General features: G+C 39.2%; 2 protein-coding genes and 1 long non-coding RNA gene across 4 annotated transcripts; 2 read left to right on the top strand and 1 right to left on the bottom strand.

The window, feature by feature from the left end:
* Positions 1-32,946: 32,946 nt before the first annotated feature.
* LOC107308697 (hyaluronidase PH-20) lies at positions 32,947-38,555 on the top strand. The gene is made up of 3 exons (XM_015852776.2): positions 32,947-34,395; positions 36,570-36,659; positions 37,696-38,555. The coding sequence occupies exons 1-3, from the start codon at positions 33,427-33,429 to the stop codon at positions 38,344-38,346; spliced, it is 1,710 nt and encodes a 569-aa protein (XP_015708262.1). The 5' UTR covers positions 32,947-33,426; the 3' UTR covers positions 38,347-38,555.
* A 10,906-nt stretch (positions 38,556-49,461) lies between these two features.
* On the top strand, positions 49,462-74,516 carry LOC107308931 (ADP-ribosylation factor-like protein 8B). 2 transcript variants are annotated; one of them, XM_015853179.2, is made up of 7 exons: positions 49,462-49,950; positions 53,175-53,255; positions 66,141-66,214; positions 66,959-67,052; positions 69,260-69,327; positions 71,186-71,256; positions 74,093-74,516. In XM_015853179.2, the coding sequence occupies exons 1-7, from the start codon at positions 49,477-49,479 to the stop codon at positions 74,140-74,142; spliced, it is 912 nt and encodes a 303-aa protein (XP_015708665.1). In that variant the 5' UTR covers positions 49,462-49,476; the 3' UTR covers positions 74,143-74,516. The 2 variants fall into 2 exon arrangements, with proteins under 2 accessions (XP_015708665.1, XP_015708675.1); XM_015853189.2 differs by lacking the exon at positions 71,186-71,256.
* Positions 74,517-78,473: 3,957 nt separating this feature from the next.
* Positions 78,474-88,241, bottom strand: LOC116652985. The gene is made up of 3 exons (XR_004306276.1): positions 88,048-88,241; positions 83,821-83,966; positions 78,474-80,615 (listed from the first exon to the last, which is right to left on the bottom strand). It is a non-coding gene; the product is annotated as an uncharacterized LOC116652985 (long non-coding RNA).
* Between the last annotated feature and the right edge of the window lie 41,163 nt (positions 88,242-129,404).

Here is a 129,404-nt window from a genome sequence, read left to right on the forward strand (position 1 = left end):
TCAGTGGACCAAGCATGTAGCAAATATCCTCAGCAAGTTTGCTGATGACACCAAACTGAGTGGTACAGCTGACACAATAGAAGGAAAGGACGTCATCCAGAGAAACCTGTGCTAGCTTGAAATATGGGTCCATGAGAACCTAAAAATGTTCTCAAAAAGGCCCAGTACAAGGTGACGTAATTTGTTTGGGGAAAATGCCAAATATGTGTACAGACTGGGAAAATAACTCCTTGAGAACAGCCCTGTGGAAATGGACTTGGGGATCCTGGTGGGTGAAAAGTTGGACATGAGCTAGCAGTGTGCCCTTAAGCCCAGAAGGCCAACAGTATGCTGGGCTATATGCTGAGCATCACAGGAAGGAAGAGAGAGGTGATTGTCTCCCTCTGCTCTGCCCTCCTGAGATCCCACATGGAATACAGTGTACAGGCTAGGGGTCCCAGCACAATAAAGATACAGAGCTGTTAGAGTGGGTACGGAGAAGAGTTATAAGATGATCATAGGCCTCTCCTATGAAGAAAGGTTGAGGGATTTGGTCTTGTTCAGCTTGGAGAAAGCTCTAGGGAGAGCTCATTGGGGTCTTCCAGTACTTAAAGGGAGCATGTAGGCAGGAGGGCGACCAAATTTTTACATGATCTAATAGAACATGGGGGAATTGTTTTAAACCAAAGGAGAGGAAATTTCAGCTAGAAGTTAGGAAGAAATTTTTCACTTAGATAGTGGTGAGGCACTGGAACAGTGTGCCCAGAGATATAGTAGATGCCCTGTCCCTGGAGGTATTCAAGCCCAGGCTGAATGTTCTATGATTCAAGTAGACTGAAAATTAATGCTGAACTTGAATCAAGTGTTCAGTACAACACTGGACAATATCTGCCATAACTGGGATTCCACAGTATTACTGGAATATGAGCTCCTATCAGAAGTGCTGATGACTATCTTTTGAGAAGTAGCTTTGTTGGTTATAGAATTTGTACAAGGGTTGGGGCTGACCTCAGTAGGGAGATGCAGAATTTAGCTTTCATCTTCTTTTTGCTGTCTGTTATCCTACAGTTTTATCTTGCCAACTTGATTGTTTAGGCTGAAGGTAATTTGTGTAAAGCAGATGACTGAAAGGAAAACATAAGACTTAAAATAATCTTGGGCCTGGTTTCCAGCTTTTCCTAGTTCTTGAATGCATGAGGCTTCTGGCAAGCTGCTCTCATTAGACACTCCAAAAGTGATGTAGTGACCCATTAATACTGTTCATCTGTTCTTGCTAATCACTTTCACAGATATTTGCAGGATGGATAGAAAAGACCATCTGAAAGATATCACTCTGGTATCTTGGATTCCTACCTCTTGGCAGCTTGGCTTGTGCAGCAAGTTTGTTCTTGGCTGTCTGGAGCAGCAGGAACAGGAATATCCCAGGTGGAACTATATATTTTTAAGCTGCTTTCTGCATCAGCACAATCTGGAAGCTGATACATAACTCCAAAAGAGCACCAAATCTCTCTCTTACCTACCCTGAACTCACATCCCTGAGGTTAAAACGCTACTCTGAGAAGTCATACCTAGGTGGATGGATTTCCTGAAATGTGCATTCATTGGTTATTGCTGGCATAGCATATTGAAGGTGGGTGTTACACAAGCAAGTATTAATGCCATTACTATGTACTATTATTAGGGCTATTAAAATACCAATGGGCATTTCAGAAAAAATGTTGCCATCAAATACATATTAAAGCTTTATAATGAACCCTCATTGTGACTGTTCTTGTGCAATCCCGGCAGATACCAGAGTTTTGGAGGAACATGTTTACAACACAGCTTTGTAGAGGTGGCATTGTAAGCTGTGGTGAGATTTGAAGGCAGAGCAGTAAGGGCAGTGGTGAGCAGTGCTGATGAGAGTACTGCGTGCCTCAGGACTGTAAGCACCCCTGTTTACCTACACCCTCATGCACTCCTCTCCCAGTTATTTTAGATGAATACCTTTATCTGGCCTAGAGCAGCGTTCCCAGTTTTCCTCATCAGTCCACTCCCAGTTCAAGCTTCTGAATAGGAAACTGTAAATTACTCACTCCGGAGCCTATGGAAACAAGACTCAAAACACAGTCCTTGGGTGCGAGATCTAGAAAGAAAGTAGGAAACAGATTGAAAAAACTCTCTGAACACTCTGTAAAGTGACCAGAATTGGTGACGTGACTCAAGTTTCACAGTCTGCTCATGATCACCAGTGCTGCTCTTGTATAGCCCAGTCCTCAGCAGTAGGACCAAAGTCTTTCCAGACAAATGCCTTTGAGGAGATCTGTGAACCTCTCATCTGGAGCCTGGTAAACATTTATTTAGTTCACTGTTTGAAAACCTGAGCTATAAGCACATAAGCAATGTGAGAATTGTCTCCTTGCTGAAAATGATACAGCATAAACAGAAATCAACATAAAGGAATTATGCGTATGAGAAAATAGTTCTCTATAGTGCCCCTGAACCTATGAAATTGAAATCTGCTTTATTTGTACAAGATGAGTTTTATTTACGTGGTTTGCCTACTTGTTCAGTATAATGCAGCACCTGAATTTTATGTCAAAATCATTACATTCCTATATTCTGCCCTTTTCCAAGGTAGGTTAATGAATAATATTCACAACTTTATTAGGTTTTCCGAGTGACTTGATCTCTCTGACCAGATCAATCAAATTCTTTCAGCCGAGCTCCAAGGCAAGTGTTAATGAGAAAATATAAAATTTACTTTTTAGAGATTTTCTATCAACTGAAATAAAATTTGCTGTTTCCTCAAGAGGCTCTTTGAAGAAAATGTGCTCATTAAAATATTAATTGGAAACAGAGAGAAAGGGGTCATGAACAGAAACACATATTTATTGAAATCTGCCTAGAGGAATCTGATCACCCAATTTCTCAAATAGATTTTTTAGCACTGATCAATTCATTGCATTGAAGAACACGGACAGGTAACCTTTCTGATCTTTTCTTTGCTCAGCAGAAGCTTTGATAGTACAGAAATAAAAGATAATGGAAGCTGTGACTTTTTAATAGTCTTTCCTGGGAAAGGACCACTTCAAAATAAGGTAAATCTTTCTGTTAACTGAATGAAAAAAGAAGAGTGATTTTGCCTTTCCTTGTTCCAGACTACTTTTCAGCATATCTTCATGCAACACACTTCAAAAATTTCAAAAAATTTGTTTTTTTGTTTGTTTGTTTGTTGGGTTGCCAGAGCATCCCCACGGCCTGCTCTTATGCAGTATTTTTTCTCAGAGAGTTATGACTAACTTGAAAATTGAGCCCTCGTGCACTGGTTCAAGAAGAGTCCCATAAAAAGTATAAACAGACTTACACCAACCCTCAAGGTGTCCTTCAGACTTCATATTCACTCCTACATTTCAAAAGCTTGCAGTTTTCCAGCTTTCCTTCTCTTTACATCCCTGACTACAGACTTGAGTTTCTACAAACTGCTGAGTGCTCCTGTCTGCTTATTAAGGGCTCTCACCTACTCCTGATTGCAAATGTTCAGGGGAGGCTGGGATTGCTTTGTTTGTCCTGCTAAAGAGTACATGCTGTAACAAGTGAATGTGGGCATAAGTGGTGTGCCACAAACTTCACTCTGTGCCATTCAGGGAAGGACGGGGAGAACTGGATTTCAGCCAGACAGTTTAAAGGTAAGGTAACTTGGGAACAGGTAGTTCTGGTAGCTCTTTCCTGCACAGCCTTGTTTGCAGCAGATCTCATCAGAACCAGGTAAAATCTCTGCATAAATTTGCCTGCTTTGGTTTAAACCTGCTACTGTTAGAGCTGGGTAATTCCTAAGCTTAGGGTGCTGCCCCAGAGGGAGGTGGGACTCCTAGACATCCTGTGTCATACCTGCCAACCTCATGGGGATACCTGGGACAGAATTGGGCAATACCTACATGCCTGTAAATATACAACTGGATCTTCACCATGATTTTTTCGTGGTTTTTTTTTTTTTTTTTTTTTTTTTTTTTTTAACAACAGTTTCTGCTGTGTATAGTTTTTGGTTTGTTGGTTTTTGGGGCCCAGTCTGCATAAATTTATGTTCAGACAAGAAATTGCTGCGTTCTAATGGGTTGCGACATTCATAAAGATGGTTTGTTTTGCTAGGTTCATTAATAAGTACAGTGGTAACAACGGTAATGAGATAAGGTGCATCATATCTAGCATGCAGAGATTACCCAACTCCTAAAATCCTTTGCTCAGGTACCTTCTAGCTCTAGGCCGCTACATTCCTTCTGTGCTTCAATTTTTCCTGATAATTTCTTATCACAACCTGTCTCCTCTTGTCACCTTGTTACTTGGAGACCTGTTTCACACTCAATAATTGGTGGGGTTCTCTAGAATTCTCATCTGTCTGACCTGCAGATAATCATTTTCTGTGTCCTTAGATTATATTTCCTGGACATCTGAGTAAGAGCCAGCTAATCCTGATAAACATCAACTGTATCTTGTTTTATTCAATAGCCTCATATTGCAGGCAGTTCATCTGAAAGTTCGGTTTGCTGATCTTGAATGGGAGTAGAGACCTAAACCTAGGGCCACTGTATGTTTAAGCTTAGCAAATCTTTATGTAATGACATAAAATAAGTAATTTTGCTGAAACATTACAGTGATGGGAAAAATCAAGAGCTTTTGTTCCTTATACATACCATATGATGTTGACTATAGTTGCTCAGAATAGAAAGCCCAAGATGAGAGTGCCAGGGAGTTGCAAGGTCCAGCAGCTCATGACAAATGGATAGATAGAAGCTGCGGTGACCGCAGGGTGGGCTATGCCTGTGCCTTCACTGGAGAATGCAGTCCGACAGGGGCTTGACATGGTAGGAAGGTGGGTGCTGGTAACCAATTTAATCAACAGCCCCAGGTGAGGGAAGTGATGAGCTAAGTCTTGGGGCTGTTCAAGGGGCTCACTAAGAAGTCAGTCAGGAGGTGGAGCCAGAGATGAGATGACAGTGTGAGCCCAATCTATCTGTCCAGGAGACAGGTACCGGACTGGAAGCCACTCCTGTAATGTTGCTGAATTAAGAGTTGACAGCTTTGGTAAGAGCAGAAATGGGGTCTTAAGCCATACGCAGGAATGGAGAGTTGTCCCATGTAAGACTAAGAAAGGACAGAAAATCCATTAGTGCCATCAGGGCTAATGATGAGACAGAGAAGTGTTTGACCCTCTTGTGTAACAGCCACTAAGACATGGAAAATAAGGGCTGCAGACATGAGACAAACAATGCCAAGAGAAGCTCTGGAAGCTGTGGCATATGTACCAGCTTTAAAATCATGGCATAGTAGGAAGAAGACTCAGGTTCTCTAAACTCCCACTAATGTTCCCTAGCTGGATTTTTATTTTGAGAAAGGCAGATCAAGGCTTTTTTTGAAATGTACAGCTGACTGTGGAAAAAATATGTATCATGGCCTGAACCTGCAACTAGAACATGATAAGGGAGTGTAGGAGCTTGGGAATGTGGGCAGGCGCTCCTACCCTCAGCTATAACTTGTCTATGGGAACTTGCACTGTAGTTGTACCTTGCTTACGTGAATGATATAAATATGGCCCCTGCTCTGCGGGGTGGCATGGCCATTCTGTTGGACACCAGAGCTGGTAGTAAGGACTTACCTGGTGGACAATTTGCCTGCCAGCTAGCACTGGTGATACTATTACATTAAATCAATGAATATTGACTTGTTTCTGAGCACTTTTCCAGGATAGGTGAATCTTACACAGAAATGCTGTTGTTTTTGCACCACACTGACACATTTGACAGTATGGCTGAAGTGCTGGATTATGATCTGTTGGAACTGCTCTTGCTTCTCCCCTTAAAATATTTTGTGGTTATATGAAAGTCTGTGACTGTTTTTGACTTTCAGAGAATTGCTTAATTCATCATCTTTATGAGATCTGTTGTAGAAACATGAAGACCAATTACTCCTAAAAAAATGTCTTTGTCTGACTGGTATTTACATATTTACTGAAGCACTGCTGCCCTTGTTTCATTTTAAAATTGAATAGAGAAAGGTCAGGAATGAAGAGAAAGAAGAATACATGGAAAATGAAAACAGATTTGAGGGAACGTCCTTTAGTAACAAGCTAAATATGGCAAACAAATAGTTAGCACACAGAATATCCACTGACAGGCTTAGAAAACTTTCCAATCACTTACAATCTAAAGCCAGAAAGTTCCATTTATTTATGCACAGTCTTCTGATTTATTTATTTTTCACAAGGCTAATTCTAATTATCCATGAATAAATAAATAAACCCAAGAGCTTTATGCACAGATACAACAGGTAACTCAGAAAATATGGTACTCTCTTTTGGAAAAAATAGTTGAAGGCTGTGAGAAGTGCCTACTAAAAGCTGTTCTGGAGATCACAGAGCATCGTTTCACAAATATATTGCTCTATCTGTCAGTTTATTTACACTTACTCAGACAGGCCTTCTATGAACACTGTAGCATTGGTTACTGGTCTTAACAGAGCTAGAGCAGGTAAGTCTGTGTCTGAATTTTATTGTGTACATGAATTGCTACTGGTTTGGCAGTATGTGTGGTAAAATAGCTACTTAACAGACACAAGTGGGTGATACAATTTTAAAAATAACTCTCAGAATTGACACATACTCAAGATGTTGTCTACCCACTACATTAATGACAGTATGATGGTAGCAAGATTCCAGAAAGTCATGTTCTTCTCTCAGAGAGACAAAGTTAGGGAAACAATGTGGTGCTGGCAAGTAGATAGGATTGATTAATCCAACATGGTAGAGCCAATTGGTCTTCCCCAGCTCACTGTGTTTGCACATGCCAATGGCAAGAAATAAAGTGCTCTGTCTTGAAAAGATGTAAAATAAAGGCAAAAAAAAAAAATTATGTTTATACAAAATAGAATAGTTTTCAGCTGTTATAACACCTGTTTTTAAAATGGATAAAACGTCTTACAGTGCTAGAGTAAGGCCTATTGTATCCCTATTTATCATTATGTTGGAGGGCTACTGGTTATGGTAAACTTTTTACCATTAGTTCAACATGTAAGCAGAATAAATCTGCCCATAAGCAGTAATAGGACAAGGGGTGATGGTTTTAATTAAAACAACATAGATTTAGATTACATACTAGGAAGAATTTATTTATTTAGAGGATGGTGAGGTGCTTCCCAGAGAAGCTGTGGATGTCCCTTCCCTAGAAGTGCTGGAGGCCAGGTTGGACAGTACCATGGGTGCCTGATCTAGTGGGAGGTGACCCTGCACATGGCAGGGGGTTGGAACTAAGTGATCTTTTAAGGTCTTTTCCAACTTAAATCATTCCCTGATTCATAGAATCAAAGATAGTTTTGGATTAAATCATAAATAAAATTTCACATGTTGAAATATACCTCCTCTTTTTCCTAACAAGTGGAGGAGGAAGAACAGGCAGAGTAGAAACCAATGTGCAAGGATTTCAATTTCTTTTTTCCCCACACTAAGATCCTGAAGGGAGCTGATCCAGCCACTGGGTGACCGTGAGCAGCCAGCAGCAGCATAGGGGTACCAGATGGAGAAGCCAGGTCTGCTCCTGCCTGGGGAGATCCCAGTGCTGCTGGTCAGGTCTAGCTCTCAGAGCCAGGGCAGCCTCAGGGCTGAAAGAAATCTACAAGCAATAGGCAAGGCCTGGGCAGCAGGGGGGTGAGGGGAATAAAAAAAAAGGTTAGGAACAATTGAGAGAGATCTTAATTTTCAACTGCATTTTCCAGCAGTTGTGTCCTCTTATTTCCAAGGGATTCAGATAATGTAACCCAGATGCTTCTCTGGCTGTCACCTTAGAGAGTCCAAAGTGTGTTGTTTTTTTCAGTCAGGAAATGAAAAAAAATCCCTTTATAGCTGTTTCATTTCAACAGATGATTTTGCCTTCAGCTTTTTAACTTCTAACTAAATACAATATCCACATGAAAATGAAAAGCCATTTCAAATGACAAACTTTTTTTTCCAGCCTGTTTCAAGCTTTAAATTTTACACTGGGAAAAAAAGTAAACCATTTCATACATCTTAAAACTATATTTGATTAAAAGTAGTACTTTTTTAATGCAAAGCAGCTTTTCTAGCTGTTCTACCTCTCACACTTCAAATACTGAGGTCAAACTATATATAGTCAAGCATATATTAGACATATTCTGCAGAATGCTACATATCATCTGCTTATTTCCATTTGTGCAGACAGTTTTTAACATCCCACAGCCAGAGATGTTTACAATGCAAGTAAACATGCAGTGGTCATATTTTTCCTAACATTTATGCTGTGGGTGTATTTAAGAATGTATTTTACCAACCAGCTCCAACTGTTGCTTTGGAATGCTTTTCTGCTTACAAGCTTGAGTGGTTCAGGAAATGTAAACCTTACTCCCTTCTCTCTATACTGATAATGATAATTCAGGGGTTATAGCAATGATAATAGAAAGGGAAATACCACATGAACTAAAGCAAGAACTTGAGAAGCTGGTTCAGTAACAGCAACCTGTGCTTTTTAATGATTCTTGCCCCAAACCTAAAGAACTCTAAATTTGAACTCTTGGAAAACAGTGGAGTTTCAGCCCATCATAGTTAATACACCTCATAATAATTTCACTTTTAAATTACAAATAGAAGTAGTAACAAATACCACAAAATAGCCTTCATCTGAGGATGCTACCAATCTCATGAACAGAAAGTGCTGGAAATTGCATTACAAAACCTCACCTAGGAATGTTGTCCGTTCAGGAAACTCCAGTGAGTTGGATAGCTGAACTGTTGGGTAGATGTTTGCAAGTTTAACATACTTGCTGAATATTTGAGTCTAAGAATTTTCTTTTATTCATGAAAACGTTATTTTTGAATATTTTTACTTATACATATCTTCTAATATACTATATATGAATATAAATCATCATTTAAGCAAGAGTTTATGCAATGTGGTAAGTCTGCCTTGTTAAAAGGTCACAAAAACAAAAATCATGTTTACTGACTTTGGGCAGAATTGAAGGCTCTTCCCTTTGGGGCTTCAATGCTGTTAGTTTTCCACACTGTAAAAGAGAGAAACCTCAAAGTACTTCTCTAAGGGTCACAAGCCAGCTGTTCCTGTCTATGACACATAAGCTGAAAAACGCTGCTATCCCCCACTACTTCAGTAAAACTCTTCTTTCCTCTCTATCATCTGCTTTACTTCTGCAAGAATTCTCCATATTCCCTAGCCAGAGGTTACATCCAGCTGAGTTCAGTGATAGACGTTCACCCACTGGCAAACAGTCTGCTTGGCTGGAATATATCTCTGTGAAGTAGCAGTATTATAACACGGTTTTCTTTCTTGCGGTGAAAACTTTGTGAGTCTTTTTTGCAGGTCTAAGCCCATTAAGAATACAAACTAGAGTCACAATAGCTAATGGGTTTGTAAGCTTGCCTGCATAATGAAAAATATGTTTTAATGTTAACTAATTAACTTGAAAAAAATACATGAATCCCTTTGGAAGTAGTATAATACAGGGAAATTTGTATAACTAATGCCAAAAGCAGCTGATTATTGGGCTCAAGTTGGGGGAAACAATTAGCATTTTTTTTTTGTAAAGAAATTCTGTGGTTCAAAAGAAAAACACAGGTCAAACATTAGGAAACTTTCTTAAAGGATCCAGTAGTACTGTGAACTCTTTATGCAGCAACCTTTATGTTACTAATTTGCATTCAGACAGGTCAGAGCTGTGGATATCAGTTGTGCAGAGAATTCAGCTCACTCAGGAGCAAATGCTGGATGGGGCAGCATTTTCTTTGAAAAGATGGATGATGCACAGAACAAGAACTGATGATGGGCCGGGCAGGACAACAGGTTTGATCCCTGCTCCAGACACCTGCCTCAGTACCTGTACTGGGGGGCCTTTACACATGACTGCCCTACTGCTTCCCTCCATAAACATAAATCACACGCTGCTCATACAGGAGTAATAGTTCCCATTGGACTTGTCCGTAAGGACAAAGGTGAGATAATGACAAAATTAGTGGAGTCAGAAAGGGCAGAACCAGAAAGGTGGAGTTCAAGCAGCTTTGGAGTGAATCATTTCAAAATATCCTACCCTTTGGTTCCTGAAAGGGTAGGAAAGAGCAGGTGCTTTGCAGCCCTTCTGAATGCAAGGTGAGGAAGTGTGTGTGTACCTCCTCTGCCTACCAGTTCATCTGAAGGGACCCAAAGGAGTTCAATTACAGGTCATCCTAAATACCCTGGATCTATGATCTGAGCACCTGGCCATTAAAACATGGCATCAAAAAAGGAGAGCAAGTTGTTCTGGAGACATTCAAGGCCAGGCTGCACCAGACAACCTTTAAGGCTCCCTTCCAACTCAAATGATTCTATGACTGTATGAAGTACTGCCTACTGCCCGTGTTAGCTGTGCCCTAAGATTGCAGACACGGTCCTTGGCAGCTCCTCCTTGTGCTAAAGAAACTTCAAAGAGCAAGCATCCTTCTCCCCCCACCCAGAGGCAGGCAGGCAGGCAGTGTGGCTGCGAGAGATGCTCACATCTGTGGCTTCAGGCATTTTGCTGCCTGACACATACCATCTTCTACTGACCTAAATTCACATTTTTGCAGTTGCTTCAGGGCATTCACAGGAAGCTGAATTTGCTTTGATGACAGCAACGTAATAAGTGTCAAACACCACTGTATTTACATGCAAATGTACACTGTATCAGTCATTTACACTGTAGCAATCAAAATGAAAAGGTCGGAATTCAGCAAAAAGTCTAAAGTCAGCATTTTCTGCCTGAAGATAATGTGCTCCTGAAAAATATCTCACCAGCTCTTAAACTGACCTCAGGTAGAACAGCTGGTAGATGCCACCTGTCCTTTCCTCAGAGGTGGGACATAAAGCTTGATCAAGTTGTTACACACTGCCTTCCTGTGGCTCCTGAAAATATTTTCACTCCAGTTTTCATCATAGAAAAGCATCACTGCATCAGTGTTCCTATGATCCATTCACAGAGCGATCCTCCTACCCAGCTTACGGCAACCTGAGCAGCCCCATCCCACTGAATTCTCTAGATCCTAATGCTTTGTGTAGCTATAGATCCTGGTGCTACTCATATTAAAGTCAGAAAAAAAATACATTAATTTTGATGGCACAAAGTTGAGTCCTTAGGTGAGGATTTTTATCAGCTTTATTTGGTTGACTTCCTCCATCAATAGAAATTTATTCTCTTTTGTTTGTTTGTCTTTCCATTAACAACTTGTATTTTTTACCACTTGGCTGTCTCTGTTTACCCTCTGTCCTATTTCTGAATTGTTCCTTGAATTATCCCACGCAAGGCCATGATCTCTCCCCCTTCCCCTGTATTTAGGAAATATGTGGTATCAGAAAATTTGGGGCATCAGATGGTGCTTGTTCTTTTCAGCCTATGCTTCTGTTGTGCAGTGTTTAAATTTCCATTGCAAGAATAAATTCAGAGTTATAAACAAATTAAGCAAGAAAAGATCTCACTCTGCTTGATTTCCCCTTGGAGACTGTAAGAGCCATTGAATTAAGTAAATTGTATTCACTGGGCACAAGAGTACATTTTCAGAGTTAGTAGCTGCTCTCAGGGGATTCGTTGTAGTAAATTGCTCAAGTTTCATAGGCCAGTGGGCATAAGAAGGTAAACTTAGTGGTAACAGTCACAGAAGAAAAAATCTTTCTCCCTCAAGGAAAGAAAGATAGTGGAAGGAAAATAATATGAAGCACTGGCTCGGTGAAAGAGACATATTTAAGAAAGAAGAAAATTAAAGAGAATAACAAATATAAGTGGATGACAAAATAGAGGCTTTATCTACATGCATTAAAAGAATAAATATGATTTTTATGTAGCAGTGTGACCTCAGGAAGCAGGATCCCAGCATCTGTGATGTTGCCCACTGTTCTGAGCAGGACTCTCCCTCAAATGTATGTTAAGCATTATGATCTGTTTAGGGGAAAAGAAGATGAAAAGGAATTGAAGAGATCACAGTATACATATATATATATATATATATATACATATATATAAATGATGGATTACACCAGATTACACAATGACTCCTGGCAAGAAAGGACAAAGGCCCAGACTGCTAAAAAATCCCTGTAAATGCAAGGAAAGGAAGGATCCGTGTTGTATGGAGTCAAAAGTTGTTACCAAAAAAAAGCCAACAATGGAAAATCCTAAGAAGGAAGAGAATGTCTGGTGAATTGTAGGCTAAAATGAAAGTTATAAGCTGTAATTTGCTCTGTGAGAATTATTTGTAAAGAATATGAAAGTAGGGGATATACATACACTGTTATTTCCCTAACCTCAAGACAGTTGATACTCTCAGTAAAAGGAGAGTGTCCTTGTTCCTGTAAAAGTAAAATGCGTAATATTTTGTTTAATATGTAAATTTTCATTGCTTGAATTATTTTGGATGCATAGAAAAAGAACTGATGCATCTTAGGCCATCACAATACATTCTGCAATTTTCTGATCCCTGCAGTGTTTGCAGGGACATTCCCTTGCAGCTGTGGTGCTGTTATCTGCAGAAAGATGCCAGGTTGTTTTGTATCATCCATCTGAGTCCTCCCAACCTCCTGTTGCAGAACTGATGGGAGAATGATGTGCATTTTCAAACACACTTCCAAGTGCTGGGCCAAATTTAATTACACAGGACTTAGGCTGGCTTAGACCTGCTTAGCATCCAGCACGTGATGGTGTTCACCATGTCAGGAAATGAATGACTGGCACTATCCCACTAATGTGTGATGTAACCATGAACTCCAGGGCAGTCACAGAGAAAGCTGTAAGGGACATAAAATCAGTAGAGCATACACACTATTTGCTAAGTGCCAGCTGTTAATCCAGAGTAGAGAGTTAATTTTTAAAGGAAGAATTTGCTGTCAGAGTGGTGTGTGCTCCCACAGCTCCCAGACAGATTGAACCTTGCTGGGATCCAGCAGCAATGGGGATGGTGCAAGCAGTTTTTCTTCTTGAGCTTGCCTGCTGTCACTACCTCTTTTCCTACATTTTATGAGTCTGACTTCAGATGGCACTTTGTAGCTTAGCTGAATAATAATAAAAGAAGGGTATTTTTATTATTTTGGAGATTCTTTCATTCTTTCATTGCGATATACAACACATATAACAGCAAATGTATGTTGTGTTTTCAATTGCTTCTGAGAAGGCGTAGTCAATAGACCAGCACAATTTCTCCTAGACACACTTCTACCTGTGGTGTTGCAGAGCAGGGACTGAAGAATTCCTGGATCCCTTCCTCTTCCTCCAGTGTTATTCGTGGCCAACCTCATGTGTGCTCATTCACATCTCACAGCCAGGCATTTGGAAGGGTGGCCGTCCAAACAGATAAGGGTGATACCTGCTGCTGGGCTTCTGCTGGGCAGCTCCTTCACTTTGGTTTGCTTTGACATTTGTTGTTGAAACCAGTTTATTTAAGAGGGCAGTTCCTTTGCTTGCAAAATATTTTAAGACTGTCTTTGGGTAATCTGTCTGTAATGTGAACTAGTTTTCAGCTGTTCCATTACTCCATTGTATGGGGCAATGAACAAGTGCTTGGGGATGGCACTCATGAGCACTCAGGACCTATTAGCCTTCCTGATTTTCTGAAACCATATTCCTAGTTCCACTGCTGTAACTGATAAAACTGAAGGGCTTATATGTTGCAAGATGCACCAGCGGAGGGTTGTTAGAGTTAGGGTAGTATGGTTAGGTTGTGGTTTGACTTGATGATCTTTAAGGTTTTCTTCAACCTGGTATCTATGTATCTATGTGTGTGTCTATGTGTGTGTGAACTCCTGAAAGTAGTGGTGTCTGCACTGATTTTCTGAGTCACTCCTTACTGAAATTGCTTGGCTGCTGCTCAGATCCCATTAATGATGACTACACCTCATATGTGTTTTCTACTGAATTACCTCATGCAGTGTATTACTGCAGCAAGTTGATAATAATTGCTTATACAGTAGAAATCCTTAGAACTAACCTGGTACAAGCAGTGCTTTGATTAAACTGCCTAATGCTGTTGTATATTGGAAAAGTCATTAGTATCCATGGTTATTTTCCTTCTTGTAGCTTTTCTTAACTGAGTAATTATTAGAATTTATACAATTTTAATGAGATTTAGGCTACACATTGAGTGTTCAGTCATGTCATATCTTAGAGGAAATGCTGGTGAGCTTCTAAAATACACATTTCTGCCACAGTGGGTCTCTAGAACACCTTCAGACCATGCACTGATTCTCAAATCAAGTAATTTTTTTTAATGATAATATTCGCAGTGTCCTTTATTACATCCTGAGTACTGCAGTGTAGTGCAGAAAGTGCTTCCATCTCCAAGGGAGAAAAATTACTTTTCATTTTCTCTATGAATAACCGACTGCTTTCATTTAAATTAATCTGTATTCTTAACCTCTCCTGCACTAATTAGAGGCCCATTCTCATTGGGTTCCATCCGCAGCCACTGGACAGGGACAGGCACTTCTGCAGGGTGATTCCTCACACATCACCCACTGTCTGGGATTGGAGAGGAATGTGAGAGTTTCCTGCAGACAGCCTGGGATGGCTACAGTCCTCCACTAGGCACCTCCACTAAACTCCCAAAGCTACATGGGTAAACTCCATTGTAGTATTTAATTCCTGCAGTTCTAACCATTTATTTTATCCATTTATCTTACTTCTGTGGACTCTGCTATGTATCCATTATTTATTCAGTCATCAGAGGGAGAAGGGCAAAGATAAATCTACTAGACAGTATCATGCATAGATGGGATGAATCATATTCTAGCAGTGTCTATCCTTTTTTGTCAATGACGGTGTGTTTGGAGTGACTATCTTGAAGTAGTCACCTAACTTTAAGATAGCTGACAGAAATCCCTTCATAAGTGATAAGGGAAAGTATCAGTTTGGCAGCTCAATAGACTGTCGTAATCTTTTAGTTCCCAGTAGGGTGGAAAAAAACAGTGGGATGTAAACTTGCCTGTAAACTTCTGTCTCTGACTTGCCAGAAGATGGGAAAGTAGCTCAGTCTTCACTGCCATTAGCTTAATTACTTCCATATGTATGGTAAATTTTATGTCAGAGAGCTCAATAGTCACTATACTAATTTAATCTAATGCAGCAGGTAGCTGAGATATTAACAGGACAGAGTGGAGCTGAGCTATCGACTTTGCTGTGATGATGCAATAGAGGAAAAAAATAGATTTCATTGTAGTTCCTTTGAATCCTTAAAGAGGAAGGATGGAGCAAGGGCCAGGATTGCTTAAATATGAGATAAAGATTACAAGTTTTAGGAAGATTTTAAATTTCTTAAGCCTCGATCACCTATTTTTGGTAATAATGCCTGCAATGGATTTTTGGTGCTTTTTATGTCTGCTTATATAGCAATCAAAGTCCTTTAAAAATCCTTGTGATTTTGTTATCATATTTCATGCAAGTGTGAACAGCTGGCTGCTACCCTGAGAAACCCCTCACAAGGCTGCACAAACTAGAGTTGAAGAAGTGACTTAGTGCTGGCTGGTGCAGTCTGGGACGCATTCTGTGCAGAAGGAAGTTTACTACATTCTGGCGTTACTGGCTGCAGTGTGTAGAAACTCAGTTTGGTTTTGCACAAGAAGGAAATAAATGACATTAAAGGCGATGTTTTAATCCAGGCGATTGGAAAAAAATAAATAATGGGCCTATATTTTTAAACATCATTATTGATTCTGGTTGGTGCAGTGTCTCAGTACCTGTCTTGAGGTTACTGTAAAATTTCTGAATGGCTGAGGTATTGTAAAGAGATTTTAATGCTTCTAGAAAAAAGAAAATGAGTGACCAGAAAGAGGTGAGAAGCTTTGGAAGTGGGAACTTTAGTCCCCGTATCTCTATGCTGACTTCCAATGGGAAAAGTGTACAGCCTTTAAAGGCTTTATCCAGCAGATACTCCTGCAGTGTCTTATCTCTTTAGTTATTACGTTGTCTGGCATATCTGTAGCCAAAAGGCATTATGCATCGGTCCATCTACAAAGAAAAGAATTTTAAGTCAGAAATGTTTAAATACTGCAGAATTCAAAAAACACAGTCCTGAAAGGGCTCCTTGGAGATTGTCTGATTATCCCCTGCTTTACAAAGGTAGGATTAATTATACGTTTCTTGAAGGATTTTCCAACTCTTTAAGGCAAGGCATTCTATGATTATCTACCCTTACTGTTAAGAAGATTTCTAATATTTAATTTAAGTCTTTGTTAATTTGATTGAAATTCATTAATCCTTGTCTAACTCCTTGTAGACATGGACAACAGGGGCTTTTAAGTACTTCCCCACTATCATGCCTATTACAACCGTTATCACGCTTTCCTAATATTCTCTCCTAAAGACTAAAGAAATGTTCTTCATTCCCTCAATGTGGGGGCTTTAATACATTGTTCTGTTACCAGTCTGTTTTTCTCATCATTTTGTAGTGTGGAGTTGTGAGGGGTTTTTTTTTGGCAATAAATTACTCCATAACGATCTTTCCGCTTGTATCTAATCAGCATGGAAATATTTACAAGCAATAAACAACTGCTCTAGGCCAAAAGAAAGCTGCAAATTAGTAATTTCATACTCCAAATGAGAGGTACATTTTGGTTTCATAACTATTACTCTAGCCCAAAAAGCCTGACATAAGTTCAGCCAACAGAAGTTGAGTTGGTAGCTCTGGATAATTTCTTACCAAGTGACACCGAGTTTTGACTCACCTGTCTGTACCACCTGCTGCTGTGGATGAAGTGCTGCATGCTTTAGCATCCATCAAGGAGGCAACTCTATTTGGCAACACATGAAGTTGGCAGAAAAGGGAGAAAAGAGATATTCCTCTAAGATACATGCACTGCTGGAGAGAATTGTTTTCTTCAAGGTGCCAGTTATAATGCCATGTTATTGGTTCTAGGGGAAAAACACTGTTGATAACACACCAATGTTTATAGTTACTGCTAAGCACTGCTATACAGAGCTGAGGCCATTTCCAGCAAAGGGCCCAAGGAGCTGGGAGGGAACAGAATTAGGACAGTTGACTGAAACTGGCCATAGGGATATTCCATACAGTATGACATCATGTGGAAGGAGTTTTGAAGGAGGTGGGAGGCCTTCTCACTCTCTTTTTCTTCTTAGGAATCTAGCTGGGCATCGGTTGAGGGGTGGTGGGCAATTGCTTGTGCATCACTCATTATATACAATTATATGTATTCGCCATAATAATTATCCTTTTCCTTTATTTTAGTAAACAGTTTCGTCTCAATCCACAAGTTCTACTTTGTGGGTTGCTTTTTATTTGTTTTTCTCTCCTCCATCCCGCTGGGAAGGCAGGGAGTGAGTGAACACAGTGCGGTGCTGAGCCACCTGCTGTGTTAAATCCCAACAAACACTGGTGGTGAAATTCCTACAACACTCCCCCAGTTTGCAAAATCTTCCTTTTTTCAGTCAATTGATCATTTCCTTTATATTCACAGAAACATCTGTCGTAGATTATTTACGCTGCGTTTCATTAACACACAAGGAAGAAAACAGCAAGAAATCCACCATCTACACAACTGCAGATTAAGAAGTTTGAAAGCTTCATCTTGCTTTCACATTCTGTTTGTTTCGTAATGGCTGAATTACAGATGGTTTTGTAAGTGAGTTCACATCTCTGTAGTTGGGATCTGAAAGACAGAACTGGAAATAATGGATTCACTCCATTTTATGCAAGCGCTCCAGAAGTTCATATATCATTTTTATATAAGCAACAGCAGAGCAAAATAGAGCACAGAACAATCTGTAATGGTGCTCAAATTACTTGCTGAAGAATAGCAAGAATATTCTTCAGAAAATGTGTTTTTATATTGCAAAGAATTAAACTATTGGAAAAAGGCAGTCTGGATATGTAAGTGCCGTTTCCTAAGGCTATTCCTTCAGGGCCTGTAAACGGTGGGCAATGCCATCTCAAAGTGTGTTGTAGTTTTTATATCCTACAGCAGTATTTTAGGACTGTGTATGATAAAGAACCCCTTAATGCTGACACTGCTGCCCAAAAGCACCATTTCACTTGCCATGGGTCTTCCTGAATTTGTTTTGGTGCTGGTCTTCATGACACAAAGCAGTTCTTTTTATGTCTTTAATATGTAGATAGGTAGCCTGAGAAGACACTTACTGCTTCTATCCTGCTTTGCAATCCAAATGCACTGCTACCTTTGCAGCTTTCAGAAGTCATTTAAATTCACTTCACAGGCAGGTGAAAGACTTCAGAGGCAGTTTATAACGCAGATTGTCTTTAAGGCCGCATTCCAGCTGTGTTTGAAGGTGTGGAAAGTCACTGCTGTTCCAAAAGCTTCTGCTAGCTGGTAAGCAATCTCCTGTCCCAGCCGCTGTGAAAAGCCTCGCGGTTTCTTTCTTTCTTTCTTTAATTCACATTCAGGTAGTCATCCAGACACAGAACATTTACGACCTGCTTTAATTAGCACTTTTCTCAGCAGGCTCAGTAAATTGGACTTTTTCTGTTTGAAGGTAACAGACAGCTGGATCAGTTTCTTCAAGCCTCCCAGTAAAATGAGGTTCCTAATAATTGAACTAATTCTTTTTTATTTCGTTCAAAGTTATTTTACAAGTGCATAAAGGTCTAATCAGGCTGAATTTGTAATTGCTTGTGGTATTGTTCTTAATATAGAAGTTACAAGTTAAGATCCCTGGGTCTGATTCCCCTCTCCTGGCAGAAGCAAACCAGGAATATCCTCTGATGAACTTTCGCCAGATAGATCCTGTCCATATTAATCCAGTTAGAAATGAAACTGATTTCTGCAGAAGTTATGTGTGAAATAAAACCATAAGAGATAGGAGCCTGTGAAGCACCTGAATTTCTCTCAAAACAGGGCAAAGATTAATTAGGACCTCTCAGTATCTGTGTCTCAGAACTCCTTCCTTTCCAGTGCATGAATAGTTATGGCAAAGCTTTAATGAGTTTTTACTCTCCTTGACTTCACAGGCAGGGTGGAAAAAAAGCAGACTCAGCAGGGAAGTTCTGAGTGCTCAGGAGAAAGAGCTAATTTAACTGCAGGAAAGTCTCAGAAGAAAATCCTTGAGATCAAACTCTTAATCAAGTTCAATACATACAAATGTGAGGAGAACAAATACCTATCAATCAAACACTGTATAGCACTGCTGAATGGGAATTGTTTGATGATTTTTTTTTTTAATTTTTTTTTTTTTTAAGAATATTCCAGTCTCTTTAAAAAAAAAACCACAAACTACAACCATAGGTTTCTCCAAGAAATTTATGCATATACACATTACCTAGTCAAATGCTCTCACAGTTTGAAGTATGCCATGGCAGCACTAGCCTCTTTCTGGCCACTGCAGCCCATGGGCCTGCTGTGCTATGTTGAGATGGTGCTGACAGTGATTTTAGCTAAGGAATGTGGCCCACATCTGAGTTGCCCATCTCTGCTGCTTTCGTTGCCTGAGGCAGCGATGTCACTGTGTTTGGGGTGGAGGTCAGTATTACTCAACAAAGATGGTTTGTTCCTGGCCAGGATCACAGGTGATACATTCTACTCCATGGTATTCTCAGTAATTATTGCACGGTTAGCAAGGTCATTTTAGAAAGATGAGGATGGAGAATGTTAATTTGGATTTTACCCATCTCCCACATAAATGATTTCAGGTGGGCTATATTTTTATAACAGGGGAGATGTTCTGGCTTGCAAGATGCGTATTGGCCCCAAAAAGTAAAGTCTGGCAAGTGGTAGTGAAAAGCAGGATTTACTGGGAACCAGTGATGTATGTATCCCAAATGGCAAGGATCTAGGAACATAGGGAAGACAAAGCACTCTTTGTATTCTCCATTCTTTTCAATAGGAAGGATCTAAAGGGGTTTATTTCCTTTTCTCTGCAAGGGTGATGAGGATGTTTGCTTCTCTTTCTTTCCACATATGCTTTGTGCCAGTCTGTATTCAAAGGATCACTTCCTGCATGCTCATGTTAATGTGCAGGCCAGTGGGTTTATTCTTGCTAAAGATGCAATCCTAAGCATCCATTATACTGGTGTGTGTTGGCACACTGACATCAGTTCTCATAGGTGCATGAGAGCTATGTGCACTCATGCACTCAGTTGAATTTCAGCAGCGAGAATGTGGGACTGGGTACACTTCAGAAGGATGTTGCGCTGATGCTGTTGGTGCAAGCTGCTGCTGAGTTTCCTAACCTTTTTTACAGTCAGGATGGAAAGGGAAGGCTGTCAATGTCTACTATTCCTTATTAAAGCTGCAGCTTTCAATATGTACACAGGATACATGGGAATATATATTACTTGACATAAAACCATTTCATTTAGATGGCTTTTATCTTCCACATCTGAAGATGTAACTTGAAAGTGGTTTGGCATAGAATGACATAAAAGACAATGAGACATGAAAGGCAATCAGGTAAATAAGAAAATTCTTATTTACTAATTTTTATAGTGCCTATTGTCATGGCAGCTTTGCAAGGGCTTAGAAAGATGTAAATTAGAAATGTCATTCTGAAAGGAAAATTAGTTGTAATGCAAGACTAAGAAAAAGAAGCAAAACAGCCTTCTCAAAAGCTTATATCTGAGTCCAGGAAGACACTGAGGCAAACCATTGAGGGAGTGCTGTGCTCAGGAGAGGTCTTCAGCCTGCACAGAGGAACACGAGGAAGACTGGCTGTGCAAACCTGCCAGCCCCAGAACAGGAAAAACCCAAACTGTGGGAGTGTGGTGCTGTTCCCAAATGAATGTTCTATGCACGCAGCAACAGTATAGCTGCCCTGCAGCACTGAGCGTGAGACAGTAACCTGCCAGTCCAGTCATGGGGCCTTCAGGATCAGGAGGTGCAGTGTTGAACTGGCGCATGAAGAGAACTGCTCTGGTCCTAAAAGTACTCCAGACAAATTAAAACAGATCTGTACCAAATAAAACAGTGCTACACATGAAAAGGTGAGATATGTTTATCTGCACTGCTGCTTTCAGGACCCTTGCTCCTGTCTCTGCATTGGATTGTGCCATGTAGGTAAACTGTCTTGTTTGGAGATAACAGAGGAAAATCTTCCTTGGGTGTACGTGATGCAGACAATCAAATGCTGGGAGTTTTCAAAATGACTATAACTGCTGCAGTACAACAGAGGGCTCTGGTGTTTAGACAACCCAACTTACCAGCATTCAAGAGACATTTCCACCTGGACATTTTATGCACACATAGGAAGGAAAATATTGTCTCCATTTAAATCACAGTGAGCTCTCAACATTCCTGCTTTTCTTATATGTGTCACCTACAACCTGGGGCAAGGTATGGAAGTGCACTGCTTTCCAAGGCTCTACCCCAGCGCCCTGGTTTCTGTGGCAGCGAAACCTGTGACAATGGCCAGAAAGAGACCATATGAACTCAGGTCAGATAACTGACCTGGATGCTCAGAAAGTGAGATTTCAGGATCTTGTTAATCTTGATGATCAGATCTCACCCAACTTCACATCCTTAGGTCCTAGAAAATTTAAAACCTACAGCTTCCCTAGAACTTGCAGTGGTTCTTTTGAGCAGAAGAAAAGGCGGGTGGCAGTAGCTATGATGGTTGGCCCAGCTCTGTGAGAAGCTACACATGTGATGGTGGCCTGCATGGAGTAAAGGCAGAGTTCTCCAGAAAGTAGTGGCCTTCCTGGCTGCAAGCACACACTGCTGGCTATATGCAGCTTTCTGTCCACCAGGACCCCCAAATCTTTCTCCACAGGACTGCTCTGAAGGAGTTCTCCAAGCCTGTATGCATATCTGGGATTTCCCTGACCCAAGTACAGTGGGTCAGAGGGGCTTGGCCTCTTCTGCCAGGCAGCAAACAGGACTCGAGAAAATGGCCACAAGTTATATCAGATGAGGTTTAGACTGGACAAAAGAAGGAACTTTTTCTCTCAGAGAGTGGTCAGGCACTGGAATGGCTGCCCAGGGAGGTGGTGGAGTTGCCATCCCTGGCAGTGCTCAAGAGGTGTCTGGATAGGGAGCTAGGATATGTGATTTAGTGGTTTTTCTGTAGGTATGGTAGTAGGAGGGCGGTTGGACTAGATGGTCTTGTAGGTCCTTTCCAACCTTGTGATTCTATGATTCTATGTGGCAATCCTGAGGAGAGGAAGGGCGTTGGAGCTAGGTGGTCTTTAAGGTGCTTTCCAGCCTCTCGTTCAATCACTCTACAATTCTGTGATTTCCTATCATTTTCTTTGTAGCATTCAATGATAATAGATTGTGTGGTAGATATGTATATCTTTAGTGGCTTCTCTTCCCATCTGGCATCAGACATCTCCACCCTTATTAGTTACCAGCTAATGCTTTTCTTTTTGTTCTTCTTCCACTGTCCCTCAGCCAGCACATACACCTTCCAGTTTGTGTTGTATCGAAATAAAATCGAGAGCCACCTAACAGTCATGCTCTTAGAATTTGGAGGGGCACAGAGACATTTACCACCAGGTCATTGGGTTGAATCCAGCTTATTCAGTAGCAACTGGAAATTGTGAGTCTGCATATGGGCTGGCAGCTGTGGGGCGTGACACTGGTGGCTCTTCTCCAGTTGCTAATGGACAGATGTTCTCATTATATTACACAGACAGCATTAGCACTTCTGGCAGCCTCAGCAGGGGGGGCTGACACATTCAGCGGCTGTGGGGCTGTTTGTAACACCCAGCAGTGGCCACAGAAAAGCCCTGGAATACTGCAGTAAATAATCTACTGACCCTCTGTATTGGCAGCTGAGAGTCTTGTTTTGAGAGAGTTTGATGGTAAAAGCCAGAGAGGATGTAACTGAAAGTCTTCAAAACAAACTAGTGGGTTAATGAGGCATGAAGAATGGTTTGGTCAAGGTTCCCTGCAGCTCTTCTTAACTTTTGTTTCCCATAATCCTACATAACCATTTCCATGTTTCCTTAGCTTTGTCGACTTTCATTCTGATCCACAAGACCACTTCCACCATGCATGCCAGTGCTTCCATCCCACTTTTAGGACTATCTGGTATTTCACTTCTTTATTTAAAACTGTAGCCAGCAGAAGCCCTGTTCTTGGATCAAATTCTTACTTGATACGAGTAATGGATGGTAGATGACAGGTGGTGAGTGTGCAAGCTGGGATTCTGGCTGTCAGGATCCTGTGAAGTGGATCCTGTACCATAAAGATGCATGGTTAGAGGAAAGAAAACCACTGCTACAGGTGACTGGGCAGAGCCTTGTAGTCTATAGCTTGGGCTGAAATAGCAGCAGGATTTTGAAAACAGCTACCATGAGTTTCTCAGCAGTAAACTGACCTATGAGGTCTCATTAATGTTTATCTTTGTTTACCTTGTTCATCTCACACGTCAAGCTGGCTTGATATTTTTCACGAAGAAGGAAATATTTTCTTTAACAGAATTCAACCTAGACAAGAACAAATTTTAGAATAACACTGAAAAATCCTGAAAAAAAAAAAACACTGAAAACATTTGATTTTTTTTAATGCTTCTAGCAATTAATATTGTTTTAAAATTCATATCTACTGTGCAGTAGCATATTAGAAAGGAGAGACAGAATGAACACACACACACACATATAAATTCCATTCCAACTTCATCTCAGGAAACTCTTTGCTTTAAAATATTTGTATCATAATTTTAGAATGGTGTTATAAACTATTATTTTCTAAATTGTAATTTATAAATTATTATTCTATATATTTCTTTAGAATATATGTAAAAATGTAAGTACTAAATAGTGGCTGATTAAAATGATTGTATACAATAATGGACTATTTTGACTCTTATCATTCTGGGATTTATCATTAGCTCTATTTACTCACACATTTATGAAAGATATGGCATGCAGAACAGAAAACAGTAAAAGATAATACACTAAGAAAACAGTATGTGTGATGTTTGAAAGGTTTAATATTATAACAAAAATTTTGACACTAAAATCAACTCCAAAGACAAAGCTGTTTTTGTGCCTAGGGAGAAATGTATCCATTAATGAACTTCCACATTACAAGCATACGAGTGAAGGTCTGCAGCTCAAAACAGCTCTAACCCATGGCTACCTGCCACCCCACTGTTGTGGAAAGCCCTCAGTCTACAGAGCTGTGTGAGTGTCATCACAGTGAGGAGTTTAATAACATAGTGGGAGGTTGTTTCAGTACCTCCGCATGGCTGGTAACATGCTTTGCATCAGCATCCACCAGGGATGCTCCAGGGCTCCTACCTGAATCTCTGTGAGAGCAATCAGAGGGCACTGTGCTGCTCAGTTGGGCAACCCCCAACCTAGCAACCTTGGTATCTGCTCCCCAGTGGGTAATTCCCCCTGCTGCCTTGTTTGGCGCACACTATGCGTGCAGCCCCTGTTGGCCCTTTACACTTGGGCACCAGAGAAGGCAGTTCTCTTCCCCCATCTCATTTCTGCACAGCAAACCTATGAGAAATATTTTGCTTCCACTGGTCAAACCGCTGGTGCATCAAAAAGTAGAAGTTGAAATAGAAAGTATTTTTTTACTTTAGGAAAAAAAAAAGTTTCAATTTGTTTTTGGAAATTTTATATCACAAAACTAGTTGTAAGACCTTTGATGGGTAATGTTTTGTCATAGTAGTTAGTGAGATCAGCTAAGACAGGTGACACCTTTAATCAAGTACCCTGTAATTATGCGAAGATTTACATTAAATGACAAATCCCAATTGGCTGGGTCCAGAGCCCTGCCTTTCCGGACAAGGCTAATTACATTGTCAACTCACTTGTTCATTCATTCCAGCAAGTCCTGACCCGTGGTACCATGTAGGTGAGTATTTACTATTTATTTCTATGTTGTTTGATTTTTACTATTCTGAAATTTATATCTCCATAAAGGAAAGGTAAATTTCAGCAGTACTCTCTAGCAAGATTGTGAATAATCATGACACATCACAACCTATCCACTGTGATGAACATGTGTTGAATTTCTCCTGTCTGATACTGTCAGCATCTTCTCTCTCTGCATCTTTTGATATTTTTTCCTTTCATTCCAAGTGATTCATTGACTGTTACCCACACAAAAGATTACTTACAGGCAGTAAATATACAGTTGTCACAGTTAAATCTATGTGTATATATCAACAGAACTGCTAAAACCATCTCACTTTAAATTTCAAACCCTTTAGGTTACATTGGTAGTCTGGGCAATTTTGGGGGCTGGCGGTGGGAATAGATTTCATTTACAGACGGGAATGCCAACAGGGAATGTTGAGTCAACTGGAATAAACTGACATTTGGGGAAGTTTAGTAAGGTTCTATTTGTCCATAGTGAATGTTACTACTCAGAGGTTAAAGACACAAGACCTTAATGTGTTTAACCACTCAACTCAGGTAAATGATATGCTGCAGTCTAATAGTTATTTTTAATATGCAACTGCAGGAGGGTGACGCAAACCACAAAATGTCAAAGGCAACAGGTCTGAGTCAGAGCTGCTTAAGGACAATAGAGCCAGTGCTGGGCAGCTCCTGCACAGGTATGGTTAGTCCTGGGTTTCTCTGAAGCCACCAGAGAGAGGAAAGCTCAGAGAGGGAGGTGTGGATGTGAGGGCATCTCCACACTGAGAGCAATGCTTGCATGGCCTGTGCTGTCCAGGGCATAAGTCCTGTGGCAAGTGGTCCAAGCTGACTATCTCAGCATGTGATACATTAGGTCTTTCATCCTAAAAAGCAGTGAAATTGTCTCTTAAATTCTCTGCTTAGCCAGGACTTTAAGAGTTCACAGGTTATTTCAGCTAGAAGAAAAGCTGATGCTGAGGTCAGGTACCTTAGCTGTTTGGTTCCAAGAATCATATAAGTTTTAGCCTCCCTAGCACTGGCAGATCAACAAATTGTTGTCAATGGAAAGCTGCAAGCCTCTGTTTTCCAACTCCCTTACTGTAAATCCCTCTTCTTAGGCTTTCTTTAAGGCTTATGCTAATGTGCTCTCTCAGGCAGGTCTGGCTGCCTTCTCTTTCTTTTCAGATAAAATTGTTAATTCTTTGCATAACCATTTCCCCAAACAGTGCTCGATAATGCTAATTTCTCCTTTATAAAATCACCGGTGTTCTGCATAGCTTTGTACTCACCTTTGTTTTGAGACTTTGACATCTGCTTACCATCTCTCTCTCTTATCTCCAGAGATGGGTGGCAATTACGCTGGCTCCTTGGTATTAGGAGGTTTATCAAAATAACAAAAGACCAGGGGGACTGGGAAGAAACAGAGTGTATGGAGACACGGTACAAAACAGCAGGAAATAAATTATTCTTGTGGGAAGGTTCATTTCTTTACTGCAGTTCCACATTTTCCTCAGATTACACATAGTCATATGGAATAAAAGAATACAGAATGAATTACAGTCCCAGAAGAGGAAGTTTTAAAAGAGAGAACACTTAGGTATAGAACAAAAGATCTTGAAATCACATATTGTCAAGACAGATACTAATGTATAAACTATGCCAAGGTTTATAATACATATTTATTTCCAAGGCTAATTCCCACTTGAGGACCCCCTTACCTCTCCCTCCTGTGGCTCTAGTTATAACGCATTGTTACTAAAAGCTGGGAACAATTTAATCCATTCAGGTAGGGTTCACTCCAGGGGTAAATCTGCTCCCCTGCTTTCAAAGAAGAATGCTGCTGTTGTCTCTCCTGTAGGATCCTCTCCTTTAAAAAAGAGGGCATGATTCTGTGACTGAAACAGCTTCACATTTTGAATTGGCTGCTGTGTTAATTTTAATACTGCATTACTTAACACAGACTAAATGAAAGCCTATTTTATCTCTTCCTGAGATGTTTACAGCAGTGTTTTTCACCTACAAATACCTGTGTCAAAGGTGCAGCTACTTCTGTACAGTGCAGATCACTTTTTTTTTTGTATTAATTACTAGGACGGGGTAATGATTTGCTTGGGGGAAAATATTCTTAACACAGATGTGAAATGCCATCTGCTTTGACCAAAAGTGTACTGTAGTTATATTTCCATGATGCATGGAACACTTAAGCGGAAAGAATATCATGTGTTTTTCTGCTCAGTTCAGATATCTGGTTTTCAAAATAAAACTCCTATGAGAGATGATAAACATACATGTTTATTAATGGCATATTATAATCCTATAGACTGTTGTCTCCCTCTGAGACTAGCCATGAACTTGCAGACATGATGTTGTCTTGTTTTGAAGAGCTCACCTGAAAGATCCAGTAAGGTGCCTTGGAAACCTGTTTTTGAACTGCAGCTCCAAGTACACGGACAGCTCTCTTGTAAAGACCACTGTCCAAAACAGTTTAAAATGACACTAGAATACACAGGATTCAGATGCAAAGCAAAAGGCATTAGGCATCTTCTGTGGAACTGAAAAGCATTACTTTGATGAAAGTATTCAAAGATTATTTCATTTACTCAGTTATGTTCCCATAGGATAGGAGGAGAATCAATGAAAATTACACATACAACCTTGTCACATAGTTAGAGGGAAGAACAGGTTGAATACATGAGCTAAAATAGAGAAAATGTATCAACCTTTTATTCTAAAGGCTTCTAATTAGAGTTATTCAAAAGGGTTCAGTGGGATGTGGGATGCAGCAAAGAATATTTAGGTAAAAACAGACCAAATAAAACCACTTGTTGCATTTTGAAATGGAGCTGTGTCTTGCCCAATATTCTATATAATTTTTTCATATGACACTGACTAGTATTGAAGATTTTTAATTATTTTAAAGCCTGTTACAGGGTTCTCCACAAAGTGACAAGTGACAGATTCTTATTTTGTCCTTGATTTCCCTGCAATAGAAACCGTCATTACAGGATCTGAGTTCTGCCAAGCCTAATTATACACAAACAGCAAACAAAATGTTCCAACTAGTCTTGAAAATGTGTTCAGGCAGTTTATTCGGCTACCTCACTTAACAAACAAACCCAACAACTCAGAACATCAGTAAAAAAAAAAAGCTGCTAGGATATTACAGAACTTTATGGAGTCGGGAGTTAGAACATTCAAGAGAAAAAACTGAGAAATTAAGAAGAGAGTTTTTCTAACATTTTAATGTTATTTAAATTAGTCATGGAACACAGGAGCAGTCATGGTAAGACTTTAAAAACCAATTGGAAAGATTAACAGAAACATATAGTGGAATCACAGGTAAATTATCAAATATTAGCCTGATTAAGACTTTTGTACGCACATTTTTAAGGCAGGCTATCTACAGTTTGGATTCTCAGCTACTGACCTTTAACAGTATCAACACATTTTGATTTCTTCCACAGTCAAAATAAACTCCTCTCAGCTGGGAATGTCAGTATAGAAATTTGTCTGGAGGTATTCTCAAACTACAGGTCCTCATCCAACCATTGCCCTGTACTCAATACCAGAACTCAAGAATGAGAGTAAGCAATCGTGAGAGCTGGTTTGTCAGTCATTGCTGATAAGGACAGCTACAGCACTGGGGCGTAGTCTGACAAGCACTTCTTAAATAATTGGTGCTGGCTAAACTAGCCAGTTTTGCTGGTTTGTGTACTTAGAAAAAAATCCCTCCTCACTTCTCTTTTGGCTGTGGCATTTTCAACCTCAAGGACTCACTGGGTAGCCCCACAGATAGCTGTAGTAGTTCAAATGACAGGACTATGTGCAAGTGAGGGTGGAGTTTTAGAAATTATTATGAAAATAAATGCTTACCAAATTCTGACTTTACAAACAAGTGTATTTTAATACATTTCTAACAAGGCTAAATTCTACTATGCAAAGGCTTCATGCTTAATCATAGTATCGTAGTCTCATGCAGGTTGGAAGGGACCTTAGAGATCATCGAGTCCAACCCCCTGGGATTCGAGTCTCCTGTGTAGCAGAGCAGCACTTCTACCACTTGCGCCACAGGGGGGATTCGAACCCATGGCCTCTGGTGTTGCAACGCGGCATTCCATTAATGTCTGATCCCATTCAGTTTCCCATCAGCTGTGCAGCACATATAGTTCATGTTTCCAGAGTTGCACCTTCTTTCTGAGATGCTACCTAATTGTCACAAGTATTATTGTTACAACTCCTGCATGTATGTGTGCGTGTTACTTGAGTATCACTATCTTGAATTTTAGAAAAGCCAGAATGATTCAACTTGGGAGTGCAATGCAGCTGCAGGATTATTTTTCCCTTTCTTCTGTGGCTGTTGTATGTCTCTATGTATGTCTGTGATACTGTGGCCTAGTATTAGATATGGATGTTGGTGGCCCTGCATGTGGCAGAGGGGGTTAGAGCTTGATGGTCTTTGAGGTCCCTTCCACCCCAAGCCATTCTGTGATAAGCAAACAGCCTCCTGCTCAGGTTCCTTCCCTTTAAAAGTGTTTAAATCATCCCTATGTCACAGTTCCAGCAAAGCAGGTTCTTTCATACACATCAGTAGCACTTTTCCCTTCTTCCAGAAAAAGGACTCCTCCAGACTAGAGAATAAGACAATGGGACCATTTTTCACATAGCTACCTGAGGCAGCCAAGAACAGAGCAGAAAGAATTTCAAATATGTTCAGTATTATTTTCTATTGATCCCTCAAAAGTAGAGATGTCCAACAGTGTGAACCGCTAACAGTATGAACTGCTTTGATCCTATTCAGGGAATCATGAGTCAATGGACTTTCTGGTTTGTCAAAAACAAAAAAACAAACAAACAATAAAAACTCAACAAAGTCCTTTGTGTTCTACTTCAGGTTCTAAGTTTAAATACAGAAACACACAATTAAACATATTCTTAGCACTTCCTAGTTCCTCTGCTACTCAGGAATCATGGAAATTTCCTTCTACTTAAGTATTACTCAGTGGTGCTTTCTTTCCTGAAGATGAGTCTTTAGACAACTTCATATTTTCCGTGTTAAGATAAGGGAAGATAGAAAAGAAATTGTCCCAGGCACTTACAAAGCTATGGTGTCAAGAACTCTATCTTCTCTATAGTGTTGGGAGTCATGTTCCCACTATTTTAAGTAGTTCTTCTAATGCAAATGAAAGAATAGTAACAAAATATACAATACTCTGGTCTCATCTTTTTTCATAGAATCAGTCAGGCTGGAAAATGCCTTAAAGATCATCAAGTCCAACCATGACCTAACCAAACTACCCTAGCAACCCTCTCTAAATCATGTCCCTGAGCACCACATCCAAACAGCTCTTAAACACATCCAGAGATGGTGACTGAACCATCTCCCTGGGGAGCCTATTCCAGTGCTTAACAACACTTTCTGTAAAGAAGTGTTTCCTGATAGCCAACATAAACTTACCCTGGCACAACTGAAGGCCATTTCCCCTCATCCTGTCACCTATCAGAAGTGAGAAGAGACCAATCCTGCTCTTGCTGTAAGCACCTTTCAGGTACTGGAATAGAGCAATAAGGTCTCTCCTCAGCCTGACTGTCCATCAGCACACCAAGGTCCCTTTCCATCAGACAGCTTTCCAGCCACACCTCCCCAAGCCTGTAGGGTTGCCTGGGGTTTTTGTGACCAAAATGCAGGACCCAACACTTGACCCTATCGAAACTCATACAGTTTGCCTTGGCCCATTGATCCACTTACTGAGGGTGCATTCACATCTTCTTGTCAAGATCGTTAATAAAGATGTTAAATAGAAGTGGTCCCAGTTCTGAACACTTGGGGACACCGCTCATGACTGGCCACCAACTGGATTAAATTCCATTGACTACAACCCTTTGAGATTTACCAGACAGGATTTACCTTTTGTAAACCCATGCTGACTGGACCTGATCCCCTGGTTGACCTTTAATTGGTCCATGATGGCTCCTGAGATTATCTATTCCATAACCTTCTCGGGCACTGAGGTGAGACTGATGGGTCTGTACCTACCAGGATCATCTTTCTGGCCCTTTCTGAAGGGCTGGAAGTATCTGTAGGTATCTGTATTTGAAGAAATAGCTGTGTATTTGACGACATTTTTTCCACCACAGCTTCAGTGATTTAAAGTGATCAGGAGCAGTCAGTTCCATGTCCAAACTTCTATCTTTATTTTCCTCAGCACAGGGAAAATACTGATTTTCATATCAATAGTTTGTTATTATTTTTTATCTTTAATTACTATGCAATAACATACATGTTTGCAATGTAAGAAAGAGGCAATAAGCTCTTGAAAATTATGTTATCTATAATCTAAACGTGTAATTATATTGATGATTTCAAGCTCATTCTTACATGCTGTTGAAGTGTGGATATTGTATACCTCTTATTTTCTATCTCTGGCCAACTGAAGCATTTTTAACAGGACCATGCAGCATGGCCAAAATCTATGACAGTACAGCTATCGAAATGTGGGAGAACACTTGTATTTTCAACGTGTGTTTCTGCAGTCCAGTTTATGCTGTGAAAAAAATGATAAAATAATTAATCCAAGAAAATTCCCATGGTTCTCTCTAATATATAACCTTTACAAATGCCAAATTCAGGAAAATCTAAAGCAGAAATTATTTCCCTAGACTAAGAGCATTTAGCTCCATCAGTATGTACTTGTGGTACGTAGCTCTAGCCCCACAGCAATTAGTGTTAATATATTGTAAAGATATTGACTTTTTGACAAGAGCAGCTTTATTACTCAGCTCGCTTAGACTGACATTCAAGGAGACTGAAAAGAGTAACATTTATTAGAGCTGTCATTGTTAGGCTGGACCAAAGGCAATCTGTTTAACTGGAAGACATCACATAAACTAATCATCAGTTTGTACTCAGCAGAGTACATTACAGCTGGATTTGGAGGAGAACTATTTCCCAACAATGCTAAACCAAACTTTATAAGATGAGCCAGTAATAAGTGAGTTCCAGCTGAACCAGTAAATACAGTATTCAGAGTGATAATTTCCTCTTTCTTAATGACTTGCTGTTGAAACCCACTCATGAAAAAGCTTACACGATCAAAAATTTCAGTCCTGTAGTTCTGACTTCCATGGAGTCAAGAAACCTTTTACAACAAGAAAAAGGGGCACACTGAAAACTTAACTACTCCTTACAACTCCTTTCTTTAGATGACCCCATGTTGTTATGACAGCGCCTACTATATGAAGGATCCATTGTCTTGGGAAATACCAATGTAGATCAGCTTGTATGTGTGATCACTTCATTAAGATGTATTTGCGTAAGTGGAAAATATTTTTTTCCAATGATTCTCTGTGCCCACTTCATGGATCCTCCTTTATTTTCCTTCATGCTCTTATATGCTTTAGATACCCTATGACCTAATGATGAGGCTGCTGCCATAGCCAACTCTCCACCAGTTTTATAATTCCATATGATATGGAATAATTCCATATGGTATGGAAATTCCCTTTTACCAGTTTGAGTCAGCTGTTTTGGCTCTGTCCCTGCCCCTCTCCTTGCACACCCCCAGTCCCATCAATTGCAGTACAGTAAAAAGCTAAAACATTCTTCTCTCTGTGCAGCACTGCTCAGAAACAGCTAAAACATCAGTACATTATTAACACTGTTTTTCTCCTAAAGCCAAAACATACCAGATACTGTGAAGAAAATCAACTCTATCCCAGCTGAAATCAAGACATCCACCAGCACTACCATTATGTTCTTGACTAAAAGTAAGTGTGACTGCTTACTGCGTATGTGTGCATGACCTCAGGTTTCCTCATGCATTGTGTTCCTGGGCCTACTTGGCCTTTATGAATCAAAATGTAATCAGACTCAGGAAACATATAGATAGCCATACGCCAAGGTGATACACAGCTTTTGAATCTGTTTAAGAACTTCTGGACAGAAGATATAGTGCCTATCATATTTCAGATATCTTGCTGAATTGAGTTCATATGGATTGTTTTCTTGGATATGTGCCAATGTTCTGGTTCCAATTTTGTGTTATCTTGGATCTTCCATTAAGAGCTCTACAAAATTGATCAATTAAGGCCTAAAACTTTATTTTGAGACAGGTGAGAAGTATTACTTATAGGTTACTGTTAAAAGAACACATTGTGAGAACGCTCATGTTTACAGACATCAGTCACAGCCACAATCAGAAGTACTGCTGAGCATACTCATTGCAATCCATGACTTATTGGGTGCCACTTCACTGACAATTTTGTCTCTGTTCTTATGAAGTTTATTCCTTCTATGATTGTATATTGTGCTGTTCCTTGAAGAGAGTTTCACTCAAAGATAACAATATACTCAAACTAAAAAAGGGTGTTAGTTTCACAGTTAGAAAAGAAAGATTTATCAACTCTTATTTATCTACTTTTTTATTCTTTTTTTTTTCTTTTTTCTTTCTTTCCCTGCATTAGGTCTTTGAAATTGTTGAGAAGTTTCCTGCAGTCAGAAATGGTAGAGAGAGTTACATAAAGAACATATCCATTCTGCACCTCAGGAATATTGCTTAATAGCTTTAACCTGAAGAACACTATTGCACCGTACAGACTATCAAACTTCTCAGCAACCCAGAGAGCATTTAATTGTTGTCTGACCACAATCATCTAATGCCACTGCACATGCTACAATGGAAACTCTAAGACAAATACAAAATGTTGGTATCTGTGTTACTTGTACATATCCCATAGCTTCTGGCATGGTGTTCACCATTCTTTTATTTTCTTGCTGCTCATCTCTGAACATAAGAGCTCGTCCGCTTCTTTCTAATTCACCTTTCCTTTCCATCTGGAATGCTCCTACAGAACTTTGTAATGAAAGGACTGGAGTGCAGCTGGACATGTCATTTTTTTCTCTCATTGGAAGCACGCTGAAGACATCCATTGGGCAAAACATCACTCTATTCTATCCAGACAGGCTTGGTTACTATCCGTACAAAAATGAAATCACAGGAGAAGCATTCCATGGAGGACTCCCTCAACTCGTGCCGATGGAAAATCATTTAAAAAAAGCCAAAGAGGATATCCAGTTCTATATTCCTTCAGATGAACAGTTTGGGTTGGCTGTCATTGACTGGGAAAATTGGAGACCTGTGTGGATAAGGAACTGGGGATCAAAAGACATTTACAGGCAGGAATCTATTGAATTGGTTCAGCAGAGAGACATAAGTTTATCAGAAGCTGAAGCCAGGATTATAGCTAAAAAGGAATTTGAAGCTGCAGCAAGATCTCTTATGTTGGAATCTTTAAAACTGGGCATAGCAATGAAGCCAAATCGTCTTTGGGGATACTACCTTTACCCCGACTGTTATAACTATGATTACAAACAAAACCCACATAACTATACAGGAACCTGTTTAGATATTGAAATAGCAAGAAATAATGAGCTTAACTGGTTGTGGGAGAAAAGCACAGCACTTTACCCATCTATCTATCTAGAAACAGCCTTAAGATCTTCCAGAAATGCCCAACTTTTTGTTCGCAACAGAGTTCAAGAAGCCATCAGAGTTTCGTATGTCTCTAATTCGACTCATCCCCTTCCAGTTTTTGTATATACACGACCAGTATTTACAGATCTCTATGAGGAATATCTCTCTCAGGTGAGTGGAGCTACACCTTAAGTATTTCAAATTTAAATAGAAAGAAATTATCACGGGGCGCTTATTTAGAAAATATATGAATTTGTATCAGAGGTGTCTCGATTTTGTATGTAAAAAAAAAATCTAACAACTACATTTGTGCAAACTGAACAGTAAGAGGTCTATTTTCACTTCTTCCTCATGATATTTATCAACTTATGTTTTACTCTCTGAGCAGTCCTCACACGCAGCAAAATATTAGCATCTAGGGAGCATATTACAGTACATTAATTCAGATGAAAGAATAACCTTTTCCAAAAAGAATTAGTAAAACTGGGCTGGCCTTACATCTGCTTCTTAAAGTTAAAAGGTAAAACAATAAAAGAAGTCCTTTTGTCTCCATTCCTTCTCCTAGCTTTTGTCTTAATATGAGGTGCATCCCTCCTGGTTTTGTTAGAGGACTGGGGAGGTACCCTACAAGTTAACTATTGTAAGATCTTATACTTCCATACTACTCCCACTCCTCAGCCTCCACTTGAAAAATGAGAGGTCATTCAACAATCACCTCCTTGCCCAAAACGTTCACCTTTTTCTTCTTCTGGAACTCTGTAGTGCACACTAAAATAAATAATTTCTGTTTCAGAAATTCTTAAATGGTAAATTAACATTCTTCCACTCCCAGTGATCTGATTTTTATGATGATATAATCTAATTCATTCTCCAGAATTGAAGACAAAGCATTACTGAGCATTGCTCCCAGCTCCGTGCTCCGTACCTGTGAGGAGCAGGAGGTTCTGTCAGCAGTTCTGCTGGATTTCTGGTTACTCCCTTTAAATCCTCCAACACTCACATGTTGTCTTTTCATGTTGTGCCCCTTGTTCTTCTTCTATCCATAGCCCTCTCCCATTCCAGATGGGCTTAAATGTTTTGTTAAGACTGGGCTAATAGCTGACTGTTAGAAAGAGAAGTGAACAGAAACAAATTTCCCAGATCAATCTCTGCAAAAGGTCAGAGGCATTCTTCTGAGAAAAGAGATTCCTGTTGGTGAAAGCTCTGCTCTTGCTACTTTTCTGCTCCAGCACTTTCTCAGAACTGAAATTAAATTAAAGTTAGAAAAATCCTACATCCGTGCTTGAGCTTCAGGCAGTGTTACTGAAATTGGTTACCACCAGCTCTGAGCAGTTAGAAAACAATGTAGCAAAATGAAAGTTAAAATGGTTAGTGGGGTGTATGGGCTTAACAGTTGTCTTTCTAACCATATACATAGGTTGCGCCAAAAGTAATGCCTCCTGTTTATTTCCACGGAACTACTATAGATGTAAGAAGCACAATAACACTATTGCAATAACACTATTTGATAAATTCTTAGCTACAAAACATTATTTTATCATTTTCAACATAATCACCACCAGTATATATGCATTTACTCCAGCTATGAATAAGAGCCTGCTGAGCTCATAAATACCTGCACCAGCAGAGATGACCCACTGGCACTGTTGCACTGCTGAAACACACCACCCACAGCCTCAGTGTGCTCACACCCACTGTTTGGTCTCCATAAGTGCTCAGCAAGCATCAGTGAATGTCAATGGGTGCAATTGTTTCTGCATAGAGAAATTCAATGACACATCTTTGCTTCACATGCACTTCCATGTCAGACAGCATTTTGTCAGGCCATCTGTCACATGGCAACAAAACATAATGGAAGACTGATGGGAAGGTACAACCTCTGTTGCCAGACCACCAACATCTGCCTCTAATATCATGGGCTACCATGATACAATAAGAGGCATTATTTTCAGAACAGCCCTTGTATAATCTGGAAACAATTGTCAATATTTTCTAGTATTACCTGCTCAACTCCATCCCAGGACAAAACAGTGTTATTGTGAGCACACTGTTTGCATAGTGTATAATTGCTTGCTTTCTTTAGAGTAGTTATTTTGGCTATGTAATTTACTATATGGATTTTATCTTTTTCCTCTGCCGCCTTGCAACACCAGGGCCCGGGGTTCGAATCCCCCCTGTGGCGCAAGTGGTAGAAGTGCCGCTCTGCAGCACAGAGGCTCGAATCCCGGGAGTTGGACTCGATGATCTCTAAGGTCCCTTCCAACCCGCACGAGACTATTACTATTATTATTACTATTACTGTTGTTTACTTACACTGGTACTATTCTTTTCTCACTTACTCTCAGGATGACCTGGTAAATACCATTGGAGAGTCTGCGGCACTGGGTGCTTCTGGAATTGTGATTTGGGGTGATATGAATTTAACACAAAGCAAGGTATGCCAGGTTAATTATTATGTGATATTTTTATGGAGAAATAAATTGAAAAGGATAAAGAAAAGGATTACAATTATTTGCATCTTATCTTCTACTCTAAAAGTGATGACTCCATATTGTCAGCAGATTTACTGTCTTCACTAACCAAAAATCAGGCCCGTCTGAGGCTAATGAAGATTGTCATTGACTACTCAGACTAAGATTTCAATTATTTGAACTTCTGGTGTTGGCTGTGAGCAACTGCACAATCTTCCATGGTATCTGTAAGCAACTGCGCAAACTGCATCAAGCAAAATTTTCTAGGCAGGGATTTCATCTAAAAGCAAAATAAACAGCTACATATACCTCAGATTCACCGAGATGATGTCTATTAGTGTAAATATTAGCTTTATCTGTCTACTGGTGTGTGCTATTAGGCAAATGCCCTAAGAACATATAGCTTCAGAAACAAACAGTTCCCCAAACCTTTGGTTTGACAAGCATATACAGCATATATGCCAGCTCCATGGTCAATTAGATTTATCTTTCCATCCAAAACCTCTGTGAGAGCTCCCTATTCCTTCAGTACAGCTACTCAGAAGAAAACCAAAGTTTATCACAAGCTGTATTAACAGAAAAATTATTTGCTTATGCTGAAGGACTGTTTTATGAGTTAGTTTTATTGTTTATTTTTCCCCTCAAGATATCTTCAAAATATTCAAAACACATAAAAAGGAACACTGATCCTTCATACAGCTTTCCAAAATTCAAAAGGCTACAGGGAATCTCATACAGATAAAATGAAAGCTTAAAGTCATCTACTAATTTCTAGAAGTGTTTTTAGTAACATCTCCAGTAACCACCTAAGATAAATTTATTGTGATCCTTGAATTATACAGCAACTTATCTGATAAATCTGCTTCCAAAAACCAGTTATGACTGTTATTAAACCCTCAAGAAAAGCATTTATAGATAACCACTGCAGTACTCCTACTATAACAACAGCATTCTAATAGTTCCTATACTAAACTTTTCAGATACGATGCTCTTTTTACAGAACACCTGTAGGACTCTGGACAACTACCTTAGGAAGACTTTGACTCCTTACCTCATCAACGTCACAATGGCAGCCAGAATCTGCAGCCAAGTAGTATGCCAAGACTCTGGTGCTTGTGCACGGAAAAAATGGAATTCCAACGACTATCTTCACTTGAACCCAGAGAATATTGTCATTCGAATGACAAAGGATGGAAAATACACTCTGCAAGGGCAACCAGCATTTCAGGATCTGCAGATGTTCATAGAAAAATTTGACTGCCACTGTTACGCAGGGCACAACTGTGAACCCAGAGTTGATATCAATGACATCCATTACCTCCGTGCTTGTATTTCAGAAGAAATTTGCATTCAGATATCCTCAAATTCATTTTCTAACATAGACTCTTCTAAAGAAAAGAACCTGTCTAACAGAACTGTATTTCCACAGAGTAAGGTGACATTATCCACACATCCTGAAACAGATTATTTCCAGCCCGCCACTGGAAATAATATACTGCATTTAACAACTGCAGAATTTAACACTGACACAGCAGCCACTCGATATGATGTAGAAGCAAATGATACTTGTAGTTTTGGTAGTTCTACATCCTATAAGATAAATAGATTTAATCTATTTTTTTTAGTTCTAATTTTGAGAACCTTAATATAAATGACTCAAAGAAGTGAGAATATATATATATATATTTTTTTTCCTGGCTGTGTTTAATCCACACAGAGAAATAATTCCTCAAAGGGGTAAAACAGCTGCAACTCTGTTGTCTTATCTGTATCAGGTAACCTCTTCTATTCCTTGGGTAACACTTCAGTTTGAATGTAATTCTATAGTTTAGTTATATAAACTACTATTTGTGCCAAAGATAGGCTGGTCTGTATATGCTGATTATGCCTACTAAAAGGATAACTCAGCATGTGGAACACTTTTTTTTTTCTTTCTTTTAAATATTTTACATTTTTAACAGTTGCATTTGAAGAACACATTTGTGAAAAGTACCACTTTGTGTACTTCAAGTCAAGTCAGCTAAATCCATCTTAACCTGGATTTCATTCTCAGTGGTTAACAGGCATAATGCTCTGTGTTCATTCCATCTGAACACTAGCTATTCTAAACATTTGGCTTAACTTTATATCGTGGGACTTTGCAACATAATGCTTCTTAGATGAAGATACCCTTTGCCTTTTTTTTTTTTTTTTTTTAAATAACTTTTTACATCATCTACAAGAACACTGTGGTTCTTTTAATTGAATATAGTCCTAACTCTTCAATAGTTATTAACGAATGTAAATATTGACTTCTAACTAACACAACTTCATTATGTAAAATTGGAGCTGTAGCAGTTAATCTTTCCTTCTTTCTTCTTCTCTTCTTCTCCTAAGCTCTCTCCTTTTTTCTTTTTGTCTGTCAGTCATTTTGTCTGGCCAATACTCAAAACTCATCAGATCTGCTTCCTCAGTCCCAGTTCCACAGGTTACTATGCCTGGTTTCTCTGGTCAGCAAGCCCTGGAAAGCACATGTAACTGTCTCTGTGTCATGTGGACAACAGCCTGGGTGCACAGGACATTTTCCATGCTGATTATTTCCTAGTCAGTCTATTGGGTGGAAAATAATTTTTTCCTTAGGAAAAGTGAACAGTGAGAGATGTGATGCTGGGAATCAGGAACTCTCATGCTTCATTTCCAGTGTCTATGAACAATAATCTCAGATTTTTTATCTGTTCTGCTCACAAAACCCCAAACTATTTCCCGTGGCATGCAGAAAGAAGGTTTTGTGCCCCAAACGCTCTTGGTGATAGCAGTCAATGTGTGACATTAACCTGGAAAGGAGAACAGACAGCAGTTGACAAGAAAGACAGTAACAGAGGAAATAAGCTTATCTGGAGAAGAGGCCAAAAGGACACTACAAGGAAGGCTACGTTATGAAACCACTTTCTTTCAGCTCTGAATAGAAATAGCAAACAAATGAGAACTATGGGTTGCAATTTAAGACTTCACTGCAGATGCTCAGCTGTCATACAGAGGCTGGGCAGCTTGTGTTTTCCTCAAGAGACGGGAAAAAACCTGGCATATTCAGAAGGAATTCAGAGAAAATCAGTTATTCAAGACTATGATCTACCAAAAGCCACTCCGTGTAGCTACAATATGACTGTTTACTTAATATTATTTTATTGAAGTCACATAAACCTCAGAAGCAAATCACTCTCAGTTTCACATCAAGAGTCCGGTTATAATTTCTGTATAGCCATTTGAAGCATTCAGAAGCAACTAAGTGCAGTTCATTTGATAAAATAATATTTCCAAATTATTAAGTCATATGCTTAATAGAAGGCTTGATTTCTAAGGGGTGGTTCTAGTGGCTGCTGGCACTGATAAATTAAAAATGTCTCCATAGAGCTAGGCATGATCTGCATAAATAAATCATTGTCTTGCACAGATACAAGATAACAGAATGATCTGTCATTTCAATATAGCAGCCCTTTACTTGCAAAAACCTAATGCCTAAATCTAGCAAAAAATGCATATCAAATCTAATGCCTTCAAATGTTCATGTTGTCAGTCATATAATGGACATACAGCAAAATAGATAACGGACGCACAGCAAAATAGATGAAGACTTTAAGAAGGAGAAATAATGCTTTATGGCTTTTGGACAGCAAGTTATCAAGAGGAAGTAATGATTTTCTCACTGCACTTACATTGTCGAGCCCACAAGTCAAAGTTATTCCTGCCATCAATGTCACAAGTAGACTAACAAGTAAAAAATAGATTTGTAGCAAACTGTCCAGAACAAAAGAAGCCAGCAGGTTTTTTTTTATCACTTATGCAAAAATGTAGTTTTGGCACTCCAGCTTTTAATGGATGTTTGACCTTGGGTAAACAAAAGCCATGGTACCTTTCTGCATTATAGAAGAACTGGAGCATAGGAAGTTACACACGAATGTGCTCAAGAACGCCTTTACAGTGAGGGTGACAGAGCACTGGATCAGGCTGCCTAGGGGGTTGTGGAGTCTCCTCTGGAGATATTGAAGACCCGCCTGGATGCCTACCTGTGCAACCCGGTGTAGGGAACCTGCTTTGGCAGGGGGGTTGGACTCAATGATCTCTGGAGGTCCCTTCCAACCCCTATGATTGTGTGATATTGTGATTATTGCTGCATCTGAGGTCCCTCTGCTTCTTGCTGAACTTCAGACAATTATCAAATGATTTCTAAAACCTGGAAACTTCCCTGGTAATACAATACTTTGTATGACTTACACCAAGTATTTTTTTGTTTGTTTTAGCAGAATCCTTTAACATGGCTAACACTTTCTGTTGGCATATAGAGTTTTAGCTCATAGGCTGCATTGCATTGTGGAATCACGTACTGGAAAAGTTTCCTGCGGTTAAGCTTCTTTATAAATATCCAGCTTGCTTCAAGACACTGAGTTTGAATTACTTTGTGATAAGTGAGTTTGCAGCATCACAAAATCTACAAGTCTTGCCAGAAATATTACTGACTATCAGCCAAGTAATGGCAAGAAGAGCATTTGCTGTGAAATCCCAAAGGAGGAAGCAGGAAAGAAAAGATAAATAAGATTTAAGACAAAGCATCTAAGACTTCCCAGTGGATGAAGAGGAAGTGAACTGCAGAACTGGAAGAGTGAAGCAGAAGGGAATATGAACAGATCAGACCTTCTGTACCACTGTTTTTATCTATTTGGTATTTAATATAGACAACCTTATCCCAGTGCTCACTGTAAAGAAAAAAGAACACTGTAATCAATATGTTAGATTAGATACATCTATCTGATGCCACCTATTTTTTTTTTCTTGAGAGCAGCTAGAATAACAAACATATAAGACAAGTGAGAGGAAAGCAAACCATTGCAATAAACTCTCCACAGAAATACATCTTCCTAAGCTCCATCATAAGCACTTATCTTGTGCTCCGAAGGATAATGCTTTACCAAGCACCTTTTGAATGTTCATTTTGAATCTATGTTACTCACACATACCTGAAATTCATGTTGAAATCCTACAAACTTCTTACAACAGAGAGATTTGTGTATATCATCATGTACATTAGAGTATTTTCCAAGTACATTATTGTGTTTTGCATCACGTTTGTCTTTCTTCCTCTTTCTATGTCAAAGGGTCACCATGGAGTTGGCAAGAGTTTTCATGGACTAAGGATGGAGAAAAGAAGGAAAAGGAGAGCTACTCCTTCTATTGCTGGGGATTACCTTATGTTCAAAGCCAAACTTGTATTCTCCTACAGCAAAACAAAAAACCCATCACTTTCCATTACTTGCATTTCCTGTAATCACTGCTGTCTCTGTAGCCTTATAGTTTCAGTTTCTTATGTTCTTGTATTTTTCAAGAGATTAAGTACTAGATGAGCATTTGTTCACTTTGATTACCATTATTGCACAACTCTACCTTCCAGGCAGAACTCAGGCTGGTAATACTCAGGGAATGGGGAATTCTAAACTGGGTTCGATGAAAAGGTTTAAGAAATGAAAGATGTTCAACCACCTTCAGTGCCCTTCTACAATGTGTACGAATGTTTTCATTAAAATTCTGTTTCTCTATCTGAAGGATCTGGATCTGGCTTGTTGTGTTGCTTATTGTGGGACACTGAAAGATACTAGCACTTTCACAGGAGATGACTGTTGGGTTTCACAGAATCTGAACGTGAGTGAAACCACAGCCTAGTCCCTGCCTTACAGTTTCTTGCTTCTCTGTTTGAAAAGTAAGAACGTGCAGAGAAATTCTGAGAGGCAGGCCAGTAGGACCACTTTGCAAGCAGCCTAGGATGTGACAGTATCCCAAACATCCAGCAAAATGTGTTCAGAGGAGGGCAACAAAGTTGGTGAGGGGTCTGGAGCACAGGCCGTATGAGAGGACGCTAAAGGAGCTGGGAATGTTCAGCCTCGAGAAGAGGAGGCTCAGGGGAGACCTCATTGCTCTCTATAACTTCCTGAAGGGGAGGTTGTGGTGATCTGGGGGTTGGCCTCTCGTGTCATTAGTGATAGGGCCAGAGGGAATGGTTTCAAGCTACGGCAAGGGAGATTCAGGTTGGACATTAGGAAGTGTTACTTCTCAGAAAGCGTGGTCAGGCACTGGAATGGACTGCTCAGGGAGGTGGTGGAGTCACCGATCCTGGGGGTGTTCAAGGAAAGAATGGATGTTGTGCTGAGGGACATGGTTTAGTGGCTGCTATTAGTAATAGGCAAATGGTTGGACTGGATGATCTTTTAGGTCTTTTCCAACCTTGGTGATTCTATGATTCTATGAAAATTTGTGTTAATCCTTGAAACATACTGAAATACACTGCTGAATATATATCAGAAAGGAATTGTGTCAAAGATTTCAAGCTGGTGCAACACATGCTAGACAACTCCTAGACACATACTAGATGTGTACCAGTATCTATCCATCACAATATTAACACAAGCAACAAGAGAGCAGGCAGTCACATAATTTTAAAATATATTCAGTTACAAAGCACCAATGAGCTCTTCAAGAAGACAACTAAATTCTTTCCTTCAGGCAAACAGAACATAGATATTTCAAAGGTTTTCCACAGCCTATTTGTACAAGCCTTTTCACACTACCAGATACCCTTCCTGCCAATGTAAAGTCTGTAAGATTAGGACCTGAGATTTCAGGGCAGAGTTGTGAGTTTGTTTAATTCCAAAGTAATATTGTATACATTTAAAAATGTACAGCTTTTTAAACTGTGGCTTCATTTTTCTTAAAGAAAAAGTAATCTCATTATTACTGTCCTTTCGTTGTAAGGTTGCTGGCATTTGTTTTTTTTTTTGTAAACATCTTACTGGAAAGCAGCATACAGGGTGCTAGAAATGGATTCAAAAGGTTAATTGATCTAACTTCATGCCTTACCACATCTAAATGTTTCCTGCAATGTGGCTATTGCAAACCCCTCTATTTTGCTGGAAATACTTCACTGAAATATTTCTTTAGGAGAAATTAGGTAAACATGAAGGATTCAAGGCAATCCTCAGCTTTTGTGTCTGTCAGTCAAAGATCAAAGTCTTTAGAGAAGAGTTATCTTCTGTAGGTGTTCCAAACCTTCAGCAGCTACTTTTCTCTTTGCTGTCAGTAGCACTCAGGACTGCAGAAACTTCCTGCAATTGTTTTCCCCTCATCATATATGAGAAAGAAGACGCAAGGAGGTAAAGGACACCTATCAATATTAGCATCCTTAATGGATTAACTTTGGATATCATTATGTTCACTAATGTGTTTTTACCATTGCTATTCATTGATTATAGTTCTTTTGCCAGTAGTAATTAGATAACATTTTCTAGTGTATGCTTGTATATCCCTTCGTTTACAACTGATAAGGTATTTATTGATTAGTAGTCTGACACAGACACTATTTAGATTAACGTGAACCACTACTTTGAATATCAAGTATTTTGTTTCTGCTTCACAGTTGGACCTCAGACAACAAGCAGTCACCTTTCTCTGACTTTGTTTCCATCTCAGAAAATATATTTATACAACAGAATTTCAAGGTCCTGCAGAAGAAATATGCCATATGTTGGCAATCTCCTTCTGGAGCAAGCTGCTCCCCCAGGCTACTAACAGGTTGAGACGAGATGACAGCTTGCCAGTGTACAGTGATGACTGCCTGTGGCAGGCACCTTACAACCACCCATCTAAAGGGCTTCTGAAGTCACATAATAACAATATTAATGCCACAACAAAATATGAAGCACTGTAATACTGGATCCAACAAATTCTTAAAGGCACAGGACTAATAATGTACAGACTTAGGCTGCCTTGTCTGTAAGTCCATTGCACTGTTTCAGTTATCATGCTAAATATCCCAAACATCGGTATCCAAACCACAGAGTTCTTCAGTTAAAAATCTCAATCTGCCCTACTCTACCAGTAAAACAACCCATACCTAAATCATTTCTTATGTTTTTCTTCTCTAGAGTGAGAAAAACTATCAAGAAGCACACTAATCTCTGAGGGTGCAGCCAGCAGAGGGCACAACTAATGCCCATGGGCACCAACAGGCACACTGAAATGCTTTTACAGAGATCTTCAATACAGCCCTTCTTTGATCTGCAAAGCAGCTGCTTGATTCTGGCTTATAAAGGGCAGACCAAGGTCTTACCAGTGCAGTACCTCAGTAGCAGAAAAGATGCATGGTTTATTCTACTTCTTTTCTTTTCTTTTCTTTCTTTCTTTCTTTCTTTCTTTCTTTTTTTTCTTCCTTCTTATTTCTGTTCTTCGTTCTTCTTCTTTCTTCTTTCTTTTCCTTTTCTTTTTCTTTCTTCTTTCTTTTCTTTCTTTTTCTTTTCTTTTCTTTCCTTCTTTCTCTTTTCTTTCTTTCTTTCCTTCTTTCTCCCTTTCTTTTTTCTTTCTCTCTTCTTCCTTTTGCTTTCTGTCTTTCATTCTTTCCTTCTTTTCCTATTTCTTTTCTTTTTCTTTCTCTCTTTCTTTCTTCTTTCTTTCTTCGTTCTTTTCTTTCTTTTCTTTCTTTCCTTCTTTTCTTTCTTTTTTCTTTCTTCATTCCATGTTACCGTTATTCTGTACTAAGTATCTCTCTTCTTCCGTGCTCCGACCCCTCTCCTGCAGTTTTCTCTTTAACTTCCCGCTATATTCTTCCTCATGTCACCCTGCCTCAACTTACGCTCTATCTTCTCGCTCTTTTTCCTTCTATTTTCTTTCTTTCTTTCTTTCTTTCTTTCTTTCTTTCTTTCTTTCTTTCTTTCTTTCTCTTTCTCAAAGATCTGGTATATCAGGACAAGCTTGAAAATACCAGAGTGAAACAAAACTTCATTCTCTCCTCCCTAAAGATTTCATTCAGTTGAAGGCTTCTTTTCATTGTGATCTACAGCTGTCACTAAAAACCAGGCTTAAGCTACAGACAATCTGACCTCTTTGGTAATATTCAGAACTAGACATGGGTCCACATCATCTTGTACTGATCAAATGTTTTCATCTGATGCATTCACTCAGGTCAGTTTTCTCTGTATCATTGACATCATCTGAAGCATAGTACCAGCTATTATCATTTTTATAATACAAGCAACTCACCACAATAGAGTAAACTGCTTTATTATCACTTCACAGACAGAGAACTTGAAAAACTCAATATACCAGGTGCTGTGTACTGCCATAGCATAGCTAAACGAGTCCCAAAGTGTTTAAATTTCAATAGGCAAGACAGAAAATGAAATAGTTTATCAGCAGTTCAATGTTTCCAGGAGAGATAAGTGGCCAGCCTACAGACATAGGGGATAATGAATGGCGGCCTTCTGTATCTTGGGTCAGGCTTTTAAAAGCAAGAACAAACATCCTTGGAGATGCTCAACTGTAACAAGATAGTAATACTTTCACATACAATATTCTCATGCAATATTCTGTCATCAAGCAGCCTGTAAGCTAAAGAATTGCTTGATATAGTCCCATAGTTTGTCACAAAAGCAGGGGCGTTACAGAAGATTTCAAGTATAACAGAACTTTGAACTTGGTGAACACTCCAAGAATGTTTAATATATTTTGTTGCACCACAAAAGACTTCAGTTAGTGTATAACTGAATTAGTCTAAAAATTTACCTCCCTTTCCTCTGCTGTCTTTTATGTAGATACTTTTTTTCCAGAATATGCTACTGTATGTGTAACCTACTGCCTATGAAAGCTGAACTGTGAGCCTTAAGCACCATTCCACAATTTAGAATTCCTGCAAAAATATTGACTGATTTATTTTATGAGCATTTTTCCCCCGGCAGCAATCACAACCACTTCACTCTCAGAAACTACTTGTACAAATGGCCTGTCTTTATTCCACACACTGTCAGCTGGTTGATACGTCGATATGGGAGAAATCCTTACAATTTCAGTTTTGATGCTGCCAGAAACATTTAATCTAGTCATTCAAAAATCAATAATTGCTTTGGCTGAAACAAGTTATTGAAAAAAATAATAATAACAACAAGAAACATGGCAGAAAAGCAAAGAACAGTGGTTTGCCTATGAATTATTTCCTGAAGTGCTCCTACCCATCCAACCAGAATAAGAATAATCTGTTTCCTACTCCAGTTTTTTCACTCGTTCCTCCAGTCCCCCCACTGCATGACCAATTGGTTGCCACCAAGAAACAAGCAAAATAGCTGACTTCTGCTAACCTCTTCTCTAATGCAGGACTTGATCAAACGCCTCCCCTTGTATCACGCCACCAATTTTCAAGATCTCTGAAACTGCCTGAAGACACAGTCACTGTTTCAAGTTTTGAATGACATCCGCAATTCTAGTTTAACCAAAAACACCAAATTTATTCAGTTTTAAAAATAACTGTTCATTACTTCCTAACTTAAGTCCTTACCTAAGAAAAAAAAGACTCATGAAATTTTGTTGTCTCCTGGTTTTGTCTGGCCATCCATTTTCACAGTGTTTTTAAAACCTCAGGGGAATTTCAATTAACGTGGGCTGCTTTCACCTACAAAGTTTCTACAGACTTAAGAGGAGGTGGTGGCTTGAAAAGAGGAAGGAACATGAATTAGACCCTTCACTGCGGGAACAACCACTATATATCCAATTGGATCCTGCATTTAACTTACTGAAGGCAGTTTGTCTTGGATGTATGTATAGCTCTGCATCAGAAAGGAAAATGGGGCTTACTGCAGAAGAGAAGCAAAGTTTATGGTTCTTAGCTAGTTATGAAACTAAATTCACCACTTGTTTTCCTTAGAACATAATTCCATTTAGGAAAAATAATTAATGTTATATATTTGTTGGTTGTTACAATTCAATTTTGCTTCTATTCTGTAAGCTCCTTCCGTGACTTCCATATTGTTCCTTCAAATTTCTGAATCTTTAAGGCTAATGTTCTACCATTTTACCTTGATCATTTATCTGGCATAAAGGATTTAGATCAGTGAACTACCATAAGAAAAAGAAAGGAAAATAATTAGAGCAACATTCTCCAATAAAAACTCCACAATTCAGGAAAAGACTAAATTATACAACCCTTAGCTAGAGCCAGTCTTAGGTATGAGCAAACAATTGTTTCAGTTACCGAAACAAATCTCCAGTTTGCTAATTTAGCTCATAAAGATACAAAAACATGCAAATATCATTAAAGTAAGTATTAGAGCAATTCCCAATGACGACATAAGTATGATTGTAGCAGATTCAATGATTGCTCTTTCTAGCCCAGCACTTTGCCCCCTAGATTGCTATAAACAGTTACTAGGGGATAGCTTTGAAACAAAGGGATTACCTCAAACAAGGGCAGCAACTTAAGTTAGTTAGAAGGAAAAATAAAATAAAGCCTCTGGTTGTTTGTTTGGGACTCAGCACTTAATAAATGTCTGCACTCCTCCAGACTTCTATTAAAAAGAAGCAATGAAAAACAACTCTCTAGCATCAACAGTGGGAGGCAAGGCCAGTTCGTCATCCTATTTTCTTCTTCAGATGTTTAAGTAAATTTACAAGGGTAAATAAGTATCTACAAGAAATATAATACAATAAAATAATAATAATTTTTAAAAAATCACAGAAATACATTATGAGTAATTTTGGCTGTATATACAACCACCATGAGAGCATGAAAAAGCATAAACATCTGTCACCTTTGTAGATAGCCCAGACCAGTTGCCCCTGACAGTAATGCCACAAGAGCTTCAAGGTTTTGTGGTTGAGCAGATGTAACCAGTGAGCTTTGTCACAGGTTGCATTTTCTAAAATGATGAAATCTGCCACTACAAAGCGCACAGAAAAATAATAACAATAATTCTGAACAGTGTGATGAAAATGCCAAGTTTGAAAATAGAAATATCCATAGTAAATTTGTAAGTGCTTAGTTTGTATATGGATGAACCCGGAATTGGGACCTCCTCAAGCATCACGCAGAATTTAAATGACAACTTCTGAGCTTGGCAGGCTTGGCAGAGGGATGCAGGCAAAGTGTTAGGTCTGTATTTCTGGGGAAAACAAATCTAAATGTGTTAGATGACACCTACCCAGCACAGGCAAAGGAGAATTCCCTGCAACGCTGCACATCCTGTTGTCAACAACTACACAGAGCAACCAACCAAACATCTCCTGCTGAGGCAAGGAAACGTGCAAAGGGAGCTGACTGAGAAGAACTCCAATGAAGATATGGTAAGCCTTGGAACTTAATGCCAGTCTTTATACAAAGGACCTCATTGCAGCCTTTCAATACCTGAAGGGAACTTACTCCCAGGAGGGGAGTAAACTTTTCGAAAGGGCTGACAATAGCAGGACACGGGGAAATGGTTTTAAGTTAAAAGAGGGAAGACTTAGGTTGGATGTTAGGGGGAAGTTCTTCACTAGGAGAGTGGTTCGGCCCTGGAACAGGCTGCCCAGGGAGGCTGTGGATGCCCCGTCCTTGGAGGTGTTCAAGACCAGGTTGGACGGGGCCCTGGGCAACCTGATCTAGTAAATGTGTATGTTTGGTGGCCCTGTTAGGCAGGGGGGTTGGAACTACATGATCCTTGAGGTCCCTTCCAACCCGGGTCATTCTGTGATTCTGTGATTCTGTGATTCTGTGACAGGGAACAGACTTCCACGGGAAGAGTGGAAGTGCCAAGGCTGTGAGAATTGTCATCGTAAAAGGCGGACCTACAACATGGAACCCTGTGAGATGAGCCCACCAGCTCTCACACTGCGCACTCGGATGGCCCCGGGCAGAATACTCTCAGCCTGCGGCACCCACTAGGTCCCATAGGACGCCCCTCCGTTGAAGCCACCGCCCGTCACCCCTGCAGCCAACCCCGCCCGCACCTCCATCCTCCCTATGGTCCATCCCGACCCCGCCGCCACCTCGCGGCACAGCCCTGCCCCCGCCGCGGGCGGGACCCGTCACACCACATCGCAGACGCCTCCCCGGCCTCCAGCCCAGCCGCGGCCACCGCCTCCTCCCCGCCGAGCCCCCCTGGGCCGGGCCAAACCCCTCCCACGTCTGCAGCAAGTGGCAGCGGCAGAAGGGCGGCGGCGCCGCCATCACGTGAGACCCCGCCGAGCGCTTCGTGCCCGCGCCGCCTCGTCCGCCGCCGACCCCGGCCCCTCCCGTCCCGCCGCCATGCCCAGCAGCGAGGCGGTGCCGCTGGGGCTGGGCGCCTGCCGCAGGTCGGGGGCGCTGGCCGGGATGCTGGCGCTCGTGGCGCGGGTGCTGGAGTGGCTGCGCTCGCTGTTCTGGAAGGAGGAGATGGAGCTCACGCTGGTGGGGCTGCAGTACTCGGGGAAGACCACGCTGCTCACCGTGCTGGCGGTACGCTGTCCGCCGCCGCCGGGCAGGGGCTGGGGCGGGGGCCGGGGTGGGAGGGCGCTGCGGGCTGCGGCAGCGCCTTGAGGGCCGCAGCGGGCGGAGGTCGGGCCGCACGGCCGGAATCGGGCGGACCCTTCGCTTCGCTTCCCCCAGCAACAAGTGCGGGCTGCGCCTCCGCGGCGGAGCTGTCTGCTGTCATGAGAGCCGGGTGGGGCCGTCAGGGGCCGTGAGCCTTCTGCAGCTTCATGCAGCTTCATGCAGCTTCATGCAGCATCGAGCATTTACGGCGGGCTCGGGTCGGGGTGGCATTTTACACAGGAGAGGTAGAAGATGCTTCGCGTGCCGCGACCGCACAACGTGAACGTTGCAAATCAGATTTCCGAATTCTTGCCCCTCGGTGAGAGCTGACCGTTCATGTCAGTGTATTCCAGATTAATTAGCGATACATTGTGCTTCCTCCAGGGCCTTAACTTTCCCTTTGCTGGTTTGTCCCCTTTCTTCAGCTGCATCACATCCCACAGTTCCCTGATGGCCAGCCCTTCCCTAGCATTCAAGTCCAGCACACCATTCCTTTCACACTGTAACGATGGGATGGCCTTGCTGCCTTGTTCAGTGTCTGCACTGACACCTGCCATGACATTTTCCATTCTGTTTCCATGCTGAAATACTTTCTGATCTTTGATTTGGCCCTTTTGTACACCCTTCTATCTGCCCCAAAGCTTTCCATCAGAAATTGCAAACAAGTGCATGTTACATAGGGTTCCTGCTGATGATGAAGCTTGTCAGTGGTGCTGTTTCCTCTGAGGTCATCAGCTCTTCACTGTATTGCAGCTTCACCTGCCACGAGGTGGGAGCATCCAGATGTTGGACAAAAGCATGAGTAGGGCCTGCAGTCAGAGACTGGGAAACAGTGATGAACACGAGCATAGGGCATTTGTTGTTTCCTTCCCGTGCATTACAGGGAATAAAAGGAGATGGTGAGTTAGTGTGAGTGAAGAAGTTGAGAGAGAGTATAAAAAGGAATGGAGTGGGGAAAGTAAGGCTGGCAGTGATGGTGTGCTTTGATGCTTTGAGGCACATCTGTCAGTAAACAGAAAATACATTAAATTCACGTTTGTGAGTTTCAGGTTGTGGCCATAATAACACATCTCTACTCATTATCCATTGGGAGCATGCTTCACACACAGCAGGCTCTGCTGAAGAAAGAGAAGACAATAGATTGTATTGTTTCTTGAACTGATTTCATAAAGGGAGCGGCGGAGAGCACAGCATTTCAGAGATCTCAGTGCTCTAACACTAGTGTGCAGTATCAGACTTCATGCTTGTAAATGCCCTCTCCTTCAGACTACACCTGTAGAATGACGTACATGGTTCTCATCTCATGCTAACCCAGATGTGATAACACTCCCAGTTTTCCGCAAGTCTGATTTTTGTCAGCATCTCTTTCAAATGTATTCTGCAAGGCACTCATGTTTTCCGATTTGAGAAATGTCATAGACTGCAGTTTTTGTAGCTTTTGGATTTTTAAAACTGGAGATTGTGTGCCCTGATAAACACCAAGCAAGGGTGGTTGAACAATTTATAACTGATTTAGGATGAGGCAGTAGATGTCAGTTGATAAGAAGACTGCAAACAGACTGATGATGGGCATGTGTTTCTGTAAGCGTGGTTAACGTACAACAAGGGGAAAATAACCATTACAAAACAGTGAGTACTTGTACTCATTGCAGACTTCAGTGGATTGTAAAAACAAATGATAGGAAATAATTATTTTTCCTGCTGTGCATTAGTATTCTGGGTTCATCTGATGCTGCCATCCAATAAACATGCTTTAGAACAGTCTCCACCCTGATAGAGACTTTTTTAGTCTTCTTTGGTATGTATGGTATTGGATGTAGTGTATGTTTTGTGATCAAGGTGGAATCCTGACTTTTTATGCTTTGCCTAAACATTAACTTGCTGAGTTGGGTATCTTCTTTTTCCAGGCTTTCCTGCTCCTAAGTAGTGATATCACAGTTTATGTGCTAGGAAGTACGTATATATCCACACAAATTTTGTCCTCCACAAATGCTATATAATTTAGCAAAATAGGCCAGAACCCACTGCAGCAGGTTGGTAGCGAATTGGCTTTGTCTTACTGCATCCTATTAAGAACTTCTGTCACTGCTGGGTGTGTCTATCTGTAGGAGACTGCTGGTGCATTTGTCCTCACTGCTGCTGCTGACAAGTCGCTGAAGCAAGGAAGAAGAAAAAGAGACTTCCAGCAACAGAAGATGGGGATGATTTGTAGTACAGAATTTCACAGTGAAGTTCTCATAGCAAAGATCAAACAAGTAATTGATGGAATTCAGTTCTTGCCTAAGGGATCAAATTCTGAACTCCCAAATCATGGAGAAGAGCACATAGCTTACAAAGGCTGTATAGGTTTTTAATTCCAGATTAAAAGTAGTCTCAGCTTAACAGACACGAATGGGAGGTACAGTGTGTAACCAGTCTGCCATAAGGGCTGTGAGCTGCTGCTGGGCTGCACCTTGCACTTCTGCTCATCTGCCTCTTGAGTGGGAGGGCCCTGCTGGAGGATGTTTGCTTCCCTCATTTGTATACCTGTATGCTGCAAAAATAAAGGGTACGAAGGATGATGAGGTGAATGAAGGGAGCGTGGGAAGATAGAAACAAAAGGATGGTAGCAATTCCAGGAAGCACCATCTTCCTTGTCTCTGGGTGACTGGAAAACCAGGACTGCTGTGTGCATTGCAGACAGCAGGGCCTGGACGTCTGTGTAGAAAGAGTTGTTAAGTAACCTGGGTCATATCTTAATCCACCACTCGTGTTGAAGTTCAGTCCCTTATATATGGTATCTCCAGTGATCATCAAGTTCAACCCCCAGACTGATGGGAAAAAGTTGGGGTATAGTCAGTTTTATTATATTTTGTCAGTTTTGCTTTCTGGTTTGCTCAAGAGTCAGATGAGGAATTATCTGAAGTCTCATGGTTTCTGGGGTGATCTTTGTCACCGAGGAGAATAAAAGATCATTTAAAGGGACTGAAATGAACAGTCATCTTTGGCGTGACAATGCATTAATTGAAGTGCTGGCCAATGCTCTCTTGTGGAAAATTAATGTGGTCTTTTACTGTGTTTTAAAATAAAAATTCTGTTGTGCAAATGAGAAATTCATCTGCTTTATATCAATTATTTTATAATATGGATAATTTTTTTTTGCATTCCAGTCAGGACAGTTCACAGAAGATATGATTCCTACAGTAGGCTTCAATATGAGAAAAATAACAAAAGGAAACGTTACCATAAAGGTAGGTGTGCATGCTTGCATTAATAGAGAATGTATAATTAAAACAGAGAGTGACAAGAATTTGTAATGGCACTGTATAGAAAGTTGTTTTTTTCAGGTGATAAAGGATCACCTCTCTGATTTTGTAGTTCAGAAATTCTTTTAAGAGCATATAGTTATACATTCCTGTGTTACATTAATATGTATTATTTCATGATATCCATGCCAGGTGGAACCTGGTGCTCATTTGAATTAGGAAGGTCATAAAACTCAGAGATACTTACGGAGCCAAGTGGACAACCTGGAGGTGCCTCTTTCTTGTACTCTCTCTTCCTTTCTCACAAATCTAAAGGTAATCTGAAGCAATTTTCCTGTTAACTTTTGAGGCTTAGTGGAGAATGTGTTTTAGCTCAAGTTGTGTTAGCTGTCAAGAAATAGTACATCTAATCTAAGTCAGTTGTCTCTGAACTATCTCTTAGTGCCCCTTTACCCTCTTGACATGGAGAGATACACATGCTGCCAGTTTGGTTGTAATTCATAGCGTAGGCATCAAAATACAGATAAATCACTAGCATTAAGGCTCTCTCTGTTGTTTGATAAGAAACGGAGTCAGATTGATTAGCCTAGCTCAGATTCATAACTTCTGTCTAAAATTAGGTGAAGAGAATATAGGCTTTTGCTTTTACCTTGACTTTTCCCTTCTTGTCCTTCATTTTCTCTACTTTCTTGCTCAGTTCTAAAGGTGTTCTTTTTCCTTTGGGTTGTCATGACTCTTGCACCTAGGAATATTTTCTGAAAGCACCTGTAATGTGAAATAAGCAATTGTAAGCTATTTACCTGCTAACTTTAAACAGTGAGCAAGTAAAGGCTGATAAAAGGGATAACTGACCTCTGTTGTTTGGGAGATGTTAAAGCTGAAGTATAAAATTCATCCAAAACCTGAAATGACCATAGGGATGTAGATATTATGACTGCCTGTCTGTTTCAGGTGTTACTTTCTTGGTATGCTTTTTCAAAACCTCATATGATTATAGGGAGTTTCAGATTAACTTCTAAATTGATTACCATGAAACCATGACACCTGTGTAAGATAATCACTAGCTGCACTACAATCACCTGTTTATTGTAGTGCCTAGTAAAACCTTTTGAAATGTATCGAAAAGGATCTAATGTTAGATCCAGTTATTTACTTACAGTACTCCAACCCCCTTTCCAGTATGTTCTCTTAAGATTCACATCAGGTTTGGGTGAAATAATAACTTTTAATACTATTCGTGATTTAATCTGATACTAATTTCACAGGAAGTTTTGGCAGAATATCAAAGATAAATTATGTTGAATATCTTAAAACTAGGTCCAAAGTTAAGGCTGTTAAGGCTTAAAAGTGATATGGAGTAAAATGTAAAATAAAATAAAATGTAAAATGGAGGAGAATCATTACTGCTGTGATGACCTAAGTTCTGTGTCTTCATTTACAGTCAGTATGGTGTGTGAATGCAGCCTGCTATGGGGGACAACTGAGCATACGCTTATTGCAGAGTAGGTAGAGCAGGAAGACAAAGTAGAATCATAGAAGTATTTTTAAGTGTGACATTTCCTGAAGGGTAGATGATTGATAGAAGCCTAAACCTTTTTTCTGCTTTTCCTTCAGTAGAGATGGTGGTTGTGTGCTTAAAAAAATGAATCTGTTGTGTGATGAGCACTGCAGATGTCTCTGTTGGGTGGCCAGACCCTTTTAAAGTATGTTGTCACAGGACACAAAAGTATGTGATAGCAGGAAGCGGTGTCCAATTTAATAAAGTAAATACAAAGTATTATAACTTTATCGTGTTTTTATTAACATATATTGTAGCACAAAAAGCAGGAATTACATGAGTAATTTTTCTGAAATGTTGATAGAAAACCTTCAAAAGAATTTTTGTTTCAAAGAATTTATGTAAGTAAGAAATCAGGAACGAGTTGAGAGCTCTAGAAATTCAAGTGTGCAGTGGCTTTCAGTTTTATGGTTTATTCCTAAAGGTAAAATTTCTCCTTATTTTTCATGTACTTCAGTATTAGTCACGTGCGTAGCAAACCCTTATATTTATGTGTCTGTGTGTATATCCAGGGTTGCCCTGTCCCACATGCAGAATCTGGCACTTGTTCTTGTTAAACTTCATGGTGTTGGTGATTGTCCAGCTCTCTCTGTTTGTTAAGATGACTCTTCAAGGCCTCTCTACCCTCAAGAGAGCTAACAGCTTTTCCTAATTTACTGTTGTCTGCAAACTTATTTAGTATGTATGCATTTGAGTCCTACATCCAGGTTATTTACGAAAATATTAAAAGAGAACTGCCCCTAAAGTTGAGCCTGCTGAAATCTTATTAGTGACTGGCTGCCAGCTTGATGTAGCCTTATTTACTGTTACCCTTTGGGTGTGATCCATCATCCAGTTCTTCACCCATTGAATTATGTTTCTGTCTAGCTGTGTGCTGAATTTTATTTATTTTATTTTTTTTTTCCCCTGGAAGGATGCTGTGAAAATCAGTATCAACTTTAGCTGAAACTTAGAAAGATTACATCAGCTGGTTTCACTGGGTCCACTAGGCCGATAACCTCATAAAAAGAGATTAAGTTTATTTAACAGGACTTTCCCTTTGTGTTGGCTGTGAGCAGTGGCTGTGCTGTCTTTCAGGCATTTTTCAGTAACTCCCAGAACTATTTTCCCTCTAGATCTTATCATAACCATCTTCTCTTAGTCAGACATGCTCCCTTCTTTCACTACCTTGTTTCTTTATGACTCATCCCACTGTGCTTGTACATGAAGGTCAGTCCTCCTCATTCCTCAAAGTAACTGCTCCTGTGAATTCAAGAGAAAGCAGCAAATGTCCAGGAGTGGATGTCAGTGAATGACGGGGGAAAAAAGAAATTCTAGTCTTGAGTGCCTATGTTAATTAAGTGTCTCCCAATAGCCATCTACTATTGCTGATCAGAGATTTGAACTCTAATGTAGAAAGAACATGCTTAAATGTAATAGGAGATCTGTGCATTCCTGTTTATCTTCTCTCCAATTTAAATGCCTTTTAAATCAGAATAAGAGTGTCTAAATAGCTTTCATTTGGGCTGCAAATTCTATCCAAACTGTATTTCTTGTAGAGGGAGGTGAAGTCAGTCCCTTTTCAAGTCAAAAAATAACCTTTTTTTTACACCTGCTCTTCTGCCTGCTTCTAAACCTGAGAAAGATGTTCCTTACAGTGGGGACAAACCAGACTTACTTCTGGGAAAACTAAGGGGCAGTCAGGTGAGAGTGGTAGAGGTTAAAAGTCACATTTTACAGTTAGCTTAAGTAGATCATAGCGTGAGGCTTTACATTCTACTTTAAACATATTCATACACCCGAGTACTTCTTTCTGTCAGCACTAGTCATCACATAGCAAAGCAGTAGTGATATCAGTGTAATTGAGGTAGTTGGAAGCAACCTCTTTAAAACAAAAGTGAAGCAACCTTACTAGTTAGCCCCTGGTCAAACTACCTAAGTGCTATGTTCCCAGCTATGCGGTTGCCACTGTCAGAAAGCAGGGTACAAGTGTGCATTTTGGGGGCAGTCTGGTTAGACTGACTTAGTTGCAGGGCTCCATAATTCGAGTCAGAATATAGGGAGGAATAAAGCAGTTTTTCAGCTGCTGAGAAAAGTTACGTTTTCCTTCCACTCTGATAGCTATAAACTCTTAAGTATGGTTAACACAGACTATGGCTAGAGGGCTGCCAGAGTTATGTGTTCAATATGCGCACGTAGACTGATTGTGAATTTGTGTGATTGTGATGGTATTTTTTAAAAATAAATTTTGAATGCTATATTGTTAGAATTTATGAACTTTGAATGATTTAAAACTTTTCCTTGTGATTAATTAATAATTCATATTAGCTATAAAAGAGAATGTATGAAGAAGTCAATGCCCATCAATATCAAAAGCATGATTGATGTGCTAATTCTATAGATTTTCTCTTTCACCACCCTTTCTGTTGAGTTTTTCCTGATATCCAACCTAAACTTAGCCTGGCACAACTTGAAGCCATTTCCTCTTGTCCTGTCGCCTGTCAGCAGTGAGAAGAGACCCACTCTTGCTAAATCACATTTCAAGTATTTGAAGAGTTCAGTATGGTCTCCTCTCAGCCTCCTCTTCCTCAGAATAAACAGCCCCAGTTCCTTCAGTCTCTCCTTATAGAGCATATTCTCCAAGCACTTCACAAGCCTTGTTGCCGTTCTTTAGACCCGCTCCAGCACTTCAGTGTCTTTTCCTTACTGAGGTGCCCAAAACTGGACACAGTACTTGAGGTGAGGCCTCACCAATGTGGAGTACAGGGGCAGGATGACTTCCCTAGTCCTGCTCACCACACCATTCCTGATACAAGCCAGGATGCCATTGGCCTTCTTGGCCGCCTGGGCACACTGCTGGCTCATATTCAGCTGACTATCCATCAGCACACCAAGGTCCCTTTCCATCAGGCAGCTTTCCAGCCACTCCCCCCCCAGGCCTGTAGGGTTGCCTGGGTTTGTTGTGACCAAAATGCAGGACTCAAAACTTGGCCCTATTGAAACTCATACAGTTAACCTTGGCCCATCAATGCAGTCTATCCGGGTCCGTCTGTAGTGCCCTTCTCCACTCAGGCAGGTCAACACTCTTTTCCAACTTGGTGTCATCTGCAAATTTACTGAGGGTGCGCTCTAATCTTCTTGTCAAGATCGTTAATAAAGATGTTAAAAAGAAGTGGCCCCAGTACCGAGCCCTGGGGAACACCACTTGTGACCAGTCACCAACTGGATTTAACTCCATTGACCACAACTCTTTGGGACCGGCCATCCAGCCAACACAGTGGAAGCAGTATCTTCCAGTTGTGCGTTAACTTTGCTTCCAAATTTATCCAGGAAAGGATTCACTCTGTTTTAATTACTCCTACACATCCATTTTATGCTATTCTCATTACATCTGCCTTGTGACACCACTGGTCAAAGAAGTGCACATATGTCACAGTCAGTAAATAGTTCCAACATATAACCATAGTAATCCATAAGAGATTATCGGCAGGATAAACAATCGATGAGTATGAATTGCCTTTCAGTTCTGTTAGTTTCTGTTTTTTTTTTACTACAAGCAATAAGGCTATGATTTGATGTTTATGCATAGAAAATATGAGGACAGTTGGAGTGCTATACTTGTGGTACTACAGAATTGTCAGACATAACAAAATGAGAAAGATGTTAAGAAAAAAAAATATGAAAATAATCAGTCTCCTGAAGTATTTTTTGAGCCAGGATAGTTGAGGTAGGTGAAAAAAGAGACTGATAATTTATAATGGAGTTGAGATAAGCATCATGGAAGCATGAGATGTTTGTGAGTTTCTGTGCAGCTGTGCCCGATTCCAAAAGTTATACAGTATGAAAGATTTTACAATACAGTTGGTAGGAATAAAAGGATAATACTAACATTATTAAAAAATAACTGGATTTGAAAACAGTATTTAGTTTGGAAACCGTTATGCACAGGAAAATAATTTATCCCAACAAGTTCTAATTGTCTCTCTGAGACAATAGTGTGTAGTAAAAAGAGGAGGATATGGCTGTTCTGTATAAAAGCTTACTTCCTTAAAAGCCTGTCAAGAAGTACTTACAAGTCACTATTCCTCTATTTAGATAAATTGTTAAAATCTTAATAATTGCTGGATAACATTTCTAAAATTATTTTACTGTGAGAAGAATGACATCATTTGTTGATAAGTTGATGGCTGGATAATACTAAGGGGGATGCGTCAGCAACAAAGCGGATGATTTTTCTCAGGCACCAAAAGACTGTGATATACAGCCATCAGCTACTCTCAGAATTCTTGGATAAAGCATTATTTTACTAAACTGGAGAAGTTCTTGAAATGTGGCAGGAGCACTGTTCATGGTAAGCAGATGTTTGTAACCTGTAGGCAGGTTCTTGCATCCAGCCTTTTTTGATGGTCTCAGTATGCTGCATAGGAGAAATTAAATGTAGTACAAGAGTGGGGCTGAGAAACTATCTGGGTCAGAAAGTAATCAAGGGGAAAAAAAGAGGCATTGCAGAAGGGTGGGACTGATTGCTTTAGGAAGAGAAAGTTACACCACCAAAACGTGGGTGGTAATAATCTTTCATCTAGTTTTTTGCCATATTTTAATTTAGGCCACTAAGAAGGAAGTGCTGTGCTAATGCAGCATCATTGTCTGGTTTCTTGACTGCAGTTTTGTATCTAAATCCTATACTATTCCAGAAGACAAAAAAAAAAACAACAAACCCAAACAGTCTACTTTCTTCCTGCTTTGACAGTCTCTTCCAGAAGCCAGCAGATTTAGTCTCATATTTAGTCTGTCATCTTAGAGTGTAAAAGTGTGGTGACTGGCATACTTGTGTATATGAGTATTTATCTGAACCACATTGGGAGAAAAATAGTGATTTATGTTGGCCAAAAGAATAGAGAGGTGCCAATCTTATGTGGTCTGTAATGTGGCTCATGTGGTTGAGAGTGATAAAAACCATAAAGCTCTCGGCTCTAACTATCTACTGCCAAATTTCAGTGTGGCCAGATATTTCATAAAACCTCTGACCTTTTATTTCCAAAACAAAATGGGAGGAAAAGAGGAAATGTTTGAGCAGACACCATTTAGAATCCAAGCCGGAAGCTTAATGGATTTTAAGGCTTGAAACACAAGAAATGCATACAGAAAAAATCAACTTCAATTTCTCTGATGTTTCTCTGTGCTTTAAATTTACTGTCTTAAAATTGCACCAGATAGTTTCTGCATTCCACTGGGTAGCGCAGCCTGGTGAGAGCTCGAGATGAGGAGGTCGGATTGCAGTCACCCCAGCTGCTACCGCTAGAGGCCAGCCTCTTTCCATGGCAGCTGCAGCTTGGGCAAATGCCCGAGGGCCAAACCAGGCATCTTTCTGCTTGCTGTTTGCTCTGATGTGATGGAGAAGGATCCCAGATCTTTGTGTTCGTTTCTTGCTTCCTTCATTGCTGCATTCCTTCCTCCTCTATATAGTTGTTTTCAAGATTCTGCAGAGATACATAACCCTCCTGCTTTTTAATGTTTCATCCTACAGTTAAAAAACAGCTGCTGCTACGCCATCTCACATGTCATGCTGTAATAGAACCCTGTGACTGTACTGCTATTACAGCTCCAGCAGATTCTCTGCAAGTACTGGAGTGTTCCAAATGGTTTAGGTCCATTTGAAAAGGCTGTACCATTTCTGGGCTGATGTCAATCAGGATCACACCACATCAGAAAGTCCAGTCCCTAGTGAGTGACTACGGGGTGTGTAACGTCTTCATTAATGTCTCATGGGACAGATTGCAGCCTATGCAAGTTTGCCAGTGCTGCCAAACTCAGCAGAGTGGTAGATACACCATGTGGTTGTTCCATCATGTAGAAGGACCTCAGCAGGCTGGAGAAATGGAGTGACAGGAACCTGAAGCACTTCAACAAAGGGAAGTCTCAAGTCTGCGCCTGGAGAGGAACAACCCCACGCACCAGGACATGCTGGGGACCAGCCAACTGGAAAGTAGCTTTGTGGAAAAGGACACGGGGGTCCTGTATTTGTCAAATTAAACAGCAGTCAGAAGCATGTATTTGCCAAGAGAAGGACAGTGGTTCATGAAAGACATGAGGAGAAATATTACCAGAAGGTTGAGGAAGGGTTGAAACATTTGTCTCTCTTCTGCATTGGTGAAGCCATGCCTGGACTACAGTGTCCAGTTCTCAGTCAGTTGGTACAAGTGGGATGTGAAGCTGCCGGAGTGAAGGGCGGGGAAAATATTAAGTCACTGTCCCATCAGAGAATTCTTTGAGACTGTGTATGTGTTCAGTTGTGTACTGAAAAGAATGTGAGTTAGGACCATGTATTTGGTAGAAAGGTCTTTGCTGTTTGGGCCAACACACTGGACCAGAGGCTAGTGTCCTCAAATATCTCACTGGCCATTCAAAGTAACTGTTAGGACTCCTAAAAATGGGAACAGTTGATCTCAAGGAACTGTCTCAATTGTCTAAACCGGCTTTGTGCTCTGGGGTGAATCAGGTGTTAACCCAAATATCTCTAAATAACTGTTTCTTAAAACTTGGTGTTCTATGAAGAGGGTTCTACACTATACCTTGTTTATTGTCATGCACTTTCAGTGTTAAAGCTTTTTCCCAGTTTCTAGAATGATTTGCCATCATTATAGATTGAGCTTCTTTGTTATTGTGTCTGATAAGCCGTAAAGAACTGCTCATTTTTCTGTTCTTGAGGAACGTTATAGTAATCTATTTTGTGTTGGTGCATTTGGTTCCTTCTGTCTGAATGTGGGTGTTGAACTTGTGTGTGTTGAATCTCAGCTGCTGTATTTCAGACCATCTCTCAAGTTGGTCCAGGTAATTTAGAATTCTGATCTTCTTTTATCCATTCCCAGCTTGAAGTTTTCTATAACGTATATAAATACGTGTTCTCTTCCAACGTACTGTTGGGACGCCTGGGACCATAAAAGCTGTCTCTGATTAGTTCTCTCCTCAGAATCTTTGTCTAATGGATGCATACTGAGTCTGTCATAATTGCTCATATTCCAGAGGTAAGAGAGCAAGGGGGACAGACAATGGGAATTCAGTGGAGTTCAAGCTTGCACAGGAGAATGTCCTGTAGTTGTCCGATCTACCAGTATTACAGTAAGTTTTCCCAACATATGCTCTGTTGTGCATCCCACTTGTTTTTGCTGCTGAACATGTACTCATTTTGTTATCATGGTTGTGTGTTCCTCAAGAACAAGTAGAATTAATACTGCAGTAGTTATAATTCGGCTGTTAGGAGCTCGCATTGCCCTTGCCTCTGGTCTCCTTGCTGTCGGTCTTCCAAATGCAGGTTCTGCTCATAGTTTATGACCTGTGTATGCTGACCTTCACCAGAATCTCCTGTATCTTGTTGTCTGGACTCCAGCTTGTGATCATGTGAGGACTGTTCATGACCATCCTGAATCAAGGCTTTCTGCCTGGGAGAGAACACAGGGTGGAGAGTCCAGGATGGATTGGCTTCTTGTGTTCAGGAATGTGTTACATCTTCATTAAGGGGGCTGCAGTCTTATCTCTAAACCTGAGCTCCCTGGTACCTTCCTGCCTTAGAAAACAGTGTGGCTGTAAGCAGCACTGAATTCAGAAAATGGTTGCTGAGAACAGACTTTGCTCCCGTGTCCTATTTAAACTCCATCAGACACTGTGCCTTGTGTCTCTTCAGCCATTTTGTGCTGCAGGCCTGTCTGTTTCTAGTTCTCTGCTGACAGTGCAGTGCCATGATTAAATTAAATAATTATGAATGGTGTGAACTGCATACAGTACTTTTTTTTTTTTCTGCCTGGCATGACTAAAATAAATTACCTAATTGCAAAAATGTTTAAAATTTGGGTGTTATCACCAGGGAGGGGTGACAGCGCAGTTCTTTGAAGGACTAAGGCTGATTTCAGAGAACAGGGTGTTCTGGGAAGTATTGCCTGCAGAAACTGTAGCCATGTGCCTTTTTGTTTTTCATCTGTGAGGCAAGTGTAAATATGTTTGCAAAACACAAAGTAATAGACAGATACTGGCTACAATTATGGGAACTATGAGTGATTTCTCACTTCCCTAATGAGCTACATGATTAGTATACTACAAGTAAGTCTCTAGTTTGTATCCACAAGGCAATTTATTAAAAAGTGTATTTCATTTAGCTCTTTTTATTCTTCCCATTTGTTAGACAAGAAAGGAGAATGTTACTGAGTGAACATTCCACTCTAAAATAGGTGACTGTTCAGGATTTTTCTCCCCTAACTTTGGCCAGATGAAAAGGAGGAAGCCAACTGGAGCCATTTGCCTAAACTCAATAGGAGGCAGTGGGTCCTTTGCAAGGATGGTTCAACTGATAGGTAAGACAGATGACATCTTTTTCTCCTTTAGCTGCCCTCAGGGAGCTTCAGATGCTAGTAACTTGGATGAGATGCCTGCACTTTAGATGGCTGAAATTGCAGGAAGTAAATTCCCTGCTTTCCAGTCACTCTTTGTCATTTCACCGTGAGTTGGCTAAGAATGCTGTCACTGTGCTTGCTGTGTATGTGTGAGCTCTTTAAGTCACATGTCAGTATACCTGGATTTGTCTATACACAATATGCTGCTGAATGTTGCTCATGCTACCTTATTCTGCCCAAATATTTTTCTGTGTTTAAAATGTTCTCATCTCTTTGTTTAGGTTAGGTTTTATGGCTGGTAGTTTCTGACTACATGCAATCAGAAATATATATCTCTACATTCAGGTACTTATAGTGTCAGATTCAGCTTGCAAATTAGGATGGTTTGAGGCCATCAACTTTATATCTTCATGAGCATTAAGCTCTTTTAATATTGAAAGAAGCTGTAGTCACTACTGGCAAGCCTAGAGTGAAATACTGTCATCCTAAAGAAAACATTGCTTCTGGTCAGCTGAATAGCTGAACAGCTGTCAGCCTACAGTGAGGCCTTAGGTACTGTGCCCATGAGTTTACATGAAGGCAGAAATGTGTCATTGTGCTCATCTCTGTCTGCAAGATAAATCCCACCCAGCATGTCAGGAAAAAAAATACTACTTATCCTTTCCTGCAACTTTCTCAATAACTGTCAAATCTTCCTACAATTTAAACTAATTAACAGAAGCACAGCTGGAGTGTTAATGAGCCTCCTCATAACAGAAAAGCTTTCGAAAACCTTTGAACATAATCCATAACTACATTTTTTTCTCAACTGTCACGATACACCTCCGTGCAAAAGGAAAATATTTGTTCCTTAGACATGGCTGATATCTGCAGTCTTAGTGAGGAGCCTTAAAGCTGTACAAACAAGAGATACCCAGAGAGTTTCCTGTTTTAAAATAGGCTGACTGAACAGATAATTGTAAGCATTGTGGGAAATGGCAATTCTGAAGTACAGGGATTAATCTTGTTTGCAAATTAAAACATTTTTTTATGAGAGTATAGGCTTACAAGCATGGTAGGAACTACTGTTTTACAGGTATAGATGGGAACAAAAAAAGTGGTGATTTATAAAATGTTACAGGAATAAGAATTAGGGAATACAGAAATACATAGAAATGAGATTTAGCCTAAAGAACAACTTAAGATGTTAATCTTAGTCCTAGCAATGTTTTAATTTCATAAATAAGAAGGTAATTTTTTACTTCATAAGTTAATTTTCATTCTCTAATTAAGGCAGTTATAACTTGATGCAGTGATAGAAACTTGGTTTGCACGTGCCATTAGGAAAAACTTTGTGTCCTTCATGTTGTACTTTTAATGAATAGCTGTAAGCCTTGTGAGGGAAACTAACTGGAAATGACTTATCTTTCTATTGTTTCAAGGTGACTCTTTCTCCTAATGAGAGTAACATTTGTTCTGCAGTGCATTTTAATACATTATACATACAGTATATCATCAAACAAGGACAGAACCAGTATTTCATTATCTTGTATTTGTTTTGTGATTAGTTCAGCCTACTTCATCTTCTGGATTTTTCTGGCTACAAGGAATAATGACAATCAGTCTCCAGAAATCTAATCCTATTACTGGCCTTCCCTATTCTTTTGCTCCTTGTTTTCTCCTCTGATCTACCAAGAAAGTAATTTGGTTTCTTTCTCCAGACACACAGATGTCACCAGATGGCTACAGTTAGTTTCAAGGTCCTGAAGAGTTATTGGAGTAATTAGTGTTGATGAGAGGTTTGTCATCTAACTATAATGTTGAACAGGGTACTCATCTCTTTCAAGCTTTAGGAATAAAAGGTTTATTTTATTAAGACTCTGAAAGAGCACCTCAAATGTCAGTGACGATCATAATTGATACCCAATGCATGTTTAGAAGTTCACCCAACTCTCTTTAATGTGTAAAATTCTTAATCTTATAAGAGGGATCAAAGGCAGCGTACATTTATGTGATATACTAATGTTATGCCAAGAGGAGTGGTAAGATAATCAGTCACGGAATGTGATCTATGGACTGTGGCATGAAAAAATATAGTCCACATTAATTGAAAAAGTCCTTAATCCAAGGGCGTATTGTCTGTTTTATATTGTCATGGCAGCTTTAATGTGTTTTGATTTAGAAAGCATAAATACAAAAGCAACTCCTAAGGAAATTTGGAAGACATAAACTTTTGCTTCTATGCAAATTCAGTTTGGGCTGTAATGGATATGCCTCCTAGTTTTGATGTATGGAACATATAACTTTGATAGCTAAATCATGTGAAATAAGGGGTAATTCTCTTGGTCCTTGAACAAATTCACTCCTTTTATTTTTCAGTGTTCATCAATATTTTAATAGGCATGTTGCATGTAATACAACTTAGATGTTGCAGTCTTTAGATGTAGCTGCAACAGCTGCATCAACGTGTAGTCCTTGCATCCGCAATTAGATCCTTTCCCTGCTGTTTTGATCTTGGATCTCTGAAGCTGTTTATTTTCATCCACCAAAAATACTATTTTTTTTTTACAAGTGAAGTAGATGTAATTCCTGTATAGAAGAATAGCATGCTAGCCCTTTCATGATAAGGAATTCACTGATTAGTATCCTTCTTTATCCGACTGAGGGCTTGATGTATTCTTACTTCAGGTCTCCCTAGCCCCATAGAAAATGCAACTCCATAAATGTTTTCATTCAAATAGTGGATGACATGGTAGACATTGGGAACCATTTAGGTCACAGGACTAACTTAATCATTGTCTGGAAGGTGCTAAGAACATCATTTTCTCGAGGACAGTCTAGGAACTACATTCAGGCAGTGTAAATGCAATGTGGATGTTGCATGGAAGAGTTCTTTTGTTACGCTCTTTTCTGTTAGTGCTGTATAGCTCAAACAAAGTTTTGGGCTTGGTGTGTTTTTATCTTTTCCAGGTATGGGACATTGGAGGGCAGCCAAGGTTTCGAAGCATGTGGGAGCGTTACTGCAGGGGAGTCAATGCAGTTGTGTAAGTTTTTGTTTTTTTAATCTTAAGATACCTTGCACTTCTGTCCATCTCCATCACTTCCCCATTTATTAATTGTGCTGCTTTTCTCTTATGGTGAGATGTTTATCTGAACTTAGTGATAACTTGAAAACAAGAAGGAAGCATAAACTATGTAAAATACATCAGCATAAAGCAGAATTTAAGAAGAAAATACTTGGATTGTTATAGTGAGTTACTTGACTTTACACATCAGAGTGACTTATCTTGACTTCACTGGCATCTGGATAAAAAATATATGTTATGCAGCTGTCATATTAATTCCTATGCTTGCAATATTGTTTATTTCCAGAACTCGATATAGATACAGATAGAAGTATATTTAATTGAGTCCATTCTCTGCATCTATTTATCCATTACTCTTTACTACTTTGCTGATGTTAGTTTTTTGAACTGAAAAAAATACTGTTGCTAAATGAGATGCTTCTAGAAAAGTCTATAATAGGATACTTAGGTTTGTCAGACTGTTCAGTGAGAGGACTCAACACAGTACAAGTGATGTGTTTTATACATCCTGTGTTCCAGATATATCAGAAATTGTATGTTCCAGTTTTGTGTCTTCCGGTATTAGTAAATGCAGTGTTTATACAAATCAGGAGTGGTTTAATGCTGTTATCAATATGAACACATTTGTCACATTACAGAAGTTTTAATGCAGCTTTCTGTAAGTGAAGGACAATAGAATAAGTATCTGTTTTCCAACTGCAGTTACATGGTGGATGCAGCAGACTTGGAAAAAGTAGAAGCTTCAAAGAATGAGCTGCACAGTTTGATAGATAAACCACAGCTGCATGGAATTCCAGTACGTATTTTGATTTTTATTGTTTTTACCTGGCTGTAGATGGTATAGTCTTAAATCCTTGTGTGTGTGTTCTCCTAGCTTTAGTCTGATGCAGCCTTGTTACAACTCTGTAATATTCTCTTGCAGGACTTAGCATCTTATGTGTGTTTGTACATTTCTAGTCTAAAGGTCAGAAGAGATTTGGAACAAATTCATTTTCACATTTGGCATTACCAGATAATAATTATTTCCTGACAGTCGCCTTGTCGACTGGATTTAAACTGACCTAAATATGTTTGTTTCCAGAGATTGTGGAGGAACTTGACTTTTTCTATCTTGACTTCTTTTTCCTGACTGTTCAGATTTTCGAAATAAAAATGTTTGAAAAAATGCAAAATTATAATGTTTCTGAAAGGTGAGTTGTCGAATAATAATCCTGCTGAAATTCTGAAGAGAAATTATGGAGTTAGAGATTAATATCATTCAAAAATGTGGGAGAACCCCATGACAGGGGTTGGAACTATGCAGTCTAGAAAGTCCCTTCCAACCCAAGATATTCCATGATTCTTTGATTCAGTGATTCATTGAAATTTAGTCTGTCATTTGAGACCTGATGTAGAATCATAGAATCACCCAGGTTGGAAAAGACCTTGAAGATCATCAAGTCCAACTGCAGCCTAACCAGAGTACCCGAACTCTAACAACCTTCTGCTAAATCATATCTTTGAGCACCACATCCAAATGGCTCTTAAGCACATCCTGATGTGATCAAAGCTAGACTGATCTTAATGCTGACATCACCAAATGAGTTACTATGTTTGCTTGTAAGAAAGAAACTGATAATACTTACAAATGAGGGAGAACTTAATTGACAGCTTGATGGCTCTTGCCTCGACCTTCTTTGTAAGCCAGTATGTGGATGCTCAGCCCAGTGCAAATGCTTGAAGTCATCTGAAGAAGAGTGGACAGAGAGTCAACACAGAGTCTACTTGAAGTCACCAAGAGAATAAAATTACACAAATGCCTTTATCTGAGAGGAGAGTTTTTCAAGTAATTCTTAATCTTAATTACGAAGTTTGCTGTGATTCTGTTTTTATGTGTTACTTACATATTGAACAAATCCTACGGAAATCTGCGGTCATTGTGGGTGATGTCTTTTTGTTGTATTGTCTGTACATACTGATTTAATTTTCATTGTCCCTTCCTTGACAGAATATGTCTCTATCAAAACTACCTAATTAAATTCCTTTGCTTTTATGTGTTATGATACCACATTTCATTTGCCCAGCTTAACCAGTACAGTGCAGTAATGTACTTTTAACTTATTTTTATTTCATAGTTAGTAACTAATATTGAACTTTCTCCAGTTTATTTTAACTAGGCTTTGGCATTATCAATTTTAAGATAACTTTATTAATCTGAGAGTGTAAATAATGGGTTTCTTTGTGTTCCAGTTGCATGGGAATAAATGAGACAATCATAACATTGTCTGGGAACAGAAACACATCTGTAAAACAATAATGCAATCATAATTTAAAAACTTTGTTGCTTGTTTTATCTTAGAATGTACTCAAACCATTCATCTGACTTTCACTTGTACTTGAGGCTTTAAGTGTATTGTGTAGGAAATTTAAGTCTGAGCATCTGCTTAGTAAATTTTCTACATTTCTCAGACTTTTGTAATGGTCGTTGTTTTCATTTTTTTAATAATGGGTGTTCAAAGGGGAGGGAAAGGGATCAGTCATTTAACTGGGGTAAGGGTGAGCTGTGGTTTGGTTGTCTGACTAGTATACATACATTAAGAACCAGGGAAGCAGAACGGTAGAGAGTATTAAGTGGTTTTGAAGATCCAGCATTTACTGCTGGGGTCATACTTCTGATGTGGTCCTGTAGATTCAGTGTCTACTGGTGGCTTCAGTGCAGTGATGTGTGCTGTTTTCCAAGTTTCCAAGTTTCCATGTTTCATGCCAAATCCATGTAGGGAACTTCTGATACTGGTGCATCCAGAGAATATTAGGCACATTCAGTTTTCAGAGGATATGTACCTGGCTGGGAAGGATGTTTCCAGGTTGTTCACACAGACTTTGGTCAATTTGAGTATGCTAGATATTGTATTGGATGTATATATACTTAGCTACAGTATCCTAAATATTGGCAATAGGTGGCAAAATACAGAGATAAGCTGTTATTGCCCATGGATTAACAGAAGTATAAATTATTTCTTTCAGGTGTTAGTCCTTGGAAATAAAAGAGACCTCCCAGGTGCACTGGATGAAAAGCAGTTAATTGAGAAATTGTAAGTAGCTGGACAATGTAAAAAGATAAAACACTATGAAATAAGATATATAAGAGAAAGTCTCTGGTAGTCTGTGGCTTACAGTGAGCTGTAAGAAATATTCCATTTTGCATTCTCAGATGCTCCACCTCTAGAGCTGCTTCCAGTGGAAATAGCAATCTAGGCTGATAACTGACTGCAGGAGATCTGAACCTCTCGTAGTTATTATTTCAGTTGTATAAAGTTATTTCAGACAATCTTGTTTTCCAATTGCTGAAGGTAGAACTGCTAGAGATAGTAATAGGATCACTTCCCAAAGTACTTTGTAGTGGCAGTTTAGTGCTCAAATGGCATTACAACAGAATCTTTTCAAACTATTGCCTATAAATGTGAGCAATTTGGATATTTTTGACATGTAAACTAAGCATATATTCATGTATAACAGAAACCAACAAAAATTGTTGCATTGAAAGGGTAATTTTAAATGAAGTAAACAATTTTGTAAAAATGGATGGTATAGCAGCAATTTTGCAGAATATATTTTTATATCTCTGTTCACCTAATTTTAATCAGTAGGAAGTAAAGCAAAGCTTTCTGTTTAGAAGGATGGTTCAAAGGCTAAGTAATGGAGAATTAGGAAACAGAATCACATAATGTTTGGAAGGAACCACTGGAGTTTATCTAGTTGAGGTCCTCTGCTCAAGCTGGGCCACTAAGAGCCCAATACCATGTAACACTTTGAATACCTCCAAGAAGGAAGAGAACAGAACCTTTCTGGGCAACCTTTTCCAGTGCTCAGTTACCCTTAGAATAAAACTTCCTGAAGTTCAGTTGGAATCTCTTGTGTTTCTGTTTGTGCCTGTTGCTTCTTGACCTGTCACTCTACCCCATTGAAAGGAACCTGGCTTCATATTGTTTACAGCTTCCCTTCAGTTATTTGAACACATTGATAAGATTCCCAGCCCTCCCTAAGCCTTACGTTCCTCAGGCTGAACAGCCTTGACTTCCTCAGCTTTTCCTCATAGGAAAAATGCTCCAGTTAATAATTTTCTAGCCTGTTTTTTGGAGCCTCTCCAGTGGCTCCATGTCTTTCTCCTACTTGGGACACCAGAACCAAACACAGAGCTCCAGATTTGGCCTCATCAGTGCTTAGTAGTCAGAAATGGTCACCACCCTTGACCCACTGGCAACACTGCTCCTAACGTAGCCCATGTTTGTGTAAGGGTACATTGCTGATTTCTGTTCAGCTTGAACTTCCTGGTGCTTTTCTGCAAAACTTCAGACTCTTCCCAGTGCTTCTACTTGCCATCTGCTCCATGAACATCATCTGTTTCCTACACGTTCCTTTCACTTGTGTGAGGATAAACAAATGAAAAAAAGAATAGAAAAGTGTTCAGAAACGCTAGGGAGGTGTAGGGAAATTCCCATAATGAAACTGAAGTAAATTAAGAAGCAACATCTGCCTAACTGTAGAGGCATTCTTTCAGTAGAAATTGGGTCTATTATCTTTGTGTGTGATATAATAAGCTTCATGAAGAATGATGCTGAATACTATTGCTTAATTGCAAGTGTTAATAGAGCTAAAAGTTTTGAACAAGTTGAACACTAAACCAAGTGCTGTTATTCAGCGTGGAATGTTATTGTCAGCTCATTGAATTCTGCTTTTTTATTATGTGCTATTACATTGACTTAATGAGAAACTTAAATGTTTGAAATGACTTTATAACCTTAATGTCTTTATAATTAAGAAATTAATAATTTAATGTGCGTTAGCATATTTTAAAAATCTAATATATGAGAGTAGAATTTAACCCGCTGAATAAAATGTAGGAAATTTCTGTTGCCCGTTTGTGATGTTAAAACATTTTTTTTTCTGTAGAAACCTTTCAGCTATTCAAGACAGAGAAATCTGTTGCTATTCTATTTCCTGTAAAGAGAAGGATAACATCGGTAAGCTTCTTTTTCTTACAGCCTCATCACTGTATGCTTTGGATCAGATGTTTAGAAACATTAATGAGATTTGAATGTGTAGCTCCTACATGTGCTTGAAAATCTCAAATTACTTTGAAAGACTTTGTTGGAAATATCGCCTTCAATGGTGTATCTCTTAATATATAATTATATGTAATTTAAAAATTGCTTGTAGGGTGATTCAGTTCCTAAGAAGTTAAGAAATAAATTTGTCAAGGGTCTTGGAAAAGCAGCTTAAAAATGAAATGAACTGAACCCCTCACAAAGACTGTTAATATTGAAAGAAATAGTAAGTGGACATGAAGGCTTCACAGTTATTAGGGGGTACTTAGTAAATTTTAATAAGTGTTTCTATATATGATCTTACTTTTAAAGCAGACCTTATATATATGCACATGACTATAGGATGTTCCTCAAATAGAGTGACTACTGCTTTTGTCCTACTGAAGATATGCTGAATTTATCCTAAAACCTGCTGGGGACCTATAAATGCCACATGAAGTCTCATATTTAGCCTTTGCTTTTTGCCCTTCTCGGTCTTCCTCTTTCTTCTTTTCTCCACTTTCCTGTTCCTGTCCTCTGTCATGTTCTCTCCTTCCCTCTCTATCCTGTGGAGACAGTTAAGCTCACTTGGCCACTGCAGTGAGTGGGAGGGAAGGTGGGCCAGGCCAGCACTTGCAGCCCTTGGCTGGCATGGCCTGTGCCACCCATCTTCCCTGTGCAGTGCTGAGACAGGTGGTGCTCACTAGGACTTGTACAACCCATTAGATATTTCTAGCTGCACTAGGCAGTGTCGAGCAGACCAATCATAGGTTCCTTTGGATGTGGTGTGTAGGCTTTGGGTGCACTAGTTTGAAGGGGACCAGGACTGGTTTTGCTGCAGCTTGAGTTGTGACCTTTATTTCTGAGTAAGGGGAATGCACAGAATGTATTGTTAAACTTGGGAAGAATAGACTTAGGGACATCTGTGAAAGGCAGACTGAGTTGGAGGCAGGCCTAAATTAGCAACAAAATGAAGGAAGTAAAATACAGGGTAGGCAATAGATTAAATCTGAGAGTGGAGGACACCAGAAACTGGATGGCTCCAGAAATTGTCTCTCAGTTAAGTAAGCACAGGTTTGTTCAAAACTCAGACTACATTTCCCAGTTCACTTACGTACCATCTTCACCTTCAAGTTTTATAAATGCAGTGTCTGATCCTCATCGAATCATCAAGGCTCCAGTGGAGGATCTCAGAGTGATACTGTAACTGGAAACTGTGTTAGGCAGCATCATTTCTGGAAGCATTCTGGAGAAAATAGGTTTTAATCTTAGTTCAGTTGTGTGAATGGCTTGTGAGGAAAAAAGCATGCAAAAAAAAATTATGCTAAAATTTGCAAATGGGAAGCTAATGAAAAGAATGATCACTAATGCAGAACAGTATAGATCACTTACTTGTGGGAGTCCTGAGAGCGGAGATAGGAAAACAAAAACCAAGCAAAGAAAAAGAAGTCCTGGCTGAGAATCAGTCAAGTATCTTCCAGTGTAACATTATGCCTGGGAAAGCTGATCTGGTTTCTGAATATTTGCACAGGGAAATTAGGAAAAGGGGGGACTGGATGATGTGTATCACATGCATTTGGAATTGCATGAGCATTACTGGAACACAGTGTTCATTCTGTGCCTTTTTTTGAGGAAAACCTGGGAAAGCAAAAAGAGATTGAGCTATAACCTGGGGAGATCAGAGGACTAGCAGGTATCATTTATGATGTAAAACTGTAATAAAAATGTATCTAGCTTATTAAAGTGATGAAAATACTATGCTGTTAAGGAGAAGAGTGGGAGCTGTCCTCTTGCTCCACATTTATGATTGATGTCAGTGCAGTGGAACGAGAAAGTCATTTTTCAATGCAAACTGTAACCTAACTAACGAGCCTTATCAAGGGGTGTCTGTGAGGTGTCAGTTTCTGTGTCCTGAGAGACTGGGGAAGATTAGTACATAGTTATTAGCTTTGGGTGCTCTGGGATCCTTTTGTCTGCGCTCTCAGTGCCTAAGCTGATCTGCCAGGATACTTCTGGAGTGTCATCTAGAATTTAGCACAAATAGGGCGAAAAATTTAAATGTGAGGGCTACGGTTCCTGCCTCCTGACATCCTTCCTACCACCCCAACAGATGTTACTGCCTTGAGGCAAAAACAACTGATCTGCTCATGAGTCAGTTTGTAAACTGCTACAGTCTTCAGCCCAGTGCATAAGTTAGTATCAGGAGAGGGACCAATTTCAGCTGTCAAATTTTACTCCAGTGTTCCATGTCTTTCAGAGACCTTGGGCTCCTAGAATCTACTTAAATAGCTTCTTAATGCCTTGTCAGATGCCTGCCCTTCTCTTTTCTTCTGGTCATGTATCCCTGCCTTTGTTCTCATATTGCATTTCATTCCAGTCTGGATTTTACAGTACAGTCTATGGTCATTTTAGATCTTTGCTTTTCCAGCAGTTCTTTATCTGTAACGTAGAAAATTTGATGCAAGTCATTGTATTTTAGGAATATAAAAATGCACATAATTTAGAAACAAAATACAACAGAAGAACCCTGCAGTCTTGAGTGCTCAGTTTCTAATTAGGTATGAATGAAAGCCTGTGGTTACTCAGTTTTGTTTATTATTATTATTATTATTATTATTATTATTATTATTATTATTATTATTATTATTATTATTATTATTATTATTATTATTATTATTATTATAATTATTATAACCTGCTTGTGCTGCGTTGTCCCTCTAAGCTCTGCAGACAGACTGTTGAGTTTTTCATTTTGTTTTATCTATCCTGGCAGACATAACGCTGCAATGGCTTATTCAGCACTCCAAATCAAGACACTGTTGAAGAGAACTTGCTGAAGATAACTCCTCTTTCCCAATCACTTTGACTCCTATCAGCTATATACAACTGAAATGATAAAAGAATGCAGCTGCGTACTAGCAGGACTCACTTTGATCATATTTGTTAATGGAAATAAAACTAAACTATAGCTTGTCTTTCCATTTTTGGTTCTGTTGTGTGTTTTTTTTTTTTTTCTTAATCCACATATTTGTTTGCCTAGATGAAATTCCTGAACGCCTTAATACAAGATGGAAAGAAATCAGTGCTTCTGGGGGCTGAGATGTTTGAGTTTATGCATGTGACTTGTCAAATAGTGGTTTTTGTTTGGTTGTTTTTTTTCTAACTTTAAACTGAATAAACTGCACAGTGGAAACAGATAACGACTGGTTTGTGATTTTCTGAAGTTGTCGTTTAATTATTCATGCAGAATGTTTCTCCTATTAACACCTGTGGTTAAATTTAAATAATCAGAATCATATTTAAAAGCTTCTTAGTTGACAAAATGCTGTTAATCACAGAATTGTAGGGGTTGGAAGGGACCTGTAGAGATCTTCAAGTCCAACCCCCCTGCCAAAGCAGGTTCCCTACAACGTTACATAGGTAGGCGTCCAAGCGGGACTTGAATATCTCCAGAGAAGGAGACTCTTCAACCCCCTTGTGCAGCCTGTTCCAGTGCTCTGTCACCCGTTAATCAATCAGAACACTTTCAAATACTCTGATGAGTGAGAAGTTATTTCCAAATCCATAGTTATCTAGCTTGTCCAGTCACAAAAATAAATGATCCATACAAACACTCCTTGGGAAGTGAAAACCAAAATCAATTCCAGGCAATCTTTTGCTCTCTTGGGAAAAGAAAGATTCAAGGGCTGCAGTGGAAGTTTTTGTCTCTCAGAGAGGGAAGAGTGCTGTTCTTCTGTATGGACCAACTGATGTTATTGCCCCCAAACTTAATATTTGTACTGTGCTTGAATTGATTACTGCTTCCATTCCTGAATCTAGCTGAACTTTCTAGTGTATCTGGGTGCTGAAATAGGATTAGTTCTCTCAAACAGATTAAAGGAGCAATTCACTGTTTAAATTTTGATGCGTTGCCCACATCTTACAAATACCTTCACTTGCAAGCACTCTGTTGAGAATTCTGAGAGTCTGTTAAATATGGAACGTTCTTGTCAACAAATAACAGGTAGACTTGAAATCACACAAGATGGATGCTCAGAAATGGGTGTTTCAAGGACGCTTGCAGATGTGGGAGGGCAAAGATCTGAGATAATGATCTGAAGACATGATAGATGAACGAACTGCTGTAAGCATTAAGGGTTGGAAGTAGCTTACACTGTTTTGTGTAGTTAAAAACATGAAATAGAAAACTTGTAACATGTTTTGTCAAGTCTGTAGATGCCTTTTGGATAGTAGCTCTGATAAGCTGCTTAAAAACCGAGCAGCCTTGATAAAATCCTTGAGTGTGACAGGATTGCTGTACTGTAAGCATGATAGGCAGGGCATTGCAATTGTTTGTAAACGTTTGCTGTATTGCAGAAGCATGAACAGAGGGCTTATTTCTTCTCTACCACTGGTCTCAGTGTCCTTCCTGAGTTGTGTTTTTTGACAATAGTTTCATCCATTCACCCTACTAACATGATCCTTTCTGGCATAGAGAAGCTTTGTCTTTGCTGCATGATTGGAACGAGCACTGTTGATAAAAGCAGTGGTGGCTCCCACACTTCCCTTGCTTTGCTTCAAGTAGCATTTGTATGTGAGAGGTCCAAAGAAGTTAACTTCCTATGTGTGGTATACACATTACCTGAACCAATGGGAGTTCAAGATAGCCTGTGGAGATTAGAAGTTACCTTTCAGGTTGATTGAATGGATCTTCGAATAAGAGGTGAGAGTGAATTATTTTGTTATTAAAATCATCCCATTACGCAGATATGCGGATCCTTTTTTTGTTTTCTCCCACTGTATGACCTTGAATCTGAACCTAAGGCAAATGAGCACAGGCACTGGCCTCGCTGTTTGCATTTGAAACAGTCTGTGTGTTTTTGAGCGACTTGCCTTCAAATCATCTATCAAAACGGGCTTAACTCAAGATGAGTTTACTGTCACAGTCAATAGCTGTGCAGGAAGGATGGACTGTCAGCTCTGACATCCTATTTCTGAAACTGCATATGGTCATAAAATGTTACAGAACTCGAGACTATTGGAGGCAGTATTGCAGAAAATCTTCACAGAAGGTCTCAAATCTCAGGGGGGTCTTAGTGCTCACTTGCAAATGTCCACTTGCTCTGTGTGCAGTGTGTGGTGTAGTGCTTTATATAAGTCCCATATGAGGTGTGTTTCGGAAGGGAAGGTGTGAAGATGTGGTATGACCACACTGGGATTGCTTTCTGCTTCTTGACGCTCCTGAGAAGCTGCCTGGAAGATGGAGCTGCGGTTGTGTTCTGGCTTTGCTGCAGGGTGGTGAGCAGCATGGTGTGCTGTACTCAGCTGTGCTGACCCCAGGCACATGAGATGGCTGTAATCTGACCTACACGCACTGCATCCTCCGGGCTATGGGAGCAGTGCTGGGGTGTGTAGGCGACAGTGAAATGAGAACTTATGTTTGGTTTGAACACAGCTTATAGCTGAAAACCCTAAAGTAGTATGAGTGCAACAGTGATACAGTTTCCCTTCCTTCCTGCATAGGAATAATGTAACTGTCACCCAGAGCTATGCAGAGTCAGGTGCCATCCATCTGTTCTAAATCCAGCTCTTTATTTATTAATATTTTTTCCTGCTAGAGATCTAATTTTTCCCATGTTTCTTTTCCACTTGCATTTATTGGAGAGAGCAATCCTGAACATAACATGTTAGTTAAATGATACTAAAGAACAATAAAACAAAGTCCTTTTTAGGTTTTTATTATTATTATTATTATTATTATTGAGAAATACACCATGAAACTATCTACATTTATTGCAGAGATCAGTGACACTCACATAATCTGTTCCTCATAATCCATTTTGTGAAACACTGGTACTGCACTCACCTGAGCAGCATTGTAAAGAAAGTGCCTTTTTTCTGTGTGTTGGGACAGGCTGTACGTATTGGCTATCAAACAAGTTTCGTGTAAGCCTGTGGAACAAATAGAAGCACTGAGTATAGCAACCTAAAGCATCTTGAATCTTGTGAAATAGAACAGGTTGTACCCTTGGCCGGCATCACCATCCAGGCTCTTCTGCCTCCTGGTATAATGCAGACTAGTCTGTAGCACACACAGTGATCCTTCAAGGCCCTACAGAACAAACTCCTCCTATCTCAGGCCATAACCTCACAGCTTAAAACATACATAGGAGGTGAAGGGCTGTTTCTGGTTATTAGTTTTCTACACCATAATGTCAAGGCCAGTCCATGAGTCTATATATGGCAGTTCATACAGCATGCAGATCTTCCTACAGATTTGTCTTACCTAAATGTCTTCAGAGAGCAGGATGCATTTGTATTTTTCCCTTCAAAACTTTTAGGGTACACTGGTGGGAGGCTAATGGCTCTGGTGAACATGAAGCAAATTTCTGTTTGCAGGCACATGTTGCTGGCATGCTCCACCTGCTGAAGGAGGGATTTGGGATCACTGTTATTGAGATTTTGCAGGACAGCTTTTAAGAGGGTGAACAGGCAACCCTGTGCCATTCTGTGAGCAGATGAATGGCATTCAGGATTAGCCACATCTGCCCAGATTTTCCTAATGACTATTCAAGGCCATGATAGTGAGGACAAAGTTTGGTACCTGGTACTCATTCAAATATTTCTTTGTGAACCTAAGCCTTCAGTTAGGAACAGCTCTTCTGGGTGATTCTGTTTCTTATGGGATGTGTTACAGTGTCCAGCATGTGCTGTGGTAGTGTTGGAGGCCTGCCTGCCCTCATGAGCTGAAGTAAGGGGTAGGTGATTTTTTTTGTCATCTCTGAATACCCGGGTCCAGAGAAGGGCAACGAGGCTCGTGAAGGGCTTGGAGTATCTACCATATGAGGAGAGGCTAAGGAAGCTGGGACTGTTTAATCTGGGGAAAAGGAAGCTGAGGGGAGACCTTATTGCCCTCTTCCAGTACCTGAAAAATGCTTACAGTGAGAGTGGGGCAGGTCTCTTCTCACTGGTGACAGGTGACAGGACAAGGGGAAATGGCCTCAAGTTGTGCCAGGGCAAGTTTAGGTTGGATGTTAGGAAAAACTTTTTTACAGAAAGGGTTGTCAAGTACTGGAATAGGCTCCCCAGGGAGGTGGTTGAATCGCCATCCCTGGATGTTTAAGAACAGTCTGGATGTGGTGCTCAGGGATATGATTTAGCAGAGGGTTGTTAGAGTTAGGGTACTATGGTTAGGCTGCGGTTGGACTTGATGATCTTCAAGGTCTTTTGCAACTTGGGTAATTCTATGATTCTATGATTCTATAATACTTAATCCTTGCTGCCAGAGACGGCTCAACCCTGGGGCTCACAGATACACCTTTAGAAAATGCTTTATTTATTTATTTATTTTTATTTTATTTATTTTATTTTATTTATTTTATTTGACAGTGAGTGAACTAGATTGTACCTGGAGCACATAATTTTACAAAATGGTCCCCAAGGAGGGTAGCTCATCTGCCTTCCAGTTTCAAAAACTGAAGCATTATGATACATCTTTGTAGGCAGTGCACTTCTTCAAGAATTGGGTATTTACAGTTAAGTGCACTTTAAGAAAGTGGCTTTGTTAAGCAGCATTGCCTGAATCTTTGCTCGTTGTTACCTGTAAATTGTGTGGTAAGTGTTTCCAGTGAAGTGGGAAACAAGTCAATGCATTTCCCTAAGACATCCTTCAATGTAAAAGCAGCCACTTGTGTTGATGGTATTTAAAGACATTTACCAATTAAAGAACAAAGAATGCAAGTTTGTGCCTTGTCATTTGTTTTGGAGACTGCATGGTTACAGCCATATTGGACCAAGAACAGAGCCTTGCTGTACAAGCACTTCCATGTTTTGAGTCACTGTCTCTTCTAACATGAATAGCATTGCAAAGAACTCCTAAAAAAGGCTCTCCCCTCTTGCATACTATGGAGAGGATGCCCTGTAATTCGAAAAAGGCATTGGAATAGATAGAGTGCTTGGCAACTCTGCCCATGGCAGGAGATTGGAAATAGATGATCTTTAATGTCCTGTTCAACGTAAGCCATGCTATGATTCTATGACCTCAAGGCAGTCGTGATATGTGAGCATCGCCTTGCACATTCCTTCAGCTGGTTTTGTTTTTCTTTCTGGCACTCAAACTTAAATGTAGTGTTATAAAGGGTTCATACAAATACCGTTGAGCTGTATTTTGGTTTTGACTAGTGTGATTAAGCCTTGTGAAGGGATGCTATGTGTCTGTTTTTCTTACCCTTTCTACTCACATAGGGATGCAGAAATCCTAGTGTTGAGTAGATTTCACATAGGATAAAAAGCTTCTCAACTCATCTTTCTGGCTAACTAAAAGATGATCTTATGCCTCTTCAGCTCAAAAGCCAGCACAGGAAGGTACATATAAGTGCATGATAAGGCACAAACAAAGATTCTTTGACATCTGTTGGTCAATACGAGAATGTATTCTTCAAAACATAGCTTAAATGACATTCACTTTCAATCTCTAGAGAGGAGTAAACTGATTTTGAAGATTTCATTTTTAAATCCTTAGATCCATCCACTAAGTTTCAGTCCATGTACAACTCCAAACACACTTGCATCATATGTCTCGTTTGGATGCACAAAAGTGCATCCATTTACATTGTGCTCAGTTGAACATGCAGATGTCTAGTTGGCTACCTCCTTACTTGAATAAGGTCAAAATTAATCAGACTTGTAGAAGAACAGGTCATCAGCCACAAGCAAAAAAGAACACATCATCTCTTCTGTGGAGATTGATGTAGATTACCTGTATTTTTGCTGTACTCATGCCACATGGAGATCTGTTAGTGCTCCATATAGAATGTATCAAGATGGTTCTGGAATATTTCAATATGATCCAAAAAATTAAGCTTCCATATCAGGTTAACTAAGAACCTGTGATACCACTCCACATTGCACAGTTTTCAGTATGCGCCAACTCCGAGCAGTGTCCCATTCCTGGGCATGCCAAAGGTCAGCTCCCAAATCATCATCCTGTACATTCCTTGGTACACAGCAAGTTGAAGATGCATTGGTCATCCTGGGACTAAGCATTAATCTGAAGGGTGAATGAAGCACCACATTAAGATATTTTGCATGTTTCTACAATCTCACCTTCTGTACTGAGAGAAAGGAAGTGGTGTTATCAAGCACCTGCTTATTAGGCAGTTTATTCACTTCTATTAGACAGAAAACTCTATCAGTTTGCAGGTTGACATCCTAAGTAGTGGAGAAATATCTTGGTCAGCAGGTAAGATTTCCTGGCAGTACAAAACAGGTTCATCTTTGAAAGCAGTGAATTACTGGCACAGGAAAGCAAGTTGGCCCTAAAATGAAATGAAAGAAATACATTTTTTGTTCCCTAGATGTGAAATATTCAGGAATGTGGTTTTTTAACTCCAGGATCTGAGAGTTTGATTTTGTTAATTTTGCTTGTGAGGAAGTCTGATATTTCAGGCAATGAACTTTTCATTTAACCTTTCTATTACCTCAGGTCACACTTCTGACTAACAGTCTACCCTGCCCTCAGATTTTCTTGGTACTTACAGCTTAATCTGTACTGAATAGTCTGGTGGCTGTCTGCCTCTCATGCAAATGCAGTAAATGAAAAAGAAATGGATGTAACATAACATCTCTGTGTTTGGGGATCCTTTTCAGTTAATACAGCGATTTATGTGTGCCTAATATTCAGAAGTGCTTTGTGTTTTGTCCACAACCATTAACAAATACATATGACCGGTTCAGATATCATCCATGTAGATGCTAATATCCTAGGTCTTCTAAAAAAGGCATCTTATCTGCCACAAGGTGAGGTTAGCATATCCCCTCAGGCTTGGAAGTAGACAAGGCAAACATTTTGTGCACTGGAAGAATGAAATCCACTGACATGATATGCTCTTTAGCTTCTCAAATTCTGTTCATTCTCATTTTTCCTATAAGTAGAAATGGCCTAAAGCAATTTTTCATTCAGTTGACAAAATACTATTACATGCTTCATTTGCATCAATTACATAAAAATCAGAGCTGAATGGCCTATAAGTGAAGGTAGAATTGTACCTTCAGTGCTTCAGGAAAGCAGTATTTAACAAAGTATCCACAGAAAGATCTATACTGCCAGAACCAACAAAGAACTTGAAATACATTTATAGCTTACGTTTTGAAGAAACTTGCAATTCCTTTGCTTAAAATGTGTCTTTTGAGTATATATATTTGATGTCAAATTATACTAAGGTCGTTAAAGCCCTTTTGCCCTTATATGAGCATCACAGAATACAAGTGGATCACGTCTCCATGAAAAAGGAGAACTGAAGGATTTGTGGAATGAGGAGGTTTTTACTGGAGGGAGGGACTATCATCCAGAAGGACTTTGTTTTTCTAAGAATTTTCTTACTGATGTATATTAATTGGTTTTCATTGACAATAAAGTCAAAGCTGTCACACAGTCTTACATGTGCCAAAACAAAGTTCAAAGCTGCAGCTCAGCCTATGCTGAACTTAGCATAAAACAGGGAAATGCTATCAAAATAATAATGCAGTATTTGAAATCTTGGAAAACTGATTTCTAATTAAATACATCAACTGTCAAAATAACTGCGGTACATTTGGGAAATGATGCTCAAAGTCAGATGTAAGATGTTGGTAACTGGCAGCTTGCTCTCTCAAAAATAACAACCATGCAAATTCTTATGATACACAAAGGGGTGAAGATTAATGTGGCTGTTGCCCTCATCCTTTTCATCTGGCTTCTCTTTTTTTCTTTTCCTGTGCTGTTTGCTAATGACACTCATTTGTCTGCTTCAATTCCTGCTATCCACCCTTCTTCTGTGCCCTCCTGCTTGCAGAGATCCACTCATGGCTCATGGGGCTGCCCCTTCCCAGCCTCTCATTCCTGATCAGTGCTGATTGGTTTTGGGTTGCTGTTGCCTCTGAAGGACTGTTTTGCTCTTCTCTCCACCTCTCTGCCAGAGTCGATCTCCTCAGGGGTGGTGGAGAGGTGGTACCCTGCATTGCAGCCTGGTGTAGAGTTTGTCATATGCGGGTGGCAACCAAAGTTCGTGCACCAGGCGTCTAAAGTGAGATTCAAACTTCTCAGAATGGTCCCTGCCATTTCGTTCAGAGCACAAGATGTTAACCTTTCTGAATAAGGCAAGATGATAGATACGTCACAGAAAAGGTGTTTTCCACACTCAACTGGAGAGTAATTAATCTTTGAGATTTTTCTGTCCTTCTGGGAATGGTGCTATCAACTGCTTCCCAAGGATGGCAGGCAACTGGCAACAGGTAGCCTACTTGAAGTGAGGTGGGTAGTGGGGTGTCTCTGAAGGTAATGATACTGAGTAGGGTCTGTTTGAGAAAAAGAACTACTCAGAAGGGGAGTAAGGGAGAACTAGGGATAACCAGGCCTTCATCCCCTTGGCTTTCAAAGACAAGGCTCATGGACAACTCACCCCAAACATTATTTTTACAAAATGATTGGTTACTGTCCTATCTGCTGCCAATCTAAAGCAGCAGAATTGGATCCATATATACATATGAAAAATGAATGAACATAGAATATGGTAGTGGATGCTTTTTTTATTTATATGTAAGATATAATGTATTAATTAGATTCAACATGAAGTTTGAGCATTTCACAGCAGGATCTGAAGGGCTGTAGTGGGGAAAAATGCATAATGCGCTAAATTGCTTACTCAAGGGTAACTCATACGTTCATGCTCATTTCATTTCTGCACATGCATGGATTTGTATTTTGTAAACTATGTTGTCTGTTTTGTGAATAGCAAGTAAACAGTTCTATTTGCTCCTATCTTAGCCAGCCCTGTGCTAAAGCTTCCTTAAGGTCACTTTCAAATGTCAGGCCATTTCTTCCCTGCATATATTACCACCTTCTGAAGTGGGAGGTTGGGAAACTTAACAACTCCTTGACCCCCTGCGCATTGCTCCAGGGTGGGAGTGTTGACATGATGGACTTGTTTTCGTATTGGCTGGCTTGAAAATCACTGGTGTGAGAGTGAGAAATAGATGTGCCTTCCTGTGACCACCAGCATGCCAGGAACTTGCTTACTCACATCACACACAGAATCACACAGAATCACACACAGAATTACCCGGGTTGGAAGGGACCTCAAGGATCATGTAGTTCCAACCCCCCTGCCTGGGAGGGCCACCAAACCATAAATTTATAGATAGGTTGCCCAGGGCCCAGTCGAACTGGTCTTGAAACACCTCCAAGACGGGGCATCCACAACCTCCTGGCGCCTGTTCATCAGAAATAGGATGTGAGTTATGCATGTAATGTGTGAGAATTTTCAAGGTGTTCTGGCAGTCACACTATTGCATTTTCAAGAAGATCTGTGAAATCCATTGCTGAATAAACTTCATATTTTATTTACAATACATTCAGGAATGTGAAAAATGTTTTAAGCATATATTGGCTAGTTAAGCTAGCATCCACCTTCCATAGAACTGAGTATAGCCTCTTTGTAAAGACTTCTGTTAAGGATGAAACAGATGAGAAAAAAGTCAACCTACCAGTCCACAGGAAAAAAATCTTCATTATGAATCTCTCCAGAACAATGGGCATTTGTACTAAGAATGGAAATCCTAAAAATCTATGTCCAGAATAACATTTATGTGGGTCTTGTCAGGGCATACCTTGAAGAAAAAGGCTGCAGAATCTGCAAAGTACAAAACCAAAATATGCATAACTTGCTCACTTTTTATAATCAGATAAACATTTTGTTTTGAAAGTTTCAACAACCCAGCATAAGCTTAATAAGTAACATAGCATAAGCTGTTATTTATACCCTTGGTATTGTTATCTGGCATCCTGTGGATATTATCCACTTGACTCAGTCCTTTTTTTCAACCAAGTGATGGTCCTTTTATTGTACATGTAGTGCAGAGCTGATATAGCAGGCAGTACTCTTTTCTATCTGTTGGAAAAACTTATTTTCATTGGTACTGGAGACATTCGCGTCCTGCTGTGTTTATTAAACTGCTGGCCTGGATATTACTGAATGATAGCTTTGGGTAGCTAGGGGAATATGTACCAAAGAGCATCTTTTTAACCATTAATTTGCTCTTAGCTGGATTGCACTTAGAGACAGAGGATCAAGAAAACTCAGCAGACGTGGTTTCACAATCACAGTGAAATGAAATTTGCTTTGTGAATCAATGAAGTGCCAGTTTTATTGCTTGTTAAAATCATTTTCTTTTCAGCTGTCTATTAGAGGCTAATGTTTCAAAAATGTGCGGCAAAACTTAATCTGAAGAAATTCTCCAGACAAAAGCACCATACCAAACCTAGTAAACACTATTATTTGTGTGTTGTTTTCCTTTCAGTAAGAGAAAAATAAACTAAGATGTTTAGATATATTCTATGCTAGATCAGTAGTTGTGTAAAGACTTCTCTTGATAATGCAATCAGCTTTGAGGTTAGAACCTACAGCTATATATTTGCAAGCTAGGAGGGCAGAGTGACAGAAAGATGAATTGGTTTTCCAGAATCATTCACTTGTTCTGTTTGCCACCAGCTGATGTACCTTCATCACTCTCCCCTGAGAATGATAGTGAGATTTGCCACTGCCTTTGTGCTTGTGAAAGAACTTGAGATGAATTTCAGGTATAGCAACAAGATAAATTTATTTAAAACAGCATAAATCTCTGGTAAGATGTGTGGCTACTTTTTTTCCTTTTTTTTCCTTCCTCCCCCCCAACCCCTGCAGTCTTTACAGGTCTCTGATTGGCAGTGGGCTGGAGTACACACTACATCCTCTGTCACCCTGTGGTTTTTGGATAGAACAGAATGTAAAGTCTGTTCCTATCTGAGTTGAATTGGATAATAACAATGAAAATGGGACTTCTAGTTCTTCACAGTTCCTTGTGGGCCTTGGGCACAATACATCTGGAGGAGTCTCCATCACGGCAGGTACCTAGATGTGCACAGGATGGTTGCGTTGCATGCACACTAAAGTTCAGAATATCTGAACGTATGGTATAGCAACAACTGCCCACCTGTACAGATGGGCCCAATGGGTGATGTATCTATACATGTATACATGTACAAGATACAGTAGTCTTTTCTGAGCATGGGCATGGGAGTACATGTGAGGTTTTAGCTGGGATGAGTAGTCACTCTGGTGCTGAATAATGTATGCTGGTGAACATTCCACGCAGCCATTCAGCTTTATACTGTAAGATCACCTTAGCACTCTGTTTTCTGCATGTATAGTATCTAACATAATGGGACTCTGAGTCAGGTTTGCAGATAGTAACATGAAGGAGATAAATACTAACTTGTACTCAGGCAGACCTGAGGTCATGAGAGCCTGCCCTCTGTGCCCCTATCCATGAGTCATCTCATGGGGAAAACTACTGTATTAGGAGGCTGAGAGAGGAAGGAACTCAGCTATCTTAGCAGAATTTTCTTTCTGATCAAGTATTTTCCACTTGCCTCTACTTGGCAATCTCTCCAGAAATAAAAATACGTATTATCAGGAATAATAATGACAACTATGTCATTATTACAATTTGGGAGACCAGTACATATGTATTCCCAATGTGTTACAAGAAATTAGTGACAAATAATAAACCCTAGAGTGGTAAATAAGAACAATAAGAATGGGGATATAGGTAAAAAAAATAAATAATAAGTGTAGATTTGAGTTCCAGTTTGTTTCCAATTGATTATATTCTTTCCCAGTGCTCATATGCAATGAAACCCAGCAGAACCCAGTGCTGTACCACAACTGATTGACTGTGTAACTGTCAGTGACTTCTGACAGTTCAGTGAAAACTTGTAAGGTAAACTCCACAAATAGTGTGTTGTGGATGGGCCTTTAAAAACATGAATCTCTCTCTGTTACAAGGAACTTTAATTCAAAAGCTAAGCCTCTGCATGGTCCAAAACCCAGGCTATTAAATAGCAAGCAGATTTATCTCTGATGGGAGAAATGAATGTGTTTAATTTTACTGTAAAGCTCTGGGAGTTACAGGCAGCCAGGTAATATCCTGACATTGCTCAAATCACTGGCAAAATGCCTGCTGACTTCAATACGGACAGGATTTCTTCCAAAATGTCTTTAATAACCTTTGTCAAAATGAGACCAATTCTTTGCTGTGGGTGGGAAGACATAGAATTGTTCTAAAACAGAAAATGGAGAAGTTGCCAATAACTAAGAGACATCAGAGAATCTGAGAAGCTTCCATCTGAGAAACATCTTCAGTTTTTCTTTCATGTATATTAGAAAGCGTTTCCCGTTTTCTGAAGCTAATTAACTGGGGGAAACATTCTTCACATGGGTAAAAGAAGTGAACAGGCTATGAGACAAGATCAGCCCATCTATCAGTGCCAGAAATATTACAAAAATTTTGGCTTCCATTGAAGTCCCCTCTTGTCCCCTTTTTCCTGAATCTGTGTACCAGTCTGTGTGCATAGAAGTGGAACATCTCGTTTAAGTGTTACTTAGAATTAATTCACAAGATCTAACACTGAGGAAGAATATTTCAGAGAATTTTAGAAAAAAGGGCTTGTTTCCTCCTGTTTTTCCAGTTACTTGAAATCCAATTCAGTAGATAGAGTACACACCACTGTTTTTTGTTTTGCTTTCATCTTTACAAATCTGGGTCAATTCCGTTATCCTTCACTTTGAAACCAAGAAAGGAAGACATAAGTACAAAATATAAACAATCCTTTCTGAACTCCAAAATATCAACTTGCCATTTATTACATTTTAAAATAATAAATGGTTATAAAACACACTCTTTATTTTATTGTTTCCAATCTGCCCAGGGTCAGTGGTGACTGAGGACAGAAACTGATCAGCTCAGAACCACAGGTTGGAGTCTACTGATGGTTGGGATCATACAACCTTCCTTAGCAGGGAACAAGCAGGGAAACTGCTTAGCTACAACTGAGATAGAGGTTACAACAAAAACCATTGGTCCAAGTGAGCAGGTAGCAAAGTACCAGCAGACAGAATAAAATATCTTTGTCTCATGAGTGAGAAATTAACTTTTCTCTTTTCTCTGAGAATATTGTGTTTTGGGCCGACATAATAAAACAGGAGGCATTACCTTCAGGGAAGCCCTTGTAAGTGAACATCAAAGTTAAAACATACCAACTTTATTATGCAAACTAACCAAACTCCATTTCAGACAGGGTTCAGGATTTTCCCAGGAAGTTATACTTTACAGCTTTACATTTCTGTAGTGGCTGGGTATCCATCTGCTCTCCTTGGCAGTAGTCAGAACTGACTGTTTTTTTTTTTTGTTTTTTTTTTTTTTCTGTTTAATATCACTGTTCATAAGAAAAGTAACTGTTTGCTTTATCGAAGTGGCTTTCCTCTCAACAATCTCTTCAGTGCAGTTTATAACAAGCCAGGTCAGATACTGTTGTATAAAAGACCTGTTTCTTAAGAGATATTACATCTGTAGGTTAAAAGGAGAGCATCCTTTGCTAATAGCAAACTGTGCTTCTTTCTGCTGCAATATAGAATATGAAGAGGAAAATAAAGCAAATATAGATTCTGAAAGATCTTAATTCCTCTCCTCTCTACTGTGTGGAAAAGGGAAGAAAGCAAGGCTACGGCAGTCTGGAAAGAAGGAATGGAAGCTTTCCTTCATGTGTCTATTTATGAGAGTAACCCTTTTGGTAGGAAAACTAAACCACAGGTAGGAAAAGCAGTTTTTAATCCATTAGTTCTAGAAAAGCTGCTAATATAGTAAAACTTAAATCATGCAAGCTAGAGCTTTTACCTGATCACTGATGGATTGTTGCTTGCAGATCTGAGGCTTCTCTGATGCCATCGGATCACTGTGTTGTTGCTGGTTGTTCTGCACAGCAACAGAGACCTGTTATCATTCACTGACTGGATTCAGTTTTTTGAAAACTGCATCTTTCCTGTTGGTTCTGGGTGAAACTTTGCAGTCAGCAGAGCAGATTGGGATGGAAAAAATGACCCTCAGGTCTATGGAATTTTGTTTATAGAAGACTGTAGGGTGCTTTCATTTTAAAAGCTGAAAAGAATAAGGGAAAGAAGCACATTCACATTCAGGTTCATGTTGCAAGGACATTAATAGTCTCATGCCTACAGTTAGTTGAGATTAAATTGATCTGAGAAACACCACTATTCTAGTAGCAAAAAGAATTAAACAAATGCTCAACTTAAACATCTAAATAACCTAATTAGCTTTTTGAAGTGGATTCTTCAGTCTCTTCAGAATTATTACTTCAACATCTATAAAACTGTGTTAAAAAGATTTTGACTACTTATGGGATATCAGACATATCCTATTTTAGATATGAATTAGTTCTAAGTAGTTAATTTTACTACTTCCTGCTTCGGCACAGTCAATGAGTGCTCCACTATGGTAGCTGGTTTTTACAGTGTGCAGTATATGTGCATTAAGCTTTATGCAGTTACAGTCTGGTGTTCAAAGCAGGGCTATAAGAAAGAGGGGTACAGACTCTTTAGCAGGGCCTGCTGTGACAGGATATGGGGAAATGGTTTCAGGCTTAAAGAATGGAGATTTGGACTGGATGTAGGGAAGAAGATTCTTATGGTAAGGTTGGTGAGACACTAGCATAGGTTACCCAGAGAGACAGTGGATGCCCCATCCATGGAGATGCTCAGGGTCAGGCAGGAGGGACTCTGAGAAACCTGATGTAGCTGTAGGTGTCCCTGTTCATTGCGGGTGGTTGGCCTTTAAGGGTCCCTTCCAAGTCAAACAATTCTGTGTTTCTAATGTTAATTTTTATTTGATTTTTAATAAGCTCTGAAGGAGTCTCAAACCCTACTACTTCAAGTATGCAACTAATGAAATGTTGCATTGTGTCAAGTAAAGTCATTTTGTGACGATCAGGCAGAACTAATTGGATGTATGAGGTAGTTTCACGCCTATGCTTGCAGGTCAGAGTCATAACTACTTGTATGAGTGTTTATGAATGTTACATTGGTAGGACAAAAGCAGAAATAACTCAAGGAGTAAAAGATATTGTGTGACTTTGCCATCATCTTATGAGAAAGTAACCCTCTAGGTGAAAGCCAGACAATCAAGTTGACATTCTCTCCACTTAAACCTTATGTTCCCCATTTTTCTGATGGTCCAAACCAAGCAAGGAGGTGTGTTCACACCAGGAATGCTTTGTCTTGCAATAGCTGGGTAGCAGCTCCAGGCTGGGAAGCTAAGGCAGATACTTGGGTTCAGGCCTTGTTTGCTCAGGAGGGGTTCCTTGATGGGAGGCATCCATGCAGGACGATGGGCCACAGCTCTGCCATGGTTTGTCATCAGTGAATGTCTGCAGGATGCTTAATGCCTGCAGCTGACTGGCTCTGTCACTTCCTGCTTAGCCTCGTGGGCACAAGTACTACTACTTTTCTTTGTACATAGTGAGAAGCGGAGAGACATAGGCTTCTAGTTTATGCTAAATTGCTCTTGGTAAGTGTTCAGAGCAATCCTCTTCATGCACTGTGCATTTGAGGGAAGTGGGAATGTTTTTGGCATAGCTCAAGCTATAGTTATATGGACAGTTGTTTGACTGTAAGAAGGATTTAGTTTGGACAGAAACTCAGGGTGGGCTATAATCCAGTTATGAACGCTGTGTCCATGTTCTCCACATGTGAAATGGAAGTGACAGCGCCTTGCATGGAGCTTGTGTAGTTTTCTATACATTAAGGAACCAAGATCCCTCCTACCATACTTGTATCTCCAGCCAAGACCGAACCCACTCATACTCCCAAGCTCAGTGAGGTTTTCTATTTTTCTGTTCATCCCGTAGCCTGGAGAACTTTGTCCAACTTCCTTTTATGCCTGTGCCTTAATGAAACAGGAGCATGGTTTCAAATCTAGGGCTACTGGAGAAATGTAAAATTTGTGGAAAATAACCTCTCTATTGAAACTCTGTTTACTGAAATGTTTTCATGAAAGAATATCACATGTGCTGTTCAGCAATCCTTAATGGGAGCCAGGCACCTAACTGGCAGCTCACCTGATGAATAAAGAATATAGAAAGATACCAGTTGCCCAGGGACGCGCCTAGATAACTCAAGATAAGAATGCACATTCTGTGGCTCATTTTTCATAAATACTGCCTTTGTATTCAATACTGTTGAATTCAGCAGTTTCATGTGGTTTCACCATTTTTTTTTTTTTCCAGTAGTTTCATGATCTTTGCAATGCAGTGTCTGAATAATAATGTCTGTCAAAGTTATAGCACATACTTCTGCATTTTACTCTAGCATTAAGTTCCACTGTGAGGATGCATACAGCATAACTACACATAGCCATGCTCATGTAATGCTTCTCAAGGTTGCTATTTTTGCTTCCTACTTCTTAAAGAATATGCACCTTCTGAGCTACAGAGAAATCAGCTGAAAGTACTTTAGATTCTAGGTAATGTTATGGATACTTAGCCACACTTCTGATGGGTAATAAAAGCCTTGCAAAGAGCTAAGGGTCAGTCATTATAACTGTTAAGAAATGGTCTTAATTAAAAGAGATTTAAATCTGTGGAATTACTTTATTTCTCTTCTGACACTGATGACAGAATGAGATCTTCCATCCCTGTTTCTCTGGCTTTGCCATTTATTAATCTGTGCATGCTTCTGAAAACAGCAATCTTTTCAAGGCTTGGATGCATGGCATACACAGCAAATGTTTCCTTTGTTTTTGTTTCATTAGGAAAGACGGACAAAGAATTTGGGAACACAAGGAAAAGCCCAAAGAGTTTAGGAGTGAGTGATTATTGTTAAGAAAAGGTAAAAACACAACAAGGAAATTCACTGTCTTCACCTAGAAAGAGTGGAACCGATGAAAGGTTCAGAAGGCCTTCAGGAAGGACTTTGCTTGGTCTTAATGAATAGAGGAATACAGTGGTGAATCTAGGCAACTCCCCCTAAAAATTAGCATAATGCGTAACAGCTGGTGTACCTAGTAAATAGCTCTCTTCTGGAAAATGTATAACTACTGCCTGTGTCACTTAGAATTAATTAAATACACCCACCAAATGGTGCAGTTTTATTGTGAAGTAATCTTGAAAACCTTTGTGTCACTGTTTATTGCTCACCGTTTTATGAACAAAACTGCCAGTTCTCTGCTTGGCCCAGGTTTATGTGTTTTCCCTCCCCCCCCCCCCTCTTTTTTTTTTTTTTCCCTCCCCCCCCCCCCTCTTTTTTTTTTTTTTCCCTCCCCCCCCCCCCCCCCTCCTATATCCATGCAGATATGGTGAATGCCATTACTGCATGACAGCTGGGCTCAGAGGTCTTGGTCTGCAAGATCTGCTGGGGTAATGTGCACTGTAGATCAAACCAGGTACCAAGGGGAACAGCTATAACCATTTGTGCTTAGCAGTGAATGACCTGCATTGTTTGATATTAGATGCTTGAGAGAATTCCAAGTGGTCAGACAAAAAAATATTATTGCATGGAAGAATGATTAAAAAAAACACACCAACAATGTAGAAAATGGGTTGTTTTTTGGCACAACTTAAAACACCCCCATCATGCATGGCAGGTGGCTGTGTGTGTGCAGTGTGGCAGTCAGTGCTGGTACTGGAACACAGCCACTGGAACACAATGTGCTGTCTCTTCATTTGTTCACATTTATTATTCAGAGTGATCCTATTCTTTAACAGGTGTCCATGATGCAAAAATGCAAGCAGGACCACACCAGATGGACACCTTATTTTAATGTTGATATCTATCTGTGTCTCCTTTAATTAACCATGTCTAGCACATGATGAATGGAAGATAGGCTTCCTACCTCAGCTCGTGGTTGCTGATGGATGATTTCTCAGGTAGGTATAATCACAGGATATCAGAGATTTGTTACCAGAATGCAGCACAGTCAACCTGGCTGTATGATCAGAGATTCTGTTCTGTGCAACATGGAGAAATATAGGACCATATAGACCCCTTCAGTTAGTGGAGGTAATGTTCTTCTTGCCTTCACATAGGAATGATCTGAGGCTTCCTTGAGCTGCTTTAGCTGACAGAGCACCATCTCTTCCAGATGCTATTTGCTGACAGATTGTGTTTGCAACAAGATGTGTCATCTCAGTATTCTATTTATGAATACATTTAATTAAAATCCATTCATGCAGATGTAAAAGCATTTACCATTTAAGTAGGCTATGACAAGGACAGAGAGAGGACTTCTATTCCTGTAGCTTCTTTGCCCTTTACTTTGGTCTTTTCAGTCCCTATTTGAGTTTTCCAGTATATTCTTGGATTACCTGTTTAACTAAAGTGGCTTCCAAATATAGATGCTTCCAATGAAGATGCTCATAGATAAACCACTGAATAATCAATGTCCTTCATTTCCAAGCTCTCAGCTATCTGCTTTTCGAAATGCAGTTTGACAAATTCTTTATGCTTAAGTGCCAAGATTGAAATTAATCCTAAAAAAGCTAAAATACCACCTCACTGAAGATACAAAAACAAACAAAAACCCTGAGAGGCCTCATCATTTCATCTCATATATTTCATCTAAGTATATGAAACGATTAAATACTGTAGTAGTATTAATCTACAAACTAAGCACTCCTAAGTGGACAGTGTCAAAAATACCTCTGCACTCACAGTCTTTTTTTTCAGGTATGTCCAGTCTTTGCTTATACAAGCACATATTATATTTAGGGGAGCTTTATCCATCCTATGCTGGGAATGGCCTAGGATGGCTTGATCTCTCATCTTCCTCATGCCAGGCAATGGTTCTGGTAGTATTAAGAGTACAGAGCATCAAGAGGATGGAAAGGAATATCTGCAAAGAGCTACAGGTCATTCTCCAGTGCTGCTGAAGCTGTTTGAGGGTCTTGCCCTGCCTGCATTCTGGACCAGAACAAACATAAATGCAGGTTACTAGATTTCAGTAGGGAAGTACTGATACCTTTTCTAAGTGATTGTTTAAGAGCAGAAGGAGCGATACAGGGGAGATAGATAGATAATAATTAGCACCAGGGCAAATAGGGGAGTTTCTTGAGGCTTGTGGCCTCAGGAATTTATGCATCATTTGAGGGAGAAGGGTAAGCTTCCCTTCTTGCACAGGTTTTTAAGGGATTTTTTGTTTTTTTGGTTTTTCACCTTGAAAGAGTTCAATACAATTCACTTTTTATCAAAATAAGAGAATAAAAGAATCTTTTGATTAAAAGAAACATTTGGAAATTGTAAACTGGTTTATCATCCTTTAGAGATCTGCCTCACTGTAGTCGGCTTTGATAAAAGTTACTCTCTTGCTCAGACTGTTGCTTCTTAACGAGTAGCACTTGGAGTCTACATACCTGAGACATACAGGTGGGCTACTTGACTGGCTGCAAAGGAGTGTGATATCTTCTGTAAATTAGGAGGACTCTGGAACTGAATTAATGTGAAAGTTTTCCATGCCAGCTATATTTGTTGTTTGGTGTAGAATGTCTTCAATTTGGGGTGACGAAGAGAACATTTTTAATACAGATATTACAATTCAAGGCATTAGTTGTGATCTTGAAGTAAACACAGATTAAAAACAAAGAACCACAACTGTCTGACCCCATGAAAAATGCCCAAATATGCAGAGTAAGCTTGAAGGAAAATAATAATGAATTGAACACACCTGTCTCAGAATGCCTACAAAGTGAGAGGAACAAGCTGTTGTATATTAAAGTGAAAGAAAGACTTTGCATTTGGGTATTCTGCTGCCACAGTTGCAAAAACACAGAAATGTCAAAGAAGGTCAAAGAAATCCTTGGAACCAAGATGAAAAGCACTTGGTATTCCGGTAGCAAAACAGATAATGGCATTAAAGAAGTGTAAAACCATCCAGAATAATAGCAGTTTGCTGCCATTGCTGTTGAGTAAACACAACAGATTCTTCTGCTTCTGACAGTTCTGCTATTAGCACAAGAGAATCATTCATACTACAGAACTGGAGAAAGCACAGATTTGTACTTAATTTGCAGCAAAACCCTGATATAGCAGCCTCAAGCAGATTAGGACAAAGAGCCTCGACAATACCCTCCACAAGCTGCACCTATTATATGAAAAGAATGCATGTGTGATCAGAAAATCAATGAAATAGAGTGGGGATCTGCAGGAAATATCCAGGCGGGAAGCAGACTGGTATGCTGACCACCAGGAGTGGTGGAACAGCTGTAGGCTGATTGAGCTCTTGGCACATTCGGAGCAGAGGGGTAAAGTACACGTAGGACTGAGTGTGAACAGCAAGAATGGCCTGAGTTGAAAAGGACCACAATGATCATTTAGTTTCAACCCCCCTGCTATGTGCAGGGTCACCAACCACCAGGCCAGGCTGCCAGAGACACAGCCAGCCTGGCCTAGAATGCCTCCAGGGATGGGGCATCCACAATGCCATTGGGCAAGAACTTGTTACACAGCATGGAGGTAGACTGAAGAATTATCAGAGAAAATCAGATCTAAAGGAATCTAGAGGTGTCACAGAATCCACACATGCATCAATCAAAGCCTCTTCTCACTGTCTTCTAGTACAGGTGAACAAGTCCAACACTGTGGTGTGTGCAAGGATGTTAAAATCCAGATGAAACACAGGCTCTTTCATTGATCCAAGTATGATCATTTTGCATTACTGGTGGGGGGGGGGGGGGGGGGGGGTGTCTACTTGGTATTTTAAAATGCTACTGCTGCAATTCCCTTCTTTATTGAGACCTTTCTCTTTGCAAATTACCAATTCAGCTCCAGGCCCAGGGTCAGACAAAATAACTGCTCATCAGATGTCCATTTCTAGTTTGATCATGTCCCTGAGTGCAGTCACCACATGACTGGCATAAGTTCACTGCTTCTGTCAGAGGACCTTGCAAGTGGTCAGAGGACAAATCCATCATGTAGGCTGAGCTTTCCTCTGGTCCACAAAGCCAGCTGAGAAGTGCAGGGAAAGCAGCCTATGTCATATTGCTTTCTGGTCAAATAGTATGTTAGGCACCAAAGCTGTCAAGTTGGCACTTCTGACAACTACTGGAATTCATCTGTGAAGATGTAAGGTATCAGTGACACAACTGATGTCAGTGCTGTTGGGGCTGTCTTTCCTAATGGATTAACTAGTCACTAATGAACACTGCACATTTTGCATCTTGTCTGGGATTAATTGCTGAATCTACAGCTGCCCCAGCAGTTCTGTCAATAACAAAAACCCGTCAAAAACAGTGAATACAAAGGCTGCCTTCTGGAAACGACTACAAAGTGCTGAGGGAATCTGGGCTTGGAGATGGAAGATGATGAAAACTCAATAAATGGCTCTTCCACTTTAAAAAAAAAAAAAAAGTCCTTTTGTTAACAGAAATGAGTAATGACAGCGATTTTTACCTAAATAAAGCTGGACAGAGATTCATTTTATTTTTAAGGAAGTGTTTCTAATCCCTTTGCTGCTGACTAGAAGTGTGTAATAAAGAGCTCTAAATTAACCATTTCACTCCAAACAAAATCTGGAAGTTATAATGAAAATTCAATTTCTTGAAAAGTCCTTTAACAGTAAATAAAATTTTACAGTACATGTAAATAACAGTTCAAGTGACTCAATTTAGCAGTGACAAAAGCTGTTTTCAGTGCAGAGTAATTGTTCAAATTGCCCCTTTCACAAAAAATAGCAGTTTAAATGAGCCAATTTATGTAGCATTGACAAGGATTGTTTTCAACTGTAAGCGTTCTGTTAAAGCTGTTTAAAATTAAGTAGAGAGTTGCCAAATTAATGCATTTACTTAGACAACATAAAAAGAGTTTTAAAACTATAAAATGCATCTGCTAACAGTATTAAATTGAGGCTATTAGCCAACAGGAATTTTAACCTCCGTGTAGCCACCAGGAATCTATTTGGACACAAGATGTACTTTCTATGTATGTCTTACTACACTTCACATTGGTAATTAAGGAGAGGAATTACTTGGAGACAGATCACCAACAGGAGCTTTCAGAGGTCTGCCTTTCTGTAGCTGACATGAAGCCATGTGCTGGGGATGCCGCATTCTCATCATGTGTGAACTACACTGGTATTATTCACTGTCATGTTTCATGTCTATATGTTTTGCTAGTTGGTCAATATGCTTTATAGTGGAAGCATCTGGAAGCTGACCAATACTAGGAGAGAAGAGCAATTTTACACAGTGAGGCCTGTGAGATTCTTCTGGTTTTATTTCTGGAGGAAACCTTAGTGCCACATAAAATAGGGCCTGCCATGCCGTAGGCAGCTCCTTGCAGCTGCTCTCTGATTTGGAATACCTGTTTTTGATAGCTCTTACAGTGTACCTGAAAGAACTATCTGATTAACAAATGTCAGATAGGATGCAGCACTGCTGCTGAACTTACAACACACACCTCAAACCCTTTAGGTAATGCTGTGTGGTCTCAGGCTAGTCGCACAGGCTTGGAAAATGCCAACATACAGCAGTGCCATTGGCACAAAAATAAGGTTCTTCAAGCCTCAATGTTAGTCTAAGAGTGTGAGCTGCAAAACATTCAGGTAAACTCTTGGAAATGTGGGTTTTAATTATGAAAATTTCCAGGCCCACACAGTCCTGGGGATCTGTATGGCAGCTGGTCATCTCAAAGGATTTTGGTTAAGAGGAGCATCAAATCTGCATCTCCCTCTTAGCTGCAGGATGGGATGATCTCTTGAAGAGAGAGCTTCAGATATGATCTTCTGTTCTGACATAGATACTTTGTCTTGAAGAGATTTGAGTTCTTGCCCTGAGACTGGAATTGTATATCTAAACTGTACAAGTTTATGTAAACCTTTCTCTTTAGCATTTCCTAATGGCTATCTTAGGCAGCTCTCTTATTCCTTACTATAGTTCCTGTCAGTCCTATTTGGAAATGCTTGATGTTCCCTGAACACTGCTAAGGCACTTGCAGCTTTCAACATTGTAACACCTAAGCCCATTTGCAGATAGGCATTTCAGTTCCCATCTGTTACTGGAACAGCAATACTGTCTTCGAAGAGTAGAGTCAGATGGATAGAAATGGAATACTTAGATTGTGTCAGATTGTGAAGCAAAAGAAGCCATATGAAGGAGATGGAGGAACAGCTGAGTAGAAATCATTAGTCTGAATCCTGTTCAGTCTGGTTCAGCAATACTCTCTTAGGGGAAACAAAAACCTCACACAGGAAAATATACTCAAAAAAAAGTTATGTGAGTTGCATTTTCCTGTGGGTCTTTCCTATGGGTAGTGATAAAATTTTGAAGTTCAAAATTCTGCCATTTTGAGTGGACTGTGTGAGAATGGCTAGCATGGGGGGTACCTAGTAGTGTTGAACTTTGGGATTTATGATAAGTAGTTCCTTCTGAGGCTTTTTGTGTCAATCCACCACTCTCCAGTTTGCCAAACAGCAACAGGACAGAAGAACTCACTTGTGAGTTCGGGAGTCAGGTAAGGGTAGTGGCTAAGCTGATATCCTTCTCCCCACAAAAAACAGTTCCTAGTGCATAGATTTACTACCACCCTCTATGTTACCTGTGAGAATTGCACCCCATGGGGCAGGAGGGAGGTATGTTAGAACAATAACATCAGAGCCAATGGATAAAAACTATTAAAAACTCATTTGCAGCCAAGCTGTGCCCATCAGAAAGAATAATTAATCAAATAAATGTGGTTAAAATATATGCAGGGTGCAAATACATAAAAGAATACGCTGATTCAGTGGCATCTTATTTTTAAATGTAAAGCAAGTAAGGCACCCTAGAGATGTAAAACAAGAATTACAGAAGATCAGTACAAATAACAGCAGGTGTTCCTTTGTAGAACTTTCTCTACATCTACATAAATACTAGGCTATTATTCTTTTCACAGTATCTGCTCAATAATTCTTTCTTCACTGGTTATTCTCTGATGATTTATCTAAAATAACATGATTTAGGCCATCAGAGAGCATTTATCAATAGTTAACTATCAGACTGGCAAGTTTTCACACTGAGTAGAGTCCCATAAAGCTCTGTCCTGAGTTCCCTCAATATTTTCATTGAAGTTTTGGAAGTAGAAACTGAGCATTTTCTAATGAAATCTGCAGACAACTTGCAGCTGGGAGAGGCTGAAGGCACTCTGGTTGAGAGGTCTAGAATTGAAATGATCTCATCAAATTGGAATAATGTTCTTAAAGAGGAGGAGTCTATTCAGTAAGGAAAAGTGGGAAATTTAGATGAGTGTAGGAATAATCAATAGTACAAAATGAAGACAGGGAAAGGCTCATAGTCCAACAGGAAACAAAAAGATTTTAGTAGGCTATATAAATATGAAGTATACTGTAGAACACAATATTGGTTTCATCCTAATAAGCAGTAAATAACAGTTCAGCTGAAATATTGTGTCCATTTGGTGCACTGCAGGTGAAGGGAAGCATGGAGATTTTGGATTAAATTTCGGAGAAAATCCTATGAAAAACCAGAAAAGCACAACTAGTGGGTAATGAATGAAGGAGAAAAATCTGTCTGATATACAGAAAAGAACAGCTTGAGAGACACAACTGCAGTATGATGATATTTAAAGGTGATTTTCTTTTTTGTAAAGCAGAAGAAAGTAAGGTCTTCACAAATACAAGGCCCGAGAAGTTCAAACTGGAGGAAATAAAATTTAACATACATATTGATTAAAATTCTCTATCATGCAGGAGAGCTAAGAATTCAATAGGCTGTGTCAGAAGGGTATGAAATCGTGGTTTGTTGAGGGTCTTAGGAACAGATTAAGCCAATCTCTCTGAGGGACTATATGTTGTGAACCCGGCTTGGGGGTATGGCAGAGGGAAAATGAAGTGGTTGCCTAAGGTCCCTCACAACATCATTTTCTGCAATTCTTCACTGAAGCATCCTAAGCAAAAATTTTGTGCACTAAGTCCTTCAATCTCACTACGTAGGCTGTTCAGATTGAACCTCCTCCTCCACTTTCAAAAGAAACTTGACTTTGCTAAATATCTATTTTATCTGCCACAGTCTTACTATTGATCAGTTATTCTTGTCTTTACATTTTAATTAGAGTAATCAAATGACAAGAACATAAAATGAGGAAAACTGATTCAGCAAAAGACATAAAAATCTACAGGAAAAATACATCTGTGTTTCGTAGACATTCAGTTCGCAGGGACACATTCTCACCACTGGGCAGTTTGCAAGAAAAACTTTTCTCTGTCAACTTTTGCTTCTTAATATTTTCTGAGTTTCAGCTCTTGCCGTATCACAGTTCAATGCATTTTTGATGAAGGTTTATTCCGGCTTCTTATCTCCAGACCCTTTTCCTGCTTTCCTCAGGCAGGCAAGCTAAGCCTCCAGGATTTCACAATATAATGTTCTGCCCATTCCTTCTCTTCTTCAGAGAAAAAGCTTATGCTTTCCTTCTTTCATTTTCTGTGTATTTTGTTGTTGTACTTGATCAGTTTGAGGAGGTCATTATATTAGAACGGTGTGTTAACCTGTATGTAATTCATCAGTGTCAGTGCCAGTTTAAACAATTTCCTTTGGCCAAAAGCATTTGACAGATATTTTTTTGACTGCTCTTCACTCTTTGTAAGTGGTCTGTGGCTTTCTTGTCCCCAGAAATATTGCACTCCACATGGCCAGAGTGCTCCAGCTCCAATGAATTATCTTTTTTTGAAGTTTCACACTATGTTGAATGATATGGTTTATTACTTTTCTAATACAGATCATAAGCTTTCAATTTTTAAAGTTCTTAGTGAAGCCACTTCCGATTACTGACAATTATTTTTTTTTTTTTTTCCAACAATGGAAATCAACTTCTGTTGCTCAGTGAGTCACGGAAGAACTCAGAATTTGAATTTTTCTTAGGTTCATGTTGCCTAAATTCCTAAGATTATTTGTTACTTCATTTTTCCAAGCTAACTGAATCACACCTGCGAGCGGATTTTCTTTTTTTTTTCTTTTTTTTCTTCTTTCTTTTTTCTCTTTTTCCCTCTTTTCCTCTTTTTCCTTCCTCTTTCCCCTTCCCCCCTTTTCCCCCCTTTCTCCCCCCATTCCTTTCTTTTTAGAATTATCTCTTTATACTGTAAGCTCTGAAGTAGAGATTGTTTTTTCTGTCAGTACTATTCCTAGCACAGTGGGATTAAGCTCTATTTGGAGCCCTGAAAACTTACAGTACTACAGATAATGAAAGAGAACAGATCTTGCTACTTCCATGACCCAGATGCAACATAAAAAATAGCCATTAGAAATGACAACAGCTCTTTCCTGAGGTCTTAATTTTCTGCTACTGTGCAAGAAAACCTCTTATTTGTGAGGATTTTGAAGGAACAATGAGATTCTACTACTGTTGTGTTCACTCATAGAATGGACTGATCTGGAAAAACCTCAGAGCTGGGTGAATTGGTCAGAGTAACACTTTCTAGAAATATCAGGGAACACACTTCTCCCGAGAAGCAGCAGAGACTGCAGGTTAGTTGTATGACCTGGGGGTACCCTAAATTGGTGGTGTTGAGTGGGGTTAGGTGGTCTGTTGTGCATAAATGTCACTGTAACTACAGTCTATTGTATGCAAATGTCTGTGAATCCCTAGAACATTTCAGTGTTATTTTTCTGCTAGAGATTAAAATTTTGGACTGGTGCCTGTCATTCACTATTTATTATTCATCATGGTCACAGGCAGAAAGCAAGAACAATACCAAGAGGCTTCATAGCATAATGTATAATTAAAATGCTTAATTTCAGTCAACAAATTAAAAATCGAGTCCCTTAGTAATACTTCCAAATAAGCCATAGGTGCTGAGAAGAGATGACATTGTGAATTTTTAGCAATTGAAAACAGATGAAATGAAACTTGACATTATTTACTAAACAGGTAATTTAACCATCTGGTTCTCGATTGGCCTTAACTCTTACCCATGCATTACGGAAGCCACTGGAGGCTTCTTAGCAACTGGGAACATTATATTTGCTATTCCAATGCCTACAGGTGACCACATCAATTAGTATTAATTAATTAATTACACAACAGTTTGTGCTTCTGACAAGTTTTGCAGAGATAGTTAAATTTGTCATTTTCAACATACTGTCATCAGTATCATTCAAGAACTTGCCTTAAGAGGAAAGAAGATATAATACAGATGCAATCCTTCCAACTCTGAACTTTTAGAAAATATATCAGCTAAACCTGAGTTTCTGTTGGCAAATCTGAATGAAGAGAACTTACTGGTACCGAATCCCATGGAGTCACATATTAATTTCCTATCTTTACTTTATAAATTCAATACTAGAATTTAAAAAAAAAAATAGTAGCCTGTGATGTGCTATTGCTTTAAGTCATAAAACTGTCACTTAGAGGATGTCTTTCTGTATTGACCTACTTTTATACTCTGTTACCCAGGAGCATCCCTTACTTTAAGCATACTAATGTCTTAAGCAAAATGCAGCAGATGACACGATCTGAGTAAGTTTGATAAAAACAAACTGACAGCTGTCTTCTTTCAATCTCTCCTGAACTCAAATTAAACAAAGCAAAAATCAACTTGTCTGAACTGCATCAAAAAAAAAACTGGAGTCCCAGTTGTGTGCGGAAGTTCACAAATTAGAAATTCAGAGTATATATATCACATAAAACAAAGGTAGATGCAGCAAAGGCTGAAGTTATTGCCATTATCTGGAGAACACCTACAATGAATCTAAGCAATAATTGTATGAACAAGGCAATGCTGTCTGTTTGTCATACTGAATGATCAAAAATAAAATCTGTGTTATAAGCCTTCTAACTGACAGCATGAGCAGAGTGTTGTAGAAAGATCTTTCCTGTCTTTGTTTCTATTCAAATATTTTTAGACGTTAGATTTAGATTTAGATTTAGATTTATTTAGATTCTAAAAATTTTAGATTTTTAGACGTCTGAAAACAACAGTTTAGACCCCCAAAACCCCCCAAAACTTTTTACTTACTGACTACACAGAGACAAGTATGGCTCGCAAGAGTGGGATATGTAATTGTTAGTCAACTTCAAGTAGGGCCCATCCAGAGTCTTCTGTTTAACTGTGGAACAAATCAGAGCCTTCAGCTATGCAGGAGAACTGTCAACAGCAGTTTTCCTCGCAAACTGTTAATGTGTATATGCAGTAGGCCAGTAGGTTTTGCCTTGCATCATATTGCTGAGGGCTTTCCTCCAAGTAATGCTCCTCTGAAGAGAATTACTCCTGGAGTAAATTGCCATATAATTTGTATAAGGGGAGAAAACTATGAAATGAGAGTAGCATTTTTAGGCAGAATTCATGAAGGTGTCTAGAAGTGAACATCTCGATTTCCCTCCATCTAAGAAGAGTATATCTTTTAGGCAGCTAGTTGTTTTCCACTTTAATTTATACATATGTATATAGAAGTACAAATGTATCATATGAATTTCTCATGCTCTTTTGTTTCACAGAAACAAAATCTGCATTTTTAACTGTTTGGAATTTCCAATTACTGATGAAGTCTCGAGAGATGTGCTGGGGTGTAGGAAAGGTAGGAGCACAAGAAATTGTGTGGTTACAGCCCTGGTATGTACTTTGACTTGATGGTCAAAACAAAAATCCAGAAAAGTGACTGGAATCCAAGATTTAACTTCAGTTTGTTGTGCTTTGTGATTTTTTTCTTTAAAAGAAATTAAATGGCAGCAGATGTTGATCTCAGTACTTTGAAGTCTGGGATTCTCTCCCTGATTTTCATGAGAAATATTTTCTGATTTTATACTAATCCTCCAGTGACCTCAATTTCTTGTTTGTTTTCAATCTTTTTAAACACATTTGCACTTGAACAATTATGGCCCAGACGAAATAAAGTTATTTATCATTTCAGCTTTTAAAATCAGGTAAATTATATAAGCTTAGGACCTGAACTTGGATCTTTCTTTGCGTAGTCTAAATTGTCAGTTAAATGGTATTGGTGTGATTTTTCAATGTCTCAAAGATGGAATCAAAGCATCCATGCAGTAGGAATTGCAGGACTATGGCCTTATCAGTTCAATACATGCCAGAGATCTTTCCCCGTGACTGCATTACTCAACAGTTGCTTTCAGATTCCTGAATACATAAGGAAAACAATTGTGTGAACACTTAATGTTAAATCTCATGTGCCTTTGTTCTTTGTTGGGCATTTAGAGCTCTATGAAGTGGATGGAGCTAGCACTAACTTGGTAATATTTTGCATTATTTTACATCAACATATTTGTCTGCAGGGATTCAAGATAACAGGAAATCCAAAAAGAAATGGAAGCCCTGAATATGAAGAGCAGAACACTGGACACTTCACACTGATCTTAACATGGAGAACACACACTTAAAAGTGTTTAAGTAGAGCTTCTTTATTATTATTAATATGTAAAAATATAGAACACTGCATAAGGATTAGAGCATCTGAGCTGATACTTTTTTGTGCTTGTTAACCTTTCCCAAGTAGAAATGAATGCAGGAAGGGATCAGTATGATCTCAGTGATTCATTCAAACAATGTTTTTGGTTTTTTTTATTGAGAAAATTTAGAATGTGTTAGATGAATTTTGCTAAGCCATCAGAAAATTTGACTTTGCTCAGAGAGAGGCTCTTTTAGCTCAAGTGCTCTATTCATAATATTCACATCTCGTTCTGAATTCAGTCTTTGGTTAGCAATTATTTTTCACTTCATATTTATAGGTTAGCATGACTATCTTATGATGTCTCAAATTTGAAGCCAACATATGGCTTATCAAATTCAGTGTCCTCTTTGACCATCACTAGAATAAGAGACTTGCAAAGGATGTCCTTTATATTTGGCTTGCCAAGGTTATTCTGCTGAAGGCATTTCTTGTCAGCAAATCCTTACTTATCTTCATACACAAACAGATTCTACTTTAGGAATACTCTTCGTATCAGTAGTGCTGCCTTTAGCTGATGATTGAAAGTCAGGTCCAATATTAATACACAACTGCAGTGCACAAATTCCTGACAGAATTTAATGAATATGTTATGTCTCTGAATCTTTTACCTTGAGTTTGTATTGCTTCCCGCAACTTCTTGAACTAGCTCAGGAAAGACATTGAAGGATAGTATATTTATTTTAATATTTTTCTTCTGTGATGCTTGAGGCATTATTTATTTTGATGTTATTTCACTGTAGAGAGAAATCTGGCATTCACAATAAGTGTATGAATGAAGGCAAGCTAATTGCTCCAGGGAGTATGTTCAGTTGCTCCCTTTTAACACTAGAGGGAAGTGTATGTAAAGACACTAAAGACTGTATAGTCTGCACTTTGGAAATTTGTTACATGCATAGCATTTCATTTTAAATGAATGAGCCGCTGGTAACCCTGATCATAGGAGGCAGAATAATATAGTGGATGGGGCTGTGGTGTGAAGTTGGTTTAACCTGAGTCCTGTCATCAGCCTCCTGGGTAATTTCTGGTCTGTCACTTGGCATTTATTTGTTCAGACAGCCTATTGTTTCAGGGCAGCAATTCTGACCAGTTAATATTTGAGAGAGCAACATGCACTTGCAGATGCAAAAGCCTGCCACGTTAATGTGAGAAAGGAAAAATTTGAAGATGTGAAAGAATAGAAACACCTGTGACTTATTGATGTAGTTCATAGATGTACTATGATGTAGTCCTCATAGCTCTCAGTCTGTGGCAGGATGGCCTGCTTATATATAGGTGCTGCAACCAGCCCATCAGTCAGCTCTAGAGTCTTTTCATCAGCTCTGACCACTTCCCTAATTTTCCAGCTCTTCCTTGGTGTAGGGACACTGAAGAACCTTTGGAATACATGGGAAAGATTGTCAGCCAAAGGGGTTGTGAGGATGCCTGCTCCATTGTGTTCTTGATGAATTAGCTGTATCCTTGCCACCAGCAATAAATACAAGTGAGTGTATAATCTCCTTTGCAGGGTGCTACGCTTTACTTCCTTTACTTGCAATTCTTCAGTTCTGTTTGCAGATCATGTGCTAGGAGTCTGCATTTAAGTAAAGGATCCCTTGATGTTTTTATGTTTACCCATGTTACTTCTGATCTGCTGGTCACTTCAGCTAAAGTAGGAGTACCATGACTTCACTGAGTTTTAGGTGAGTGCTGATATACATAGTCATGCCGACCAGTTGTCAGATAAAGGTGAAGAATGAAAGGCAATCAGAAGAAGCTTAGAAAGAAGAATTGTATTCAGAGGGAGAAGATGATTTTCTAGCACCTGTCATCACTGTGATCATCTGTCTCACATCAATATTTCAGTAGAAGTATTCTCTCTAAAAATTTCACATGGCAGTAACATGAGAGCCAGTAGAGAGGTATGGCTTATGCGGTAACTGATTAAACAGTGCTGCTTCAGAAGAGGTTCCTATAATTTGTTATGGCTGATAAGTATATGGTATGTTTTAAAGAATTGAAGAACTTGTGTCTTTTGCCTTATAGAAGTAATCAGTAATGTATGACATGAGGAAAGTAGTCATTTGTTATAGCTAAAGTGTTGTATTAAGATTTGTCTCAGCGCATTTAAAAATATTAAAATGAATGACCTGGTTATTCTAATGCAAGACATTTTAAAATCTGCAACAAGTCACTGACTCAATTAAAACACTTATAAGTTGTTGGTTCTACTTTTTCCTCTTTTCTGTACTGCTTCTGGTAACTGCTCTTTATTCAAATCCTGTGTTGTTTCTGGCCTTGCTCAAACTGTGAGGAAACTGTACAGCCCTACAATACCTCACCTCAGTCCTACGCCACCCACATTCTGCTTCTTCAGATCCTCACAGACTGTATTCCTTTAAATGCTCTTGTATTGTAATCCACAGACATTGCAGTAAAAACTGTTTCTGAATGAGCTCATGCCTAACAAAATGTTTTAACCCCACTACAGTAACATCAAGTGTTGCAGCCTCACCTTGCATGACAGCAGAACCATGGGCTATAACTCAGGGGCAGCTGGTATTTACAGTTCTGTATTGTTCTGTCATGACAACTATGAAGCTCAAAAGCTTCTTGTATAAGAAGTATTTTTTAGTCCTTTTGAAGAACATTTGGCCTATTTCTTTTTTCTTTATTTATACACTATAGAGATAGTTTTTCTCTAGTTGTTATCTGTCTGTAGGTCTCCCTAACACTGAAGCAATGAATACCTGTAGTAGGATACCAGGAAACCTGAGTGAGTGATAATTTCAGCTACACAAATGGGAAAGAAAACTCAATACCACTGTAATGAAACTAGTTTTCAGCTCTTTATTAGGAGCATTAAATACTTTTACAGATTTAAAGGATTATTACATTAAGTGTTCATGACTTGTAGTTTAGCCAGAAAATGTGAAGTCCAATAATTTCCCACTCTCTGAGTTGTAAAAGACTTTAGATATCAGAGCAAATTTTGTTACCAGGAGATGCAATAGCCATAAAAATATTCATCTCAAGGAATTAGTCAAGAAACCTAGGGTGGAAAATACAGAACAATCAAAACACGGGCCTGCATTTAGAAATAAAATGTATGCAGCTGCATACTGTGGGAAAAGAGATGGGATGACTGATTAAAGAGATGAGGACCTTACTAAAAGAAATAAGGGCATCTTCAGGTTTCGTCTTTCTCTTCTTTTTTCTCTATTTTCTCTATTTTTTTTTCCTCTTTTTCCTCTTTCCTCTTTTTCTCTTTTTTTCCTAGAGATACCAGAACTGTTGTGGAGCAAACCCTTAACAACTCCTTGCATCTAAGATAGACTTAATATACTACTGACACTCTTAGATCTTCTTGCAATTTCTCTCACAGCTGTCTTTTCTGGGAAGGTTTTATATGCAAAAGTTTCTCTCTTCTATCCCTATGGTTTTATCACCCAAGATCATGTCAGTGCCAGAGCACAGGGAGATCAGATGATAGGTGCATCAGTGTTAGTTTGGTACCGAATCAGGAAGAGAAGTGTGAATTTTCCTCCCTTTTCTGAAGTGTACTCCTTCTTTCATTGTTATTTATATCCATCACCAACGACATCAACAAATCACAATTATATAGGGTCCCACAATCGTATGGATTTCTCCCAGTAAGATATCTGGCTCGACCTTTCCTGCCAATTCTGTTTCCATGATAATGTGTGATCCTCCCTGCCTGATGGCACTGATGATGCAGACAAAATTTCTCTCACTTGGTGTATTCCAAGATTGAAGTTAAAGATACTCATGTAAAACTGGTGTTACGTAGACACTGTTCTCTAAAAAGACTACAAAGACTCTTTTTCTTGTCAGCTTTCCAGCAGCACAAATTTAATGCCCCATCATCCTCTATTTTGGTCTTTTAGTGGGAGATCATTTTGAACAGGGTGCTGGGTAGATGGGAGTTCCATTTGCATCTGTCACCTGTACTCTCAATGGGGGGTAGTAACTGGCAAACCTATAAAAGAACTTGTCCCATTCAGTTATGCAACTTGTTGGAGTATAGGTATCCCTTTCAAGGCAAAATGGATCTTTTGCAGGTCCATTATTCCTTCATCAACTGACCAAGAATTTAGAATGTTATTTAGGGAGGGTAGGATACTAGTTACTCTGCTCCCCCTCATCCAGACCAACATGCTGAAAGCAGAGGCATGAAATGTTCAGTTGGAATCCTAACCCTAATATTTTTTCCTGAGTAAAATCTAAGTCAGAAGAGACATTGTAGGCAAAAGGGTCAGCTTCTACTGGTTTCTGTCTTGTCAGAACATACTACTTGAGACTGTGTATTAGTGCTGAGGGTTTCCTGCATCAGCTCACCTATAAAAGATTAGATAAGCTGGATGCGTTGCATGTACTGTGTCATGATTTCATGGATAAAATAACTGTTCCATGAACACTAGAAAAATATTACAGTATGAATTGGTCCAGATATCTGTTATTACAGTGTCAGGGAAAATTCTTTAATCCAAAGAGATCCAAGAAGATTCTTTTAGCTGGACTTAAGCAAAGCAAAAAAAAATAACACAAAACCAGCAAAAAAGTAAAAATCACTTCCTACCTTCTTCTACTAGCTAGTATGCAGTTACAACCTTATTCAGCACAGATGGTAACATTTTTTCAAGCCAGAATAATGCAAGCATCTGAGTGCTGAGCAATCAGATTACAATATATAGCTTTCATTGCAGCGCTGTTCAAGAAGTGAGGTAGCTCCTGGAAAACACATACAATTTTATATCATAAAGAATGTATGTAGATGATCCTTTCCAGTAAAAACTGGGTTTTTATCTATGTTGGTAATCAAATATATACCAGAAATATATCTATATGTGTATATGAATGTTACATTATATAAAACCTGTGTAAGCTATTTAACTGCCTGCTAGATGTGTTGTTGTGATGAGTTGGTGCCACAGCTGATTCAGCTTAGCAGTTACTAGATTTAAGATCTGTCATTAAGAAAATATCTCAGAGACAAAGCAAAAATTATATGAAGCCCAGAGCAGTGAAGAAAGTCTATTTTTGCCAACATTATCTCCTTTCTTTCTGATGGTTTTGTTTTTTTTTTTTAACCTAGTACCTTTAAAATACTGTAGTGACTGGAAGTAATATTGAATTCTGAAGATTCTTTCTATCTAAGTACTGATTTACTTTAGGATATGAATTCCTACACTGCCAATTATTGATACAAACAAAGTTTACTCATCCAAACTTTTAACTATGCTGTAACATGCTTGATCAGAATTTACATTAGGGTACGACATCTGATAGACATAAGGAGAGAGGAGAATGGGCAAATTGATGAGTTTCGTGCTTTGAGTATTGGATTAAATCAGGATAGTGAACCATAGAAAATTTAAAAAGTCAGTCCTTAAGGTGGCATTTTTCCACTCTATTTGGAATGCAGTGGTTCCTCAGCATACAAGTTGTGATATATCATTCTGATATAAATGTTTAAACCAACCAAAATTTTAAAAGGTGATTTAGGAAGAATTCTTTTGGCCGAGTTTTCTGTCTTCCTGTATCATTCTCAGAGCAGACCTGAATTTTAATTTTGTTTTTCTGTATGTTGACTTGGGTTATATCTGTAGACAAGGTCTGAAAATCACATACTTAGAATGGAATTTTTCTTAATCTCTGTCTTCCTCGTTTACTAAAGAAGAAATACAGTACTTAGATAAAAATTGGGAAAATTGAGTTTGAAAAAAAATATGATCTTATTTTCTAATTTTTACCTGAAAACACTAAGAAAATTTGCATGATTGGTTTTCTGCAGGGATGGGGTGTTTTTTTGTATGTATGGAGGGAAATGATCACCGAGTTGAACAGAGCTTTTGATGATGTGAAGTGGCTACTCATGTCATCTTTTTACTTTCAAGTCAAAGTTGGTGAAGAACAAAGTCACTAAGATGGCCTGTGGCTGATGAAGAAGGAAAAATAGAGAGTATGAGTGAAAAAAGAGCAAGGCAAGACTTCAGAAGGATGAGGCAAAAAGGTAAAAGACCCAAAGGTAGAGTCAGGAGAAGTGATGTTGCTGACTCCAAGACTACAGGCAAGAGGAGTCTTGATGAGTACAAGATGAGAGAAAGCTCAAAAATATAAATCATTCTGGCAGTTTGAATCATATTTTCAGATCATGTTTCTGCACTTCCTCACAGGCTGATTTTTTTTTCTGCTGTCTGTCCTCTCTTGCTCTCAAATAAACTCACTTGGAACAGTTGGGAATGAGGAGTCACTGAGATGAAACAGGAAGAACTGTGAAGTTATAGATGGTAAAAGTACAAATAAAAAAAATACATGCCAGCATAGTATATATAATTTCCTCAAAGAAATTGTCCATTAAGACAGAAAGATCAGCATCTGCAGAATAGTTTTCTGCACATCTATCTTAATTCTTTATCACTTTTTCTGTTCTTCTGCTAAGAAGAAATGAACCTGAGTAATGACAGCTTTTGCTGTGGAAGGGATTTTGAATAGTCAGTCCTTGAAAAGGGAAAGTAGTGCTGATAGAGAATGGGTGTTAGTGATTGTGGTTCATGCCAGAACTGACTTGACTTAATACTTCAGAGCTCTGCAAAACTTTTAATGGGTCTTTGCAGCATCTTGTTTGTCAAAGTACTCTCTATTACAAGAAGCCTTACATTGAGGCCCTGGAGAGTGTCCAGAGAAGGGCAATGAAGCTGCTGAAGGGACTGGAGCACAAGCCTTGTGAGGAGCAGCTGATGGAAGTGAGGTTTTTTAGTCTGGAGAAGAGAGGGCTCAGGGGTGACCTTATTGCTCTCTACAGCTACCTGAAGGGAGGCTGTGGTGAGGTTGACCTCATTCCTGCAAAACTAGTGAAAGGACAAGAGGGGGTGGCCTCAAATTGCACCAGGGGAGATTCAGGCTGGATATTAAGAGAAACTTCTCTGAAGGAGTGGTCAGGCAGTGTAATGGGCTGCCCAGGGAGGCGGTGGAGTCACTGTCCCTGGTGGTGTTCAAGGAACATTTGGTGCTGTATTGGGGGACATAGTTTAGTGGACAATATTGGGGACAGGTGGATGGTTGGACTAAACAATTTTAGATGTCTTTTCCAACCTTAATAATTCTGTGATTCTGAGAAGATAAGGAGCTGATTATATGTGACTGAAACTTCTAATCTAAAGTGGCCTTTGATCTATTTTTATCTTTTGACAGATTTTATTTACTTATCTTATAAGGAATTGGCTTAATTATATGACATTGAATTAACAATACAGATTTTTCTAGTGTAGAAGAATTAAATGTTCTGGAGTTCATTGTATTATTTACTCATTTATTAGCTTAGGAGTAATCCACTGGATAAAAAGAGTATGTTGTGATATTTGAAATTATTTGAAATATTATTCTCCATGTAATGTCTTTTGCATGATATCATAGTTCTAGTTAAATATTTCCATGATCATACAGAAAATGTAAAAATGCCCAGATCATGAAGCATGCAAGATAGTAATGACTTCCATATCCTAATACTTATTAGAGATAGACTGAATTCATTCAAACACCATGCGTAATTCAGCTCAAATACTATCAGTTATTTAAAGGTCTAAGCAAATCACCTAGATCCTTTCTAAAATTATGGTCACGACAAAGTGCCCAAATGAAAAGACTTCTTTTTTAACTGTGATTCTCCCTCATTAATTGCACTGGGAACAGTAAAACTAGCTAGGTCCAAGTACTATAAGATTTTAAGAAATGAGTATGTCAAATACTTACTAGAAATCAGCGTAAGACAGATTTGGATATATTATTCCCAGTTACCAAAAGTATATTGGAAATAGAGTTGTATGATTTGTAATGACCCTTCAAGGATTGTAAATGTCTGTAATTTAAGCAAAACTGGTCATTCTGAATTAAGTACAATTCACGTAGAGAAGGTGTTGGGTTGTCTTCAGATGTTCTTTCAGCCTAATTTCAGCAGAATGACATGAAATAGTCCTCAAAGAAAAATTAGGTACTGTTTTCAGTTTGCAGTATATGACTGCTTTAGAATAAGCAGACATCACTTTACTTTGTAGGTTTAGGAGTACATTCAACCTTCCCATTTTCTTTTGATTTCATCAGCTACAAGTGACAAGAGGCTCATACTCTCCAGAATCTAACTTTGAAAAACATTTTCTCTCTCCATCTCCTGGCCCTCAAAATAGGTGACAGTGGGTAACTGCTTTTTATAGATTTACACTATCTTGTTCCAAAAATCAACTATTCAACAAACCACACAGCCAGCAAACTTGCTTATGCAAAACAGAGCTTTCAAGAAGCAAATTCAGAGCTATTGCCAAATGTTATTCCCTCTACTGATATTGGGAAATGTAGACCTCTTAGATATTCTTCTTGCATCAGTAAGGCAACTAGAATTAAGCTCTAAAATGAAATATATATTTTGAGTATCATTTTATACCAGTAGGAAAAAACTCACTCCAGTCAATTTTCCTTTACCCAAAAAAAGAAAACGAGGAAAATAGGCACTAAATAGAACCTTGCTCAGTAATAGCTGTGGGGAACAGAGATTGATTGCCCTCACGTTAATTAAAATCACATAATAAGCTTTCAGTCACCACCAATGCAGTTATTCAGATGCCAGCAAATGCACATTAAAGGCTTGATAAAGTTTGTAGGGGACAATTGAACACAGTGCTAAGATCCTTTACCCCTAAAATGGATACATTTAAAGATCCCAGAGTAATTATTCTCTGTTCACTAGCTGAAAATAAATAAATAAATAAATGAAAATTCACTCAGTAGAAAAATGTTTATATAGTTGATTTGTTTTTTTTTCACATAAAACCAGCAAGGAAGTGAAATAATAGTTATATGTTTACTGAAGCAATACATGAGAAATGAACAGGCGATTTGATTTTTAGACATTTTAGGACAGGCAATGATAACAAATAGCTATAACTGATAGTGATTTAGTCATTGATCCTTTTTTATCCAATTTCTAGGGCATAGCAAAGTCCTCAGGAAGGCTAAAGACTCGTGTTAATTTCTGTGTTCTGCTTGAGAAAATCTGAACAAACCTCAGGACGCTTCCCTAAATACATACTAATATAACCTGGTATAAATACCAGGTGTCCACCATTGCTCCTGTTGGTTGTATGCTGTTTCATATTAATATTAAAAGGCCCACTGGAGCAGAGGCTGAAATGAAAATGTCCACATTCTATGAGAGTATCCAACAGATCCAGCTAGGTAGTGAAATAGTTCGTTCCTTCTCATGATGGTTCAATGAATTTTAAATAGCTTAAGCTTAGCGCAGCAGCTATAACAGACTGATAGTACTTTATTGGTGTGTGGCAGATGTGAGTTCAGATCCCTTCAGGCAGAAAGGTGTGATCCCTGGTCTATCATGCAGTGAGTAAATGACTAAGATAGTGGATAAAAAGGAATGGTAATAGCACTATTCCCTCACACACATGTATTTGGCTTAAATATCTGGAGAAACTGGACCAAGTTCATAATGGACGTATAGTTGAAAAATAATAATGATAAATCAGTGCAAAAGTTGCTAGTTTGTTCCATAAAATAAAAAAGCAAACCTAAAACACATATTGCATACAAGATGTCTAAAATTTTTCCTATATTAGAAAATATTTAATTTTGAGAGTATGTATTTTAAAACAATTCAGGCCATTTGGAAGTCTTATTTTGTTCATAATTAAAGATCACACCCTTAATGACGCTCAGCAGGAATACACCGTATCAGCAATTGTTTTCTGGATAGCTCCAGATTCTTGGTGAAAATACTGAACTGTGCAGGACCAGTTACTGTCCCCTGCAAAGCCCCTGAGACCCATGCTTCTCTGATAAGAAGCCTTCTGTAAACAGCTCACAGCAGCCTCCCTTTGTATTCCTGCGTCTGGGTGTTGTTGAACAACTCCATAGAGGCTGCCTCCATGAGGATGGTTTTCCATGAAGTGAGTCCATTTCACTGGGAACTGATGGGCAGGGTTTGGTGGACATCTAAGTGCAGAGGGAAAAGACAGAATATACTCAGATATGTAAGAGAAGTATTTCCTACATATCTTCTATGAATCATATGAAATATCAGAAGAGAGGCTGTGCTTCTGTTAACTCTGTTTCCCCTTCTGTCTCTTTAGCTGTCACTTTGGTACCACTCATACAATGATGAGGGGGAGGAACGGGGATCAAAAACAGATATATACTGAGTGAGTCTATGATTCTATGATTCTATGTTATGAATTAAATCTTTTGTTGTTAATTTGGCAAAGTGTAAGAGGGAGACAGATGATACAGTTTTAATCATTTGCTCTGTTACATGCGGAGACTGCCTCACCATCCCTCACTTCACTGTAAAGGGACTTTGCTGGAGCTGGTCAAAGGACAGCTCATCCAAAGTCTGACAGGTCTACATGGTGTCACTGAAAAGTCAAAAATCTTATGCAACACATAAGGCAATTAGGAGTTACAGACACAACGAAATTTCTCTGGACTCTGTGTTCTTCTCCCCTCCTCCCCAACCTCTCTTTTTACCAGTGGATATTCAGCGGAAGAGTAAAATCACAGATACTCAGAAGATCTGTAAGGGTTTATCCAAATTGAAAGGAAAGAAGGCATTGCCCTCTGGGATTTTCTACCTTTGTCACACACAGAACAGTGTAAATTATGGGTAAACAAGAGAGAACTTTTCAATTTTCAATTGGCTGGTAGGGCCAGTGGGAATACTCACCATGCTCAGATGGACAACAAGAAGGAAGTTATCTGGTTGCTTCAGGAGCTATGCTGTTTGATAAAATGTGGAGAACTCACCTGCTAAGAAGGAAATTACTTTGGAAGAGAGAAAAGCTCATTTCTACTAACTTTCTACATCACATTCACTGAATGACAATGAAGAATAGAGAATGGATTGTGCTGGGTGTCTGTCCAAAGTACAGCACCACACGTTCCATATGGTTTTCTGAGATTATTGTAGCAAGTTTTCATTTCTGATAGTTTAAATGATCTTTAGTTGCTAATAGTCAAAGCAAAAAACATGAACAGGGAAGACTTTCTTCTGCAGGCAGATTCACTTTTGCAGCTAATTTCCACAAATCATAGAAGATGACACTTCTCATTGTTTCAGGCACAGATATCAATATAAGAAATTGAAAAGGAATGTATATTTACACTGATTGTAACTATTTTTGTCAAGTCCATTCTTAATGATTAGATCCACAGGGTATATATTCCTTGCTCATCCTTTTCATTCTCTGAAATGGTAGATAAGATGTCCTGGATACTTCTGTCTCCTTTTTATATCTGGATTGCCTTCTATTCCTGCTGTTCTCTGCAGATACTTGATCCACTATACAGCAGAAAGGAATGCTTCTACCCTTCTGTCAGCATCCTCTGTGCTGGCTGCCTACAGATGTCGGCCATCTGCCTGTCACATGCACACAGTGAATGGGGGGTGCAGCCACAGTGCTCTGAATTTGGCAGCCCTGCTGCTGCCAGCAGAAAGCTGCAAGCAGTGAGAACGTATGGAGAGCTCCAAGCCCCAAAACTGGTCACAGAAAGATTTCATGTTAGACAAAATATTTGGTGAATAAAGTAATTGTTGGAAACATAAGGAATGGTTTGGGATATTATCTCAGGTGGAAACAACTGGAGGTAAGGGGCTCTCCTGTCTGCCCCCCTTCTGCTGCATTCTTGTCTGTCTTTGTGTTACCACTGCTCAAAGGACAGCTCTCCTGCCCTGGAGACTGCCCCCCTCACACAGCCCACATCTCAATGTAAAACGGTGGACAAACCACTGCCAGAACCTGGGGCAAACCCTCAGTGTTCACAAGCTGCTGAACTTCCCGAGCACACCCATATGCATGAGCAGTGAGAACTGTGGCTCTTGTGTACTGCAATTATCTTCTGGCCCCGAGGAAGGAGTTTTAAAAAACATATTGCCGTTTCCCAAGATTTTCACATTGCTGTCTCTGCTTGACATCAGTCTGTTTTCCCTACATCCTTCTTCACATGCAAGCCAATGAATTTGACGCTGAACTGTAAAGTGAAGTAATACGCGTAGAAGGGAAGAATTCTAACATTGGTTAAAAAAAGAAAAGAAAAAGAAAATAATGAGTTTCAAATGAGCACATGCTTATGATGTTGGAAGGCTATAATATTATCTCTTTCTATCTTTCATCCATATTATCTATATCTACACTATTTATTAATCTATTGTCCAGGTTTCTTGGTAGAACAAAACTGAAAAACAATATCTGTCGTGGGTAAGAACTATTGACCATGATATGACTGGTCACTGAAATTTTCATGAGGGAGCTTTGCCTGGTTTAAAGGACTGGTTACGTGGTGCTCTCTGCATAAGACATGCTGTCATACATTGCAAAGAATGTCCAGGACATGGTGATAATACTCATTACTAGTTTATAAAGAAATGATAGATTAACATAATATTTTGAAGCACAACTATGACAATTTCTAATGTATCATCTAAAAATATGTTTCCTAGAGCACAAAAATACATGCTGTTTACCTCCTAAAAATAGCAAGTTTATTGTTTAGATCATTAAAAAGTCGGAAAAGATCAGATGTTCACAGAACTGTAAACATTATTGTTTCATGTGAGATAAATTCTGTCTATTCTGGCTAATAACTTCCAGTTTTTATATAGTATTTTGAAAATGCCATAAATATGAATATGTTGAAAGTGGAGAATTTTAAAGTACTGTTGCATACCTAAATGAAAAACAATTGCGGCAAACCTGCCAAGGTCCAGCACTTCAGAGCGGCTGGGTAACTGAGCAAAGCAGAAGCAATAAAGCCAAATGCTCTGTATTGATATTTCAAACTTTATATGCATTTATGTCAAGACGCATAGAACAGCACTTCATCCATAGTAATGGGTTTAGATAAAACAAGCAGTTGGGAAAGCTATACTGGATGCAAGCAATGCTTTAAAAACAATCATTAAAAACAAAACAAAACCTGAAGCAAATTCTGTCTGCTTATAGAAACAGAAAAGTTTACAACATTTATGGGATTACAAAATTAATAGGTAATTCTATTTTTCTTATTTTATTGTTGCTTTATATTACTATATTGCTGTCCTTTACCATTAGCAGGGCAGCTAGGCTTGAAAGAATCATAAGGATCTGAGCTGGACTGCAAAAGCAGCCTGTCAGTTTGCATTGTTGGTTGATTCCTACACCAATGTTCTGGAAAGAGCTAGTAGTTTTCCCTAGTTTGAGAAAAAAGTGGTATTTCTTTTCTCTGACATACCTTGCAGATGAGAAACTGCCTTTTATTTAAAAAAAAAAAAAAAGTCTACCCTCCATCCAATTCAGGGAGGTGAAATCTCCAAAGCCAGGCACTGGCAGTGACCATGTCATGATGCAGCATTATCTCAAAGTCTCAGTTTGGTAGTAGGTAGGGGATGGAAAGTAATATTAATTGAGCCAAATAGCTGATGACAGGCAGCTGAATTTGGTGTCCAACTGCTGGCAAGCTCTTTGGCTGCCCACTGATTCAGTTGTGTCAGCTTTGGTAACAGACCGTGATTTGAGCAGGCAGCGAAAAATTGGATGGTGCACTTCCTTAGGACTGATCACTACAGAGTGAGCGCATGTTTGTCTTACATGATCAACTGGCTGAAGACAGGCCGTGTGTCCTTCAAAGAATTTCAAACCAGTTTACAACCTATCCCAAGTACTTTGCTAGGCAAGGTCCATTTTTTAAGATCTTACAGTGGATGTTCTGGAAACTGTGTAAGAAATAATATATGTAGGCAGGACCCTACATCATCGTATGACAGCCTGATCGATGATTGTCTATTTCATGGCCTTAGTGTGGAGCACAAGAGGGCATACGGATCTTCTAGCCCTGAGTCTATACCCACTCTATCTGTTGCTCATTGCACAGTCTTCAGTAAGCTTTGACTGCTTCCTTATGTTTTCAGTCAATTGGCAATAACTGTGTTTGCTCTCTTGCCCGATGGATATTATGAAGATTAATGTAATCTGTACAGTACTTTCAACATGTAAGTCTGCTATGAGTTATTACTGTTGAACGTTATGAATGTCTTATGTGTTATACACTGTCTTTTATACCTCCCTTTCCCTGCTGGCCACATCGCTTTTGAAGTAGCTGAGGATAGAGTTGATCTCCTGGGATGCAAAAGCATGCTGCTGGCTCATGTCTAGCTTTATGACGCCCAGTACCTCTGAGTACTTCTCTTGCAGGGTTATTCTTCCAGTGTATACTTACATCGGAGTACAAGCACACTTCTCAAGTTTGTCCAGATTCCTTTGGATGGCATCCCTTCCTTCTGTCATATCAAACATACCATTCAGCTTTGTGTCATCTGTAAAACTACCGAGGACGGACTCTGTCCCACTATCCAGGTTGATAAAGATGTTAAACTACTGAATGTTCATATTGATGGAAGTGGTTAAAAAAAAGAACATAGAGGCTTAACCTTGTTTTTCACTTACTCAAATAATGATCTTCAGCATGGTGCTCAGCTGCTTGGCATATTTTAGTGTCTGGATGTTTTTAAAGTGACTTCTAAGGGTAGTTCTTTTCAAACTTACACAGGAAAAGCACTTTAAACAGAATTTTCCTCCCCCACTAGAGGCTCCTGACAACTGCTTCTCAAATTAAGAAGAATGATTTCATTGATTTGCTATTAGTATGCAAATTAGTGAATCCAAAGCAGAAGGGACATTAAAGTAGCTCTTGGGATTGCATAGATGATTGTGATCATTTCGATTTTCTGTTTGACAGGGATCACCCTTGGAAGAGTCTGTGCCACTGAATCCTCCCTTTTTAATATGTAAATATATCTGATGCTTCATTTGGCTTTTAATGTAAGAAAGAGTGGCTCTGAGAAATGAGAGCAAAGATCAGTGTCTTTTCTTTCACAATAGCTAAAAGGAGACAAATGAGGAGGAATAAAAAAACAAAGAAAGGCATATAGTAATGACTTTCAGGAGCACCTCCAAGATCCAGGGACCTGTGCTAATACAGAAGTCTTAGCTCTGTACAGTACAGTTGACAGTAGTTGTCAATTGAAGCAAGTGTCCATGTAGGGTACCCCTAATTTCACTGTATGAACCTAATCTCAACTTATCACTAAGATCAGTTCTTTACCCAGTTGTCTTCTATATTTACATCATTCACTTAATGATTCTGTAAAAGTACTGTTTTGAAAACTTAGATCAAAGACAATATTGGTAATCAAATTGTTCAAAAGTGTTGACTTTTTATTCTGTGTCCCCACAACCCTCTCAGATTCGTGGTCTCTACAGCATGATTGAAATAAACATTCAGAAGTTCATATTAACAATAAAAGATTGATTGTTTTTTTCTTCTACTTTGCATATTAATCTCTCCACGAAATAGTCTCTTCTGTTTCTACTGCAGCAAACAGTATGATTGGTACCAAAAGATTTCATCTTCTTTTTCTCCCTTTGTTATTTATTTATTTTTGATTCAAATACAACACTGAAGATGGATCTACTGAAGAAAACAATATTAGATTTTAGATAGATTTATCCTCCATCCAGCTCATGTAAATCTAAACTGCCAAGAATAAGTAAACTGTAAACAACCTTGGTAATGGACATAAAACACTATTTATCAGTCTCTGAAATACCAGAATGATGTGCAGTGCCAAAAATTGTGTAAATATTGCCATTTGCAGTGCCATTAAAATGGAAATAAAGGAATCCATCACGCTTTGTTGTGAAATATATAATTTAGGTGAACCTTGTAGTATTATTTGATGCTGTAGACTCAGATTTGACAATCCAAAGGTGATAGCAAACCATTTTTGTCAAATATTGTTAGACCATGATGTTGTAAATAGAAAATACAAGACATATTTTAAAGCGTTCTGAAATACACTCATGCCCTTCACTCATTAATCTCTTGTTTAGACATTAAATAACAGTCCTGACAATTCTGAATAGCTTACTGTACATCTCCATCTTTAGAATATTTCAGGTCTTTCTAGAAATTGACTAAGTAAAGTGATAACCATGTTTTTCATGTGGTTCTTTCTTCAGCCTTTCATGCATGTAGTGTTAAGCATTAAATTTTGATAGCCATTTATTTTTAGTGTCCAGCTAGCTGTAAATGCCAGACAAAATACAGTTGAGGCATGTGTCTGGCCTTTGGAAGACATGAACATTTCATGCTGGTCAAGAACATGAGAATGAAGTGACAAAATGCGGAATTTTGTAACTAACTGCGCTGTTATTAGACTTGATGCATAACTGACTTGATCAGAATGGAAGAAATATTGGGCTTCTTACCGAAATAAGAACACCTGGAAAAACATCTGAGAAAAGAGAGGTATGGTATTTTAATAATCTTTTTTTTTTTTCTTCCAAATCACCATTTTTGTTCTTAACACAGAGTCTTTTCACTTATCAATTTTCTTCAATAGTGCTGTTATTTTTGAGAAACAAAACATAAGAAAACAAAAGAAGAACACATTTTTGCTATTCTCAAACTTTCAGGTACATATAATTTAGCACCTGCAGGATAATTCTATGTATGTTATCTCCTACAGTCAGATGGAAAAGATGTTGGGACTAATTATTGGGTAACAAATTCAATTGTTTGCTCTTACTGTTAGGAACATTCTAATTTCCACTTCTGATTTGAACTTATCCTTTAGATTAAGTTTTTTGTTTTAACAGTTATAAGTTACTTACCTGAAATAGTTGCAGAAAGCAAGAAACTGCCCTCTCAGGATTCACTTTGCCATGTTTACTTACTTTATTCTTGCAAAGGATAGCAGGTCAGACATAGCTTTTCTCTACATCTCTACTAACTAAGGGATTAAGCGAGTTCTAGGTAGTGTAGGCGATGACTTAGCAATGTCTTGTACGTTGGAACAGGTAACAGCAGTTCCTCTGTTCTACTAGAAGTCTCTAATCTAAAACACTGTAGAATCCTTTTAGCCTTTATTCTGGCCACATCACATGGATGAGTGAGTTATTCTTGAGTTAGAAAGCGATCACATTAGCCTTTTGTTTCTACAAGCAAAACTCCCATCTTTCTGTTGTTTCTCCTACTGATACTGCCAGGTAATTTTACACTGTTTCATTATGTTACATTTCCTACTCCTTTAATCATGTCTTTCTCCTCATATAATTCTTCAGCATACTGTCTTGGTGTTATTTTGGATGTCATGCTATGGATGGATTTTACAGATATGAACTGCAGTGTACTATAGCCACTAGTGAAAACAACGTCTCCTGCTGAACTCCAAATGTTACTTTTTTTTCCCCCAAAACATCCCTCACTTCAGCCATATCCGCTTTAATTTGCTGTTTATTCTGTTGTCTTTCTCAACAAGACAAGGTCTTGAAGCATTCATTTTCAATGCCATTGTCAAACTTGGAGTTTAACTAGAGTGTGTTTATCTTTGGACCACCACAACTTTATCTCACTCTTTTCTTCTGTACTTGTTCTATTATAATTTATATGGTTGAACAAGTTTACTAATTCTTTTCAGAAGACTGCTTTTTGGTCACTACTGCAGCAATTTTTTTGCCTTATTTGATGTTCAGAGTATAGATGCCTGTGCTTCCTCTCTTCTCATCTTATTCTTAGTACCCTTCATCTCAGGTGTCTTTACCCCTAATTACACCTGGTTTTCTTTCATTGTGAGGCAGAGGATCCCGATCATGTTAGCTTCTTTGAAATGAAAAAAAAGTAAATTCTCAAGATCTTCTGTGTGCCTCTCTGCAGCAGATGTAATGAGTCTTTTTTTTTTTTTTTAACTTTTCCGTATCTTGTCAGTCATGTAAAACAGACAAGTATAGATCTCTACTGTTTTACTTCTATTTAATGTGAACATAAATAATCCATCATTTCTTAATCCAAGATTCTTTTCTATAACAAGCTTCTGGATAAAACTTGATAAAACAACTCTAAATAGCATTTTTTTGCTTCCATCAGTGACCATGCAATGAAGAAATCTGATGAGTATCATATCCAGGAGAGTGTTTTCCAAGCTGTCTTTGCTACCATCCCCTGTGGGGTATTTCTGGGTAATAGTTCTTTCTCTGATAATATTACAGTTTTCCTCTGCATATCCAAAACACATCCAGACTGCTGGCATTGATACAGGAGGAGCTGTTTTATCATTCTTATTTTCTGCCTTGCAAAATTCTACCTTAGGTGATAAGTGAAGAAATAAGCTTATTCCCCCTGAGTGTAATTCACAACTTGGTTTTGGGACAGGCTATGGATATTTGAATAATATGGGACTCTGCTTCCCTGGCAAAAATGATTAATTTTAACTCTCATGTAAGAATTTAATATTTGAAGTAGACTGCTATGGTGGAAACACCATTCATGACCTAGATGATGAAGCAGAGTGTACTCTCAACAAATTGGCAGATGGCACAGAGGTAGGAGAAGCGGCTTATATACCAAAGGGCTGTGCTGATATCCAGAGTGACCTTGGCAGTCTGGAGAAGGGACTGACAGGAACCTCTTGAAGTTCAATCAGTGGGCACACAAAGTCTTGAACATGGGGAAGAATGGTACAACTCCAAATGTAACTCAGCAAAAAAAGGACCTGGGAGTCCTGGTGTGCTGTGTTCAGATCGTGACTCATCAGTATGAGAGATGCAGAGAAGAATTGTAAATAACAATGAACTTTATATTGCTGACATCCTGGTATTTAAGCCTTAACAGATATATTTGTCTTTCATCTAGTTAAAAAACAAAAGAACATTTTAAAAATCATCTGAAAACTTTCATTTTACAAACAATTGTTCTCTTTTGGATTGGAGGTTTGCTGTTAATCTGCTATTGCAGTCAGGTTATACTTGGTGAGGCCACACCTTGAGTACTGTGGTCAGTTTTTGGCACCTCACTACAAGAAAGTCATTGAGGCCCTGTCCAGAGAAGGGCAGTGAAGCTGATGAGGGGACTGGAGCACAAGTCTTATAGGGAGCAGCTGTGGGAACTGGGATTGTTCAGTCTGGAGAAAAGGAGGCTCAGCGGAGATCTTATTGCTCTCTACAGCTACCTGAAAGGAGGTTGTTGTGAGGTGGGAGTCAGCTCTTCTCCCATGTAACTAGTGATGGGATTAGAGGAAATGGCCTCCAGTTGCACCATGGGAGATTCAGGTTGGTTGTTAGGAAATACTTCTTCAAGAGAGGGATCAGGTGCTGGAATGGGCTGCCCAGGGAGATGGTGGAGTCACTGTCCCTGGAGGTGTTCAAGGAGTGTTGTACTAAGGGACACAATTTAGAGGGCAAATATTGCTGGTAGGTGGATGGTTGGACTAGATGATTTTAGAGGTCTTTTCCAACCTTGTTGACAATAGGATTCTATGATTCTATGCTATATATATGATATATACTATACTATAAGATGATTGAAGTTTATACTACTGTCAAAAAATATGACTCCTGCTCATACCTGCTAAAATCCAGTTGAACATAATCAGCTTCTGTGGCTTCATTAGTGCCCATGAAGTTTGGGAAGAATATTGTTCACTCAGAAAGTTATGTTTACTTCTCAGGTCTGGACTGGGCTCATCTTGTACCTGCTTGCAAGCTACAGCCTGCAGCTCTCAGCTTGCACCTAGAAATAGGTGAATCTGCTCCTTTCAAATGCCACTGCACATGTGGATTAGTTTTAGCTGTTCATACAACAGACTCTTCAGAAAAGAACTGCATGAAAGTGGAATATCTGTATTTCTGCTGTTGATCTATGATTATCTATTAAGTCCTATCTAATATTAAATATATGCAAATGCAGTCTGTGGAAAAGGTTATATTTCCCTAACTGTGTTTTTGCTCTTCTATAAAAAGGTTCCCTCAGATTTCTTGACAGGGAGACAGTTTACATACTATCACATCTGTGACATGTGAAGGTTGTACTAGACATCAGTTTTGTAAAAAAAAAAAAAAAAAAAGCAACCCCTCAACTAAACATTTTAGAAGGATATTCTGAGTTGGTTTTTATCCTCATGACATTTTATGCCATCTTAAAGCAGGTTCATAGACCAAAACATTCCAAGCTGTTTAACCATCACTTCCTGCTAAAATATTTGTTTATCCAAGATGTACGCTCCTTGCACCAGGAAATAATTCTAATACAAAACACGGGCAGCTTCGTACAAGGCTCTGGGCATCTTGCTTTGACTTTTGTTGCCAAAGAAGGAGACTGCAGGGAAGAATTTGTTTTCTGGCCTCTATAAGGAGCATTGCAAATTTAGCACGGGTTTCTGAAATTGAATTTGGTTGCTCTTTCCTTGAACTCCAAAAAAACTCCAGGTTTTTCATATCAAGTACTTTCTCTGTCTGCCAGATGCTAGGAAGAAGAATGTCTGCAGAGACAGAGACAGTTTTCTCTCCTGACTTGTTCTGCTTAGAAAAGCTTTCCTTTTGCAAAAGGAGGAGAAGATTTAGGAGTCAGACATTACAAAGTAAAGGACAAGATAAATCCAGAACCTATACAGGGTATTTTTATTCGTATGGGAATATTTAACACCTATGGTAGTATGTTTCTCTCCATAGTTCTCCTACCTTTAAGCACAGCTATATTTTGCTGGGGATGGTTGCTCTCACTTGAAGTAGATGCTGAAGAGCAAGGTCATGCGTCCTGTAAAGAAGATGATACTCACCTTCCTGAACAAATGAGAACCCCTATTCACAAGTATTTTCCCTTTCCTGCTGCCATGAATTAGATTTAGCAATATCTCTATGTGGAAGTGTCTACTATGACCAGTATTTGTAACTGAATAACTTGATGTCTGTCCTTTCTGTTTAGTGACCTGGGTAAGTATTTTCCCTTCCTAAGAAGCTTTATAATCTCCCTGTCAAGTAGAGCAGGTGTTCAGTATTCACGTTGTAGAGATTTTGGTAAAGCTATAGAATTATGCTGCAAATAAGCATGCAGGCATCACCAAGGATTTGTGCAGTGGTTGGTATCATGTGGTGCCACTGGGTCCTCTTGCATAGCTTTGTAAGCAGTCATCACAACTAGAAAAATGCCTTTTCCCTTATTGCCCTCTGTATTGCTTTAGATAGGTGTGGCTGGAAAAGATTATTTCTTTTTGATTAGGATACTGAACTAAGACACCATAGAAATTTGATTTAGAGAGAGGTACACCTATGAGAAAAAATCATCTTTATGGGCACTTTGTAGTAGTGCACAAATGAAACTGAGCTGAGATGCCCTTATGTGAGTGAGGGAAGTCTCAACACCGTGAGAACTGGGGCAGATCTGAAGAAATCATTCTATCTTTGAACTGTTTTAGTTCCCTTTGGAAGTAAGCAGGTTTCTGTTTGAAAGGCATTTTCCAGTATTACATGTAAAACTACAAAAAAGTGCCTGAAAAGCTCCTTCTGGAATTTTTAGTGCTGGAAATGCAGGGAGAAAAATATCTTCCTGTAATTGCAAAAATAATGAACAGACATTAATATCGGTATCTGACATTTCTCAGTTAATTACTATCAAAGAAGATGTGTGCAGATCAATAAAGCAGGGCTTTTGCTCAAACCAAACCATCTGTTCTTTTTTGTTTGGCTTTTTTTTTTTTTTTTTTTAACCTGCATGAGCAAACCAGGAGTAAGCCCTGTCTCACTGTTATCCCATCTGAGCCAGTCACCACTGCAATATAACACCTGAAAGACATGGGGTTGCTCAAGCCTTGAGCATTTGTCATACTGAGAGCCATTTTGGTTTGGTGGGGCAGTAGGGGGCCTTGTCTGACCCTACAAGCAATGAGGACATGAGGAGAGAAATGAACTAAAGATTTGCCGTGGCGCTAGCAAGCCAAAGCTACAATGAAAAATAATGCTGAAAGGGTAACTGGAAAGGCCCGATAACTCATCCAGATTCATGGGGGAGAATGAAGCCAATGAATTTAGTCTCTAGGTTTGTGGCTTGTGAGGAGCAGCGCCAGGACAGCATACAATATCATGCAATGTGGCAAGAGAAGGAAGAAGAATATTAATCTGGAAGCAGTTTTTCTTTCTGAAAATAGGCTGGTCCTCCCCCAATAACCTCCTAATTTTTTTATTATTTTTTTTTTCTTACAGGGTTTATATTTTACAAATGTCCAGGCAGGTTGAGGGGACAGGTTATGTTACCGTGCCCCATTGGCCAGATCTAAACACACAAGTTCAGTTTGGGTGGGTTAGGATCATCTTATAAGCTATGCTGTCACATAGTTATCTTTCGGTATACCCGTACTTTCTCTGTGAGTTGGAAGCATTGTTTTCAGTCATGCAGCTAGCACATGTATACACAAAGACTGCAGAGCTCCAAGTTGATTCATTCGGAGAATGGGAGAAAGCAAACTGCTGTCAGTCTTTAATTTGTAGTCAGGAAATCTTCTGCTCTCCTTCAAGAAGAAGGTCAGGTGAAAGGTAGCCTCTGGGCATGAGGGGAGAGGCAAAACTCCAGGCTGCCAAGATTCAAGTGTGCAGTGTCATTCTGAGTACATATAGATGCTCAGAGAAGGCATGTGCCCTCTGTAAATTTTAAAGGAATTCAACTCAACTCCATCTCTTTTCTTGCACCCAGAAGCCCAAAGTAGCCAGCCCCAAGGGCAAGAGTTATGGTAACGACTCCTTACAGGACTTGCAGTGGATAAAAAATTTGAAGAGACAGCTGCAAGGGTGAGTTGAGTGAACACAGCCTGACAGGTTTATTGACCCTCAATGCAGTGGCAGCACTAGGCTGACAAGGAGCAATGACATTACTTTTATATCTAGAAAGCACTTAAACAGGTAGTCCAAAAAGGCCACAGATATTTTGTTTTTGAACTTGGAGTTGCAGGAGAGAGCCTGATGTTTCACCTGAGAATCCAAAAGAAGCCTTGAATAAGCAATACCTAAATGGGTGTGTGTGTGAAGAAGCAGGCTACCAACCAGGGCTTGACATTCTGAACACCTTTCCTTGCCGAGGACTGTCAGGAGTATTTATTACTTATTACTTATTACCAGGTCTCTTTACATGTTTTGGGGGTAACTGCAAAAAATAATCACATTAAATGATGCTTCTCAGTCCCTGACCTGATGGTGAATAAGATGGAAGCCAGCACTGGGCCTGAGTCTGCAGGCAGATCCTTCAAAACATGTAGTGAGATAATCTGATGAGGGGACTTCGGCAGAAAGTCATTTGGATTTTGCCTTCTCAGTATGAAGCAAGTGCTTGGGTCCCCAGCTCTATCCAGAGACACTCCTTGATCGGCAAAATATGTCTTACTCACTGTGGGGTCCTGCAGATGTTCAGAAGTCATTTCCAGACCACAACTCATTCAAACTATTTTAAACATCCCCTTTGGATATCTGCCTGAGATACAGAATTCCCATCTGAGGTGTCTGGCTTGTTTCTAGACAGGACTCTTTAAATATCACTCCACATGATGGTCTTAAGAACTGAAACTGGAGATGCAAGGATAAAAATGTGACAAACTTTGCTGCATTTTGATGACAAGAGACACTAAGGATGAAACAGAACATCTTGCAACAAAAATATCCCTGTAATCTAATTACCTGGGACTTGAAAAAACTTGAAACAGTGTAACATGTGTCATCATTAAAAAAAAATATTTTTAATTCTGAAATGAACAGTTCTTAACTAAAATTCAAGACAGCTCTGATGAGAACACAAAGGTGATTTTCTCCCTCTTCTTGCCCTGGCCAAAGAAGCAAATTTGCTTTCTAAATTTCCCGTTATGGGATAGATTGTGCCACTCCGATCTCTGGGCTCCTCACTCACTGGGACAGAAGCAGGCTGTGTTTAGCCCTCAGATGTAGAGTTAAGTTAGAGTCAGTGTCAAAGACATGGTCAAAACCTCCTTTTGTTTACCTTCACACAAGTCTCCCCTTTCACAGAAGAAATTATATTTATTGCTTTGAGGGCTGTTCCAGGCCCCTGTGCATTACTGTTCTGTGGATTTTAAACTTTGCAATAGGTTACAGGATAAGAAATCATAAATATTCATTCTTTAGCAACATTATCTGAGCAGCTTCCTCTCTGCTGATGTCTGAGGTCTGCCCATAATTACATGCTGTCAGGCTCCCTGCCCTTTGCCCCTCTTGCTCAATCAGGACAGGAAATAAGGCAAAATAATGAAGCAGAGGCTTTTAAATGTTGATTTTGGTGCATGGGCCACACCATGCAGTATTGCTCTCAGGAAAAAAAAACTGTGATAGAGGCATTTTCAGCTGATGAAATGTCGTATGTAAGCTATGGAAAAGCTATTGCTTGCTGTGGATTTCTTGACCAAAAGATGTACTGAAACACACCATGACACATTGACAGTAGAAACACAGAATATGCAATTGCTCTGTACAAAAAGACCTTTCTCCAAAAGAATTTATAGATGAATCACCAATAGAATGCAGCAATTAACCTCTGGCCATGCTTTGTATTCAAATGTGGATAGAATGGTCTGAGGAATAAGGAGACGGTATTTGAACATACAGAGAGGACTCTCATTGATCCTCTAACCTTTGGGGGACATATATCCCAGAGAAAGCTGCTTTAGAAAGAGAACAAAAATCTCTAGGCTATAATGAAAGGCTTTCAAAACTGCTTTGTCAAAGCTCCCCCTTCTCCTGTTTAGACACAGAGTTTAACTGTTCATCATATGCAAAAGGAGGGCTGTAAAATACATATCTCATTTACAACATATAGCTTTGAAGTATTCCCACAAGGTGCTGCATACTAAATGTAAATCTCACTCCTCTCTGCTGTTTGCAACATTTTGGTTGTTGTGGACTTGATTGTTTAAGGCATTTTGCTTACTGTGCTCTGGGTTAGTCTCTGCCTAAGTTGTGAAATGAGGGATGGTCACTACTAGAGTTGCTGTGCAGTTGCAGAAAGAAAAGGAGGAAGGAAAAGGAGAAAGGAATAAAGCAAGAACTCTGCAAAATCAGGAATACCTAAAGTTTCTCTGAAATCAGACAACTTTGAGGATATTTGTTCCTACCCTTTGAAAAGTGACCTGTGCTACCTCACATACAGGAAAGGAATCCCAAAGTCTTCTTTTGTGTGGGACTTCTACATGGAATGAATGGCTTTCAAATGAAAGGAGTCACTCCTTTTGATGCTCTGTGAGCTATCAGCAATTGCTCTTTGCCCTTTTTCAACTTTTGCCAGTGCTGACTGACCTTTAAGTCCTTTTCTGTTTTGAGCTGTGAAAGAATACCCTTAACAATGTCTACTCCAATGCAGTGTGCATATAATAATTATAATTCTGACAAGTCTCATTTTATCCAAATGCAACAGCTCTCTTTCTATTCCTCATTTCTTTCTCAGGATTTTATTTTATTTTTTTAAATACAGTTTACAGGTTTTTGGTTTGTTTTTTTTTTGGTTTTTTTTTGTTTGTTTTTGTTTTTTGGGTTTTTTTGCTTCATTTGTTTTTGTTGTAAATACAGTTCCTAAGTATGAGAACGCTTGAATTGACTGCTGGGATTTCAGTCTTGATACCAAAACAAGTATTTTTCCTGATCTCACATTTCTATCATATGAATTTTTTACAGATCCCACTGGATTGCAGTGACAATTCACACACCTGCGTGCTTCATGGCTAATTGCCTCATGTCAGTGACTTGCAGGATGTGGCCCTTTAGGGGAAGTTATCAGTTTCCAAGTACTCATACTGAGTCATGATGTCTGTTGTTCTGAAGAAATCATTATTCAATAAATTGTAATGCAAAGACAAAGAAGTGACATGGCTAAGAAGAAATCACCAAGTAACATCTTTTCTGCACAGATTATAATATAACAAAATGTGAAGCCATATGATCGTGAGAATAAT

This window comes from Coturnix japonica, chromosome 1, assembly GCF_001577835.2.
Source record: "Coturnix japonica isolate 7356 chromosome 1, Coturnix japonica 2.1, whole genome shotgun sequence".
NCBI classification, from domain to species: Eukaryota; Metazoa; Chordata; class Aves; order Galliformes; family Phasianidae; genus Coturnix; species Coturnix japonica.

Bases quoted from the DNA above. Each gene is read 5' to 3' on its own strand.
- LOC107308931 (XM_015853179.2), top strand. From the start codon at position 49,477: ATGGTCCATCCCGACCCCGCCGCCACCTCGCGGCACAGCCCTGCCCCC. The intron at 53,256-66,140 runs GTAGGTGTGCAT...TATCTTTTCCAG, and splicing joins AAGGAAACGTTACCATAAAG to GTATGGGACATTGGAGGGCA. The intron at 66,215-66,958 runs GTAAGTTTTTGT...TTCCAACTGCAG, and splicing joins AGGGGAGTCAATGCAGTTGT to TTACATGGTGGATGCAGCAG.
- LOC107308697 (XM_015852776.2), top strand. From the start codon at position 33,427: ATGGAAACTCTAAGACAAATACAAAATGTTGGTATCTGTGTTACTTGT. The intron at 34,396-36,569 runs GTGAGTGGAGCT...ACTTACTCTCAG, and splicing joins ATGAGGAATATCTCTCTCAG to GATGACCTGGTAAATACCAT. The intron at 36,660-37,695 runs GTATGCCAGGTT...CTCTTTTTACAG, and splicing joins TGAATTTAACACAAAGCAAG to AACACCTGTAGGACTCTGGA.